Raw genomic sequence first — 140,139 nt, forward strand, 5'->3', positions numbered from 1 at the left:
CAAGGAAATTCTTGATTGAGAATGTTTTTTAGATTTCGTGACTTGAGGCGTAATTTGTGGACATTAGGTTTGCAAATGGGCGGGAACTCCTTCCATCAACTCAAAGCACTAGGTAATGACCAGAATTATTTACAAATCCCTCCAACCATTTAATGTCATACGGGCATAAAATATGTGGAAAACAAAAGAACTCGTCAAATAGGTGAGTTAGGTTGAATTTGGATCTGATCGAAAATGGTCCAATTCAGATTGATCAATTTAACCCGCTTTGACTCATATTCATGTAGAGTAAATCTAATAACCCATATCCAACCCAACTCATACCCAACACATATCCGATCCGACTCGTATTACTAAAACTCATTAAGATTCTAGAAAAACTCACACCCGTTTTAAGCTATATGCTAATTAGATAAAAACTTCAAATAAAAAAAAAGCAAATTAAACAATTAGAAAATGTAAAAAGCCTATAAATTGAAATATCTATAAAGACTAACCAACAAAATATATATTTATTAAAAAATTAGGGCAGATGAACCCATGTTGCAACTTGGATTCAATGAGTCCAATTTCATGTCGGTAGCTCTTTTATTTTAAATCCGTTACAAATGAGTTAGGAAAAAAATAAAACTCAAAAAAATAGGTTTTTAGTAACCCATAATTTAACCCATTTTTCAAAACCAGTGAAACTCTTTAAAGTGGATGCATGCTTAGCCTATTCGCGATGAGACTCGGGGAAAATTCACACTTATATCAAAAGATGCAGTTGCCCTATCTCCATTTTCATTGAAACATTGAACATCTCCAAGTCTAGAAGACTTTTCTGGGGGTGTCGAGCACATGATCAGCAACCACTTCACTTGTCCTCTCTTAAAGCTACATCGCCAAAATTCAGGCTGCAGAAGGTTCAAACTTCAACATAATTTCTCATTCTATAGAATTTAGCGTCATAGAGGGCAACAGAATACTCTCTTTCCAAAACTAAGGCATAATACAAAGCAGAAGAAATCTAGATTGGGGAGAAGCTACTTGCTTTGCTTTGCGAAAAGCAAAACACCAACAATTACAAAGCTTTAACACCGTAGGCGTTCGGCAACAAAACAGTAAATCAATCAAGAAAGGCCTCAGTTATGCGCATCGAAAAAAGTAAGACAAAAAATCAAAACCCACATTTGGTGCAAAACAGCACAAAAGTCTACAGAACACGAAACCGATGGATTACCCTGAGAAATTACCTATGCTTCAAAGATCGAATGACGCGGGGAGAGTATTAGGGTTTGTAAGCAAGAGCTGGAAAGCCCGGAATCGCACCGGAGCTCGACATTGGATCAACAAGACTCCGCAAGAACCGCGAACTAAGAAAATATGAGTCAAAAAGTGAGTTATAGACGCATTTTGCCACACCTAACAGAAAGCCATCATCAAACTTCATATAATTTTTTTTTTAACTCGAATGATCCAACATTACACTGAAATAGAAATTGATGAAAAAGGTACACTTTGACAAAGTATTGATATATGTATGTTAGGAGTAAGAAGGGTAAATTAGTCTATCACTTTTAGGGTTTATTTTTTATGTATATATATTAAAGTTTATTGAGTAATACAAAGTAACTTTTCTCTACATGGTATCAGAGCCTAGGGTTTAACCCTAGACGACGGAGCAGCCGCCCACCACCGTCGACTCGCCACCACCGTTCACCGGAATAGGGCTTCTCCCTCGCGTTGCTCGCGCAGCTCGCGCGGCTCACTCACGTGGTTCGCTCGCGCGGCTCGCTCGCACGGCTCGCTCTCGCGTTGCTCGCACGGCTCACTCGCGTGGTTCGCTCGCGGGACTCGCTCGCAGGGGCTCGCTCGCGGGGCTCTTTCGCGCGGCTCACTCGGCTCGCGCCGCTCACGCTGCCCGCACGGCTTGCTCGTGCGACTTCCGCGCGCTCGTGCTTGTGCGATTTGCTGGCCTACCAGGGGTTTTGACGACCCTATGCTTGTTGGATTTGGTGGTGTAGCTGTCCCGCTTCTTGTACGTGAGGTCAGTGAAGGAGAGGGAAAACCCTAAAGAGAGAAAGAAGACAAGTTGCAGTAGCGACAAAGTGCAATAGCACTCATCGGGATGATTTTGTGGGTTAGAATTTGCTTTAAAGTTGCTGATTTGGCTAATTTGGCTGATTAATGAAGCAAGTTGCTGCTTGGGTATAGTGCAGTTATTTATTTGATAATTTGAAAGTTGTGTGGTAGCTTCTATCATTTTATTTGGTAGTGGTAATATTGGGTTATTGAATTGTTGAGGCTGAGTTGTTTGACGGAAGCTAAGGTCAGAGTTTGCTTATTCTTATTTGGAAAATGGGCGATAAGAAGAATAATACTGTGATGAGTGAGGTGATTTCCTCTTCATCTAATCGAATTACTGATAAGAAGCTCGCAGGTAGTGCTAACTTCCACCAATGGAAGAAAATTGTGAAGCTTACTTTGACAGGCAGGAATCAACATAGACACTTAACTGAGTTTAAGCCCAGAGATGATGTAACTTGGGATGGTGTTGATGCACGTATTCTTGGTCAAATGCTGAATTTTATGGAGAGTAATATAGTTGACATGGTAACTCATATTGATACAGTCAGAGAACTATGGGAGTATTTGAATGTGCTGTATTCTGGGCAAGATAATTTGTCACGGATTTATGAGCTATCATAGGAGTTTTATCGATTTGAAAGAAAGGGGCGCTCTATTACTCAGTGCTTTGCAGACTTTAAGAGATTGTATGAGGAGTTGAATGCTGTTCTCCCTATTTCAGATGATGTTCAACAAATGCAACGTCAAAGGGAACAATTGGCTGTAATGGGATTCTTAGGATGTCTTGGTTCTGAATGTGAAAATGTTAGGTCTCAAATTCTTGGAGGAGAGAATATAGCATCACTCACAGATACATTTGCTCGAGTTCTTCAAGTATCTCGTGAGTCCTCTCAAGATACTACATCTATGGTGGGGAGTTCAGCCCTTGTCTCCCAGACTCGAACTGGTAGTGGTAATAGGAGTGATGGAGGAACCCGTGGCGGGTATAGTGGGCGTGGTGTCCAAGGAGGAGGCCGAGGCATTGGAATAGGGAGAGGTCAAGGTAATCAACATCCTTATGGACAATTCCATATATCTACTGATAATTCGGGAACTACACGAGTTTGTCATTACTGTGGCAAACCTGGTCATATTCAAAAATTTTGCTACAAGCTACATGGGAGACCAGGGCAGCAACACCAGTTTGCTAATACTGTGTCTAATATTGACCCTACTCCACAGTCATCTGAAGACAAGGTGGTGGTTATGTCTGGTGAGGAATATGCTCGGTACACACGGTCTCAAATCTCACAGCCTGTTTCTTCCACTGCTACTTTGGCTCAGACAGGTAATGCTACTGCATGTCTTTCGGCTACTTCTCGTCCTTGGATCATTGATCCAGGGGCTTTTGATCACATGTCAGGTCTTTTAGGTATATTTTCCTCTTTTTCTCCATCTTCGTCCATAGTTACTCTAGCCAATGGGTCACCTACACATGTTAGGGGAATTAGCACAGTTAACCCAAGTCCTTCATTACCTTTGTCCTCAGTGCTTTATCTTCCACAATTTCCATTTAACCTAATGTCTGTTAGTAAGTTAACCAAAAACTTTCAGTATTCAGTAACTTTTTATCCCGATTCTTGTGTCTTCCAGGATCTGGCTACGAAGAAGACGATTGGTAGAGGACGTGAGGAAGGGGGGCTGTATGTACTTGAAGATGCTTCTTCAGTTGCTTGCACAAGTGTTGCGTCCCCACATCAAATCCATTGTCGTCTTGGTCATCCTTCTCTACGTAGTCTTCAAGAGTTAGATTCTAGTTTTCAATCTCTTTCTAGTCTAGAGTGCGAGTCATGCCAACTTGGCAAATTACATCGTGTTAGTTATACACCTCGAGTCATTAAACGATCAGCATCTCCTTTTTATTAATTCATTCAGATATTTGGGGTCCATGTCGTGTGGTTTCCAATTCGGGTTTCAGATATTTTGTTACTTTTGTCGATGACTATTCCAGAGTTACTTGGTTATATTTAATGAAAGATCGTTCATAATTATTTTCTATTTTTCGTGCATTTATATCTGAAATTTATACTCAATTTGGCATGCGTGTTAAAGTTCTGCGTTATGATAATGCTAAGGAGTATTTTTCCACATCCTTTTCTGATTTTATGACTCAACATGGTATGATCCATGAATCTTCCTGTCCTAATACTCCACAACTTAATGGTATTGCTGAACGGAAGAATAGGCATTTATTGGAAGTTACTAGATCCATGTTATTTGAGATGAAGGTACCGAAAACCTTTTGGTCTGATGCTGTTCTAACTGCATGTTATCTCATTAATCGCATGCCTTCTTCTATTCTGCAAGGTGGTATTCCTTTTTCCACCTTGCTTCCTAGTGAACCACTGTTTGTCTTACCACCCCGTATCTTTGGTTGTGTCTGTTTTGTTCGTGATCATCGACCTAGAGTATCAAAACTTGATCCCAAGGCACTCAAGTGTATGTTTATGGGTTATTCCCGCACTCAAAAAGGATATCGATGTTATTCTCCATTACTAAGAAAATATTTTGTAACAGCTAATGTTTCATTTTTTGAATCCACTCCTTATCATAATGTTCCAATTGATGTGTCTGAATTAGATGAAGACTTGTATGTGACCACCATTCGGTCTACTATTCCCAATGTTTCACCAGTATCTACAGAGAAACCACCTCCTCTCCAGGTTTATACACGACGTCATTGTGATGCTACTACTTTTGCTCCCCCGCTCCTCATGTCACTACTACGTCGACTTCAGCTCCAGATCCGCCATTAGCTGTCCCTCCTCTTGTATCTGATCTTGATCTTCCTATTGCTCATCGCAAAGGTACACGTACTTGTACTCAACATTCTATTGCAAATTTTATTTCTCACTCTTCTGTGTCTCCTACTTTTCGAGCCTTTTTAACTACTGTTGAACAATATCCTATCCCCAAGTCTGTCGCTGAGGCGTTACAAAGTTCTGGTTGGAGGACAGAAATGGAAGAAGAATTACAGGCTCTTGAGATTAATCAAACTTGGGACTTAGTACCACTTCCTCTAAGCAAAACTGTTATTGGTTGTCGATGGGTGTATGCTGTAAAAGTTAACCCCGATGGTTCTTTTGCTCGTTTAAAAGCAAGACTTGTTGCGAAAGGGTATGCTCAGGTGTATGGGGTTGACTATCTAGACACATTTTCTCCTGTTGCCAAACTTACTTATGTTCGTATTTTGATCTCTCTTGCTGCAACGTATAATTGGCCTTTATTTCAGCTTGATGTTAAGAATGCTTTCTTGAATGGCACTCTTCATGAGGAAGTTTATATGGAGCAACCTCCAGGGTTTGTTGCTTAGGGGAGTCTGACTAGTTTGCAAATTAAAAAAATCTTTATATGGTTTGAAACAATCTCCACGAGCATGGTTTGGAAGATTTTCTGAGGTTGTATTGTCTTTTGGGCTATCAAGATGTGGAAATGATCATTCTTTCTTTTATAAACAATCAAGGGGAGGCAAACTATTCTTGATTGTGTATGTTGATGATATTTTCATCACGGGAGATGACTTGGTTGGTATAGCTGAGCTAAAAGCCTATCTTCAGCAACAGTTTCAAACTAAGGACTTAGGAAAATTAAAATATTTCCTAGGAATCGAAGTGGCACAATCACAAAAAGGTGTTGTTCTGTCACAAATAAAATATGTCTTGGATTTGCTCACTGAGACAGGTATGTTGGGATCAAAGCCTCTTGATTCACCCATGGAACAAGGGGTTAAATTAGTTGCTGATGGAGGAGAAATTCTTAATAATCCTAAGAGATATAGAAGACTGGTAGATAAGCTTAATTATCTTACAGTTACTCGACCAGACATTATTTTTCCTGTCAGTGTAGTAAGCCAGTTTTTGTCTTCCCCTCGTACATCTCACTAGGATGCAGTAATTCGGATATTGAGGTATTTGAAGAAAGCTCCGGGAAAAGGAATTCTCTACCAAAACCATGGTCATAACAGAGTTGAAGGTTTTTCTGATGCTGATTGGGCTGGGTCTCCAGATGATAGATGATCAACTACTGGATATTGTACCTTAGTCGGAGGAAATCTGGTATCATGGAAAAGTAAGAAACAAAGTGTTGTTGCTCGCTCTAGTGCTGAGTCAGAATATAGAGCCATGACACAAGTGACGTGTGAATTAGTGTGGATTCGACAGTTATTGACTAAGTTAGGCTTTAAAGATTTAGTACCCATGACTCTGTGGTGCGATAATAAAGCTGCTGTGCATATAGCTTCCAACCCCGTGTTTCATGAGAGAACAAAACACATTGAGGTTGATTGTCATTTTATCCGAGAGAAGTTGCAAAATGGAGTAATTCTTCCCAGTCATGTTCGAACCAGTGAACAACTTGCGGATATCTTTACTAAGTCATTGGGTAATGGGAGGATAGAACATATTTGTAACAAGCTGAGCATGATTAATATTTATGCTCCAGCTTGAGGGGGAGTGTTAGGAGTAAGAAGGGTAAATTAGTCTTTACCACTTTTAGGGTTTATTTTTTATGTATATATATTAAAGTTTATTGAGTAATACAAAGTAACTTTTCTCTACAATGTACAAGAACATTTAGAGTAGACGCTCAAATTAACTATGAAAGCAAGGCAAGAAGCACATTCTCAAGGAATTACATTGTGTATTCAAGCCGGGAAGTAGGCTCCTCCGGCAATGTTCGAGACACAAACGACAAGATCCACTTCCATTACATAATCTAAGAATCATCGCCGAGATGCGTAGCCACTGCAACTTCAAAAGATTAACTAGTCTCTTAGGACAGCCATACATCACTCGATGTCGGACCTGTCGCTATAACTAATGATAGAGATCTTGGCCTTAAAGGATGCACTCACCGCATCTCATGTCACATAATTGAGAGCATTAGAAACAATGCTTGTAAAGCAGTTCATCTTTGTCCACGAGTGAGAATCGAAGTGCCAATCAAACCAACGATATATAAATATAAGCTAAGCATCTTTACACAAATACAATGTGAGGACAGCCTGTCTGAAAACCTCATCAGGAAACCCCCATGGTCGTCAACAACTCAAATTGCACATGAGAGATCACACGGATTTTCCCGTTAAATGTAAGCGGGGGGGTTCCCTGTCACAATCGCGACTATAAAATGATTCCTACGAAGTAGAAGCGTTAATTTACAGAGGAAGACACAAGCTTCACTAAGAATCGAAGAGGAAAGAGAAAAGGAGGGTTAATAAAAAAATCATTTCTCTATGCCTTGCTGTAGATACTGTATTAGGTCATATCCGGCAGTAGTCCATTTGTTGTACGCGTCCGTGCAAGTGCGGATCATGAAATTCGCCGCCTCACGCTCACTCATTTCAGGATGAAATCTTTTCCGCAGATTGCCGATGGGATCGCCACGGCTAAAACAAGGCAATCCGCTGTCGACCATTAATAACACTGTGTTGATGATACCATCCATGTGACGACGAGCAGCAAGATAGCCCTTCACACACAATCTAAAATAAACAAGGCAAATGTCAAGTCTTGATATGACTGATTCATCAACAAGGGAATTCATTAAAGCTATTATAAGCATAGTAAACATGAGAATCCCTCGTAACTTCTACACACATTCCTTGACCTTAACATGACAACTTCATAGATTACAATGCATCTTTGCAACCTACACCATCCAACAATCGCCACAACAACAATAAACTAAGCCTTGTCCAACTATGTGCGGCCCGTGAACAACATGCTTAACACATTTTACAAAGGATTTCCCATATGTGAAAGTGTTAAAACATGTTTGAACATGTTTAAAAGGATATAACAGATTCAATTATGAGTAGATATATCATTTAGTATTTATAAAATGTTAAGCTGCTTAATCAAACACGCTTGACTGTATTTATATAGGTTATGAAGATCAACTCTCACACACCAGATATTAAATTCTTCGCCTTTTATAAATTAGTTTAAGCACAATGAAAAGACAAAAGGGATTAAGTTCAATTAAGATAGACTTGACAATGTGCTAGGTTTGTGTCGAATTGCCAAACTATAAAAGATACCATGGCTGACTGTATTAAATCTAATTTACCTCACGAAGCGATTCCAAGTCTCACTCTTCATGACTCCAGAGGGGTCAAGTAGTTGAGTCATTTCATGACTCAGTTTAAAGTGTGCACTTTCAAAACGCATATTTCCACCTGGTGATGTTTCTAGGATGAAGCCAAAATCGATATGGACAAGCCTTCCCATGCTGCATTAATCATATTGTTAGGGCTCCTTGATCTTTCTGCAGAACTTTTCAGCAATATAAAAGAAGTTCTACTTGAATGAATAGTATCACCAGTCAACAGAAAATGTAACCTCTCCAATCAAATGAACCATCTTATCCTTAATAATATATGACCAAAGTGGTACTCAAAAGGCATGCCTGATGGCATTTTCTTTTATTTCTTATCTTAAGTATGCCTGATGACATTGAGAACTAGGCAAAAGTAGAATGGATATACGTGAGAGAGAAAGAGGAGGGACAGAAGAGAGATGTACTTGTCAAAAAGAAGATTGCCATTGTGCCTATCTTTTGGTTGAAGCAGAAGACTAGCAACTGCATAACCAGCACTACTAATGATGAAATTTTCACGTGCAGCTTCAAAACTGGGTGAACCAACAGGCCCATAGTCCTGTTGGAATATTTCGTATAAACCCCCATCAGTTGTTTCACCCATTTGACTCCTGCTACGAGTGTTGGGCACAACCTGCAAGCCAAAAGAAAACATTGTAATGAGCTGTAAGGCAGCCCGTAAATTTTGAGTGTTCTCAAGAATATCGATACTCCACGGTGCACGCCATCTATGTTCAACATGGTTAGTATTTCCTCTCCTTTGAAAGCTCTCATTTTATTTTTTTCTTGAGCAAACTATTCAAAATATAGTAACTCCAGTAAAAATGAATCTACATTTATCAATTTTTCCTTTTGGCCAACAATAGCTCCATTAGTAAGATATGTGAAAAATAGAAAAATATAATGGATTAGGATGGAAATATAGTTATTTTTCTGAAATGTACGTCAAAATATCAAGATTATTGTAATAGGATCTAAAAGTAATGTTTATCCCAACTTTATCCCACCTATTATATAATTGAAAAAAATGGTATTTTTCACGAACACCTTCATATTCATATTAGTAAAATCAAAAGAACAACGTATTTATTTGTACGAACATGAAGTGATATCATCAAACATTTCATACAAGAGTGATAAATGACAAGTTACATCTTACACAATCAAATATTAGGTATGAGATATGTCACAAATATAAGTACCACCATAACATTAAAATATAGTGTGTTATGCGAGTATAAATTGTTTTATAACAAAAAAGTACTTTCCTTAAGTACTGAAGACATACGGAGACAAAAGTGTTACTGAAAATTACACATGTAGATTATGTCAAAGCACAAGTATTTAGTTAACAGAAATAAAAGACCCTCTTATCTGTGTTCATCATCATTGTCCAGCAATAGCGCATTAGCCCTTAAGTACGCAGAAATGGGACTAGAAGGTCTACTTATCAGGCAGAGCTAAAAGTATGGAACTCTGGATAATTACTTTTTTTCAGACTCTAAATTATTTAAATGAGATCATCAGCACATTTTAGATTTGCAAAGTAGAAAGACTGGGGACTGGAAGCTTTCAACCTAGTGCACCAATTATTAGATACTTCCAAGAATCTGCTCAACTTATTCGAAAAGCTACCCGCCCCACTCCTTCAATTAACAAGAAAAGAAGAAAACAAAACAAAATATTAATTACAAAGTCACAAAAGAGACCTCCCTAAAGCTAAAAGAATGACCATTAAAATGTACAAAACCAAATTTATCCAAGAAAAAAAGTACAAAACCAAACAATCGACATCATTTCCCTGTTGGGAAAGGGAAGTGGACTTCCAATTTTTTTTATAGATAACTGATGATTAGATGCCTTCTGTTTCATTATATGTTTTACCTTTCTTGAAACCAACTGAATTAAGTCTTAGATGAACAAAGACTAAGCAACTAGATAGCTGACTAAATAAAGCGAACTCATGCTTTCTAAAGCCATGTGTTTGCTGGTAAATGACACAGCCAATATCAAGAGCCCAACATCAGAACGAAGTAAATATCTCTGGAAAAAAAAAAAACTGTTTTTATAGTATTCAATTGTTTTACATATCATAAGCAGCCAAAATGAAAAAGCAAGGACTTTCCCTCTCTCTCAATCTACGCACTAAAATAAAATACTCTGAGGGGAACAAAGAAGGTCAAAAGGACACATTGCTGGGACCAGAGAACAAAAATTGACGTGACTTTATAACTATATACCGAGAAGGGAAAGGATATTAGACAAATAATTATCAAAAAAAAAAAAGTATATAAAAACCTGCAGTTCTACCTATATAATATATAGTTGGAGGTTCAGAACACAGCAACTACAAGCTAACACAAGATAAAATGAAACCAACATTGGAGTAAAACATGAGGCACTCAAAGGAAACATGATGCTTATAGAGGTATTCTTGCAGTATAACCTGATGATATCGGTGTCAACCGAAAACTTATTAAGGCATGAAAACATAATCACCTCAATGATTCCTCTTTCTGGGCCAGTCGGGAGAACACCATAAGGGAAGAGATATAGGTTAAGCCCTACTGCTTCAAATATGTCTCGAAGAAGTGATATCACTTGAAGAGCAAGGACATCTTGCCGGCAATCGTCTCCAACCTGGAAAAATTTGATGGCCTTGTTAGATTAATGACGAGAGTGGATTTTGCTGTCAAACTGACCAGAACAATAACAAAATCCAAAAGACATTTAAGGCATGGAACATCCTAACAGAACTGAATGCCATTCTCATGATATCAGCTTTGCACAGGAGACAAATCATAACTCAGATCTTGAATTTAGCCTCACTAAATTCGAGTTATTTATCCCAGAAGCAAAGGTATGGTGATTCTAGATCCTATTTTCAGATGGAGAATTTGGAAAGAATATGCCAAAAATTCAAAATTTTCACTCATTTCCCTCTCACAAAAATTTCATAATCTCACTCATTTCCCACACACTCGTTTCACCCTCTTTTTTCTCCTTTCTCCAAATAGAGGCTGTTCACTTGATCAGAACTAAAAAAGTAACAATTTCATTGATGTACAGAATACTTTTACTGTCCAATCAGTTTTGCCAGGAAACAGGCATATTAAGTTTAACTGCAATTACTTACATGTCAACTTTGGTGTCCATCTACTTTATTGGTCATTAAACTATTGATTCATCTACTTACAAAGCCTATGTGATTAACTGAGTCAATGAAAAGCCTGTCATCCTTGATATACCAAAACCTACCCCAATCCAGTCAAATGATGTTAGCCGCACAACAATGTCGATATTGAATTAACTGCTGCCATTATAAGATGTCCCACCAAGATGTTTGATGATAAGAGTGATCAGCTAATTCCCAAAATTCACATCAGACAAGTAACCGGAAAAACACGCAAAGAAAGCATGTAAAATTTTTCCTGAGTCTGACCAGCTGATTGTTTTTAGAGCTAGTAAGACAGAAACAGCCTCTGTACCTCTGCCATCCTCACCATAATGCAAATACTAGGATGCTGATGAAGCTGTTTCGCATTAGCAAGATGCTAACACGTCAGGTAGGAGCTTGATCTAGCTATCTAGTTGAATAGTTTCTATCCACAAACTAATTCTCCTTCTTAACAGGACATACATTTTTTCACCTTCACACAAAATCAGTTGTTTTTTGGCACGTTTAAGAATATGAAAAAGAGCTGGACTTTTGGCACAGGGACTCAAGTAAGCTTCTTGAGTGCCATGCCCATGTGAAAACATAGAAACAACATTATGCATGCGGAAGAACCCCTGCAATTCACTGTAATTTTTCCAACCCAACCATAAGTGGACTAACTGAAAATCCAGAAACCTTCAAGAAAATGATTCAGCACAATTTTTCCTGAGGGTTGGGTTTTTTAATGGTAGAGCAATAACCCATACAATGAGTTCATAAATACAAATAAAGTCAGCCAGGCAATTTGAAAAGTCTTATGGAATCAAAAGCAGAAATACAGGGTCTACAAGCACATGATATGGCACACTCACCTTAAATATACAAGCTTGAGGCTTTATATCATTCGGGTCGCCCTCACGATCAACCACATTGAAGGTGATCATGATAGGAACTTTTGCCGCCGATTGTAGAGGTATTCCACTGTCCACCCGAATACCTCTGACAAGTTTATTAGGAGCAGTTGGTAAATAGAGGTCATCTCCCACCATTTCAATTTTCTCCAACTCCCTGCCATGAATATGAGCATCAACTTCAATCAATACATAATAAATAATTATCATAGGACATAATTTTGTCAGTGAAAGGGAAGAATACCTCCGGATGCCAGCTCTACGCTCTTCCTTGGGTAGCGGAAAGAGTACACCGGAGATAGATGTAACTTTGTCAAAGAAATCAAACTCTCTTTTAAATAAATCAAGGGCCTTAGGAGTGAAACCATCAATTATATGCTCCTTCACAACCGGCAATATCGCTTGGAAGTTATTATTCTGAAACAATTAAATGAGTTATTGCGTATATAGCATTAGGATTATAGAAATTATGATCACAGAAAAACCAGTGGTCCTTGAGCATGCGATGGACAAGTTTACTTCAGACTTGTTACAAGTGAGCTTTACATTTTTACATTTATTTGTTTCAGGTTATTAGAGAGCTTGGCTAGCTGAAATCTGGATGGTTTTACATTTTCCTGCTTGATAAACCCTGATGACATAGACTTGAAAAGAAGGCAAAAGAATAATGAGATTATTCTAGTGGAAAGCTGCTCACCTACTTTTGTTGAAAATAAAATGCATCAGGTCCTAATGTAACTTTGATGTTTGCATGGCATGAAAAGTTGCTTAAAACATATTGATAAAAAAATGAATTGCCTACATTTCATATGATTTCATGCTTGCCATAGTTAGCACCAAGATGCAAGTTATCAGTAGAAACCCAGTCCCTTAAACCAAAGTATTTAGATCTGATATTACTACCTTACACAGGACATCCTTATAGAAAAGCTAATCATCTGAATCAAGCATTATACAGAAGACTATTCAAAGGGAATCCTAGCAAGCATGATAATTACTCTACAACATGCACTTAAATTCTGAAAACTCACCAATCCCTCTTAAACACCTAAAAGCCAGTACTATTTTCTTCAGTGTCATGTATCAGGACAGCATAAAAATTTTAATTTTTTCTTCTCGATTCTTAAGATGTGCAGATATAAATGTCAGCAGTGCAAAAAGATGCTACAAGGTAAACAAAATCACAGACTTTTTGCAACCACAAATGATTAAAATGCCAAATAAAAAATCATGCCCCACTTGAAAACAAAGAAAAGCATGTACAGTCCAAAAGTGAGTCATGCACACAATTCTAGCAAATCTAATGTTTTGGAAATGCCAAGAAATTCCTCATTTCCCAGAAATAAAAGGAATAGAGTTTTTCCTTCTGATATTTTCATGACACATAATTTTAAATTACTTAAGAATGTTTGAAATAAATAATGGACTGCAATTGTTTAAATTAGTTATTAATAGCCAAACCCTCTTTTTCCAGAGATTTTTCAATAAAAGCTGTGGGAACAAAGACATAAGAGAATCCTACTCAACAATTTCATAAGACAGTTTCATGGAAAACATAAACATAAGGAAAGAGGCATAGCTTCACCTTCACAGAAATAATGGTTTCTTTCCCTGGCTCTGATGCACAGGTCTCACCCTGCCAGTTAAACGATCACAGCTTATAAAAAAAAAAAAAGCACAACAAGCAAATGTTTCATTGATTCCATTAGACGATTTTGAAAAAGAAAACACTAATATTCGCAAACCTGCAGATGCCATATTAATATATGGGCAAAAACATCGCTTCTCTGAGTAGCTCTCAGTAGATATCCCTCCACTAATCTCTGCAGAATAGCAGTTAATCACACATAAAATAGTTAGTATGAAGTTCATCAAACCAAATGCAAATCCCTCATAATGCGTCTGGCTCAAGTTATAATCTGCACTTCAGCAAGTCTAGACGAAAATTTAATATATATATATACAGGTTTTAATACCCACACCAAGATAAATATGCCCATTTTAAGAGAAACAAGAGACTTTAGTAGTTGCTTGGAAATATTTTCAGTAGCTTGCTCTCAATACTTCCAGCTAATGTCAATTGCTTTTAAGTAAGGAAATACAAGCCACAGATTGTGATTTAAAAATTATACACTCTGCTGCTTTCCAACTCCAACCTATAGCACTTGTCTTTACAAAGGTTTCTTCACAATTTTCAGCGCAAACAACAGTAGAAGTCTGCAGCTCAAAAGCAGGCCACCCTCACCAAACAATTTAGGTGACAATCTCCACAACTGAGGTTCACCATTTTCCAATTGAGCCCTACTATTTTACATAATGCCATTGAGTCCCAGAACTTGTCAAAGTGTGCAATCAAGTACCTTTGGTAAGTCTGTTGGTTTTAGGTAATGAAAATATCTGGTGTGACCTTGTTTCGTGTTTTATTGTGCATTAAGGATATTTAGCACCGATGTGGAGCTAAGTAGGTGCTAAATCAGCCTACAGAAAACTATAAAAAAGAAAAAAAAAATGGAGTGATTTGCCTGGTTTCCTATTTTTTTTCCTTTCTGTTCTCTCATCGTCAACTTGAATAAATCTGCCACAGCCGCCCATAGTCACAGTCACAAGCCATCATTAACACGCCTCCGTCCACTATCACTACCACAACAGCAAAGCTACCCTCTCGCTGAGACTCCACCACTGGCTGTCACCAACTCACTGTGGACAGTGGTAGCAAATCTGTGTGGTGCAAGTCAAATTGGACACCACCGTGATCCATGATGCGTTTGCAAAGAAGAGCCAAAGAGAAAAGACTGCACATTCTATTCTGTTCTCTGATGCCCTCTCCCCTCTTCTTTTATATGCCAAAACGAAATCTTGGCTTTTCTTCTTGTCTAATTTATTAAACATTTTATGTTAATTCTGAAACATTTCATCCCACCTTATATTTGCTTACAGGTTTATTTTAATTCTTGACGCCTTTACTGTTCTATACATTGACCATCTCTGGAGTTGCCTAGTTATTCTAGCTTAGGCACAAATCTACACATCATCCTCCTCTAACATTTTCACAGCAAATGATTTCATTGAGTTCCTGCTTTAATCATAAGTAGCAGCAACTACTAAATGTCTTTTCTTTGGTACAGATGGCTCTTATTTCTCTAAAGGTTGCTAGACCGCAGGTGACTGACTCTCTCTCTCTCTCTCATTTTTTTGGGGGGGAGATTCTGTCAATTTTGCTGATCTGGCACCTACCTGGTGCCACATCAGAGCCAAGTTTCCTCAAAAGTATACAGAAGGAGAGAGAAAATAGTCAAAAAGACCACATTCGTAAATTAACGGATTTAATGGAGATAGTTAATTGCACGACTTTCACAAGATTCAGGACAATTGCATGATCTGAAAGTTTTAAGGTTTAATTGCACTTCGGATACAAACTTTGGGACTTCCAGTGCATTCATTCAAAATAATGTTTTTAAGAACATTTCTGGACATGCCCTCACCATCCAGTATCTAGGGTACATAACGATAAATATACCTAATTTCCAATTGCCATGTTCAAAGATAAGTAATGGGCATATAAAGTTAAACACTAAAAAGTCCAGCTCAAATTGGAATACTCGATCATATGGTTCCTTCCCCCTGTTGCAGTTATTATGTGACGTGAAATAGTCTATGTGGCATGGAATTTGAAAATTTCTTATCCTATCCAATATATTAAGACAGGTCTCAAACAGCACTATGATGGTGTTCAGGCTGATCTGCCAAATCCAACCCAACATGACAACCAACAAAATGATATGCTATTATTTGCTTACCCCTTCATCGTATCGCAGTGCCTGAACCAGCTGCGGCATGAAGAATGTCACTCTCTCGGGGGGGTAGGACTCCAGAACTCTGAGAACATAGGCCATGACACGTGGATGACCCTTATATGCAGGAGTAAGAAACTGCAATGTAACCAACAAAAATTTGGGAAGCTGCAGGGAGGAAAAAATGAGGCTCTTCCCTGTATTGAAAAAAGATAAAGGACCTGAGAAAAAACAAGACACGCTTCTCTTAGGTTTCTTCCTTCTGTATTCGCCACCTAGGGCCTATCTTCAAGGTGAAGGTTAGCAAAATGAGGAAAGATAAGACAGATGGGAGCAGCATCTTATTCTCTCAGACCCTTGCAATTGGAATATCCATTGTGGAAACCAACAAAATGGCGAGAAAAAGAGTAATGATGGCCAACCCCCAAATTGGAAAAGACCAACCGAAAATAAATTCCATCAATAAATCAGGGAACAACATCCAATAAAGATGGACATTCTCCATAGATTCTACAGATTCAGATTTGGATGAGCTCCCAAAGTCAGAAGTTCATCATCCTCCCTTACATACCATAAAATCTCACTTGGCCTTCCTAAGCAGATGAATGCCTCCTTTATCTGAAGCAAGAAATATAGAATCCCACTTTACTTTACTACCTAGGGCTAGAAATTAGGTGGAAGAATGAACCTTTGAGCATTTGGGTTCCATAATTTTATAGGTCTCTCTCAATTGTTAAGATCTTGATGTACGTATAGGCTGTCACATCGTCATAAAAGACTAAAGCTAAAGATGTAAATCCATCTATGTCTGAGTATCAAGTCTCCTACCCAATCTCAAAAACAAAAAGAGACTGATTATATGCTTAGTGTGGCGTGGAATGACTTTACAGCTCCCTCATTTTTAATCGGTCCTTGGTTTCTCTGTCATCAAGTCTTTCTCTTCTACACAAATCCACCTCAGGCTTGGAGCGTGTGTGTGCGCGTCTGGACATGTGTGTGTCTCTGAGTCTCAGGGAGAGAGAGAGAGAGAGAGAGAGAGAGAAGTGAGCCTGTCATGTCATAGTGGACTTTTTGCCAACTAAAGTTATCTGTGGCATGTACTTCTCCCATGAGTCTAGACAACACTAATATGTGTGATTCACAGATATTTCAGAATCTGTTTTAGTTGGTAAAGATTAAGAGAAGAAAAGTACAGGGAACCCTAGTAATAGCAATAGTGACAAGTTGTAAGTTTCTAGAGGTTCTACAAGGCCATAGTGGGGCTGATGTATCAACCGCCAGGAACCCATGTCCCCCAGTTGGGCTTCTGAAATGGAGTTAGGAATGGCAATTCCTATATAGATTCAACAACAGAGAACAAATTAGCATGTTGAGTTCATGTTAGTCATGTTCATGTCAAAATCATGTCAACCTGCCTAACACAATCAACAAACAAGTCATGTTCTAACAGGACTCAAATCACCGAAAATGGACCCATATGGCCAGCCCAAATAAGTCGTGTCAGCTATAAATGGGCCAAAAAACTCAAGGCAGCTAGGTGATGACTCATCCTATATTAGCCAAGGTCAACCTTGCTGTGATGCGTGACTTGTGTAGGTTGCGACCTAATCAAGTACTCCAGTACTCATTTACTTTTAATGCATCTTAAGTACAACAAGTGTCACCACGCATTAACTCTGACCTTTCCAACAAATTAAAGCTGCTGTCATCATTATTATATCCACAAGAATCTAGTTAACCATTACCCAGCTATAACTTGCTTCAGCTGCTGCAGCAACTCAAAGCTTGATCTTCCTTCACTTCTTCCTCAGTCCCCCAATGACATGATTTTCCCCTCTATTCCTCACCATTCCTTTATGTCAGATCAGGCAACACTAGTTGGGTTTTTCTTGCCAAGGAAATGCTTTTTCAACACAAAACTGTACTTTTTTTCCTATGAGAAAATTAAGATACTTAGGATAACATGTTGAGATCATTATCTCCTGACTCCTGTAAGTTAATAGTCATATATTATGTCTATTTTCTTTGCTTTTCCTCATTAGCTGCACATTCTCAAAGGAGAATTTGTTTGTGGAGGTCGAGCTCCGCCTGAATTTGCAATCCTAAGGGGATTTAACGCTTAAGTGTGGTTCGGTTGCGGTAGTCAAAGTCTGCCTGCAGTTAGGCTTTCCTATATCATGAAATTCTATGATAAGTTTATGTGCACTAATAAAAATAGCATTAAAATAGATCCATTCACAATGTTGTTTCAGTTTACTTAGACTTTGTAATTTCAATTTCAAATCTAATTAGTGAATGATCATTCAGATAGTAATTTTGCCTTCTTATCTAGCTTCAAACTGTACAAAAAAATATCTATAGTTATCACTTTAAGTTGACAATTATTGTAGTAACAGGCAAGTTCAAGCTCAAGCTTGAGCTCCATATAGACAGAAAACCCAAGAATGGTTAGATCATTAGATCAATCTCAAACATGCCAAAAATCATTTGAAGTAGAGTTCAAGCAAAAATGCGATACTAGATCAAGCTGGAGTCGCCTTCTAAATTATGATTATCATGCTCCAATTACACCCCAAGTGCAATGTCCCACGATGTTCCACGCTGACCGACAGATATAAGTACGCTGACAAGATGGCTCCCTCACTCTGAGAAAGCTTGTTATTTAAGTCATCTCATGCTTAGCATTTTAGAAATAGTAGTCCAAATCGGGTTTATTACTTATTATTCTATTGTGTTGACAAGTTGGGGTTATTTATGCAATTGTACAAGGCTAACCTTAAGCCTCTAAATACTTCTTTTGATCTCAATAATAACAACTCTCTCTTTTACCAATAACATGGTATCGAGCTTAACATTTTTTTGCAACAGATATAAGGTCTGACTCGTAGCCCATTTACGATAAGATAAACTTCACAAACCTGAATCAGCTGAGTTACTTCTGCCTTCAAATGAGGGTTTGTCCTGAATCTTGAGACTAAAGACAAAGCAATACGAGGATCCACAGAGAATGCAGTTCTTGCATATTCAATCCATCTATCAGAGCTTATCTTGAGCCGAAAACCAACTTCCCTGGGATTGAGGGCAAACATGGCTATAGTGAGAACAAGATCAACTGCATGCAATATTACCCATAAACACATGCAAAACATGGATTAACAAAAGAAAACCAGAGGAATACTTTGAGTTAGTGGGTTTTGCCCAAACTTCAAGCCTGTCAGTCTCATGTTGACATAACATCAGAAGGAGCTGCTTTCTCTTCTCTCTTCCAACAGCATAATTGTCCATGGCACCCCAGACAGGATGGTATTTGTTATTCTGCACACTCTATACTTATAAGAGCAGAACCCAATCGATGGAAAAAAGAGAAGAGCATAAAAATTGTGTTGAACCATTTATTAAGATTCTCCACCATAGTTAGGTAGAGTTAATTACCTCATTGAATAAAGAGCTCCCATTTTCACGTCCTGATCCCTTTAAGTCAGATTGAGGAGAATCTACTCGCTCGTTCTGTAAGTAGTGAACAAATATGGATACAGATTGAGCCTCGCTCTGGGCAAAATTCAAATCCTTCATTTCATACCATTCGGGCTCATAAGCAAACCATCCCAGAGAAGCCCTACAAGAAATAACCAGGTCCATATTCACTTCTGACTTGAGATGAGGTACTCAAAGGAGAAAATCAACCCAAAAAGGAACACCATGCACAAAATAATCATTATAGTTTTCACTTGTAAGTATGTATATACACGGTTAGGCCCACACACTTACACTTTTGAGAGAAACCATAGAAAATCACAGGTCATTTTATCATGATGCTCAAGCAAAGGACATGGAAAAAATCTCCACTAGACATGACATATATACTGAAAATGGAACATTGGTAAATTATGTGTATCAGCCACTTGTATTGGATCTTCAGATTCCTGTCCACCATAAATCACAATTGATAGTCATGACAAACTATTACGTCTAATCTAATTGAGTCTACAACCACCAGCAGACTCTTTCCTATTTTTCGAAAAGTAGATGTTCAAGTAGAAGTATGGATGCATCAAGCATGCACATCGGCATTATGCACACAGCCACACAACTGCGGATAAAGGGAGGCATGGAAGGAACTCCTTCAGAGAGCAATTTTAGGTGGAGACTAGAATGTCCTACTATATAAAACACAGTTTGAAAATCCTGTATCAATTTAATAAAAAAATAACACAGTAGAGGAAAATTTATTCACCTGAAAATCCGGTCTTCTAGTAACTGAAGTCCTGCTCTAAACTTAAATAGATTACCCTGAGACTGGCACGAGCAGAACTTGAGCCCAAGAAGCATGACCGTGAAGAAAGTACCAGTAGCTGCGGATGTCGTGAAAAGTTCCATGGAAGCTTTGTAGTTCCTTGCAACATCCGACCAAGGAGCAAGAGCTGTTCCACATTGCTGTGGCGAATAACCTATAAAACAAACAACAATGAGAAGGAAATAACTGCTCTATTCTAGAAGAATAAGTTACATGTCTTTTCATTTTGTAGATACGTAGAGAGAATTTCACTATGAGGAACTGAGCAGGTGCCAACCTTTCAGAAGAAAAGCCACAAGCTAAAAAAGAGCCCAAACCCCAAAAAAGTGCTCATAGATATGACTATATATTATACCCAAAGTGACTAGCATACTGACAGCTTCCAAATACTTGGAGAACACTTTTTTTTAAAATGTCTAAATAATACTCAGACAGAACTGTAACAACTAGAAAGATGATACTACAACAAAAACAAAATTGCATCAGCAAAGTACTATGACAAATTGCCATTATCAGAATTTACATCCCTAAAGCTTAAAGTTATTAGGTAGAGAGACAACACGTGTCTATTAGGCCTAAATATCCCATAAACAAGCAACGTGGGATTGACAGATAGGGAACAAGATATATAAAGAACCACACACAAGTTAAAATATTAAATCAAGCATGAAGAATTTAGACTTGATTTTGATACAATGTTATGATTTCCAATGCAAAAGCTTAAGTCATTAGGTAGAGGGTGACTACAAATAGATCCTGCACAAACAAACCCAGTAAACAGGTGATGTGGGATATTTTAATAACAGTAATGCAGGCCTAACAATTTTACCTTTTACTTAATTTGCAACCATATGTTCTCTCTTGCTTTGATATGGAAATGCAATATAGTGTTTGAGGAGAGAGAGACTGATACTTTCGGAAAAACTTGTCCAAATCAAAGACAAGAAGTCCCTGCTTTAGCAATAATTAATGGAAAATGTTCGAGAGGGCAGAAAGGGCACTTCTAAAGCCTTTATCAATTGAGGAAACAAGTGCTTTATAAGACTGTTATCTTGTTCGATACAGTTATATCTCTTGTAATTGCAGTGAAAAGAGTTTTTATTCAATGCTCTAAGTGTATTGATGCACCTGAAGAAGTGTACTTTTTCTCTATACATGACTATACTCTATCATTATAAAGTGCTCTGCCTAAAAACACATTTCAGTGAAATTAAGTGGAGAATGATAAATGATTCTAAGGACAAATGAGACAACTAATATTTACAGAAATTGAACACCAAGGCAGACTACTTCAATCGAAGAGATGGCACCAATACCTAAAGGTCTTCAATTGGAAAGACTTGTAAGAAATGATAAAGAATTTCTATTATTGCATAACTTCATACCGAAGTAAAACAAACAAACTCTACATGCAAACATCAGATGTCCAATATAATTGCTAGTGCAATCATTTACCTTCACTGCTACCTATTAAATTTGTTATAATATCCAACCCAAAATCTTAATAAGTGGGACGAGATCATAAGGCCCATTGACACCCCATAAAAAAGCATTGTGGAATACCTAAACGCACCCTTAACAAGCAAACCGGATTGAGAGTGGCATGGGAAATTGACAGGGGGAGCCTCGCACACAAACAAAATCAAGGGCAAACCTATCTCTAATGCCATGTTGGAATATCTAACACAAAAACTTAAGCTATGTAGGGATAATTCATGAATACGAGGCTCATCAAAACCTCATAGTTAAGCAATGGATGTGGGGTATTCTGACAAGATTCATAGATTCATATGTCAAACTAATGCTTTGGAAAGCACTACAATAGTCCTATAAAATTAAAATATCAACTCTATTTACGGTACAAAAGTTAATTTATCCTATCATATTTGTACATTTATGACCGTTATGAATGCCGTCAGCTATTGGAAAGCCACTATGCCCGCATCCACCACTGCTGCAGCGCAACCACTTCTATGACCATGACTGCAATTTAAAACCTTCATAACAGGCAACTGGGGGGAATGGGACAAAAAGAGCATCTTAGGAAAAGATTCGATCATCCTACCTCAAAGCGGTCAAGAAAAAATCCAAGCCACAGTCTATGAGCAACAATCTGCTCAACAGGATCGCTTTCAGGCTGTGCTACAGGTTCCCCTGGTGCAAGGTGCGGCCTAAGTCTGGCAGCAGGTCCACTGTACCTCTCTTCATATGCAAAAAGGCCATGTTTCGTATCAATTGTCCACAACCATGCATCAACAAGCTCTGCTAAAACAAGTGATCCCAGTTTAGGTGCAGCAGACACCAACCAAGTCCAAATATAAACACCAGTCTCCATGGCATTAGCAGTTGAGATATATGCAGGACACCAGCAGAGAAGGCGCAAAAGTTGAGAGAAACCATCTATGTTTGATTTTGAGTCAAGATCCTGTAGACAAATATGAAGCCATTAAATATCTTGTTACTTCTCCTCGTTTCTGAAATCAGTGATTCTCCATTCTTAATTACAAGATTATATTGCGAAAGGAATTCAAGTATGCATCAACCCAGATAAAAATGAGGAGTATATCTGTACCATATTTGACAATAGGAAGGCTGTTGCCTGTGAACAAATTTGGCGAAACAAGGTCTTGTCCACTTCCCCACCTTTCTCAGCAACATTTACAAATTGCTGCAGTTGCTGAATGAATTTTGTAAGTACCACCTTGTCAAATGAATCACTCTCAGCCGACATCTGCTGAGTAAACACTCCTGACTTCAACCTCTGAATCCCAATGCCCAATCCAAAACCTTGAGCTGCATTGCCCGTTTGAAATCCACCAATGCTATTAAATAAATTTCTCATGCCAGTGATTTCCCTGCATGATTGCACTTTGCTGTTGCACTGACTATGCCAGTACTGAGTACCTCGAAATTGAAGGGTTCAGTCAACTTCAAGTTTGCACCAGATGCTGCTGCAGCAGCTGCCATGACTGAAGGGATGTTTGCAGTTCGTATGCCAGTCCAACAGTCATTCTTACCCGTTCCAATCCTTATCTCAGATAAAAGAGATATAACATCAGTTGCAGGCCTTGATATCTGCCATGAATTTGCTTTACAAAGCCTCTCCTAAAGTGAACATGGAGATCAAGGGAAAAGTTTAATAAAGACCAGACAAGACACCAGGATATGCAACTATATAATTCAATGAAGTGCCTAGATGTCGGAAGGAAAGAAAACTCAAAACAGGGGCACCAAGTCCTCGGAATCAAAAAGAGACAACCATGACTGCTGCAGCAACAGAGTCCCAGAATGAGCATCTAGAATGACTCAATTGCTTTTAATTATCAGTATAATGCCACCATCTGCCTCAGACCCTCCTCCCCCAATCAAATCAATACAGTGAAACTTATTCAAGGGGAGACGAAATTAGAACTACAGTAGATTAGATAAAGATACAGTGGAGCCACCTCATTCATACAACTGCTAACTGAATAAGATAACGACCTGCCAGTAACGAAAATCGTCTTCAAAGTCCACTAGAGCACTTTTTTTTGGGATCAAACAGAACCAAGAGCTGGGCACTTCTTTTATGCAATGCAATTAAGTTTCAAGGCTTAAAAGCTTCATATATGCAGGTAAGCCTAATGGAATTACAAAATTTTCTGCATAAAATTTAATGTCGTACTTCTGTCTGCTCCAGTCAGAGCAAACTACAACCTTCGGCTTTGTCAGACAACTCAGCCCACTAAAACAGCATTGTTAAGCAGGTACTTCACGTGATTTAGAAACAACCACTTTGCACAGAAAATCCACCCATTCCCTACGCCACCACTAATAAAAAAAAAAAAAAAAAAAAAAAAAAGAAGGATTCTTTATGCCTAAATTTTGAAGCATGTTATCAATAAATATGATAAATACCACCAACAAAAATTAAAGTGAGTAGCTCTTTGCAATGAGTAGATCAACCTGAAGAAGGCCCTGAGTAGTACATGGAGCATATGAAAGAGATTTAATGATCCACTCCCGAACAACTCGTTCGTACAACGACCGAACTGCTGCTATCCATGCAGGATCATTCACAAGAGCAGAGGATGAGCCATCATCAACAGAAAATAACAGGGAATCTAGACAAGACGAATTCCAGAGAACCTGCATGTGTGCAATTCTGTCTGTTAAACTATGCATGCAAACAAAAGAGAATAAAACTTAAAGATTAAAGAAAGTTTTACAGCACCAGCCTACCTGTGGAAACTTGTCTCTAAGCTGAATTAACAAGTTGACAGCAATCTCTCGAATGCACTCCTCCCTCTCAGACATACATTTTATGAGAAAACAGGCATGCACACAAAGTGTAGAATCTCGTGTCACTGCCCCAAGGCCTGTGTCAGACATCCACCTTTTGATTTGATTAAAAAGAAAGCCAGCAAAGTCAAAAGGAGGACACTTGCTAGAAATCACTTCCTCATATGCCTTTTCATAGCAAAAAAGAATTAGGGTTTTTTCATTAACAAGTTACTATAAATTGAGAATTATGGTTGGTTCATATCAACAATTTGATTACTTCCGGTAATAATCCTCAAGTGAAGGGAGGACCTAAGATACATTACCAAATATGGAGAATAAGGTAACGATATCTAGTAGGATGGATTTGCTCCAAATGGATAGAGTTTGTTCTCGTTCAACTCATTCTTGCGCGGAGTGAGTAAGCAAGAGATCAAATGAGAGCGAGAGAATGAAGAAAGAGTCATAAAGGTGGAATGGGTCAAAGTAAGTTGTGAACCCATTTAATACTTATATTATTTTTTATTTTACCATTTTTTTATCCATATATGAACATTTTACTAAATATAATTAGTCCATGTAACTACCAATCCATTAAATATGGGTTAAACAAGATTTTATGACTCATTTTGACGAACCTAGTTTCAGTTCGTATAAAACAATAATAGTTTTAGAATTACAATAATGACAATCATGGCAAAGTTTAAAATATGAGATAGAAGGATAGTGGAGAAAGAAAATATATAATATGAAAACGATATATATATCCTTCACGTGAGTGCGTAAGGAAAAATTAACAAAGATTCCCATACGCGCCTTTTCACAAAAAGATGTTTTTTCGCAAATAGTTTTGTTTTTATCTTTGGGTAATAGAGAATGGACGATGAAGATTACAAGTCAAAGTGAGTGTAGACCCACGAGAGCACAGAATCGTGGACCGACGGTGACGCCAGCTTCGGCCTCAGTCCGAGACGAGCGAAGCCAGCTTTTTTTTTTGCCTATTTATACACTCCCCATCCGCTCCAGCAGTTCCGTGTACCTTCTTCACGCACACCTCCTCTCGTTTCTTCTCCACTTGTTATCCAATCACTTGTATAATCGCAAACAAGAACTCTCTCTGGTGGGGAAGATGGAGATGGCTGACCAGAAGACCGTGGCCAAAAGTGCCGTCTCCGACAACGGCCTCCGACCGAAGTCGATCGAGGACTTCGATCCTCCGGCGAGGCCGCGACGGAACAAGTACGCCATGGCCTGCGCTACCTTGGCCTCCACGACCTCCATTTTGCTGGGTTATGGTCAATCCCATCTCTCTCTCTCTCTCTCTCTCTCTCTCTCAATCTGGAGCGGAGCTTACGATGTTGTGAGGCGTGGGGAGGCTCACCATGGTCGTTGCCCACGAAATTTTGGACCCGTTAAAGCACATATATCTCTGAAAAATATTATTTGTGAATTAACTTGCAAACTGTGAATAATAATGATAGATCTATCGCAAAGGTCATTCGTTTGATGGATAAGGAATGAAAAAAAAAATTATTTTTTATTTTTTCACGTACTCGCATCTATTCGGATAAATGATTTCGAATGACATCATCAACTTGCTTTCTTTTTCTAAGCCAACCAAATTAACATGTCCATCATGCTTATTATTTATCATTATTATCGTCTTATTAATAATATATATATATATATATATATATATATATAAAGGAAAATCAATTTGAAGAAACGGGGAGGAGAAAAGGTCATGAGATTTAATTTTTCTATTATTCTCTCAATTTCTTGTAAATAATTTTTTTTTAAAATTTTTTTGACAGACATAGAGGTGATGAGTGGGGCAATCATTTACATAAAAGAAGACTTGAAGATAAGTGATGTGGAGGTGGAGATCTTGACGGGGATCCTCGCCGTGTACTCGCTACTTGGTTCACCGATGGCGGGGCGAACCTCCGATTGGATTGGCCGCCGCTACACCATCGTGTTGGCCGGGGCCATCTTCTTTGCGGGGGCCCTTCTCATGGGCTTCGCCCCCAACTACGCCTTCCTCATGTTCGGCCGCTTCGTCGCCGGCATCGGGGTCGGCTACGCCCTCATGATCGCCCCTGTCTACACCGCTGAGGTCTCCCCTGCCTCCACTCGCGGCTTCCTCAACTCCTTCCCTGAGGTACTAACTCATTTTTTTTTTTATTTGGCTCCCCCTAAATTGGTAGCATCTTTCTCATTTTTGTCTTTTTCATTTTTCATCAATTTTGTTTTTTTAATGTTGCATGTGCAGTCTTCTTGCTATGGGAAAAATTAAAAAAATTAGAATGGTGATTCACGTTTATGGCTTATTTTTCTCGTTTAGAACTTTTTGTTATTACGGCCGCCAACATGGAGCCCACTGGTATGAATGGATGTCATTTTGGTGGTTTAGGTATTCATCAACATCGGCATCCTCCTCGGCTACATCTCCAACTATGCCTTCTCCAAGCTCCGCCTCAGCCTCGGGTGGCGTATGATGCTTGGTGTGGGAGCAATCCCCTCCGTCCTCCTTGCCTTCGGGGTCCTCGCCATGCCGGAGTCCCCTCGGTGGCTCATCATGCAAGGCCGCTTGGGTGATGCGAAGACCGTCCTAGCCAGGACCTCTGACTCCAAGGAGGAGGCGGCGCTCCGGCTCGCGGACATCAAGGAGGCTGCTGGCATCCCCGAGGAGTGCAACGACGATGTTATCAAGGTCACAAAGCGGAGCACCGGGGAGGGTGTGTGGCGTGATCTCCTCCTCCACCCAACGCCGTCCGTTCGCCACATCCTCATTTGTGCCGTTGGCATCCACTTCTTCCAACAGGCTTCTGGCATTGACGCTGTTGTCCTCTATAGTCCTCGCATTTTTGAGAAGGTCGGCATCACCTCCTCCAACAAAATGCTCGTTGCCACCATTGCGGTCAGCGTCGTAAAGACAATGTTCATTCTCGTCGCCACCTTCCTCCTTGACCGAATCGGAAGGCGGCCGTTGCTACTGAGCAGCGTTGGCGGGATGATCATCTCACTCGGCTCCCTCGGAGTGTGCCTCACAATCATCAACCATAGCCAAACGAAACTCATGTGGGCGGTGGTTATGTGCATTGCGTCGGTGTTGTCCTACGTGGCTTTCTTCTCCATCGGGATGGGGCCAATCACGTGGGTGTACAGCTCGGAGATCTTTCCACTAAGGCTCCGGGCGCAGGGGTGCGCGATCGGTGTCGCCATGAACCGGGTGACAAGTGGAGTGTCAGCGATGTCGTTTATATCGCTATACGACGCGATCAGCATCGGCGGGGCCTTTTTCCTGTTCATGGCAGTCGCGTGTGCCGCATGGTTGTTCTTCTACATACTAATGCCGGAGACGCAGGGGCGAACGCTAGAGGAGATGGGGCAGTTCTTTGGTAATTACACCAAGTGGAGGTCCGTGGCAAGGGAGATTGACATACAAAGGAATAAAGAGGTGGTCAACGGCAACGGAGGCAATGGCGAGGGCCAATTAGGGAAATGATTATAAAGGCAGGGTTACATCCGGTGGAAATGGATGCCTTTGTTAGGGTTTTTATAGTAATTACACGTAATGTGATTTGGTTTGATAATTGCTGACGTGGATAATGCCGGAAAGGGTTGCTCCTTGTTTGGCATTTTAAAGAAACAAAAACGAATTACTATGATGAATTTCAAAAGAAGAAGCCGAGAGAAATTCCTTGGTTCTTAGTCGTCTACTCTTTTTCCTTTAATACAGTGGTTGGGACTTTTGTTTTCACCACCAATTTGGATCTTTACTTAGATAATTTACGGAGGTTATCATCTGGACCTCTTCTGTCAAAATCGAATTTATCATCAATAGATGGATCCAATGGAACAACATCAATTTCAACTCATTTCATTTAATAGTGAATATTACCCTCGGTATCTCAAGTTCGGAACTTGGGTGGTTCTTATCGTGCGAAAGTCGGTACCGCTATGCCAAATCTAAATTTATTCTTGTCATCAAATGTAGAAGCTATGAATTGTGTTGTAACTTCCTTTCACTGGTAGACTACCTTTTTTTTTGCCGCACTTAAATGAATCCACATATAAAATTTTCAACTTTACGATGAATTTAGGTTATATTCCAAGTAAGGCTATGTCACACCCAACGACAATTTCATATTCGTTCATAAACAAATGAAATGAAATTGACATAATTCATAGATTGAATAAGAAAAAAGGGGATTGATGATCACTACACAAATTATCACGTAAGATACAATAGATGTTGGATAAATCTATCCATCGATTAAGCTTTTAAAAATAGCTAGGATAATGTCATTCTCTAACCGATGAATATAGTTAAATATATATATATCGAGAAAAAGCAAACTTTTCTTTTTGGCGCCCCCCGCGGTGGCGAGGACAGAGAGAAGTCAAGTAAATATGTAGTCTTATAATAAATCAAAAGTACATCGTTGGCTGAGTTGCTCATCGTGGCACAAAGCACAAAGCAAAGGAGCAAACATTCACTGATCAAACTCCTGTTGCAATTTCTATTTTGAGGTTCAAGACATTATTTAGTCCAATTTTGCTCTTTTGAGACATTCCACTATAAAATGAAGAACGATTAAAATCCGTAAAAGTTTTTGATATTGTTCAATCTTACTAATTTTATGATCTTGAATTATAATCTTATCACGATTTAAATCTCGATCCTATCTAAAAGAAAATTTGAAGTGGATGGGAGTGTCTAGATAATGGAGGTTCAAAATCCTATAAATTCATGAAAAGTGTGGATGACATATTACAATGTCTTAATTTGGTAAGTCCTACATCTTTCACTAAGGCTTGAAAATTTTTACTGGCTACATGTATACTTATGCATTTAATTTGGTTGGTTGATGTTTCCAAACACCGCGATGTTAATTGACTAGATTAATGGGCACATCTAGGTATAGGAATGAAAATAGTCGTTACGTTCAATATGACAACTTCCATTTATTTCACTTTCTTCTACTTGTTCTGGTCCTTTTTCTTTTTTGTCCCACTTGATAGGGGAAAATTATTTTTTTAAATGATGTACGGTACAATATTATATCATAGAATATCCGGTCTCACAAGAATTTCGACACAAAATATATGAGAGGGAACAGGGTGCTCTCATCTGATTTTAATGATAGGGTGGTCATGTTGCTCATTCAAAATAAATAAATAAAGAAAATAAAGAAAAACTTTTCAGCTGCACTTTCGAAAATCATGTGGTGGTCGTGCTTCTAAGAAAAGGGTCCACTGCTGAGTGATTGAAATGGTGGGGGATTGCTTATGGAGAAGATTTAAAGAGGGCATGAACACATTTCAATCGATGCACTGTCCTAATTATTGATGTGGGGAGGGCCTGATTTCTTGCTCTAGTCCCTGTCGGTGGCACTGCTCTCAGCCATCAACCTTTCCCTTTTTTTGTCTTATTTCCTAATTTCCATTGTTTAATTTGAGGTTCCTAATTCTCAAAATAGTAGAACCACCAAAATTTCACGCTCAAAAAGAACTTTTTCTTTATGCACAGTTTAACGAGCAGGGCCAGAAAAAGGCAAAAAAAAAATAAAAAAATCAAGATGTGGCACAGAATTCGTATGGTACATCAATCAGAGTGAACTATGCAAAGATAGTGATGGCAGCTTGAAGTGCACAAGGGAGAGACCGTACCAGACGACTTCAATAGGAATGGCTTCATCCGTCGTGCAAGCTGTTAAGAGTATAACACAAGATATGGGTGCTGATAGAAACAGAGGAAAGAAGAAAGAAGACTTGAAGAACAGAGGAAAGGAAGAAGGTGAAAGTGAGTTCAGTAGCAGCAATAAGAAAGCTGATGAAAACAGAGAAGTTAACAACAGAGATTACAGAATTCGTGAAATTGATTTACCTTTGAGAAATCGGTTTTCAATTTTCAATTTGTAAAGTCAAACTCTGTTCTTTAACTCAGTTAGTTTGTTAGTACTGTTAAGCTAGTTAGTTTTCATTCAGTTTAGAGCACTTCAGCAGATATAAAAGCTGATAAGAGAAAGGCAAGAGAATGTACCTTCTTATTCATTGAAAACAGAGCACTCAGTTGAATATAGACGATTTTTACTCTCTGAATCATCTTTCCTTCTTGCTTCCATTCATTGTTCTGTTCATCAAAATCCTTCATGGTATCAGAGCAGTCTTCCTGAGAGTATGAATCCACCTTCTTCTCAATGAAAAGATGATGAATCTACAGCAGATTGAAGCTTCATCGATTGCTGTCTTCTGGTGTTGATGGTGGTATGTACTGTCATTTGAGGATCTGGAAATCGGTTTTCAATACTAAAGAAGAACAGTGAGTTGTTTCTTCTTCTAAATCAAGTTCTTATCATCATCGGTAATAGAATCACAACTCTGTTCTCTGTTCTGCAAAATCAGTAGGGGATTAGTTTCAGTAATAAAGAATCCTCAAGAATCTGAGTGTGAAAATGGCAGCAAGGGTGCAAAAGTATCCATTCCCTATTCATGTTAACATCTCAAACTTTGTTACCATCAAATTAGCCGAAGAAAAATTTCTTCTTTGGCAAGGTTAGTTTCATAGGTTTTTAAGAAGTCAAGATCTGTTCGGTTTTGTTAGTGGAGAAAGTCCACCACCTGCCAAATCATTGCAAATTGAAGGAGAAGAACAGGGTACTGAAATTATAAACCCTGATTACAATGATTGGATTAAGACAGATCAACTTGTGTCGTCATGGATTAGTGGTGCTGTCTCAGAGAACATACTTAGCCTAATAATTGGTTTAGATATCTTTTGCGTTTGAAGTTTGGCAGACACTACTTAACCGATTCACACAAAAGTCTGTGGCCAGAGAATTTGAGTTAAGAGGGAAGTTGCAAGGATGTCAGAAACGTGATCGAACTTTGGCTATATATCTTAGGGAATACAAGTCTATCTGTGATCAACTCAAGGCCATAGGGAAACCTGTTGATGAAATAACAAAATTGTTTGGAGTTTTGGAAGGTTTAGGGTCTAAGTATGAAAGTTTTAAGACCACAATATATTGCTTAAAACCACAACCTGAATATGATGAGGTGATATCACATTTGGAGAGATTTGAAGCGAGATTACAGAACTACTCGTCAAATCGCCCAGTCCCTAATCTAGCCTATTATGGCCAAAGGAAAACTGAACTTCTACAAAGAGAAGTTTTTGACAGAGAACCAGCACAAAATGTCAGTTTCGGAGGACCAAGAGGATATATTCGTGGAGGCAAGAGTTATGGAAGAGGACGTCCATTTAATAATCGATATCGCAGCTATGGATACTATGGTAGAAGTATAAGCTACAAACAGAATAATCCAAGTTATGATCAAGGGGAACAACAGTTCAAGCAATTCAACACTATCCCTGGCATTGGTTCTGGTCAAGGTTTTAGACCGTATGCTGGTTCCACACAAAGAAATCCAGATATCAAGACATATCCCTCTAACTCATCAAATCTAACCCTTCATAAAAATCTGCAGGAAAATAGAGTGACAGAAAACACTCGATTAGAGTGTCAGATCTGCAAACGTCCTGGACATGATGCTCTTCACTGTTGGTATAGATTCGACAACTCTTATCAAGCTGAGGAAATTTTTAACAGCACTAGCAGCAATGCATCTTGAAGAACCAGGTGGCAGTGAATGGTATCCAGACACTGTCGCAACAGCTCACATCACTGCTAATGCTGGTATTCTTCACAATTCCTCTAAACACATTGGTAATGATACTGTTATGATTGGTAATGGCTTATGCTTACCTATTACTCATATTGGTGATGCCTTACTACCTACTACAGTGGATACTTTACCTTTGAATGATGTGTTAATTGTTCCATAAATTAAGAAAAATCTTCTGTCAGTCTCAAAATTAACTAATGATTATCCTTGCTCATTTGTCTTTGACAAAACCGGTGTATATATAAAGGATCACTCATCCAGCAGAATGAAGATGCTCCGAAGGAAAGTTAATGGACTCTACCGAGTAGACCCTCGTGTTACAGAAGTCTTCTTTACTAAAAAACACAGGACAGTTGGAGAAGATGTGTGGCACCAACGTTTAGCCCACACGAACTTGAAGGTCTTGGAGTACATGAAGAATCAGCAGTTAATTCACTGCAATACAAAGTTGCAGTCTATATGCAGGAGTTGTAAAATAGCTAAGAGCACTGCTTTACCCTTCCCATTATCAAACTCTGTAGCTTTTAGACCTTTAGAACAGATTCATTGTGACATCTGGGGACCTTCTCCAGTTAATTCATTTCAGCACTTCAAGTATTATGTGATTTTTGTGGACAACTTCTCTCGATTTAGCTGGCTTTATCCGCTGAAACTAAAGTCGATTTCTATAATGTCTTTCTCATGTTTCAGAAGTTAGTAGAAAATCGCTTTGATTGTAGAATCAAGGTCTTCCAATGTGATGGTGGAGGAGAATTCATCAGCCACAAATTCAAGTCTCATCTACAGAATTGTGGAATTCAACAACGTCTGTCCTGTCCTTACACACCTTAACAGAATGGCATATCCGAAAGAAAACATCGACACATTATTGAGATTGGTCTGGCTATGCTTTATCATGCAAGACTTCCTTTAAAGTTTTGGGTTGATGCATTTATAACAACAAACTACTTGGTTAATCTACTTCCCACTCCAAAGTTACAAATGAAGTCGCCCTACACTATGCTATATCAAACAACCAAGTTATGATCATCTCAGATCTTTGGGTGTGCATGCTATCCATGTCTCGGACCCTATGCACAAAACAAGTTTGATCCAAGATCTCTTACTTGTGTATTCTTAGGTTACAAAGATCGCCATAAGGGATATCGGTGTCTTATTCCCACCACCGGTCATATATACATTAGTCGCCATGTTGTATTTGATGAAAGTTTCTTTCCATTTACTCGAGCGACAGCAGACTATCCTCATCATACAAAACTATATCAACTGTGGACAAAGGAAGCTCAATTCTTCAACTCTCCAAATGAAGAAGGCAAACAATCCACATTATCTGAACATACAAACCATTTACAGAACAACAACATCATCACTGCAGCTCACTTACAGGACTCTCCTAGTTCGAATCACATTCAGCCTTGTCTTCATCTCCATTGCCCATAACATCTGCTGATTCTTTAAATTCAGCATCCTCCTCAACCTCTTCTTTGGATCATTTGTCTCGAACTAACTCTGCAGAATCAGGAACTCCTATCTCCACCATTGAATCACCAGGTGATCCTACTGTTGCTCGAACTTCTTCTTCCCCAATTATCTCATCACACATATCATCTACTCATCCTATGCAAACTAGATCCAAATCTGGCATTGTAAAGATCAATCCTCGATATGCCCGCTAGCTAAATATCAAGTGCCTCCCGAGCCACGCTCACTTAAATCTGCACTAGCAGATCAAGGCCGGTATAGAGCCATGAAAGATGAAATGGATGCATTAGATGAAAATCGACTTGGATACTAGTTCCTCGCACTAGCCGATGAATGTTATTGGCTGCAAGTGGGTATACAAGACAAAACTTGCACCAGATGGCGCTTGATCGTCTAAAGGCTCGGTTAGTAGCCAAGGGCTTTCATCAGGAAGAAGGAGTGGATTTTACAGAAACATTTAGCCCTGTTGTCAAGCATGCCACTATCCGCATTGTGCTCTCGGTTGCAATAGTACATAATTGGCAGATCCATCAACTTGATGTGAAAAATGCATTTCTTCATGGCAACTTGAATGAAACAGTCTATATGCAGCAGCCTCCTGGCTTTGTTCATCCACACAAATCTCAGCATGTCTATCTTCTTAAGAAGTCCCTTTATGGGCTTCACCAAGCACCACGTGCTTGGTTCGATAAGTTCAGCAATTTCCTCCTTGAAGTTGGTTTCTTCTGTAGTACCACAGATCCATCTCTCTTTATATTGAGAAATGGCCAAGAGATAGTCCTGCTGCTATTATATGTGGACGACATTATCTTGACTGGCAGCTCAGACACATTACTACATAGTCTGATTCAGTCTCTCAGTCTTCACTTTCATATGAAAGATCTTGGCCATCTTCACTACTTCTTAGGAATTGAAGCAAAACGTACCACTACAGAACTGTTTTTGTGTCAAACTAAATATGCTCTTGACCTACTCAAACGAGCACACATGGTCGACTGTAAACCAATCTCCACTCCCTTGTCCCTGCAACCAGTTATCCTCAAAACTGATCACACCCTTCTCTCCAATCCAGTTGAATATCGAAGTTTAGTTGGTGGATTACAATATTTGACTATAACACGTCCTGATCTTGCTTTTGCCACAAATCTATTATGCCAGAAAATGCAACAGCCTACTGTAAGCGATCTTCATCGATTAAAAAGGGTTCTTCGGTATGTTAAAGGCACAATTCATCTTGGCCTCTTCATTCGTTCCCACAGCTCTATGCATTTATATGGCTTCTCTGATGCAGACTGGGCTGGCTATGTAGAGACCAGACGATCAACAATTGGTTACTGTACCTTTCTTGGATCAAATCTCATTTCATGGGCAGCTAAGAAACAATCTACTGTCTCTCGCTCCTCCACTGAAGCCGAATATAGAGCACTTGCCTCGGCTACAGCTGATCTAACTTGGATTAGTTTTGTTCTCCGTGATATTGGCCAACCTTTGCATTCTCCAACTCTTCTCTTCTGTGACAATCAGTCTGCTATCTCACTCACAGCAAATCCTGTTCTCCATGCTCGCACCAAACATATTGAAGTCGACTTCCACTTTGTCCGTGAGAAAGTTTCTTCTGGTTCTCTTCGAGTTCAATATGTTCCGAGCAAATGTCAACTTGCTGACATTTTCACTAAAGCCTTAACACGGCTCACACATTCTACTCTACGGATCAAATTGGGTATCGGTATACTACCTCCTACCAATTTGAGGGGGGATGTTAAGAGTATAACACAACATATGGGTGCTGATAGAAACAGAGGAAAGAAGAAAGAAGACTTGAAGAACAGAGGAAAGGAAGAAGGTGAAAGTGAGTTCAGTAGCAGCAATAAGAAAGCTGATGAAAACAGAGAAGTTAACAACAGAGATTACAGAATTCGTGAAATTGATTTACCTTTGAGAAATCGGTTTTCAATTTTCAATTTGTAAAGTCAAACTCTGTTCTTTAACTCAGTTAGTTTGTTAGTACTGTTAAGCTAGTTAGTTTTCATTCAGTTTAGAGCACTTCAGCAGATATAAAAGCTGATAAGAGAAAGGCAAGAGAATGTACCTTCTTATTCATTGAAAACAGAGCACTCAGTTGAATATAGACGATTTTTACTCTCTGAATCATCTTTCCTTCTTGCTTCCATTCATTGTTCTGTTAATCAAAATCCTTCACAAGCGAGGCTTGCCAAACGGTGCATGTGCAGTTGGTACCGTGTCTGCGAATCTGACACCTCTCTCTGGTTCATCTCCTAATCAATCATGCATCAGGTGGTCCAAAGTTCTTTCTGAGTCGTCAACTACAGAGAGTTTAAAGCAAAAATCGGGTCAGTGTCTGGTCGGCCAACAAGGTATACCAGTAGTGCAAAGCTTGGTTCTATGATTTTGATGTGCTGGTTTACTCAACTAGAGTGAGTGAAGTTGCAACTGTGTATTGAACCAGAGACCAAGCTCCTGTTATCTGGGTGCAACTGAGGAAAGTCATTTTGATGATGCCTTCAACTGACTAGCATTTGAGAAATAAGTTGGATTTTGCGTTGTGTGATGACTCATAATGATAAGGAAATTTTAAGTGATTATTTGTGTCCCTCGATTGACGATAACTATGTTTGTCTGATGTTGATGTTTTCGGTTGCCCGTAGACTGAGTCAATCGAGAATCGAGAATCGAGAATTGAAAGATTGCAATCTTTAGATTTTTCACGCAATGTCATTTTCACCGAAGGAGCTAGGAAATCCATGGCCGAGAATGTTTTTAGATTTCGTGACTTGAGGTATAAGTTGTTGACATTAAGATTTGCAAATGGGCAGGAACTTCTTCCATCAAATCAAAGCATTAGGTATGCACAGAATTATTTACACACATCCCCTCCACCCATTTCCTGTTATCCGAGCATAAAATATATGGCAAACATAAGAACTTGGGGGATAGAGAGCCATTATCAAACTTCTTATGATTTTTCGTAAACTTTAATGATCAAACATTAATGATCAAACATTATCCCAAAATTTCTTTACCAAAAAAAAAAACATTATCCCAAAATGAAAATTATTTGAAAGGGCACACTTCGACAAAGCATCGGTGTATGTACAAGAACATCTAGAGGCAACACTCGAATTACCTATTAAGGCAAGGCAAGAAGCAAATTCTCGTGGAATTCCTTCTGTAATGTTTGAGACACAAATGATAAGATCTGCTTACATGTGTACCTATTGCAACTTCGAAAACTTAACAAGTCTCCTAGGATCGCCACACTATAACGTGGGATCGAACCTGTCAGATCAAATGTAACTAGTGATTGAGATCTTGGCCTTGAAGTATGCGCACACCGCATCGCCATCACATAATCGAGAGAATTAGGGTCTGTTTGTTTTGATTTTTTTTATGTTTTTAAACAATTTTTTTGTTTTTTTTCCTAAAAACAAAAAAAGGAATAGAAATGCGTTTATTTGCGTTTTTGTTCCAAATTTATTTTTTTATTCTTAGAAACACATTTGAAACATAACAAGAAACAAAAAATTTTGTTTATTGTTTCTAAAACAAAATTTAGGAACACTTTTCTCTCTCTTCCATTTTCTTCTCTCTTTTTTCTTCTTTTCTTCTTCTTTTTTCTTTGGCCGGTCGCTGGCCCCCGGCGAGACCGAGCGTCGCCGGCCCCTAGCGAGGTGAGGCCGACCTCGCGCCGGGCTGGGCGAGCTCGATCTCGCTCGATCCAGCAAGGCCGAGCTCGCCTAGCAACCGGTGACGCCGAGCCTCACCGGCCGCCGGGCGAGTTCGGCCTCACCGGATCTAGGCGAGCTCAAGCTCGCCCAGCCAAGGCGAGGCCGAGGCTCGCTAGCCCCGCTCACCCGGCCAAGGCGAGGCCGAGCCTCGTCGTGGCTAGGCGAGGCTATCGGCCCTCGTCGATTGGTCGCCGGCCATGGCCGGCCGACGACCGGCCAAAAGAAGAAAAAAAGAAAATAAGAAAAATAATTAAGAAAATAGAAAAATAAAATAAAAATATTAAAAATTAAAAGAAATAAAAAAATTATACAAATTTACCAAACATGTTTCTATTCTTTTTATATTTTTGGAACAGGTTTATCAAACGCGTTTTTTTGTTCAAAAATTGTTTCCTGAAGCAGAAATAATTTTTTCTATTTCTATTCCTAAAAATAATTTTTAAACAAAAATGTTACAAACGCACAATGCTTGAAAAGCAGTACATCTGTGTCCAGGAGTGAGAATAAGTGCCAATCAAACCAAAGATATAATGTACATGATGTCAGCATCTTTACAGTGTATAATGCGAAGACAGCTTGTTCAAAAGCTCATCAGAATCGAAGAGGAAAGAGGAGAGGGGTTGATGACAAAATCATTTTTCTATGACTTGCTGTAGATACTGTATTAGGTCATATCCAACAGTAGCCGATTTGTTGTACGGGTCTATACAAGTGCAAATCATGAAATTAGCCGCCCCACGCTCACTCATTTTAGGATGAAATCTCTTCCACAAATTGCTGATGGGGGTCACCTGGCTAAAACAAGGCAATCCACAATCCACAATCCACAATCCACCATTAACAACACCGTGTTGATGATATCATCCATGTGACGGTGACCAGCAAGATAGCCCTTCACACACAATCTAAAAAGAACAAGACAAATGTAAAGTTTTGATATAATGACTGGTTAACAATCAAGGAAGCCATTGTAACTTAACCAAAGTCAGAAGGTATTGGACAGTAAAAGTTCCGATAATGAAATATCATTGCTGGCAATTTGTGTTTTCTCGCATCAAATTTGAAGTATAACATACATTCGTCGACCTGAACGTGGCAAGTTCATTGATCACAATGCATCTTTGCAACCAACATCATCCAAGAATGGCCACAACAACAATAAACTAAGCTTTTATCCAACTATGTGGGGGCCTTGAATGACATGTTTAACACATTTTAAAAATGAATTCCCACCTATGAAAGTGTTAAAACATGTTTGAGTATGTTTAAAAGCATATAGACAGATCCAAGTGTGTGGAAATAGGTCACTTAGTATCAATAAAATGTCCGGCTGCATAATCAAACATGCTTAAATGAATTTATATAGGCTATGAAGATCAACTCACACACCAGAAAGATTTAATTCTTTGCCTTTGCCTTTTATTAATTAGTTAACCACAATTACAAGACAAAAGGGATTAAGTTCAACTAGGATACACTTGATTATGTGCTAGCTCGTGTTGTGTGAACAAGTCGAGTCCCAAATTGCCAATTTATAAAAGATACCATGATCGACTGCATTAAATCTACTTTGCCTCGCGAAGCGATTCCAGGTCTCACTCTTCATGACTTCGGAAATGTCAAGGAGCTGAGTCATTTCATGTCTCAGTTTGAAGTACACAATTTCAAACCACATATTTCCACCTGACAACGTTTCTAGGATGAAACCAGAATCGATATGTACAAACCGTCCCATGCTGCATTAATCATATTGCTAGGGCTCCTTAATTTTTCTGCAGAACTTTTCAGCAATATAAAATTAGCTTTGTTTGAATGAATAGTATCACCAGTCAACAGAAAATGAAACCTTTCCCCATGAAAAATCAGATGAACTATTTTATCCTCAATACCGCATGACCAAAGTGGTGCTCAAAAGGCATGCGTAATGCCATTTTCCTTTGTTTCTAAACTGAGGTATGCCTGATCACATTGCTAAATAAGCATAAGCTAAAGAGTACTAACACCGGTATGCAACACGCGACACGACATGACATACTACGTCAGTACATCGTTTCTCCAAAATAGAGAAAATTCCAATATATTGGGACATGTTGTATATTAAATATATATTTTTATATATACATGATAAATTATCATTTTATGATTGTTTTAATTAAATTAATTTGATTCAAATTCACAAATAAAGAGTCTAAAATAAATTTACACTAAAATTTCAATCCACCATTTGTTAATATCATTCATTATTTCAATTTAACAAATTCAACTCCATTCTAATAATTCATAAAACTTGAAGAAAAAAAAGCCAATTCTCATTCTAGATTCGTATGTCGGCATGTGTCGGAAGAGAAGAGTGAATTGTATGTCATGGGAAATGAGAGTCGAGAAAAAAAAAAAAAAAAAAAAAAAAAAAAAAAAAAACTAGATTTTTCTTCTTTTTATTTTATTTTTATTATTTTTATATTTTTTTTACATATTTGCTTTTGCACCCCTTATTTATTGAAAATTTTTAAAATTGATTCCATGCGTATTTGAATCACGTGTCAGAATTTCGAACTCGTATGTTGAAATTTTGGACTCGTGTATTGGAGAATGTTGGGAGAGTTGACAAAGTGTCAGAAAATCCGACACCTATTGACAAAGTGTCGGAGAGTATTCGATACGTGTTGAAGTGTCCAATACGGCACGAAAGCTTTCAAAAAGTGTCGGTGATGTCTAAGGCATAAGTAGAATGTATATACGTTAGAGAGAAAGAGAGGGGAGAGAGAAAGATGTACTTGTCAAAAAGAAGATTGCCATTGTGCCTATCTCTCGGTTGAAGCAGAAGACTAGCAACTGCGTAACCAGCAGTACCAATGATTGAAATTTTCACGTACAGCTTCAAAACTGGGAGAACCAACAGGCCCATAGTCCTGTTGGAATATTTCATATGAACCCCCATCAGTCGTTTCGCCCATTTGACTTCTGCTTCGAGTGTTAGGCCCAACCTGCAAGCCCAAAGAAAACGTTGCAATGAGCAAACTATTCGAAATATAGTCACTTTAGTAAAAATGAATCTACATTTATCAAATCTTCCTTTCTCCCAACAATAGCTCTGTTAGTAATATACGTGAATTTTTTTAAAAAATAATAATAACGGATTAAGATGGAAATATAGTCATTTTTCTAAAAAGTATGTCAAAAAATCAAGATTATTATAATAGGATATAAAAATAATGTTATCCTGAGTTTTTCTCATCTATTCTATAATTGAAAAAAAAAATGCATATTAAATTAGACGATGTAAATTAAAAAAAATTATAAGATAATATTGTCATTGAAAGCATTCCTATTGGTATCACGAAATCAAAAGAACAATGTATTTATTTGTACGAATATGACGTGATATCATCATATGTTTCATGCAAGAGTGGTAAATGACAAATCACATCTTACACGATTGAATATTAGGTACGAGATATGCTAGGGATAATTGCCAATCGTATGACAGCCAATTTGGTCATAAATGTTTCAATTGTGCCAATTTAATTTTAAATATTTTGATAATTTGTCAATTAGTCATAAACCTTTGTTTGTGTCAATTTAATTATAAACATTTTGATGATTTTTCAATATAGAAATAAATATATTATTTGAATAAATGGCTAGAAGGATTACATTGGAAAATTATCAAAAGATTTAAGACTAAATTGACAAATCATCATAAAGTTTCGGAGTAAGCTAGCACAATTGAAAGTCTTAAGACTAAATTGGCAAGTCTTCAAAAGGTTTAAAATTAAATTAGCACAATTAAAAAAGTTTAGAATTGAATTGGCCTCCGTACCATAGGTTTAGGACTTTTTAAACAATTTTGCCTAATATGTCACAAATATAAGTACCTTCATCAAAGTAAAATATAGCGTACGTCTTATGCGGGTATAAATTGTTGTACAACAAAACGAATACTTTCTTTATGTACAAAAATAAAAATAAAAAATAAAATAAAAAAAACATACGGAGACCAAATTGTCCTGAAAATTACGCATGTAGGTTTATGTCAAAGCACAAGTATTTTGCTAACAAAGAAATAAGAGTCCCTCTTAGTCTATGTTCGCCATCATTGTCCAGGAGTAGTGCATTAGCCAATGAGTATGCAGAAATGGGGCTAGAAGAGGGTGAGGACTTATCAGTGGTAACCTTCCCAAAGCTCAGAACCGAAAGTATGTAGCTATTAGACTGTATTTGTTTTGCATAAAACATTTTCCTTATTTTTTTTATATTTAATTTGCCTAAAAAAGTGAGTTAATGAAAAATGTTCTCTTAGTTAATGAAAAATCTATTATAAGATTCAAAAAAATTATTTCCTCTTTAAAATATCTAAAATCACTTTTTTCAAAATTTGATTATGTATGAGCACTCACACCTGAAACTCTACGCTTGGGCATAAAAATCCCAACGCTGGTTCCCAAGTCTTCAACATCCAAAACAAGGTCTCCATTGCCCAGGCTTGGATCCATCGAGGCTAGGCCTGCAACTTTGGTGCCAGTGCCCATGCTCAGGACCCCGGTGCTTGTGCCCAAGTCCCTAGCACATGCGCCCGAGTCTATCAATGTAGAGCCCAAGTCCACAAAGGCCTTGCTTAGGTCCCCAATACTCAAGCTTAGTCCCTAGCATTCAAGCCTAGGTCCACAAAGGTTATGCCTAGGCTCTCAACACTTGGGCTTGGGTCCCTACTCCCTAGTGCCTAAGCCAAGGTCTACCAAGGTCAACGCTTAGGACCCAAGTTGCCTATGCTCGAATCTATCAAGGCCGGGCCTTAAAACCCCAATGCATGCACTCAAGTCCATTGAGGCCAGGCCCGACTAGGCTCGACATCTCGGGCTTGCGCCCTAATCCATCAAAGTCGTGCCGAAGACCTAGGTGCCCCTACCTCGATCATTGGCAGCCGGGTCGGGTTCCATCATGACCAGACCTTGGAATCTGGTGCTCATATGAAGTTCCCCAATTACCCAAACGCAAATTACTAGTGACCGAATAATATATGTCTATTAAGGAAAAAATTATTATTTTCCTAGAAAATGACTTTCTAGAAAAAAAATTCAAGAAATGTTACATTTTTCGTCAATTAAACAAAGTATTTATTATTACCTCTTTTTTCTTAGAGTCTGAATTATTTAAACAACACCACCAGCATATGTTAGATTTGGAGTAGAAAGATTGGGGACTGGAAGTTTTTAACCTGATGCACCAATTATTAAATATTTCCCGCGCCTTTAAGAACTAGTACTAAAAGCCACCTTGCCCCCTCCTTTAATTGACAAGAAAAGAAGGTAGAAAAACGATATATTAATTACAAAGTCATCAAATAGACCTCCCTAAAATTAAAAGAATGACCTTCAAAATGCACGATACCAAAATTTATCCAAAAAACAAAAAAGAAGTACAAAACCAAATGTTCAACATCATTTTCTCTTTTTCTTTAGGGCAAATATCATAAAGAATCCAAAATTACTCATTATGACATAAATACCATGAACTTTTTTTTTTGTCATAAAAGACCCTTAACTTACCTATTGAATACAAATATCCTCAACTTTTTTTGCGTCACAAAAAAACTCAAACTTATACATGTGTAATATATACATTTTATTTCAGTTCCATTAATGATATATTTGCCACACTAACATAAGTTTGAGATTTTTTATAACAAAAAAAAATAAGGTATAGTGAGTAAGTTTAAGATTTTTAATGATACTAAAAAAAGTTCGGGATATATATATATATATATGGCATATATATATATTAACCTTTTTCTTTAAATTAATTTTCTTAAGGGTGAGGCTATTTTCACCTTATTTTAGGTCGAATCGCACCTTTTTATTTAAAGTGTCAAAAAAAATCCTTATGCCGTTAATACTCAATCAAGTAATGACTGGCAGTACTCACAAGTCACAGTAACCACGTTTCTCTCTCCTCCCTTCTTTCTCTTTCTAGTTGTCACTTTCCTCTTCCTTACGGTTTCATTTTCCTTTTCTACTATTCTCTTCGTCCTGTCATATTTTTTCCTATCAAACAACCAGAGAAACTTTTCTTTGTGCCTACATCCAAATATTAGGTCAAGGTATTTTCATAACTTATGTCATTATTTGAACTATTTATAAAATCTTACCTTCACCACTGTATAAGTCATAACACGCCTAATCATTTTAAGTAAATTGATGTTGGCGTGAAAGTTTGTTTCATTCAAATAATACAAAAAGAAAAGAAGGGGGAATCAAACTTGAAAGCAATAAATTTACGTGTTATGTAGTATTAGTATTAATCATAATTCTACAATATTTTTTTGTTATATGTATTACGCCATTCAATCCCAAGTTATATAGTAACTTAAGCCCATATTCATTAATAAATATTTCTGATCGAGCTTGCATAGTTTTTCACATGAAGTTGATTAATATGGAAGGATTTCATAAATTTCTTGTTGCGATAGAGTGTGTATGCGTCAGAAACTACCGCATAATATAGAAGTTTATAAAAATAAAATTCAATTGTATATAAAATCACTAATATGATTATTATCAAATTCTTTAATCCCATATCGACATCAAGATTCAGCACCATACAATATCATAGAAATTTGGCGTATATAGTAGTATGCATTTTAAATGGTTAAATAAAATTGAAAGACAAAACAAAGATTGTGATAATTGAGAGTGAAAATAAAATAAACGGAACAAATGATAGTATGATTGGATCGAGTCGTTGAGAGTAAAATTGCAATCATTCTCTTATGGTTGTAAATTCAATAGAAACATCAAATATAAGAATGGTTGATGAATGAAATCAGACTCCTTGTATTAAACTAAAAAATCGCGTCGTTTTATAGGATCGCACTTTTGTGTTCAGGATATTCTATTGATAAATCAAGGCAAAATTATTTTCGGGTGACTTCCACCCCTACTTTGAATGGAAAGTATGTGAATTTGAGTAATGATATTTACTAATTTATTAAGAATTAGTGCCATAAGGGTGTTTTTTTTTTCTTTTTTTTTTTGGTGCTAGAGGAACCGCCTCAGCCGGTAGCCGAAACGTAAACCCCTAGGTGCTACGTAAGCGGGAGGACCCATCACCTTCGACAGCACACTTAATCACCAAGTAACTCCACCAGAGCCTTTGCTTCGCAAAGGTTTCGAACTCCTCATCTCTCTTGCAAAGAGTCACTGAAGCCTACTCAGCTGAGCCACCACGGCCGGTGGTGGTGCCATAAGGGTGTTTTTGTTGCTTTAAATAAGAAAAAGTGTGGCTCCATCCGAAAATGGGTTGGGAAAAGACTTGCCCTTCCCTGCCGCGTGCGCATGAAGGTGAACATCACTTCAATGTGACGGACTATGGACAGACATGTGTCTGTAAGGATTAATCAACTCAAGTTTATCATATATATATCAATATATTAGTTCCACAAGGTATTTTTATTTTCTTTATTGGTCTTTAATCTGGCACGTCAAATTTCATGATTCTTGTTATTATTATAATTTCAAAATACTAGATTTTCGTTGAAGCTGAACGCACAAAACTAGAGAAGGAATTTTAGGGTGCGTTTGTTTGCGTTTCTGTTTAAAAATTGTTCCGAAAACAGAAATAGAAAAAGTGTTTCTGTTCCTGGGAACAAATTCTGAACAAAAAAACGCATTTGGTAAACTTGTTCCGGAACAAAAAATAAATAGAAACACGTTTGGTAAATTTGTATAATTTTTTTATTTCTTTTTTTTTTTTTTTTTTTTTTTCTTTTTTTTTTTTTTTCCTTTTTCTTTTTTCTTCTTTTGCCGGTCGCCGGCCTCGTATGGCCGGCGACCGGCCGATGAGGGCCGGCGGCCTCGCCCAGGCACGGCGAGGCTCGCCGGCTCCCAACGAGGCCGAGCCTCGCCGTAGCTGGGCGAGGGTCGGCCTCGCCTTGGCTGGGCGAGCCCAGCCCGACGCGCCGACATCTCGCCGGGCTGGGCGAGCTCGATCTCGCCCAGATCCGGCGAGGCCGAGCTCGCCCGGTGGCCGGCGAGGTCGAGCTCGCCCAGCCAAGGCGAGGTCGAGCTCGCCCAGCCAAGGCGAGGCCGACCCTCGCCGGGGCCGGCGAGCCTCGCCGTGCCTGGCGAGGCCGCCGGCCCTTGTCGGCCGATCGCCGGCCATGGCGAGGCCGGCGACCGGCGAAAGAAAAAAGAAAGAAAATAAGAAGAAAAAGAAGAAAAATTTCAAAAGTGTTTCGATTTGTGTTTGAAACAAGAAACACAAAATTTGTGTTTCTTGTTTCTATTTCTTTTTGTTCCCAAAAAAAAAAAACAGAAAAAGTGTTTAAAAACAAAAAAAGAAATACAAACAAACGCAGCCTTAGTAAATACAAATTTCCTATTATAAAAGATAAATTTTATGCGAAATATGGCAGGTACACTAATATCTCATTCTGTCATAATTGGAACGTGATTTATTTTTGACACGGGGCCCAAAAGTGCGGATTAATTAGTTTTATCCTGTAGTGTAATCCATATAATCAATGCTTGTGCACTATTCTGTTTTTGATGGAACTGAATTTGGTTGAAATTTGCACTATATTTGATAAATAAGAGTTTGTCTTCGTCTAATGTCATCTTTTTCCTTCTTCTTTTTTTTTTGGTTGAATAATATCATCGAATAGATATTGTTATCCTTTCTTCACATGGTGATATTAAATAACCAACCCACTCACACATGGCTGTGTTGGTTGAGGCCTGGCCTCCTAACCGCCAAAGTCCGCCCCAACTCCCAAAATAGTTCCGTGACTTAAGTGAGGGGCCCCGACTGGTGGGTTGCTGGGCTAGCTTCCCCCGAGGTATAATCAGTCTATGCTTCCGTAAGGTGAGCTAAGCTGGATTCTCGGCATCAAAAAACAAAACAAAAACAAATTTCTCAAGTGGGGGCCCCGACGGTGGGTTACTGGGCCAATCTCTCTCGAGGTATAGTCGGTGCTGTGAACTAGGCCGGTGAGCTAGGTCGAATTCTCAGCATAAAAATATAATAAAAAATAAATAAAAACCAAATTTCTCAAATTATAGGTATTAATAATGGTCGTAACTTTGTAACTTTTCCCACTATGAAAAGGCATATATGGAAGTAATTTCTTGTAAATATCTTAATTTTGACTTTGATAACTGTTTTTAACAAATTAAAAGTGAATATAGTTTGATGCATTGAGGTTCAAAATTAAAATGAAAAGGACAAAAAAGAAACAGAGCTTTGCTAGTGAGGGGATAGGCTTGCTAGATTTGGTTGAAAATCCTCCCTAAGATATTGTTTTGTTTTTATTTTTATATAGACAAAAATAAAATGGGCGGACCCTCTCACTCCTAAATTGGATCGAATCACATTTAAGTGACAAAAAAACTCTTATGCCACAAATACCCAATCAAGTAATAAATAGCCCTACTTTAAAAATTCACTTACTTTCCATTTAAGATATGGGCGAAAATTATCCCAACGTATTTTTTTTTTCTTGATTTATCCTTGGACCAGTATGAGTGCTAGATAAGAAGCGTGTTTCTATAAAAACTACTGAAATTTTTGTTTGAAATAGATAGTCTGATTTCATTCATAAACCAGTTTCACAGTTGACTTTTCTTTGACCTCGCAAATTAAAGAGTATGATAGCAATTTTACTCTCAACTCCTCAATTCCAATCATACTGTCCTCTGCTCTGTTTATTTAGTTTATTTCTCTCAAGTATTTCAATCTTTATTTTGTTTTCCAAATTCATCTAACCATTTTTTGGTTAAAAAATGTTATTTAACCATTTTAAAATTGTATATTATTAGACATACCAAATGTTTATAGCATTGCATGACACGCAATATGTGCCACGATAACCTCATCCCATCTAAATATGGAATTAGAAAATATGATATATTAATCATATTCGTGATTTAATAAAAAATTAATTAATTTTTGTAAACTTCTATGGGTAGTAATTTCTGACATATACACATTTAATCTCAACAAGAATTTAGTAAAATTCATCAATAGTTAAGTTCGTGTCAAAAACCATGCAAGCTCATTTGGAATCAAGTGATAATGAATATGTGCCAGAGTTAATATATATATATATATATATATATATATATATATATATATATATATATCATAATATTATATTTATATACATAGTACATCACGCACAAATTTGGGCATTCAAGTTCCTCTGTTTTCTTAATATTATTTGAATGAAACAAAGATTCACACCACCATCAATGTCCTATAATTTATATCTTGACCTAATATATGGATTAAAAATTAAAAAAAAAAAAGGTCTCTTGTTATTTGACAGGGAAAAACGAGGATGAAGTGGATAGAAGAAAACGAAAATGAAACCATATAGGAAAGTTACAATTATAAGAGAGAGGGGAGATGACTGGCCACCCTTCTCGTATAGGAAGAGGGATGTAAGGGATTTGAATATCCACCTTCTCAAGGAGATTGGAGTGGGAATGATTTACCTTTAGGTGTGAGTCTCGACTCTCACGCCCTGCAAGAAGATAAGGTAAAAGCCTAAGAATGAATATTAGAGCAAGAATAAAGTAGAAGCGACCCAAAAAAAGGGAGGGAGAAAAAACTACATTATGATAATTATTTTTACTTAATTGAGCATTGATGGCATAAAGATGTTTTTGGCACTTTAAATGAGAAATGTGCACTGACCAAAAAAAAAAATGAGAAATGCTCGGTTCCATTCCAAATGAGGGTAAAAGTATCCCCACACGATAAGTGAACGCATATTTCATGGATGTCAACAGGACGTTTGTATATTTCCATGGATAATAGGTATTTGTCTCTAGAAGAAATTATTTCGAAATAATAAATATTCTGTGTGTCATGGTATTGTGTCCAAGGACACAAGCGTAGAAGTCAGAATAGCTTAAAGTTTGTGAAACTTTTTGCGAGTCTTATGAATTGTTAAATCTAACCTTTAGCCTATAAAAGTGATCACAACACAAAGGAATCTATACATTGTTAATGAGATTTGAACGGCTATTCTCGAGATCGAGAATTGATAATCCTTTGACGTGCACTATATACGCCAACTCTCAAGGGTTAATGTTGGGAATGATTAACCTTCCATAGAGACCAAGTCCAAAATTATAGATATTTTTAAGCGCAATTCTCAGAAAACATAGTTGCGAGTTGGGAGGACCATTGAAGGTAACTCTGTTATCCTTAAAAACCAACTTGTTTGGATAAAATGTCTATGTCTAGTTGTTGGTCGCTCCAAGAGATTCAGATTCCATCTAACTTATAAATCTATATATATATATATATATATATATATATATATATATATATATATATATATATATAGCATAATATCCTTAAAAAAACTCCCAATTTTAGCCACAATCGTAACTTTACCTTAAACTTTTTTTCATTATATATATATTAAAAAGAAAACTCAAACCTTTGGTCCAATCTCAATTTTACTCTATAAAATTTTTTGATCTCATATAAAAATCACCAACTTAGGTCTAATCCCGAATTCTACACTAAAATTTCTTTTGTCTAATAAAAAATCACAAACTTTTACTTGAATCATCTATCGGCTCTATTAACCGTCCAAAAATAGCCCTTAATAAAGTGGTATTTTCATGTCATTACTCTAGTTTTCCCCTAAATTTCAAATCCAAAAAGGTCTTTTGAAGAAGAATTTTCATGTTTTCCCAAATGGCGTCTTCATTTTGGGAAAACTAGAGTAATTAGAGTTTGCTTTCTTCAATTGTTTTTATTCTTAAGATAGTCTTCTTTCCATCTCGCTTGGGCTTGGAGATCTTCGATTTTATGCTCAGTCTTCAATCTCTCATGCTTAGGAGTCTTCCTTCTCTCATGGTTAAAGAGCTTGCGCTCAAGACACTCGGCTTGGGATACTCGTATAGCTCACATTTGGGAGTTTTCCATCATTTTATTATATTAAAAAAAATTAATGGGAGGTTGATGGGTAAATTTGAGCCTGAAATAAAAGTTTGTGGTTTTTATGAAACTATATATAAGGTAAATTGCAACTAGACCTTTTATGGGAAAAAAAATTAAGATAGAATTGGGATTGAATCTAAAATTGGAGTTCTTTTAGAGGATCATACCAAAAAATATATTGTCTTCTTAACTCATTAAAGGCAATCCAATCTTTATAATAATGACAAAATCCACAAATCAATTGTAGCAAGTCAAGTCAAAACTTGATATTCTCTTCTTCTTTTTTCTCATAATAATAGAGCATCTACAGCTTTTCGAGTATCCGATAAATCTTTATTGATTAAACTTGAGCTTACAGATTTGTGCTCTGGAAAGTAGCCGTATTAGAGAAAGGCAAATCCGGCAATTCAAAAATCGAGCTTTAAGTGCGGAAAATAAACATGCTTATAATACTTGAGAATTCTTGGGCTGAGTCTGCACTAAGAACTTACTGTTGCTAAAGACATTGAACATTTCAGTCCAATCAATGAGAAATCAACTGGTCAAGAAAATAAAAAATAAAAAATAATATCAATAATCAAGCCATCATATTAAAAAGGCATTTCTGTGGGCAACCTACAATTAGCACACTTTTTAAATTCATCAAATTCACACTTATAATAATATTATGTTTTAAACTATCCCTTTTGTCTTGCTGTACATTTCAAACAGCACATGCACTTAGGCAACCTTGAACTCTGGACATAGTGTTTATACATATGTATAATAAATCAGTATCGTAGGAGTGCATAATTGGTGTTTATTCATTTCTCACACAATTTCCCATTTGAACGTACAGCTACCAACTAGAAACAAGGTCTCCACGTGATTATTATGATTATGATGATGATGATGATTATTATTATTATTATTATTATTATTATTATTATTATTATTATTATTATTATTATTATTATTATTATGATGATGATGATGATGATTATTATTATTATTATTATTATTATTATTATTATTATTATTATTAGAAACTTCAAATAAACAATTAGTCATCACTCAGCAGTAAGGGTGAGCATGATCCGGGTTGGTCCGGGCCACCCCCTAACCCTAGTACCAACCCATACAGTGTCGGTCCTCAATTTTTAGGACCGAGAACCGAGGACCAACCCTATTAAGCCTGGGACCAAGGACCGGACCAACCCAGTGGGTTCGGTCCGGTTCCAGGGTCAACCCGGGACTAATTGATAGTTTTTTTTGTCTTATTTTTTATACTCCCTAAAAAAGCAAACCTACAAATTCAAATTACATATTCATCGACAATGCGACATTGTGCAACTAAATTATAAATACCAATACATATTTAGCAAATTTAAGATGACACAATAATAAAAATTCCGTACCTACTAACCGCTCTTCGAGATATGGGACAAGATGGAAAGTTCTTGTAATCATTTATCTTTAATATTTATAACACCATATGCAAAACATTTCCTGCATTTGATCATGTAGAGTCCACTCAACCAAAAAATGAGCTTCACACCACTTGACTAGCAAATCACTGTAGCAATTGCAGTACTACTACTCTTCAAAAACTTCTACCATTTGACACAAATTGAAAAGCAAAGTGTAGCTGAAATTCATTAATAAAATACAACTAAACTATAAAAAGTTCTAAATACTTAATATAAACCATGAATATATAACTTCACTCTTGTTAATTCACTTGAACTTTTAAACACCTGAAAACAAAACAAACAACACATAATTAATACTCAACAAAAATTTTAAATTGAAATTACTGTTGGTGCTATTGATAGAACATCTCAATATAATATAATATAACAAACATTTTACTTAAGTTTGAATATATAAAAGAATTATAAATAATATAATATAATATACGGGGTTGGTCCAGAGTTGGACCAACCCAAAACTCCTAGGAGCGAAGAGCAACCCGTACAGTGTTGGTCCTGGGAACCGGACTAGGATCGGCAGGGTTGGGCCGGTCCAGGGTTGGTCTAGAGTCGACCCTAGACCGCTGCTCACCCCTACTCAGCAGCAATGAATATTAAATAGATGAATAATTAATTTAGTGGATGGAGGCTTTTCAACCAAATCTAGCAAGCCTATCCCCTCCCAAGCAATGATCTCTCCCCCCACACCTTTTTTTTTTTTTTTTCCTTTTTGTTCCTTTGCTTTCGATTTTTGGATTAGCCCCAACGCATCAAACTAAATCCACCTTTTGATTTGATCAAAAAGAAAGCCAGCAAAGTCAAATTTAGGACACTTGCTGGATATCATTTCCTCATATGCCTTTTCATAGTTGGAATCATTAACACGTTGCTACAAATTGAGAATCATGGTTGATTCAAATCAACCATTTAATTACTTCCCATAATAATCCACAAGTGAAGGGACAACCTTAGATGTATTACCAAATATGGGAAAAAAAAGGGTACCAATATCTTGCCTTTGATGACATTAAACGGGGACAATATCTTGTTTGCGGAAAACAGTGCAAATTTACATCCAAAGTCAGTTCAATCCGAAACGGATAAAGGCAAAGCATTGATTACTCTGACTACATTAGAGAATAAAGTTTCCGCATATGTAATTAATCCGCACTTTTGGAAGCCATATCAAATATGATTTTCCTTCCACTTTTATGAACTTCATATTTAATTCCTATCCACACCTACTGCGGATTTTATCTTTTATAATTTTTTTTTTTAAATCCGCATCGACGTAGATTCTTTCTCCAAATTTTGCATGCTCGGCTTGCGTGAAAATAATGATATTATACGGAATTATACTAATGACGATCATCGTGAAATTCCATATATGTGATACACGAACGGTGGAAAGACTAAAAATATCATACGAAGACAATACATATTGATACATGTTATATATCAAAAATAACATTTTTAAATTGACCTTCAAGTGCGTGCGTAAGGAAAAATTAAACAAAGATTCCCATGAGTGCCCTTTCCACAAAAACAAAAGTATTTTTCCTCCGCTTGTAGTTATTTTATTTTATTCTATTTTAGGTGAAACAAAAAGGATCATGAAGATTATGAGTCGAGTGATTGGAGATCCTTCAAGAGCACAGAATCATGGTCCAACGTTCACGCAAACTTTGGTCTCTTTCGAAGACAAGCGACGCGAGCTTCGGCCTATTTATGCACTCCTCATTTCTGCACACAGGTATTCGCGTACCTTCTTCACTCACTCCTCTCATTTCTTCTCCGCTCGTTATCAATCCATTCAAATAAGCACACCAAGAAAGTCTCTCTCTCTCTCTCTCTCTCTCTCTCTCTCTCTCTCTCTCTCTGGGGAAGAAGATGGAGATGGCTGACCGGAACACCGTTGCTAAAGATGGCATCTCCCACGCCGGCAACCAACGGAAGTCGCCGCGCAAGAACAAGTATGCCTTCGCCTGTGCCATCTTGGCCTCCATGACCTCCGTTTTGCTAGGATACGGTCAGTCCTCTCTCTCTCTCGATCTCGAGCATTGCTTGGTCATTGCATTTAATTTTCATACAGTGAATCAACCTCTTGCACCTCAACTCTGTTTTTATACGAAATCAGACTATATCTCAGTCCTTGCTTTTCTTTTTCTAGCTTTGTCACCGATAAAAATGATAGATCCAACTCACCCGTGAGCAACGCAGTTGATTGAGAGCTCTCCTTCCTTCGATGGAGGTCGAGGGTTCGAAACCCTGCACTAGTAGTGATTGAAGCAGGGAGCCTCGGCAGTAGGTTGCTGGGTTAGTCTCCCCCGAGGTATAGTCGCTAAGGGCCTCTCAGAGGCCCTGGACTCCAAATTGGCATAAGCTGACAAGGGTACCCGGCAGATCCTCAGTTAACAAAATAAAAATAAAAATAAAAATGATAGATCCATGGCCAACGGTCAATTTTTATTTTTCTGATGGATATAGGAAATGAAGGAAATCGAAACAGAAAAAGAAAGGAAAAAAGAATTTCCCAAGAAATGGAAAAAGAAAATTGACCCGCAACATTCTTTATTTTTTTTTCATTATGATTTTTAAGGGTAAACATTTGGACTTTAATTGTAAAAACTCCACATAAGTATGCAATAAATGGTTTTCGGATAACATCCCTTTTTACCATTTTATTTTAACCAAACAAGTTAATTTCAGATAAAGTCGATTGCGCTTATTATTTCTCATTATCTTCATCTTATAAATGATACATACAAGGAAAATCAATTTGAAGAAAAAGGGAGGAAGAAAAGGGACACGGGAATTTCTTTTCAATTTCTTGTAAATAAGACTTTTCATGAATTTTGACAGACGTAGGCGTGATGAGCGGGGCAATCATTTTTGTTGTGGAGGAACTAAAGATAAACCATGTGGAGGTGGAGGTCTTGATGGGGGTCATCAATCTGTACTCGCTCGTCGGGTCAGCGATGGCGGGGCGAACCTCCGATTGGATCGGCCGGCGCTACACCATTGTGTTGTCCGGGGCCATCTTCTTCGCCGGGGCCCTTCTCATGGGCTTAGCCCCCAACTACGCCTTCCTCATGTTCGGTCGCTTCGTCGCCGGCATCGGCGTCGGCTACGGCCTCATGATAGCCCCTGTCTACACCGCGGAGGTCTCCCCCCCCGTCTCCTCCCGCGGCTTCCTCACCTCCTTCCCGGAAGTACCATCTCATTTTCTATGTTTTTACCCTAATTTTGTATTATATTTTCCATTTTTTTATGTCATTAATTTTTTTTTTTACCTTTTCATGTTGAACTTGTATAGGTGACTGATGTTTTATACCTCGTAGGAGAGGCTTATTTTTCTCATTTAGAAAATGTGTTGTTAAATAGTTTTTTGTTATAACACTACCAATGGGGAGCGTACTGGCATAAAATAAACGTCATTTTTTTCAGGTGTTCATCAACCTTGGCGTTCTCCTTGGCTACATTTCCAACTATGCCTTTTCCAAGCTTCCCCTCAAACTTGGGTGGCGTCTCATGCTCGGCGTGGGAGCAATCCCCTCGGTCATGCTCGCCTTGGGGGTCCTTGCCATGCCGGAGTCCCCCGGGTGGCTCATCATGCACGGTCGCCTAGCCGATGCAAAGCGGGTTCTTGACAAGACCTCCAACTCCAAGGATGAGGCCGCGCTCCGACTCGCGGATATCAAGGAGGCTGCCGGCATTCCTGCAGAGTGTTTTGACGACGTCGTCAAAGTCACCAAGCGGAGCACCGGGGAGGGCGTCTGGCGGGATCTCCTCCTCCACCCAACCCCATCTGTTCGGCACATCCTCATATGTGCCGTCGGAATCCACTTCTTCCAACAGGCCTCCGGCATCGATGCCGTCGTCCTCTACAGCCCTAGCATCTTTGAGGAGGCCGGCATCACTTCCTCCGACAAAAAGCTCCTAGCCACCATCGCAGTAGGCTTCGTAAAAACAATATTTATCCTCGTCTCCACCTTCCTCCTCGATCGGGTCGGGCGGCGGCCATTATTGCTTAGCAGCGTCGGTGGGATGATCGTCTCACTCTCCACCCTTGCCGCGTGCCTCACCATCATCGGCCGCAGCCACACAAATCTCAAGTGGGCAATCGCCATGTGCATCGCATCGGTGTTGTTCTTCGTGGCCTTCTTCTCCATCGGGCTGGGGCCAATCGCATGGGTGTACAGCTCGGAGATCTTCCCACTGAGGCTACGTGCGCAGGGGTGCGCAATCGGCGTCGCCATCAATCGGGTGGCGAGTGGAGTGTTGGTGATGACGTTCTTGTCACTCTCTAAGGCAATCACCATCGGCGGGGCCTTCTTCTTGTACACGGGGATCGTGTGCGCTTCGTGGGTGTTCTTTTACGTGCTGATGCCGGAAACTCAGGGGCGGACCTTAGAGGAGATAGATCAGTTCTTTGGTAAATACACCAAATGGAGGTCCACGAAGAGGGAGCTGGAGATGCGAAGGAACAAAGCGGTGGTCAACAATGGTGGAGGCAGCGGCGAGCGGCATTCAGTGTAATTGATGGTATTTGGTAGATATGAATGCCTTTGCTAGGGTTTTTAAGAGCCATTATAGATAATAAGAACTGGGTAGTGATCGCTGACGTGGACAGGAACGAAAGGGGATGCTTCTTGTTTGATATCGAAAGCATAGGAAACAGAAAAAGAATCACTTGGATGAATTTTGAAAGAAAAATCCGAGAGAAATCCCTCAGAAAATTTAATTCCCGTTGATACTAGAAGCCTACTGTTTTTCCTTTCATACAGTGGTTTGGCCTTCTGTTTTCACATATAATTTGAGTCTTCAGTGATTGAAATGGTGGGAGGATTGCTGTTGGAGAAGATGTAAAGAGGGCATGAACATTTCAAATTGATGTCCTTGTCCCCCAATCATTTATGTGGGGAAGAAACTGGATTTCTTGCTCTAGTCACTGTCTGTGCCACTGCTCTCAGTCATCAAACCTTTTCCCCTTTTTGTCTTACTTCTTAATTTCCTTTCTTTAATTTGAGAATTCCAGCTCTCAAAATGGTAGGAACACCAAAATTTTCTATTGCACAGATAAACAAGCAGGGCCAGAAAAAGAAGAAAGAGATTCAAGGTGTGGCACAGAATTCATATGGTGCATCATTCGGAGCAAACTATGTGAAACTAGTGACGACAGCTTGAGGTGCACGGGGCAAAGGTGTACCAGATTTCTTCAGTAGGAATGGCTTCATCTGTCATGCAAGTGAGGTTAGCATCTTCAATTTTTTCGGTGCCTAGGAATCTGGCAACTTGCTCCGGTTCATCTTCTGATCAATCATAAATCCGGTGTTCCAAAGTTCTTCAGGAGTCGTCCACCATATAGTTTAAAAAAAAAAAAAAAAATTCTTTCATACTCTAAATCTTAATTCACTTCCAAACTTTTATCCCAATTCTTTACAAAATGTAAAACCCATACTTCAAATAAAACATCCTCACTACTGAAGGTGGAGAATCAAACACCCCACCTCCCCTTTCCCATATGAGAAGGATAGCTGCTAGGGCAATTGCCAATCGTTATTGTAAAGAGTTTGTAACGATTGGGATACTATCTGGTCAATTAACAAGGAATATCATAAGGAAGTGAATCAAAATCTTTCGGTGCAACTACTAGGGAGAAAGTCATTTTAGTCATTTTTACGACACCTTCAATTGATTAGCATTTGCGTGATGGGTAATGTCTCGTTATAAGGAAGTTCCGAGTGATAGCCTATACGTCCCTTATTGACGAAAATTTTGTATTTCTCAAATGTTCATATTTTAAGTTGCCCATAGACTAATTCAATTGAGGACCGGAAGATTGTGATCATTGGATTTTTCACGCGATGTCGTTTTCACTTGGAAAACAAGGAAATTCTTGATTGAGAATGTTTTTTAGATTTCGTGACTTGAGGCGTAATTTGTGGACATTAGGTTTGCAAATGGGCGGGAACTCCTTCCATCAACTCAAAGCACTAGGTAATGACCAGAATTATTTACAAATCCCTCCAACCATTTAATGTCATACGGGCATAAAATATGTGGAAAACAAAAGAACTCGTCAAATAGGTGAGTTAGGTTGAATTTGGATCTGATCGAAAATGGTCCAATTGATTGATCAATTTAACCCGCGTTGACTCATATTCATGTAGAGTAAATCTAATAACCCATATCCAACCCAACTCATACCCAACACATATCCGATCCGACTCGTATTACTAAAACTCATTAAGATTCTAGAAAAACTCACACCCGTTTTAAGCTATATGCTAATTAGATAAAAACTTCAAATAAAAAAAAAAAAAGCAAATTAAACAATTAGAAAATGTAAAAAGCCTATAAATTGAAATATCTATAAAGACTAACCAACAAAATATATATTTATTAAAAAATTAGGGCAGATGAACCCATGATGCAACTTGGATTCAATGAGTCCAATTTCATGTCGGTAGCTCTTTTATTTTTAAATCCGTTACAAATGAGTTAGGAAAAAAATAAAACTCAAAAAAATAGGTTTTTAGTAACCCATAATTTAACCCATTTTTCAAAACCAGTGAAACTCTTTAAAGTGGATGCATGCTTAGCCTATTTGCGATGAGACTCGGGGAAAATTCACACTTATATCAAAAGATGCAGTTGCCCTATCTCCATTTTCATTGAAACATTGAACATCTCCAAGTCTAGAAGACTTTTCTGGGGGTGTCGAGCACATGATCAGCAACCACTTCACTTGTCCTCTCTTAAAGCTACATCGCCAAAATTCAGGCTGCAGAAGGTTCAAACTTCAACATAATTTCTCATTCTATAGAATTTAGCGTCATAGAGGGCAACAGAATACTCTCTTTCCAAAACTAAGGTATAATACAAAGCAGAAGAAATCTAGATTGGGGAGAAGCTACTTGCTTTGCTTTGCGAAAAGCAAAACACCAACAATTACAAAGCTTTAACACCGTAGGCGTTCGGCAACAAAACAGTAAATCAATCAAGAAAGGCCTCAGTTATGCGCATCGAAAAAAGTAAGACAAAAAATCAAAACCCACATTTGGTGCAAAACAGCACAAAAGTCTACAGAACACGAAACCGATGGATTACCCTGAGAAATTACCTATGCTTCAAAGATCGAATGACGCGGGGAGAGTATTAGGGTTTGTAAGCAAGAGCTGGAAAGCCCGGAATCGCACCAGAGCTCGACATTGGATCAACAAGACTCCGCAAGAACCGCGAACTAAGAAAATATGAGTCAAAAAGTGAGTTATAGACGCATTTTGCCACACCTAACAGAAAGCCATCATCAAACTTCATATAATTTTTTTTTTAACTCGAATGATCCAACATTACACTGAAATAGAAATTGATGAAAAAGGTACACTTTGACAAAGTATTGATATATGTACAACATTTAGAGTAGACGCTCAAATTACCTATGAAAGCAAGGCAAGAAGCACATTCTCAAGGAATCACATCAAGCATTCAAGCCGGGAAGTAGGCTCCTCCGGCAATGATCGAGACACAAACGACAAGATCCACTTCCATTACATAATCTAAGAATCATCGCCGAGATGCGTACCCACTGCAACTTCAAAAGATTAACTAGTCTCTTAGGACAGCCATACATCACTCGATGTCGGACCCATCGCTATAACTTATGATAGAGATCTTGGCCTTAAAGGATGCACTCACCGCATCGCATGTCACATAATTGAGAGCATTAGAAACAATGCTTGTAAAGCAGTTCATCTTTGTCCACGAGTGAGAATCGAAGTGCCAATCAAACCAACGATATATAAATATAAGCTCAGCATCTTTACACAAATACAATGTGAGGACAGCCTGTCTGAAAACCTCATCGGAAACCCCCATGGTCGTCAACAACTCAAATTGCACATGAGAGATCACACGGATTTTCCCGTTAAATGTAAGCGGGGGTTCCCTGTCACAATCGCGACTATAAAATGATTCCTATGAAGTAGAAGCGTTAATTTACAGAGGAAGACACAAGCTTCACTAAGAATCGAAGAGGAAAGAGAAAAAGAGGGTTAATAAAAAAATCATTTCTCTATGCCTTGCTGTAGATACTGTATTAGGTCATATCCGGCAGTAGTCCATTTGTTGTACGCGTCCGTGCAAGTGCGGATCATGAAATTCGCCGCCTCACGCTCACTCATTTCAGGATGAAATCTTTTCCGCAGATTGCCGATGGGGTCGCCACGGCTAAAACAAGGCAATCCGCTGTCAACCATTAATAACACCGTGTTGATGATACCATCCATGTGACGACGAGCAGCAAGATAGCCCTTCACACACAATCTAAAATAAACAAGGCAAATGTCAAGTCTTGATATGACTGATTCATCAACAAGGGAATTCATTAAAGCTATTATAAGCATAGTAAACATGAGAATCCCTCGCAACTTCTACACACATTCCTTGACCTTAACATGACAACTTCATAGATTACAATGCATCTTTGCAACCTACACCATCCAACAATCGCCACAACAACAATAAACTAAGCCTTGTCCAACTATGTGCGGCCCGTGAACAACATGCTTAACACATTTTACAAAGGATTTCCCATATGTGAAAGTGTTAAAACATGTTTGAACATGTTTAAAAGGATATAAATAGATTCAATTATGAGTAGATATATCATTTAGTATTTAATAAAATGTTAAGCTGCTTAATCAAACACGCTTGACTGTATTTATATAGGTTATGAAGATCAACTCACACACCAGATATTTAATTCTTCGCCTTTTATAAATTAGTTTAAGCACAATGAAAAGACAAAAGGGATTAAGTTCAATTAAGATAGACTTGACAATGTGCTAGGTTTGTGTCGAATTGCCAAACTATAAAAGATACCATGGCTGACTGTATTAAATCTAATTTACCTCACGAAGCGATTCCAAGTCTCACTCTTCATGACTCCAGAGGGGTCAAGTAGTTGAGTCATTTCATGACTCAGTTTAAAGTGTGCACTTTCAAAACGCATATTTCCACCTGGTGATGTTTCTAGGATGAAGCCAAAATCGATATGGACAAGCCTTCCCATGCTGCATTAATCATATTGTTAGGGCTCCTTGATCTTTCTGCAGAACTTTTCAGCAATATAAAAGAAGTTCTACTTGAATGAATAGTATCACCAGTCAACAGAAAATGTAACCTCTCCAATCAAATGAACCATCTTATCCTTAATAATATATGACCAAAGTGGTACTCAAAAGGCATGCCTGATGGCATTTTCTTTTATTTCTTATCTTAAGTATGCCTGATGACATTGATAACTAGGCAAAAGTAGAATGAATATACGTGAGAGAGAAAGAGGAGGGACAGAAGAGAGATGTACTTGTCAAAAAGAAGATTGCCATTGTGCCTATCTTTTGGTTGAAGCAGAAGACTAGCAACTGCATAACCAGCACTACTAATGATGAAATTTTCACGTGCAGCTTCAAAACTGGGTGAACCAACAGGCCCATAGTCCTGTTGGAATATTTCGTATAAACCCCCATCAGTTGTTTCACCCATTTGACTCCTGCTACGAGTGTTGGGCACAACCTGCAAGCCAAAAGAAAACATTGTAATGAGCTGTAAGGCAGCCCGTAAATTTTGAGTGTTCTCAAGAATATCGATACTCCACGGTGCACGCCATCTATGTTCAACATGGTTACTATTTCCTCTCCTTTGAAAGCTCTCATTTTATTTTTTTTCTTGAGCAAACTATTCAAAATATAGTAACTCCAGTAAAAATGAATCTACATTTATCAATTTTTCCTTTTGGCCAACAATAGCTCCATGAGTAAGATATGTGAAAAATAGAAAAATATAATGGATTAGGATGGAAATATAGTTATTTTTCTGAAATGTACGTCAAAATATCAAGATTATTGTAATAGGATCTAAAAGTAATGTTTATCCCTACTTTATCCCACCTATTATATAATTGAAAAAAATGGTATTTTTCATGAACACCTTCATATTCATATTAGTAAAATCAAAAGAACAACGTATTTATTTGTACGAACATGAAGTGATATCATCAAACATTTCATACAAGAGTGATAAATGACAAGTTACATCTTACACAATCAAATATTAGGTATGAGATATGTCACAAATATAAGTACCACCATAACATTAAAATATAGTGTGTTATGCGAGTATAAATTGTTTTATAACAAAAAAGTACTTTCCTTAAGTACTGAAGACATACGGAGACAAAAGTGTTACTGAAAATTACACATGTAGATTATGTCAAAGCACAAGTATTTAGTTAACAGAGAAATAAAAGACCCTCTTATCTGTGTTCATCATCATTGTCCAGCAATAGTGCATTAGCCCTTAAGTATGCAGAAATGGGACTAGAAGGTCTACTTATCAGGCAGAGCTAAAAGTATGGAACTCTGGACAATTACTTTTTTTCAGACTCTAAATTATTTAAATGAGATCATCAGCACATTTTAGATTTGCAAAGTAGTAAGACTGGGGACTGGAAGCTTTCAACCTAGTGCACCAATTATTAGATACTTCCAAGAATCTGCTCAACTTATTCGAAAAGCTACCCGCCCCACTCCTTCAATTAACAAGAAAAGAAGAAAACAAAACAAAATATTAATTACAAAGTCACAAAAGAGACCTCCCTAAAGCTAAAAGAATGACCATTAAAATGTACAAAACCAAATTTATCCAAGAAAAAAAGTACAAAACCAAACAATCGACATCATTTCCCTGTTGGGAAAGGGAAGTGGACTTCCAATTTTTTTTTTATAGATAACTGATGATTAGATGCCTTCTGTTTCATTACATGTTTTACCTTTCTTGAAACCAACTGAATTAAGTCTTAGATGAACAAAGACTAAGCAACTAGATAGCTGACTAAATAAAGCGAACTCATGCTTTCTAAAGCCATGTGTTTGCTGGTAAATGACACAGCCAATATCAAGAGCCCAACATCAGAACGAAGTAAATATCTCTGGAAAAAAAAAAACTGTTTTTATAGTATTCAATTGTTTTACATATCATAAGCAGCCAAAATGAAAAAGCAAGGACTTTCCCTCTCTCTCAATCTACGCACTAAAATAAAATACTCTGAGGGGAACAAAGAAGGTCAAAAGGACACATTGCTGGGACCAGAGAACAAAAATTGACGTGACTTTATAACTATATACCGAGAAGGGAAAGGATATTAGACAAATAATTATCAAAAAAAAAAAGTATATAAAAACCTGCAGTTCTACCTATATAATATATAGTTGGAGGTTCAGAACACAGCAACTACAAGCTAACACAAGATAAAATGAAACCAACATTGGAGTAAAACATGAGGCACTCAAAGGAAACATGATGCTTATAGAGGTATTCTTGCAGTATAACCTGATGATATCGGTGTCAACCGAAAACTTATTAAGGCATGAAAACATAATCACCTCAATGATTCCTCTTTCTGGGCCAGTCGGGAGAACACCATAAGGGAAGAGATATAGGTTAAGCCCTACTGCTTCAAATATGTCTCGAAGAAGTGATATCACTTGAAGAGCAAGGACATCTTGCCGGCAATCGTCTCCAACCTGGCAAAATTTGATGGCCTTGTTAGATTAATGACGAGAGTGGATTTTGCTGTCAAACTGACCAGAACAATAACAAAATCCAAAAGACATTTAAGGCATGGAACATCCTAACAGAACTGAATGCCATTCTCATGATATCAGCTTTGCACAGGAGACAAATCATAACTCAGATCTTGAATTTAGCCTCACTAAATTCGAGTTATTTATCCCAGAAGCAAAGGTATGGTGATTCTAGATCCTATTTTCAGATGGAGAATTTGGAAAGAATATGCCAAAAATTCAAAATTTTCACTCATTTTCCTCTCACAAAAATTTCAAAATCTCACTCATTTCCCACACACTCGTTTCACCCTCTTTTTTCTCCTTTCTCCAAATAGAGGCTGTTCACTTGATCAGAACTAAAAAAGTAACAATTTCATCGATGTACAGAATACTTTTACTGTCCAATCAGTTTTGCCAGGAAACAGGCATATTAAGTTTAACTGCAATTACTTACATGTCAACTTTGGTGTCCATCTACTTTATTGGTCATTAAACTATTGATTCATCTACTTACAAAGCCTATGTGATTAACTGAGTCAATGAAAAGCCTGTCATCCTTGATATACCAAAACCTACCCCAATCCAGTCAAATGATGCTAGCCGCACAACAATGTCGATATTGAATTAACTGCTACCATTATAAGATGTCCCACCAAGATGTTTGATGATAAGAGTGATCAGCTAATTCCCAAAATTCACATCAGACAAGTAACCGAAAAACACGCAAAGAAAGCATGTAAAATTTTTCCTGAGTCTGACCAGCTGATTGTTTTTAGAGCTAGTAAGACAGAAACAGCCTCTGTACCTCTGCCATCCTCACCATAATGCAAATACTAGGATGCTGATGAAGCTGTTTCGCATTAGCAAGATGCTAACACGTCAGGTAGGAGCTTGATCTAGCTATCTAGTCGAATAGTTTCTATCCACAAACTAATTCTCCTTCTTAACAGGACATACATTTTTTTCACCTTCACACAAAATCAGTTGTTTTTTGGCACGTTTAAGAATATGAAAAAAGAGCTGGACTTTTGGCACAGGGACTCAAGTAAGCTTCTTGAGTGCCATGCCCATGTGAAAACATAGAAACAACATTATGCATGCGGAAGAACCCCCTGCAACTCACTGTAATTTTTTCCAACCCAACCATAAGTGGACTAACTGAAAATCCAGAAACCTTCAAGAAAATGATTCAGCACAGTTTTTCCTGAGGGTTGGGTTTTTTAATGGTAGAGCAATAACCCATACAATGAGTTCATAGATACAAATAAAGTCAGCCAGGCAATTTGAAAAGTCTTATGGAATCAAAAGCAGAAATACAGGGTCTACAAGCACATGATATGGTACACTCACCTTAAATATACAAGCTTGAGGCTTTATATCATTCGGTCGCCCTCACGATCAACCACATTGAAGGTGATCATGATAGGAACTTTTGCCGCCGATTGTAGAGGTATTCCACTGTCCACCCGAATACCTCTGACAAGTTTATTAGGAGCAGTTGGTAAATAGAGGTCATCTCCTCCATTTCAATTTTCTCCAACTCCCTGCCATGAATATGAGCATCAACTTCAATCAATACATAATAAATAATTATCATAGGACATAATTTTGTCAGTGAAAGGGAAGAATACCTCCGGATGCCAGCTCTACGCTCTTCCTTGGGTAGCGGAAAGAGTACACCGGAGATAGATGTAACTTTGTCAAAGAAATCAAACTCTCTTTTAAATAAATCAAGGGCCTTAGGAGTGAAACCATCAATTATATGCTCCTTCACAACCGGCAACATCGCTTGGAAGTTATTATTCTGAAACAGTTAAATGAGTTATTGCGTATATAGCATTAGGATTATAGAAATTATGATCACAGAAAAACCAGTGGTCCTTGAGCATGCGATGGACAAGTTTACTTCAGACTTGTTACAAGTGACCTTTACATTTTTACATTTATTTGTTTCAGGTTATTAGAGAGCTTGGCTAGCTGAAATCTGGATGGTTTTACATTTTCCTGCTTGATAAACCCTGATGACATAGATTTGAAAAGAAGGCAAAAGAATAATGAGATTATTCTAGTGGAAAGCTGCTCACCTACTTTTGTTGAAAATAAAATGCATCAGGTCCTAATGTAACTTTGATGTTTGCATGGCATGAAAAGTTGCTTAAAACATATTGATAAAAAATGAATTGCCTACATTTCATATGATTTCATGCTTGCCATAGTTAGCACCAAGATGCAAGTTATCAGTAGAAACCCAGTCCCTTAAACCGAAGTATTTAGATCTGATATTACTACCTTACACAGGACATCCTTATAGAAAAGCTAATCATCTGAATCAAGCATTATACAGAAGACTATTCAAAGGGAATCCTAGCAAGCATGATAATTACTCTACAACATGCACTTAAATTCTGAAAACTCACCAATCCCTCTTAAACACCTAAAAGCCAGTACTATTTTCTTCAGTGTCATGTATCAGGACAGCATAAAAATTTTAATTTTTTCTTCTCGATTCTTAAGATGTGCAGATATAAATGTCAGCAGTGCAAAAAGATGCTACAAGGTAAACAAAATCACAGACTTTTTGCAACCACAAATGATTAAAATGCCACATAAAAAATCATGCCCCACTTGAAAACAAAGAAAAGCATGTACAGTCCAAAAGTGAGTCATGCACACAATTCTAGCAAATCTAATGTTTTGGAAATGCCAAGAAATTCCTCATTTCCCAGAAATAAAAGGAATAGAGTTTTTCCTTCTGATATTTTCATGACCCATAATTTTAAATTACTTAAGAATGTTTGAAATAAATAATGGACTGCAATTGTTTAAATTAGTTATTAATAGCCAAACCCTCTTTTTCCAGAGATTTTTCAATAAAAGCTGTGGGAACAAAGACATAAGAGAATCCTACTCAACAATTTCATAAGTCAGTTTCATGGAAAACATAAATATAAGGAAAGAGGCATAGCTTCACCTTCACAGAAATAACGGTTTCTTTCCCTGGCTCTGATGCACAGGTCTCACCCTGCCAGTTAAACGATCACAGCTTATAAAAAAAAAAATTAAGCACCACAAGCAAATGTTTCATTGATTCCATTAGACGATTTTGAAAAAGAAAACACTAATATTCGCAAACCTGCAGATGCCATATTAATATATGGGCAAAAACATCGCTTCTCTGAGCAGCTCTCAGTAGATATCCCTCCACTAATCGCTGCAGAATAGCAGTTAATCACACATAAAATAGTTAGTATGAAGTTCATCAAACCAAATGCAAATCCCTCATAATGCGTCTGGCTCAAGTTATAATCTGCACTTCAGCAAGTCTAGACGAAAATTTAATATATATATATATATATATACAGGTTTTAATACCCACACCAAGATAAATATGCCCATTTTAAGAGAAACAAGAGACTTTAGTAGTTGCTTGGAAATATTTTCAGTAGCTTGCTCTCAATACTTCCAGCTGATGTCAATTGCTTTTAAGTAAGGAAATACAAGCCACAGATTGTGATTTAAAAATTTTACATTCTGCTGCTTTCCAACTCCAACCTATAGCACTTGTCTTAACAAAGGTTTCTTCACAATTTTCAGCACAAACAACGGTAGAAGTCTGCAGCTCAAAAGCAGGCCACCCTCACCAAACAATTTAGGTGACAATCTCCACAACTGAGGTTCACCATTTTCCAATTGAGCCCTACTATTTTACATAATGCCATTGAGTCCCAGAACTTGTCAAAGTGTGCAATCAAGTACCTTTGGTAAGTCTGTTGGTTTTAGGTAATGAAAATATCTGGTGTGACCTTGTTTCTTGTTTTATTGTGCATTAAGGATATTTAGCACCGATGTGGAGCTAAGTAGGTGCTAAATCAGCCTACAGAAAACTATAAAAAGAAAAAAAAAAATGGAGTGATTTGCCTGGTTTCCTATTTTTTTCCTTTCTGTTCTCTCATCGTCAACTTGAATAAATCTGCCACAGCCGCCCATAGTCACAGTCACAAGCCATCATTAACACGCCTCCGTCCACTATCACTACCACAACAGCAAAGCTACCCTCTCGCCGAGACTCCACCACTGGCTGTCACCAACTCACTGTGGACAGTGGTAGCAAATCTGTGTGGTGCAAGTCAAATTGGACACCACCGTGATCCATGATGCGTTTGCAAAGAAGAGCCAAAGAGAAAAGACTGCACATTCTATTCTGTTCTCTGATGCCCTCTCCCCTCTGCTTTTATACGCCAAAACAAAATCTTGGCTTTTCTTCTTGTCTAATTTATTAAACATTTTATGTTAATTCTGAAACATTTCATCCCACCTTATATTTGCTTACAGGTTTATTTTAATTCTTGACGCCTTTACTGTTCTATACATTGACCATCTCTGGAGTTGCCTAGTTATTCTAGCTTAGGCACAAATCTACACATCATCCTCCTCTAACATTTTCACAGCAAATGATTTCATTGAGTTCCTGCTTTAATCATAAGTAGCAGCAACTACTAAATGTCTTTTCTTTGGTACAGATGGCTCTTATTTCTCTAAAGGTTGCTAGACCGCAGGTGACTCTCTCTCTCTCTCTCTCTCTCTTTTCAATTCTGTCAATTTTGCTGATCTGGCACCCTACCTGGTGCCACATCAGAGCCAAGTTTCCTCAAAAGTATACAGAAGGAGAGAGAAAATAGTCAAAAGACCACATTCGTTTAACGGATTTAATGGAGATAGTTAATTGCACGACTTTCACAAGATTCAGGACAATTGCATGATCTGAAAGTTTTAAGGTTTAATTGCACTTCGGATACAAACTTTGGGACTTCCAGTGCATTCATTCAAAATAATGTTTTTAAGAACATTTCTGGACATGCCCTCACCGTCCAGTATCTAGGGTACATAACGATAAATATACCTAATTTCCAATTGCCATGTTCAAAGATAAGTAATGGGCATATAAAGTTAAACACTAAAAAGTCCAGCTCAAATTGGAATACTTGATCATATGGTTCCTTCCCCCTGTTGCAGTTATTATGTGACGTGAAATAGTCTATGTGGCATGGAATTTGAAAATTTCTTATCCTATCCAATATACTAAGACAGGTCTCAAACAGCACTATGATGGTGTTCGGACTGATCTGCCAAATCCAACCCAACATGACAACCAACAAAATGATATGCTATTATTTGCTTACCCCTTCATCATATCGCAGTGCCTGAACCAGCTGCGGCATGAAGAATGTCACTCTCTCGGGGGGGTAGGACTCCAGAACTCTGAGAACATAGGCCATGACACGTGGATGACCCTTATACGCAGGAGTAAGAAACTCAAGAGCTTGTGTAATTGAACAAGCAGCCCAATGGGGTAATTGTTGCAACAGCACTGAATTTTCATCAACTGCCTTCGGTGTGACAAAATATGGCAATGCTTCAGGTAAGGTCCGCACATCTAATATATGTGACTGCAAGGTGAACATTGCAGTATGTAAGGCAGCAAATCACGGGGAAAATCATTAGAGATATAAACACAGAAATAGGGACAAGTAATAAATTGAGTTAATCATCGTTTTAAGAAGATTATTATGACTGTGAAGCCAACAATCCTAGCAGCTAAGAACTTACTCAATAGACATGATTAAATAGATGACTTCAATGGGAAACTACAAAGCATAAACACGATCTCCAGCAATGGCAAGACCATCTATAAAAGAAAGAAATGTTGAGAAATTCTGCCCAACTGCCCTTGTTCCTCCTGGTTCTCCACAATGCTTGAAACAACAGCCAACCATAGTAAGAAATTGCAATGAAATTGGCGACTAGACTGGCATGACGTATAACATATGACTAAATTAAGAGAAGTTTAAGTGAAGACACCGAAGTGCCTGAAAATGTCCAGCTTGGGATTAAAGGCCAGTCAACTAAGTTGCATTTGAGATTTACCAGATGGACAGAATTTGTTTCACTAATAGTATGACTATTGGCTAGCATAATTGGGCTTACTTTTCCATAATGTGTTTTTAAGTTTAATTAATTAAGATTAACTAAGATTTATTTTAAACAAAAATCAAGTAATATACGTGTGAAAACATGGGTTAAACATCTTTCGATTTAAAAATGAATATCTTGCTTTAGTCATATGGTTGGAAAATACAGCTACTTTATGCGTGTCATCGTTTCAAATGCAAATATCAATATCTATCAAATGTTATAATTTATTGAAATGCTCACAAACAGCATCTATATTTTTATTGGAGGATGTGCGGAGGGCGTTTGTGTCTCCAATCATTACTTATGAGGCTCCAGTAAGTGGAGGCAACTCTTTCTCTCACATAAACTAATATGATAAGAAAATGACCAACACAAATTAATGTTGTTTCATATTATCCGTACATCTCTTTAATATGGTAGAACATACTCTGTGGTCATGGAATAAACAAAATTGAAATTGACTAGCTCAAAATACATATGCTCCAAAATTTTCAGGTACCTGGCTGGCATACATATTGCAGTACTTGATGCATCTTATAAGTGCGCGCACATTGGCATATGCACTAAGGCACATGTAAATGCACTTTGATATGCGACAACAGGAGTGTGTAGAAACTTTTGCTAAATCTGTCAAACATGCTAAATTGATGTGACTAGATAGGTCCAGAGAGATATTAACTAATGCGGTGCAAGTTTCAGTCTATGATTTCTAAACAAAGGATTACAGGATAAGACTCCCCTTAAAGGTTAGACACCTAAAGTACCTCATAAAATACATTTCTTATTGAATTGTATCAGATGTTGATTCATGATCAGCTAGGGGACTAATACGTGTTATTCCAGTCTAATACAGCATGGACTGAATTTCTTCCGAGCTAGGCAATGTAACCAACAAAAAATTTGGGAAGCTGCAGGGCGGAAAAAATGAGGCTCTTCCCTGTATTGAAAAAAGATAAAGGACCTAAGAAAAAACAAGACACGCTTCTCTTAGTTTCTTCCTTCTGTACCCGCCACCTAGGGCCTATCTTCAAGGTGAAGGTTAGCAAAATGAGGAAAGATAGACAGAATGGGAGCAGCATCTTATTCTCTCAGACCCTTACAATTGGAATATCCGTTGTGGAAACCAACAAAATGGCCAGAAAAAGAGTAATTATGGCCAAACCCCCAAAACTGGAAAAGACCAACCGAAAATAAATTCCATCAATAAATCAGGGAACAACATCCAATAAAGATGGACATTCTCCATAGATTCTACAGATTCAGATTTGGATGAGCTCCCAAAGTCAGAAGTTCATCATCCTCCCTTACATACCATAAAATCTCACTTGGCCTTCCTAAGCAGATGAATGCCTCCTTTATCTGAAGCAAGAAATATAGAATCCCACTTTACTTTACTACCTAGGGCTAGAAATTAGGTGGAAGAATGAACCTTTGAGCATTTGGGTTCCATAATTTGATAGGTCTCTCTCAATTGTTAAGATCTTGATGTACGTATTGGCTGTCACATCGTCATAAAAGACTAAAGCTAAAGATGTAAATCCATCTATGTCTGAGTATCAAGTCTCCTACGCAATCTCAAAAACAAAAAGAGACTGATTATATGCTTAGTGTGGCGTGGAATGACTTTACAGCTCCCTAATTTTTAATCGGTCCTTGGTTTCTCTGTCATCAAGTCTTTCTCTTCTACACAAATCCACCTCAGGCTTGGAGCGTGTGTGTGCGCGTCTGGACATGTGTGTGTCTCTGAGTCTCAGGGAGAGAGAGAGAGAGAGAGAGAAGTGAACCTGTCATGTCATAGTGGACTTTTTGCCAACTAAAGTTATCTGTGGCATGTACTTCTCCCATGAGTTGCTTTAAACTTTTTGTTAGAAACTAGACAACACTAATATGTGTGATTCACAGATATTTCAGAATCTGTTTTAGTTGGTAAAGATTAAGAGAAGAAAAGTACAGGGAACCCTAGTAATAGCAATAATGACAAGTTGTAAGTTTCTAGAGGTTCTACAAGGTCATAGTGGGGCTGATGTATCAACCGCCAGGAACCCATGTCCCCCAGTTGGGCTTCTGAAATGGAGTTAGGAATGGCAATTCCTATATAGATTCAACAACAGAGAACAAATTAGCATGTTGAGTTCATGTTAGTCATGTTCATGTCAAAATCATGTCAACCTGCCTAACACAATCAACAAACAAGTCATGTTCTAACAGGACTCAAATCACCGAAAAATGGACCCATATGGCCAGCCCAAATAAGTCGTGTCAGCTATAAATGGGCCAAAAAACTCAAGGCAGCTAGGTGATGACTCATCCTATATTAGCCAAGGTCAACCTTGCTGTGATGCGTGACTTGTGTAGGTTGCGACCTAATCAAGTACTCCAGTACTCATTTACTTTTAATGCATCTTAAGTACAACAAGTGTCACCATGCATTAACTCTGACCTTTCCAACAAATTAAAGCTGCTGTCATCATTATTATATCCACAAGAATCTAGTTAACCATTACCCAGCTATAACTTGCTTCAGCTGCTGCAGCAACTCAAAGCTTGATCTTCCTGTCACTTCTTCCTCAGTCCCCCAATGACATGATTTTCCCCCTCTATTCCTCACCATTCCTTTATGTCAGATCAGGCAACACTAGTTGGGTTTTTCTTGCCAAGGAAATGCTTTTTCAACACAAAACTGTACTTTTTTCCTATGAGAAAATTAAGATACTTAGGATAACATGTTGAGATCATTATCTCCTGACTCCTGTAAGTTAATAGTCATATATTATGTCTATTTTCTTTGCTTTTCCTCATTAGCTGCACATTCTCAAAGGAGAATTTGTTTGTGGAGGTCGAGCTCCGCCTGAATTTGCAGTCCTAAGGGGATTTAACGCTTAAGTGTGGTTCAGTTGCAGTAGTCAAAGTCTGCCTGCAGTTAGGCTTTCCTATATCATGAAATTCTATGATAAGTTTATGTGCACTAATAAAAATAGCATTAAAAGAGATCCATTCACAATGTTGTTTCAGTTTACTTAGACTTTGTAATTTCAATTTCAAATCTAATTAGTGAATGATTATTCAGATAGTAATTTTGCCTTCTTATCTAGCTTCAAACTGTACAAAAAAATATCTATAGTTATCGCTTTAAGTTGACAATTATTGTAGTAACAGGCAAGTTCAAGCTCAAGCTTGAGCTCCATATAGACAGAAAACCCAAGAATGGTTAGATCATTAGATCAATCTCAAACATGCCAAAAATCATTTGAAGTAGAGTTCAAGCAAAAATGCTGATACTAGATCAAGCTGGAGTCGCCTTCTAAATTATGATTATCATGCTCCAATTACACCCCAAGTGCAATGTCCCACGATGTTCCACGCTGACCGACAGATATAAGTACGCTGACAAGATGGCTCCCTCACTCTGAGAAAGCTTGCTATTGAAGTCATCTCATGCTTAGCATTTTAGAAATATTAGTCCAGTCGGGTTTATTACTTATTATTCTATTGTGTTGACAAGTTGGGGTTATTTATGTAATTGTACAAGGCTAACCTTAAGCCTCTAAATACTTCTTTTGATCTCAATAATAACAACTCTCTCTTTTACCAATAACATGGTATCAGAGCTTAACATTTTTTTGCAACAGAAAGAAGGTCTGACTGTAGCCCATTTACGATAAGATAAACTTCACAAACCTGAATCAGCTGAGTTACTTCTGCCTTCAAATGAGGGTTTGTCCTGAATCTTGAGACTAAAGACAAAGCAATACGAGGATCCACAGAGAATGCAGTTCTTGCATATTCAATCCATCTATCAGAGCTTATCTTGAGCCGAAAACCAACTTCCCTGGGATTGAGGGCAAACATGGCTATAGTGAGAACAAGATCAACTGCATGCAATATTACCCATAAACACATGCAAAACATGGATTAACAAAAGAAAACCAGAGGAATACTTTGAGTTAGTGGGTTGTGCCCAAACTTCAAGCCTGTCAGTCTCATGTTGACATAACATCAGAAGGAGCTGCTTTCTCTTCTCTCTTCCAACAGCATAATTGTCCATGGCACCCCAGACAGGATGGTATTTGTTATTCTGCACACTCTATACTTATAAGAGCAGAACCCAATCGATGGAAAAAGAGAAGAGCATAAAAATTGTGTTGAACCATTTATTAAGATTCTCCACCATAGTTAGGTAGAGTTAATTACCTCATTGAATAAAGAGCTCCCATTTTCACGTCCCGATCCCTTTAAGTCAGATTGAGGAGAATCTACTCGCTCGTTCTGTAAGTAGTGAACAAATATGGATACAGATTGAGCCTCGCTCTGGGCAAAATTCAAATCCTTCATTTCATACCATTCGGGCTCATAAGCAAACCATCCCAGAGAAGCCCTACAAGAAATAACCAGGTCCATATTCACTTCTGACTTGAGATGAGGTACTCAAAGGAGAAAATCAACCCAAAAAGGAACACCATGCACAAAATAATCATTATAGTTTTCACTTGTAAGTATGTATATACACGGTTAGGCCCACACACTTACACTTTTGAGAGAAACCATAGAAAATCACAGGTCATTTTATCATGATGCTCAAGCAAAGGACATGGAAAAAAATCTCCACTAGACATGACATATATACTGAAAATGGAACATTTGGTAAATTATGTGTATCAGCCACTTGTATTGGATCTTCAGATTCCTGTCCACCATAAATCACAATTGATAGTCGTGACAAACTATTACGTCTAATCTAATTGAGTCTACAACCACCAGCAGACTCTTTCCTATTTTTCGAAAAGTAGATGTTCAAGTAGAAGTATGGATGCATCAAGCATGCACATCGGCATTATGCACACAGCCACACAACTGCGGATAAAGGGAGGCATGGAAGGAACTCCTTCAGAGAGCAATTTTAGGTGGAGACTAGAATGTCCTACTATATAAAACACAGTTTGAAAATCCTGTATCAATTTAATAAAAAAAAACACAGTAGAGGAAAATTTATTCACCTGAAAATCCGGTCTTCTAGTAACTGAAGTCCTGCTCTAAACTTAAATAGATTACCCTGAGACTGGCACGAGCAGAACTTGAGCCCAAGAAGCATGACCGTGAAGAAAGTACCAGTGGCTGCGGGATGTCGTGAAAAGTTCCATGGAAGCTTTGTAGTTCCTTGCAACATCCGACCAAGGAGCAAGAGCTGTTCCACATTGCTGTGGCGAATAACCTATAAAACAAACAACAATGAGAAGGAAATAACTGCTCTATTCTAGAAGAATAAGTTACATGTCTTTTCATTTTGTAGATACGTAGAGAGAATTTCACTATGAGGAACTGAGCAGGTGCCAACCTTTCAGAAGAAAAGCCACAAGCTAAAAAGAGCCCAAACCCCAAAAAGTGCTCATAGATATGACTATATATTATACCCAAAGTGACTAGCATACTGACAGCTTCCAAATACTTGGAGAACACTTTTTTTAAAATGTCTAAATAATACTCAGACAGAACTGTAACAACTAGAAAGATGATACTACAACAAAAACAAAATTGCATCAGCAAAGTACTATGACAAATTGCCATTATCAGAATTTACATCCCTAAAGCTTAAAGTTATTAGGTAGAGAGACAACACGTGTCTATTAGGCCTAAATGTCCCATAAACAAGCAACGTGGGATTGACAGATAGGGAACAAGATATATAAAGAACCACACACAAGTTAAAATATTAAATCAAGCATGAAGAATTTAGACTTGATTTTGATACAATGTTATGATTTCCAATGCAAAAGCTTAAGTCATTAGGTAGAGGGTGACTACAAATAGATCCTGCACAAACAAACCCAGTAAACAGGTGATGTGGGATATTTTAATAACAGTAATGCAGGCCTAACAATTTTACCTTTTACTTAATTTGCAACCATATGTTCTCTCTTGCTTTGATATGGAAATGCAATACAGTGTTTGAGGAGAGAGAGACTGATACTTTCGGAAAAACTTGTCCAAATCAAAGACAAGAAGTCCCTGGTTTAGCAATAATTAATGGAAAATGTTCGAGAGGGCAGAAAGGGCACTTCTAAAGCCTTTATCAAATGAGGAAACAAGTGCTTTATAAGACTGTTATCTTGTTCGATACAGTTATATCTCTTGTAATTGTAGTGAAAAGAGTTTTTATTCAATGCTCTAAGTGTATTGATGCACCTGAAGAAGTGTACTTTTTCTCTATACATGACTATACTATATCATTATAAAGTGCTCTGCCTAAAAACACATTTCAGTGAAATTAAGTGGAGAATGATAAATGATTCTAAGGACAAATGAGACAACTAGTATTTACAGAAATTGAACACCAAGGCAGATTACTTCAATCGAAGAGATGGCACCAATACCTAAAGGCCTTCAATTGGAAAGACTTGTAAGAAATGATAAAGAATTTCTATTATTGCATAACTTCATACCGAAGTAAATCAAACAAACTCTACATGCAAACATCAGATGTCCAATATAATTGCTAGTGCAATCATTTACCTTCACTGCTACCTATTAAATTTGTTATAATATCCAACCCAAAATCTTAATAAGTGGGGCGAGATCATAAGGCCCATTGACACCCCATAAAAAAGCATTGTGGGATACTTAAACGCACCCTTAACAAGCAAACCGGATTGAGAGTGGCATGGGAAATTGACAGAGGGGGAGCCTCGCACACAAACAAAATCAAGGGCAAACCTATCTCTAATGCCATGTTGGAATATCTAACACAAAAACTTAAGCTATGTAGGGATAATTCATGAATATGAGGCTCATCAAAACCTCATAGTTAAGCAATGGATGTGGGGTATTCTGACAAGATTCATAGATTCATATGTCAAACTAATGCTTTGGAAAGCACTACAATAGTCCCATAAAATTAAAATATCAACTCTATTTACGGTACAAAAGTTAATTTATCCTATCATATTTGTACATTTATGACCGTTATGAATGCCGTCAGCTATTGGAAAGCCACTATGCCCGCATCCACCACTGCTGCAGCGCAACCACTTCTATGACCATGACTGCAATTTAAAACTTTCATAACAGGCAACTGGGGGAATGGGACAAAAGAGCATCTTAGGAAAAGATTCGATCATCCTACCTCAAAGCGGTCAAGAAAAAATCCAAGCCACAGTCTATGAGCAACAATCTGCTCAACAGGATCGCTTTCAGGCTGTGCTACAGGTTCCCCTGGTGCAAGGTGCGGCCTAAGTCTGGCAGCAGGTCCACTGTACCTCTCTTCATATGCAAAAGGCCACGTTTCGTATCAATTGTCCACAACCATGCATCAACAAGCTCTGCTAAAACAAGTGATCCCAGTTTAGGTGCAGCAGACACCAACCAAGTCCAAATATAAACACCAGTCTCCATGGCATTAGCAGTTGAGATATATGCAGGACACCAGCAGAGAAGGCGCAAAAGTTGAGAGAAACCATCTATGTTTGATTTTGAGTCAAGATCCTGTAGACAAATATGAAGCCATTAAATATCTTGTTACTTCTCCTCGTTTCTGAAATCAGTGATTCTCCATTCTTAATTACAAGATTATATTGTGAAAGGAATTCAAGTTATGCATCAACCCAGATAAAAATGAGGAGTATATCTGTACCATATTTGACAATAGGAAGGCTGTTGCCTGTGAACAAATTTGGCGAAACAAGGTCTTGTCCACTTCCCCACCTTTCTCAGCAACATTTACAAATTGCTGCAGTTGCTGAATGAATTTTGTAAGTACTACCTTGTCAAATGAATCACTCTCAGCCGACATCTGCTGAGTAAACACTCCTGACTTCAACCTCTGAATCCCAATGCCCAATCCAAAACCTTGAGCTGCATTGCCCGTTTGAAATCCACCAATGCTATTAAATAAATTTCTCATGCCAGTGATTTCCCCTGCATGATTGCACTTTGCTGTTGCACTGACTATGCCAGTACTGAGTACCTCGAAATTGAAGGGTTCAGTCAACTTCAAGTTTGCACCAGATGCTGCTGCAGCAGCTGCCATGACTGAAGGGATGTTTGCAGTTCGTATGCCAGTCCAACAGTCATTCTTACCCGTTCCAATCCTTATCTCAGATAAAAGAGATATAACATCAGTTGCAGGCCTTGATATCTGCCATGAATTTGCTTTACAAAGCCTCTCCTAAAGTGAACATGGAGATCAAGGGAAAAGTTTAATAAAGACCAGACAAGACATCAGGATATGCAACTATATAATTCAATGAAGTGCCTAGATGTCGGAAGGAAAGAAAACTCAAAACAGGGGCACCAAGTCCTCGGAATCAAAAAGAGACAACCATGACTGCTGCAGCAACAGAGTCCCAGAATGAGCATCTAGAATGACTCAATTGCTTTTAATTATCAGTACAATGCCACCATCTGCCTCAGACCCTCCTCCCCAATCAAATCAATACAGTGAAACTTATTCAAGGGGAGACGAAATTAGAACTACAGTAGATTAGATAAAGATACAGTGGAGCCACCTCATTCATACAACTGCTAACTGAATAAGATAACGACCTGCCAGTAACGAAAATCGTCTTCAAAGTCCACTAGAGCACTTTTTTTTGGGATCAAACAGAACCAAGAGCTGGGCACTTCTTTTATGCAATGCAATTAAGTTTCAAGGCTTAAAAGCTTCATATATGCAGGTAAGCCTAATGGAATTACAAAATTTTCTGCATAAAATTTAATGTCGTACTTCTGTCTGCTCCAGTCAGAGCAAACTACAACCTTCGGCTTTGTCAGACAACTCAGCCCACTAAAACAGCATTGTTAAGCAGGTACTTCACATGATTTAGAAACAACCACTTTGCACAGAAAATCCACCCATTCCCCACGCCACCACTAATAAAAAATAAAAAAGGATTCTTTATGCCTAAATTTCGAAGCATGTTATCAATAAATATGATAAATACCACCAACAAAAATTAAAGTGAGTAGCTCTTTGCAATGAGTAGATCAACCTGAAGAAGGCCCTGAGTAGTACATGGAGCATATGAAAGAGATTTAATGATCCACTCCCGAACAACTCGTTCGTACAACGACCGAACTGCTGCTATCCATGCAGGATCATTCACAAGAGCAGAGGATGAGCCATCATCAACAGAAAATAACAGGGAATCTAGACAAGACGAATTCCAGAGAACCTGCATGTGTGCAATTCTGTCTGTTAAACTATGCATGCAAACAAAAGAGAATAAAACTTAAACATTAAAGAAAGTTTTACAGCACCAGCCTACCTGTGGAAACTTGTCTCTAAGCTGAATTAACAAGTTGACAGCAATCTCTCGAATGCACTCCTCCCTCTCAGACATACATTTTATGAGAAAACAGGCATGCACACAAAGTGTAGAATCTCGTGTCACTGCCCCAAGGCCTGTGTCAGATATCCGATCTTCCTGAACCCAAGGAAAAGGATCAGTAATTTTCACCTACATATTGACAAATAAACAGGCAGATCCACATAGATAGGTAACAAACAGAAGGATGGATACGCAAAGTGTATTTACATCTGCATAGACCTGCATGTGTGTGTATGTGTTTCGAAAGGGGGCAGCACTACTTTGACTAACATGGAAGAATTTCATTACACTGCATAATTACAGAATTTCAAACAGATAACCCAGCCTTTTCCCAAGATATCCCAAAATCATACTAGATACAGATCCTCAATTTCTTAGCTATTCCCAAAAAGGCAAAGGCATCATTCAGAGTAATAAGCTAGCCTTATTAAGCCTTTTGAATTAGATTAGGCTTCATGAGAATCTTCCTCTGAAATGAGAGACCTGAAGATGCGAGAAAACACTTCAGCAGGCTGAAGAAATTTTAGTCCATGTCTACACAGCCCCATCAGACATGGCATCCCCTCTGATCCTAATATACCTAGTACCAGTTATGCTCTCTACTTCACCTTTGTCACTCTACAAAAGTTAGTCTACGACATCACCTGGGTGGCGGTGCAAGTAATTTATTGTAGACGACAATCTGGCACAAAATTACAAGTCTAGAACCTACAAGCAAGTTGCAATTAGAAAACAATGAATTTATTGGAACTGCCAACAAATTTATTAGGGTATTTCTAATTCCACAAGAAGAAAGCATAAACAAAATGGACCAATCTATTGAAAAGCAGCACCAATATCGCCTCCCATGAATAAATTGCATAGGTAAACGATTTAGAAGTAAGTCTCATTTCCAGAAAAAGTAAGTATACCAGCCATGACACTGCTGTTTCAAATGCCCGATGGACAATTGCTGTCAGACACTGGGAGACTGCGGGCATAAGATTTGGTGTTTTCAGGTATTCAAAGACACAACGGAATGCACTTGTAGAAGAGGTCGAGGTTTCACTTCCATTGAGAATGCCACCATTGCTACTAAAACGTATGATTTCTAAAAAAGCTACAGCAAGAAGATATGTGGCCTTTACACCTGCAAAATAAGTGAAAAATTTTCAGATTGAGAAAATTTTACAAGGCAACAACCAAAATGTTGAAGCTGAGGAACAAAAATCACACATTCCTAAATCACAGTCACAATCTTAACTGCAAAATGTAACAGACTATCCTAACCTGAAATCGTGCTCATTCCTCCAACATCTACTCGCCCTCCCAAAGCAGCAGAGAGAGCAGCCCTGTGGGTTACAGCAGCTTTCTCATTGCCACTCCCTCTACGACTACCAGGGTTGTGGAGAGCATTAAGTTCCAACTCATCTTCAAGCCATTTCACAGAGCTAACCACCTGGAAAGCAAAGTAATTCTGAGTCAAAATTTTATATATTGTTGAATTGCCAAATTCACTTGGAATATGGAAAAAGTTTCAATCAGGTCACGCAGTCAATCTTTAGTAAGAAAAGACCAGAAATTGCATTTATCAAAGGAAACCGGAAACACTCAACTTTACACTCTGAGAAAGCTTAGCCTATAGATGTGAAAAAGTCCTACAAGTCTACAGTCAATCACCTCACATTACAATGTTCTTGTAGATACCATTAGTCATAAAACTTTCGCTTTTAAGCAAATACTCTGTGGACCTAAAAATATGTGAAAATAATGACCTGCTAGATTCATTATCGTAGGAATGCAGTTAAATACTTTTCAACATCAGGCCAGGCCACCTGAGTGTTCAGGCTGGGCTACGTTTTTGACAAAAGCCCATCAGGCTTAGCCCATGCTCGCCCATATCTCCAGCATTATATCCCATTCTGGTAACCTCGATTTTACACCAAGGAAATTAGACTCTAGACTGTAAAAGCTCTCAAGTTTCTCTCCCTCCACATTAGCCAAAAATTTGATTGAGAGGCAGCAGCAAGTATCAGTCTTTTCCCTTTGTCAGTTACAAAACAAATTCCTTTCATAACAAGTTCAGGAAGCCTCAACCCAAAAAAATACTTAAAAACCCAATGCAGCATTCATTAGCTGTCTCACTCCTCTACAGTGTTTCAACTCGTATTTGCTGTTAAACATAAAGCACCTATTTACGAGCTGAAACCTATCTTTTGAAAGTTGTCAGTTCTAAGTACTTGATCATGCAAAAAAATAATTTAGCTTTGTTACTTTTTTGCAGAGCCTTATTTACAGCAAAAGCAAAATACATACAAAAATAGAAATGTTGTTAAGTTCTATATAGTAATGGAAATTCTTGTTTATGAACATCTTTTTCTTTCTGGAATGAAAATCAGTCTAAAATTGCAAAGCACAATTTGTCACATATAAAACAATTGTTTCAGAAATGTAATATTGACCTCTTCATCGATCAAGAAAGTCCTTGTTTTAGAGGGAACGATAAGCAACCCTTATTTAGATCATACAACATTGTTGTGTATCTTTACTGTTCATCATTAGTAATTTCTCAGGACATATTAAGATAGATTGATAAGCAACAAAAATCCAGCTACAGCCCAGGAGAAAAAATTTCACAACCAAATAGCATGCTTTAAATCTCTCCTTATTCTCCACTCTCTCATTCATGAAGATATCTAAAGCAGAAGTAGAGGTCTAAATGAGGAGAAGGCTGACAAAAGTAGTGACCTTGATGGTTCCATGGAGATGGTTAAACAGATCTTTGACAAGCACAAGCTTGCAAAATTTGTGTGATTAAAAGGTTCAAACCATCATTTGATTTTGATATTCTCTTAGGGCTCTAATCTTTTCATCTGAGGCCTCAATAAGATATTCTTGGCTCTAAACCATTTCACCTTTGTAAATAAAAGAATGAATTAAGAAAAACAAATATCCCACATTCCAATCCTCTTCTCAAAGTTACAACTTCACCATGTCCACAAGAAAGAAGGAAAGGCTACCACATCAAGGCTGCAACACCTGACACATTAATGCATCAAAGAAAATAGACATTACAATAAAACAAGAATCAGCATCCATCTGCAACCTAATTGCAGCATTATCATGCAGGTTCCTTCATAAAATAGCACCCAAATTTCAGTCAGTGATACTAGGAGCTAACTTTGGTATCTAAAAGCATGATTTCTTGTGATAATAAATGAAAAATCTGGCATGTTCTTCGCAATCCCCAAATTTATCGAGAAGAACTGCCGATCATAGGAAAGGATGTGCAGGTGAGCTAACAAATTTTGTAAGATTAACTTACAAGGGGAGGAGTTCCTTGAGCAATTTTCTGGACAGCAGCAGACCACTGTGCATTCCACATGTATGGTCCACCCACAGCCTGTAGAGGTATTGAACTTATGCTTCCAACACTATTCAATGTACTAGACATTGGTTTACTGGGCATTTGAATATTTTGCAGGGGAGGTGCTAGACCAAAAAGAGCTATGTAGAACCACAAGTTCCGAAATAACTTCAAAAGAGATGGCTCCACATTTGTCGATGGATTGAAGTCAGTACATATCTCAGCAACAGCAGGAAGTAGAGGACCCAAAAAATCTGCTCCACTCCTGCAATGTCACAATTAGCATCAACAACTCCTCTACATTTGGAACACAGAAGAACATTGTCTCATTCTATCAGCCATCCTTACTGTTGCTTTCAGAATCAAAAAGAAAGACTTTTTTGGGAGAAAAATAACAATGGTTTCACCTAGTATCACCATTTTATCAACCAGTAAAATATTAAACTAACACATAAAACAGAAAGAGTTTCGATTCTGCCAATGGCTTCTTTTTTTTATCACAATGCTGTGAAGTTAATCACAACAGTGTCTAGCAATTTACCTCTTAAGCGTTGAAGTAATGACAAATTCCAATCATATATGCAAATGAGGAAAAGCAAGAAAACAAGCATTTGTCAAGGCGTGTTAGATACATTGTAGAAGCTATTCTATTCCCCATCCATTCCTAAAGGAATACTTAATCCAATATTTCATTAAAAAGCTCACTGAGAACAACTAACCGAATAGCTATGCCTATCCTTGGTCCCATGGAAATAGCTTTAATTCCAGGGCTAATAGGAATGACTCCACAAATGGCCTTATGATTCTCATGCCGCCCCACCACTCTTACTGCTTCAACCCCCCCGCCACTTACCATCAACACCACCACCTCCCCCTCTTCCTCCCACAGCCCTCAGCACTCCATCACCCATGACTCAAATACACCCTGACCATTTCGTCAGTTCCATCAATAACCAATACTTTTAGAACTGTACCAGTGAGAAAAATGGTCAAGTGATCAGTATGCAGTTCAACCAGTTCGACCACTTGAACTCCAGTTGACACACTAATATATTAAATATTCATCATTTTATCTTCAAGTTGAAACACATGGGAGCAAATGGTTGAGTGGTGGCTGCATAATTCAGACAAGTGCAGGGTTGTAACTGAGGTCCAAGTCTTTGCTGGAGCAAGTTTGCTCATTGGTTTAGCTGCTTCTCGTAAAATACAATCGTTGGTATGCACCGAACGGACACCATTGCATGAACTAGCAGTGCATAAATAGTGACTCTACAAGCAGGACCATAGATGAAATTGATGCAAGTTCACCTTGTGCTTATATTATTCATGTCCAACCGGTTCTGGAACTAGTTGACCCACCAGTATTTCATTTTATTTTATTTTTTTTGGTAAGATAATAAAGGATATTATTAAACTACAAATCAAGTACATGAAAGAAAGAAAAGGAAAAGACAAAGGAAAACATCACAAGACTCCAGTGAAGTCAGAACAAGATGTCCAAATCCACATAAAAGAGCACAATACATAAGCAACCCAAGATTCTAAACCCTCAAAGACTCTTTTGTCATGTTCCTTCCTTATGCACCACGTGACACAATGCAGTGCAGCACCCCAAGACTTCTTAGAAATTAAGCCTCCTCCATAAGCATTCCAAAAATGGAAAAGCAGAATGACATGACTCGTCATAACCTGTGCCACCTTAAATGAGCTAAGGATATGATTCCAAAGGTTAAGAGCAAAGTCAATGAAGAAAGATACTCATAAACAGATTACCTAGAATGCTTAAACATGCAACACCAAAGCTACCGTACCACAAAAGAAAGAGATTCTATAAGGTATATAAAGCTGCCAGATTGCTTTAGAGGGGCATGAACAACAGAAGATATGCCCCAAATTTTTTACCTGATTGAACCACCAGGTTTTGACCAAAAAAATGGAAAACAACCACCAGGTATGGTCAGCTCAACAGGATTGACACCAGTGTGATCTCATTTCGACCACAGATGCTTTCACAGTGATAATCAGACTGGACCTACATTTTCCAGTCCAACTAATTGAAGCACCAATGCAAACATTGCCCCCAACGCCCACCGCCCCGCCGCCCCCCCAAAAAAAAAAAAAAAAATCCCAATCATCAACAAAATTGCCCCACTGCCATTGCTACCAGTCTACCACAGCCACCTCCATCAGCTGGCCGATGGTTATTCGCAAATTGTTATATATTTAACCTTTGTAGAATTATGCAAATGTATATTTTTTGGCTACTATAAAGAAGTAGTTTCTAAATTCATAACTTCTAAAGTAAACCTTTTTAAAATTATGGTTACAGTAGATGGAACAGAGCTTTAAATTATCATATCAATGAAAACTAGTTCGATTATTCCTTGTCTAAATCTTGCAGGCCAAACATGTCCTGAAATAGTCATTAGATTATACAAACAAAACTGTTGTACAGCTATTCTAGTGCTAATTTATTCTCTATTCTATTCTTGTGGCATAGCTACTCTACCCAATTTTATTATGGACCAGACACACTGTTAGCTTTCATCTTTTTACAGATACATTTGACATTTGTGCTTGTTATGATGCTATAATAACCATCCCAATATTTTGTTTCAGCCAACCAATGGACAGAAAAAAGTCCCAAAGTAGTGAGCGCATATTTGATTGAAAATTCACGGCAAGGTCATGACAAATGATAAATCAAAAGAGTAAGTTCATTTAGACATCACCTTGAAGCTTTCTAGGAATCGCATTTAGGGTTTTCTAAGCATCACACCTAAAAGTCTACATCACACAATCAAAAGCAAAGACCTGCTAAAATTCAAGAATCAGTTCACCAAGAATAAAGTGATCAAAAAAGGCGTAGACTTCAAAGAAGATCGCCAAAATGAAAGATTCACAAATGACCAGAGCCATGTCAAGGTTTCAGAAAGGCCAAAACATTTCTGGCACAGAAGCAAGGAAAGTCAATGGGACAGAGTTCCTTCAAGCCCAGGAGAAATGATACAAAATGCTTAATACATGGTTTGAAAATCTACAGAAGGGTTGTTAATTTTGCGAATATTCTTCAATGATAATGAAAGTTGTTTTCTTTGATAAATTAGCTGTATAAGTAAATTCCCCATTCTAGAAATTTCCTGTATGATTATGTTTCTCATTTTCCAATAGAACCCTCTTTTTGTTTAAAAGATCCTAGTTCAACCAAGATTAGGATTTTCTTTATAAAAGCCTATATATATGATTTTCACTCTTTCAATTTAATAGACTTTATGAAAATTATGGAAATTCAGCAAGTTTTTCTTAGAATTTTCTTAAGCAATTCTCTACCTAAGTCGGATGCTTAAGAAACCCTTAAGTATGATGCTTAGGAAGCTTTGTTTGTGTCACCTAAAAGAATTTATTCATTGATTTCTCTCAATTTCTCCATCTCGCTACTGTGGCTACATTAGTTCACTAGGGACTCTACCAAATGTACCACCAATGCACTAAATCTCAATAGAGCTAAATCTCAATAGAGCTCTCAAGCTAAGCTTAAGCCTACTTCAAACAAGGCAGTAGGATGAGTGACCTCCTGGGAAGTCCTGTGCTGCACCCCCCTTTTATTTCTACAGAAAGAAAATGAAGTGTCTGATGAAGATCTTGTGCATAGAGTACAAACAGGATGGTTGAAGTGGAGAAGTCCGTAACAGTATTTTGTGCACCCACTGAATGCATGGTAAGCTTACAGAAATATTCTACAGGCAACAAATATTCTTTTTAGGATGGACCCCATAAGGACCAACATGTTTTCAAAATAAGTGTAGTCAAGGAAAGAACACTTCAATGGATGTGCCTGTACACCAGAAAAGACAAAACTAGAAATGAATAAATTTGGAAAATGTAGACCTAGCTCCGATCAAGAAAAAGTTGAGAGAAGCTTGTTTAACCTGACTTGGTCATGTTAAACGAAAACCTTCAAAGGCTCAAGTGAGAAGGTGACATTAGGAGATCGAGACTCAATTAAGGAGTAGAGGAAGGCCTAGAAAGTCGTGGAAGAAGACAATAAGGAGCGATATAGAGCTTCCATAAGTTACAAATGATAAAACTCAAAATCAAGCACAATGGGATAAATGGATTCATATAGCTGGTCTCAGTTTGTTGTTGTTATTGTTGGTTTTTTGCTTTTGGGTGGTCTACATACCTAGAAAGTTATGTGGAAGGTTCATCAGAAAACCAATTCCCCCCCCCCCCCAAAAAAAAAAAAAAAAAAAAGCAAAATAAAGCAACGATGAAGGTTTAATTGTATCATTTGCAACAAAAACTTATACTTCCTTAAAATGCTATTCAGAACTATTTCTCTCCATAATTTTAAGGTAAAGCACATCGATTTTGAAAAGAACAATATCACACAACAAGGATCAAAAGTAACTCAAAAGTACAGCATTGCATCCCCAATTATTTGTGCTACAAAGCCTAAACTATTTGTGGAATGCTACCAACATATATAGTTTGAGGAAAATGATACCTTCCACTTTTGCTCTCTGCCGCCAAGCCTACATCTGAGCACAAAGATAGCAGACGGTGACGGTAATCTGAACGCAATTTACTACTTGTAAGACGGCTGGCAATCAGAAGAAACCCAGCAGGAAGAGTCTACAAACACCATGGAATAAGTCAAAATCCATGTAGTAAATCACATCCTAAAGTCACAAACTCGACAGATTATCCCCGTACAACTTGAAAAGAATAATAAGGGAAACTGTGCAGACCTCAACACGTTCTATAGTGGCTTCTGAGGCCAATGTTTTGCTTTCAGCAGACCCTAAACTTGCAAGCTTGTTCAAGTAGCTTCTTGTCATCAAAACCACAGTCTCACGAAATGACTTCTCAAAACCTAAACTCGCTATGTGAGACACAGCATCAAGTAGCTGCAGCAAAAGGTGGAAAAAAAAAAAGAGTGAGAAACTAGGCTACTGAAGGATCCTTGCAGTTTTGAAAAGCAAATTACGGGTAACATTACAATTACATATGAGAAAATAAGCACTCTAAAGGAGCGGTCCATACACGAATCCGCAATAAACCAGGAGTTGAAGCATCGCCCTCTTCTAAACTTTCAATAAAAAGCGGCAGTATCATATCCACAACTTCTGATTTGCTAATAGCAACACTCAAATCTGCTAGTAAGCGTATTAGGTTAAGTTGCACAACAGGAACTCCCTGCTTCTCCTTTCCATCCTGAAATAGTAAATATTGCATATACATGTAAACAAATATAGTTAAAGTTGAAAAGAGAAAATTTAAAAATACCAAAAGAAGCACTACACTGAACAGAGTTAAAAGGACCAGTAATTGACGTTGCCAGTTAAGATCCCTACAACGAGAACTTAGGCACTTCTTAGAACATTATCAAATTATACAGTCACAAAGAGATGAACAAATCACAATAAAACTCAAGCGGACTCCAAAATATGAAATCCAAATATTTCAAGGAGAACATGGTCTATCTTATAAAAGAGCACTATCCAGCAATCATCGACTAACTATGTACAAGAAGCATGTACAGCAGCCACAGCTATCATTTATGAGTTTCTCATCAATGACTCACTAACATTCATCAAACCTGTTCATCATAGTCGTTCCTTTCCCGAACACTTGCTGCTAATCCCATGATAAAAGTGTCTATAGGAGCCCGGTCCTTGCTCCAGCCAAATTCGATCACTTCACAACTTGCCTTCATGACACTCTCCGCCATGGCTCCAGGGCTACTGGCCCATGCATCAGCCTGCTGCAAATCGTAGTCCCCAAAAAAGATTTTTATGGATGAACACATCAATTGGAGTAACATTGTGAATGGATGATGCTGACAGGTATGATTCCTTTCTTGAACGCACCTGAGCACATGCAGTCAGCACAAGGAGCTTGAGGCGAATGAGCAAAACTCGTAGCTGCTGTCCACCCTTAGTGACAGCAATTTGAGTCATCCCAGTAAGCAAAGCACTAAATAGATCTTCACACATTCTCAATTTTCTCCAGACAGATAGTAAACATGCCTCAGCTGCGTCGGTGAATAATACAAGAGTCTCAAGCCAAAATTTCTTTACAGCTTTACCATCCAAATCAAGAGATGATAAGCTCTTCATCTTCAATCTTGTGATGGCTTGATAAACTGATAGTTTTGCATTTATTCTGGCTTTCAAAGTTGGACCCTGTTCATTCCAGTCCCGCTTTCTTATCTGTGTATGGAACCAACAATTTCAGCAACTGACTGCTTCTGCTATCAAAATATATTAAATTTAAGCTGGGAAACCTATAGCTAGAGCAAGAACTCAACCCTGAAAGGCTGCCAACTACTTCTGCTAAAAAACCATCAAAGAATCTATCTTTCAACTGGACTCCACTGTTCTTATCTAACTTAAAGTCTATAAGGAAATTATAGTAAGAACCAAGGGGCCGCCATTTACCAGAAAAAGATAAAAGTCTAAAAGAAAGGGCACTGCGTCCCAACTTACCTTCAAAAATGCAGGCATAGATTGGACTTGCTTCCTTGCCAGTAATCTCACCTGCTCCAATAACTTGGAATCCTCAATTTGGACTTTGTCTAGAATGTGGGTGATTAACCTATATGCAATCTCTTGCTTCTCTAGGCTCTCAACAGACTCTTCTTCAAATGAAGCAACTTGCTGCCTGAACAAAGCTGCAACGCCGCCCCCATTACTGTAACCTCCCGCCATGCTCCCACCGTTCATTGCTCCAGACGCCCTGGACGATGCACTTGCCGAATCATCTACAAGCCTCGAAGCCACACCACTCGATGAACCGCTGACTTCATTCGGACTCGAAATCTCACTAACATGATAATGGTTTGCATTGGCACTCAATGGCGAACTCTGTGCCGATGACGTTTCCGAATTCACCTGCATTTGCTCCCGCGGTGAAGGAGGCAGCGGAACCGGCAAGGCCAGCTGCTCGAGCAGGTACCTCACTAACGTATCGCCATCCGACTGCAGAACCGCCGGGAAATTTTGCGAGATAGCCACCAGAAAAGCCCTGGAGATCGCGGAATTGTCTCCACTGCGGCTGACTGCCGCGACCACATTGTCTCTGGTGAAGGCGGCGACCTCGACGGCGAAATCCGGCGACAATTCGGCGGCTTTCGAGAGGTAATCGAAGAAATCCATGAAGAAGGAAGCGACGGCATCGCTGTTGAAGGACTGCGGCCAGAAGGAGACGTCGAAGGAGGAGGGAATCAAGCGCAGGAACTCGAGGACGACCGCGTACGGCCGGTTGTCGGGCACGACGGCGGACTTGGAGAGGAAACGCGCGACGGCGAGGACCGCATTGAGGTGCGGACGCGAGACCCTACGAGATCCGGCGAGGACGGACTCGGATTGGGGGCATCTGCCGCAAATCCACGCCAGCTTATCGGCGAATTGCGCCGGATTCTGCGCGATGAGGTCGCAGAGCTCGATCAGCGCCTCCATTTCGCCCCCCACGCCAACAACCGCAGAACACCGCCCCCAGCCCCAGCCCCCCCGGCGCGGCGCGGCTCGGAGGAGAAGAAGAAGAAGCCGCCTCCGACCTGGAGTCCCGACGACGCTGCTGCTACGGCGAGAAGCGGTGGCGAGGCCCCGATCGGGTCATCGGAAGCAGGCGGCGCAATGCGATCGCGCCGGCGGCGGCGGCGGACGACGGCGGAGGACGGCGGAGGTGGGCGTTAACGGCGATCGGGAGTGGAAGTTTCGATGGTTTCCACCGTTCTCCTATCGCGCAACAGCCTTTCGCGACGTCGCTGTCTTATGGTTTCCCCTCGGGGCCTCGGGTATCTGGAATATTTATGACATTTCCGGTTTTGTTTTATTCGCATCTTCATTTCTTTTTTTGTTTTTTTTTCTTTTTTTTTGGCGAAAATTTCGAATGAGGCCCCGCGGTGGCCTCAGTTTTTCAAAGATTGACCGGAAGTTCATGGTAAATCTCAAACAAGGGCCTGAATCAAATATGACAGTCTCAAATGAGTACCGGACCCTTGCTAAATCTTTCCAATTGATCAAGATCAAGGGCATTTTCGTCCAAAGAAAAACTCCTTTTTCCTCTCTCTACTTCCTCTCTTATCTTCTTTTTCCAACAAAATAACTAGGGGAAGAGCAGTGGCCTTAGTGACCAACCAAAGTATAATGCGATTCATAACTGAACGAGAAAGAAAGAGATTAAACGGAGATTACCTTCGCGCAAAATCCCAATCGAAATCTCTAGGCAAGGGGACTGAGGGAACAAAACGAGATGATATTTTTGTTCAGTTAAGCTCATTACTTTTGACTCCTAAGAATGAAGGGGGTTCTCTTCTCTATCTTATTTTCTTTTCTTGTCCCGTCGAGGAGAATGAGAAATGCAAATGTCTATAGCGACCAACAATATGCTCCATCCTTTGATTTTGGTGATAAGAAAAATGAAAGGAAATTATAAATGAACGAAAATGCCCTTGATTGGCCGGAAGATTTGGTGAGTTGGCATGGTCAAGCCCTTATATAAGACTGTCATATCCATTTTAGACCTTTTATTTGAAACAACATAGATCTTAGGTCATCTCTTAAAAAAAAAAAAAAAATAGTGGCATTTTAGACTCTTCTTTGGTATTTACCTTTGTCAGTTTTTTTTTTTTATCAGAACCTTTGTCAGTTTATTACCTACTATTTTTATAGTGTTAGCAAGTTGAGGTTATTTATGTAATTGTACAAGGCTTAACTCTAAGCCTATAAATACTTCTTTTACTCTCAATAAAATTATAATCTCTTTTACCAATAACATGATATCAAAGCTATAAATACTTCTTTTACTCTCAATAAAATTATAATCTCTTTTACCAACAACATGATATCAGATCTAGTAACAAAACCCTAATTCTGCCATGGCAGAACCCTAGATTACAGTTTGAGCCGGCCGTGATCCACCACGAGCTCTTGACCGAGGCAACGTCGCTGGTCACTCATCAAGAATTGTTTACCATTCAGTGACGCGTCCCCTACTTTTTCTTCTTGCAAATCGGTGACTCGGCACTTGAGGACAAAATGACACACGTGGTGAGACCAAAACCCACAATCACATGATTAGAAGTCAAAATCAGATAGCGTTGAATTTGCACCTCTTCAAGCTCCCAGGCGTTCGTTGCACTCACTAAGGTTTTGTAGTTATTTACTTTTGTCTTGATTTGGGTAGTGAAGAAATACTCAGGACTACAGAAATTTAGGTACGGGAGATGTGGGGCCGTTGATTTTATTGACTTTAGGTTTTGTGGAGTGGAGGGCCCACCAGTATTTGGTTCCTATCATTGTTTCTTTGCTCAATTTAGGATTTGTGGAGGTCCCATCGAGATGTATTGGAGTGAACTTCCTTCCTTTTACCAAGATGCCATTGCTTCTTTTACTAAGATAGCCTTTGGAAAAATGCAAAGGACTTTGAGTTAAAGAGATTTTCTAAAATGTAAATTGTGTTTGGTAAATTGTAATTTGAAAGTCCATTGTAAAATACCTTTGTGTAAAATAGCGTTTGGAGAAATAAATTTACAAATGACTTTGGTGATTAAATAAAAAATAAAAAAAAAATATGAGGCACGATGGGCACCAGATCGAGCTCCTTCTTTCACCTCCTTGTGAAGAGTTGGAACATGACGCTGGTGAGCGGTCGGCTGTTCTACTCCTTGCTCGCGCCTACCACCAGGGAGCCTTCATGCCTGCCACTGGAGAACCAAAGTGCCGCCGGATTCGCCCCCACGAGGGAAGACGACAACAGCGGGGAGAGGTTGTTGCCGGCGAGGCCGAGGAGAGAAAAAAAAACGCAGGGGCACGCGAGAGGAGCATGGTCGGAGAATCAGAATGGGTCGAGAATCGGCGACGGAGCTTCGAGGGGAGAGAAATGGAGAAGCAGAGGAGGAGCTTCGACAGGAGCTTCGACCTCACACAAAGAGCAAGGTCGTGCAACATCCTGGCAACCAAATTTGGGTTCGCCGAAGGTCACGTGACCTCGCGGCGACCAGACCTGGGTCGCGCGTAAGGTGGCGCGACCTCCGGCGCCGGCGCCACCCAAATCTGGGTCACGCCTAGGTCGCGCGGCCTAAATACCCGCCAGAGGTCACATGACCCATCGGCAATGACCGCCATGACCGTCACCGGCCTCTTGTTGGTCTGCCGTCCGCCCTCAGCGGCCCTGCACAATCTGAACACTTGAACGAAGAAGATGAACAGTAAAAAGTCTACGAAGAAGATGAACAGTAGAAGGGTGAAGCAAATGCAAAGCCAAAGCTGAAAGCCCAAGGCACCCCAAGGACTACCTTGGGCTTTCAGCCTTCAGAAGGCTGGCTTTGGCTCAATGGGGTTTCTAAAAATTTTCCCAAACACCTGATACTTGGCCAAAAAACCTTTAGGTGTCTAAAGCTACTTGGGAAAGTAGTTCCCAAACGCAGCCATCCACTAGTATTTGGTTCCATTGAGATGACTTCAAGTTCGTGGTTTTGTCATTGCGATTCCCGACTAGTCAACTACTTTCAAATAGTCAACTAATTTGAATCTTGGTATCGTGTGGTGGTGTTTTTAGTAATGTGTGGTGTTATATTATTGGTTTGTGGATATATTTACTAATCCAGAAAGCTCTTTGTCTATTGTTTGGGGGTGAATGATAATCCTAGCTCAGCATCTTTTGGTACCTATAATAGTGATACTCATGGTATGACAAGCTTAAACACTACCTTGGTTAAATTGGATGGTACTAATTATCCTACTTGGTCAATGGCTATTTCTACTACTTTATTTATGCTAATCGCTGGTCCATATGGCTCGAAAAAGAAACACTTGTAAATTTAACTAATCAAGAAGAAAGGGAAGTCATTGATGCTGCATGTGTACTCATTTATGGAGAAGTATGGCTGAATCTCTTCGCCATCTTTTCACGGATTGTGCGATAGCTTGTGAAGTATGGACAAAATGTACTTTATTCCGGATAGAATAACATGAGTCAAGTTTGCAGCATATGGGAAGCTCTATTTGAAGCTAAAATTATTGATGCTAGGTTGGCAAAGTATTATGCTCGCTTTTCCTCTTTGTATCAGAGTCTCAAGTCGTATTTTCCATCGGCTACCACGGTTACTCATATGTAGCAATGAGAAGCATATATGGTGTTAAAATTAATGTCACAAGTTTGAATTCGGATAATGATTTGTTAAATCGAATTTGTTGATAAAATTTTCCTAAGAAGATTACAAATCAGATGACAAAATCTTTCTTCTTATTGGACATTCTTTTGGACGTGCAAAATAAGGAGGGAAGTAAGGAGTATGTGATTTACCACTACAAGACAAAAGGGGCACACTTTATTTTATATTTCTATTTATCTTTTAGGGGCAAAGATGACTTTGTTGAAAGAGATAAAAAGAGGAAATTCCCTTTTGTATAAGCAAAATCCCCATAGGCATTGGTTTGTTGATGTGATGGGACCAAGGTCAAACTTTTGACGTTGGGCACACACATACACACAAAAGGTGTAGCTTTTCTTTTCTTTCTGCAAGTGACTACCACACGTACAAGCCGCATAATGGAGCCACGAAAAAAAACCTAGAGAACGCCGCACAAGTCTTGAAGAGGTAGAGAATGCGAAGCTATATGTACATGGAGAAGACATAGTTCTTGTTTTGGCGTACGTAGAGCGTTTTACTTTGAGCTTGAACGAGCGGTAATTTTGTACTATGAATTTATGTTCAAGTGAGTTGTTTATTTATAAATAATTTGGGTTTGGAGTTAAATCTAGGTGTGAGAAACACTCGAGCATGTGAGCAATTGTAAATTCTAATTCTCTGATTATAGTAGATTATTTGCTTCTAGCTCTCCCCGTGTACGTAGATACCGATACTCGGACCAAACCACATATATTTCTGGTGTCCTTATTATTTATTGTTTATTTCTCTGGTGATTTCGTATTGACGTAAATTGCAAGATCCTATCATTTCCACGTATTCTATTCCAACAATTGGTATCAAAGCTTGGGATTGAATTTCTTAATTGTGATTTGGAGTTTTTGCTTGTCTAATTATTATCTGGAAATTCTGTTATTGTAATTATGTTTGAGAGGAAATCTGAAATTGAGAAGTTTAATGGGAGTAACAACTTTGTGTTATGGAGCATCAAGATGTGAGCATTATTGACAACCCAATGTTTGGCCAAGGCACTTGATTGTGAAGATGAGTTGCCTATTATAATGAAAGCCTCTAAGAGAGTAGAGTTAATGGAAAGGGCAAAGAGCACAATCCTGTTAAATTTATTGGATGAGGTTTTAATATATGTTGTTGAGAAGAAGGATGCCGCAGCATTATAGGCAAAACTCAAGTACTCTATGTGAATAAAGGTTTGAACAATCGCATATACATGTTGAAGAATGTGTTTCAATTTAGATATACTTTTAATATATCTATCAGAACCCATTAGATGAATTTAATAAACTCATGATGGATCTAAAAGTATCGGTGAGATACTTGATAATAAATAACATGGGATAATGTTATTAGCCTCTATACTAGAGTCATAAGAGCACTTTACTAACTCATTGTTACGGGGGCGTACTATAATTACCTCAGAAGAGGTAAAGTCATCCTTATTCTCTAAGGAGTGGTATAGAAATTTGCAAGATGACGGTATAGCGCAAGGAGTAGCGCAAGCACTAACAATTCGGGGTAGAGAACAATATCGAGGACCTAATAGCAGCAAAGGTAAAATCATATCGAAATAATGCCATAGAAAGTCCAAGGGACGCGTGAAGTGCTTTTAATGTCATAAAGAGGGGCACATCATGAGAGATTGTTCAAAGCGGAGGAATAAAGCTGATAGGTAAAATGCCACAAACAATGTGGCAAACGTTGCCGATGGGAGTAATAGTGATGTAGAAGCTATTTTATGTGTGACTACTACTTCGTCGGAAGACAAATTGGTGCTAGATTCAAGGTATTCTTATTATATAACGCTTCATAAAAATTGGTTTACTACTTACCAGACTATAGATGATAGTAGAGTTCTTTTGCGGAATAACACAGTCTGTAAGGCTGTGGAGATAGGGACAATTCGGATCCGGATGCACCATGGGGTGGTACGCACATTGACAAATGTGAGACATGTATCAGAGCTCAAGAAGAATCTTATTTCTCATGGGACACTCTATGACATTGGGTGTAGGTACATTTGATGGTAGAATACTTAAGATCTCTGGAAATGCCATGACAATGATGAAGTGGAAGAAAGTGAATACTCTCTACATCAACTGGGAGAAACCGTGACCGGAACCGCTATAATTTCATCAAGTGAGTCAGACTCTAATTTAACTCAATTATGACATATGCATTTAGGGCACATGAGTGAGGCAAGTATGACGATGCTAAGTGAAATGGGGTTGTTGAAAGGTTAGAAAATAAGGAAGTTAGACTTATGTGAGCACTGCATCTTTAGGAAGCAGCATTGAGTTAAGTTTATTACAGCTGTTCATTTCACCAAACGACCAACTGAATATGTTCATTCAGACGTATGGGGCCCGTCTTCGATTTCTTTGAAAGAAGGTGCCCGATATATTTTGATATTTATCAACGACTATTCGAGGAAAATATGGGTATATTTTCTAAAGCACAAATATGATGTGTTCAATCAGTTAAAGAAATTTATGGCATTGATTGAGAAGCTGTTAGATAAACAAATCAAGTGCCTGAGAATTGATAATGGCATGGAATTGTGTGGAAAAGATTTTACCGAGTTCTACGAGAAAAAATGTATTGTGAGACACCGCACAATACCTAGGACACCACGGCAGAATGGCATGACATAATGGAAAAACAAAACTTTGTTCAAGCGAGCTCAATGCATGTTTTTGCATACAAGACTTAGCAATGAATTTTGGGCCAAAACGGTAAACATGGCATGTTACCTAGTTAATCGATCTCCATCATCTGCTATCAAGTGGAAGAATCCTGAGGAAATATGGTCGAGGAAACCTGTTGATTATTCCGAATTACATATATTTGGATGTCCTGCGTATGCTCATGCGAGTGATGATAAACTTGAGCCAAGGGTGAAGAAATGCATATTTATGGGTTATGCATATGGGGTGAAAAGGCTACCAGCTGTGGTGCACCGATCCTACATCAAACAGTTTTCTAATCGCAGAGACATGATCTTCAACAAGACTGCAATGCTTCAACAGAGAAGTTCTGAGACACAACCAGCAAAGAAGACAGATCGTGGTGTCATTTATGAGATGGAGCTTCAGGTGAAGACTCCGGAGATCTCGAAGGTAACTAAAATTGAGACTACAGATGCGGCCACAGTTCCTAAAGTTAGTGATAGTGAACAACTAGCAAAATCGCAGCATACTATAGCCGCAAATAGATAGAGAAAGCAAATTAAATCACTGGTACGTTATGGTTATACATATATTGCTTATGCATTGATTGTAGGGGATGAGGTGGAGATAGATGAGCCTTCGTCTTACTCTGAGGCGATGGGTAGTTCGGAGTCATCGTAGTGGCTAAGAGCTATGAGTGAAGAGATGGAATCACTCCATCGAAATTAGACATGGGAGCTAGTCAAAGTACCCAAGAGCCAAAAGATTTTCGAAAGTAAATGGGTCTTTAAACGGAAAAATGGCATTCTTGGTGTCAAGGCAGCAATGTATAAGGTGAGACTTGTGGCAAAGGGATATACACAACGTGAGGGCATTGATTATAATGGGGTGTTCTCTTCTATGGTAAGACATACTTCTATCCGTGCTTTATTTACCTTAGTTACTTCGCAGGATCTCAAGCTAGAGCAACTAGATGTGAAAACTGGATTTCTTCACGATGAGTTGGAGGAGCAAATTTATATGAGGTAGCAAGAGGGATTTGCTAAGATCATGTTTGCTTGTTGAAGAAATCTTTGTATAGGCTAAAACAGTCTCCTAGGCAATGGTATAAACGTTTTAATACTTTTATGGCTATTCAAAACTATTCAAAAGTTAGATTGATAGCTGCATTTACTATAGAATATTGGAGAATGGTTCTTTGATTTATCTACTCTTATATATTGATGATATACTGATAGCAGCTAAGAATATGTCTGATATTGATGTGTTGAAGAGACGATTAAATGCTGAATTTGAGATAAAAGATTTAGGTTCTGCAAAGAAAATATTAAGTATGGAGATTTTGCGTGATAGAACTGTAGGAGTTTTACATCTATCTTAGAAAAAAATATATTGAGAAGATCGTGACACGTTTTAATATGCAATCGCAAAATATGTAAGTACACCTCTAGCAAAGCACTTTAAACTTTCAGATAAATTATCACTGAAGACTGAGAAAGAGGAATAGCATATGTCTCATGTTCCTTATTCTAGTGTCGTAGGTAGTATTATGTATGATATGGTGTGCACTAGGTCTGTATTTCACAAGCTGTGAACATGATTAGCCATTATATGAAATGTCTTGGTAAAGCTCATTGGGAAATTGTGAAGTGGATCCTCAAATATTTGAAGGGGACAACAGACGTGGGTATAGTGTGCCGGAAGGCCCGCGAGCCCTCGTCGGATCTGGGCGAGGGCCGCGACCCTTGCCGAATCGGGCGAGGCTCGCGGGCCCTCGCCCTCCCACCGCCACCGGAAGGGCCGGCAAAGGAGTGGGGAGGGTCGGCCGTCGACCCCGGCGGCGAGGGTCGCGAGCCCTCGTCGGATTGCGGCAAGGGCTCGCGAGCCCTCGCCGTCGATCGGCCGGGGCGGCGACCCGGCCGACCCTCCCCACTTCATCATCGGCCCTTCCCGATGGCGGGGGAGGCGGCGACGACGAGGGCTCGGCCCTCGGCCACCCGTTCGATCCCCCCCCTTTTCTTTTTATTTTTTTTAATTTTCTTAACTTTTTGAATATTCTAAATAAAATTAAGATTAAATTTAATTTAATTAATTTTTATATTGTTATTTACACATCGACGCGAAAACAAAGCATCGTTTTTGCATTTTCTCCGCCATGTCAACGTGCAAAACGACGCCGTTTTGGACCAAACTCGCCGGAAAGTTGCCACGTCGCCCATTTGGCCGGATTTTCGCCGGAGTGGCACTTAAGTGTCTCATTTAACTTCGAAATCGCACTCAAGTGTACCATTTTGAAGTTATGGCACTTAAGTGTCCCCTGGTGCCAAGTTATGGCACTTACGCACTTTCTTCCGGGTAATGTTATTGTCGAAAAGATTGTTACAGCTGATAACCCAGCAAACATGATAACTAAGTTTGTTCCTTTGGCAGAGCTTAAGCTCTACTTGAGCTTTATTGGTGTTTGTGGAGAATGAGCGCCCGTCGAGACATTGGAAGAGTAGCATGAATAATGAACACTATAACTTGACTTCAAATGTTGAGTCAAAGTGTAAAATTAATATCTCGATTTTGAATTCGGATAATGATTTGTTAAACCGAATTTGTCGATAAAGTTTTCCCAAGTCGATTACAAATCGGATGAAGAAATCTTTCTTCTTATTGGACATTCTTTTGGACGTGCAAAATAAGCAAGGAAGTAAAAAGAATGTGATTTACCACTACAAGACAAAAGGGGCACACTTTATTTTATATTTCTACTTATCTTTTAAGGGCAAAGATGACTTTGTTGGGAGAGATAAGAAGAGGAAATTCCCTTTTGTAGAAGCATCTTCTGCCGGGTAACGTTATTGTCGAAAAGATTGTTACAGCTGATAACCCAGCAAACATGATAACTAAGTTTGTTCCTTTGGCAGAGCTTAAGCTCTACTTGAGCTTTATTGGTGTTTGTGGAGAATGAGCGCCCGTCGAGACATTGGAAGAGTAGCATGAATAATGAACACTATAACTTGACTTCAAATGTTGAGTCAAAGTGTAAAATTAATATCTCGATTTTGAATTCGGATAATGATTTGTTAAACCGAATTTGTCGATAAAGTTTTCCCAAGTCGATTACAAATCGGATGAAGAAATCTTTCTTCTTATTGGACATTCTTTTGGACGTGCAAAATAAGCAAGGAAGTAAAAAGAATGTGATTTACCACTACAAGACAAAGGGGCACACTTTATTTTATATTTCTACTTATCTTTTAGGGGCAAAGATGACTTTGTTGGGAGAGATAAGAAGAGGAAATTCCCTTTTGTAGAAGCAAAATCCTCGTAGGCGTTGGTTTGTTGATGTGATGGGGCCAAGGTCAAACTTTTGAAGTTGGGCACACACGTACACACAAAAGGCGTTGCTTTTCTTTTCTTTATGCAAGTGACTACCGCACGTGCAAGCCGTAGAAGGGAGCCACAAAAAAAAAAAATCTAGAGAATGCCGCACAAGTCTTGAAGAGGTAGAGAACCCGAAGCTATACGTACGTGGAGAAGACACGGTTCTTGTTTTGGCGTACGTAAAGCGTTTTACTTTGAGCTTAAATGCGCAATAATTTTGTGCCGTGAGTTTAAGTCTAAGTGAGTTGTTTATTTATAAACACTTTGAGTTTGGAGTTAAATTTAGGTGTAGGAAACACTCGAACATGTGAACGATTGTAAACTATAGTTCTCCGATTATAGTAGATTATTTGCTGATGGCTCTCCCCGTACACGTAGGTACCGATACTCGGACCGACCCACATATATTTATGGTGTCTTTATTATTTCTCATTTATTTCTCTGGCGATTTCGCGTTAACGTAAATTGCAAGATCACGTCGTTTCCGCGTATTATATTCCAACACATGGAGTCCTCTTTCTCTAAGGTCTTGGTCCATATCACAGTGCTCTTCGGCAACAAATTACTTCTCATGGCTTTCTACCGTCCATTGAAGAAGTGTGCTCTCGAGCAACTCGTTCTATGCCCAATCCCAAAACTTCAGCTATATTAGATAGTAGTGCTATGGTTGCTCGGGGTAGTCAAAGAGGTCATGGTTGCGGTAATGGTCGTGGACATTGGAACTCATATAGTTTTAACCTTGTCGTGGACGTGGTGTTCAAGGTCGAGGTGCCTCTCGTGGTGGTGGTAATAATGGTTCTAAAGGAGCTCGTGGGGTCGCTTTTGTACGCATTACCATCTTACAGGACGTAATATTGATTATTGCTATTATTGCTATAACCTCCATCCTGAGCAGTGGGGTCTACATGCTTCCATTGATACTGAACCTTGGTCTCCTTCATTTGGACCTTCTTCTAGACAAATATGGTGAATTTGACTCATGCGGAATATGATGAGCTGATTAGGGCACAACAACTTGGTATTCATTTAGGTGCCATTGCTACTTTTGCATAGAATGGTGATTCTACTTGTTTCTTGTCCACTATAGCTATCACTCGTCCTTGGGTTATTAACTCGAGTGCCACTCATCATATGACTGGTGATCCACGTCTTCTTACCTTCACCTCATCCATTTCATCCACTTCAGTCACTTTGGCAAATGGTTCTAAGTCAAAGGTGACAAGTTCAAGTTGAGCTCTTTCGTGTCCTTACCGTTTGTATATCATATTCCATGCTTCCTTTATAATTTATTATCTATCAATTCTAGTACTCGTGATCTTGACTACGATGTTATCTTCTCTTCCTCTTCGTGTGTTTTTTAAGGATCAGATGACTAGACGTCGAATAGGCGGTGGTTGTAAGGTGGTGGATTATACCTTTTGGATCTTAAGATTATTGCTGTTGCCACTACTGTTCAAAAGAAGGGTATGGATAACTCTTATTGATTACATTGTCGCCTTGGTCACACCTCAGCGGACGTACTCCAACATTTTCCCTTTGAGTCTGGTTCTAGTCTTTAGTTTGATTGTGAAACATGACAGTTGGGTAAGAACAATCATGTGTCTTTTCCCCGTCATGTTTTGAGTCATGCATCTCAGTCATTCAAGTTTGTCCACTTTGATGTTTGGGGTACTAGTCAAGAGTCTTCATTTGGTTTATGCTATTTTGTCACATTTATTGATGATTGTAGTTGAACAATTTGGTTATATTTAATCAAAGCTCGTACTGAAGTATTTCATTCTTTTTGTCATTTTCATAATGAAGTTCATACTCAATATGGCTATCATGTTAAGTGTTTGCATACAGACAATGCTCGTGAATATTTATCATCTTCTACTTTTATTCCATTTATAGTGTTGCACGGAATTTTAAATTAGAGTTCTTGCTCTTGCTCTCACAGCCCACAACAAAATGGGGTTGCTAAATGAAAGATTAATCAATTGTTGGATGTTGCTTATTGTCTACTTCTCGACACACATATGCCTAAGTCATTCTAGAGCTATACTCTTATTATAATATGTCATCTTATTAATTGTCTTACATCCTCCGTATTGAACAAAGCTATCCCATATGCTCTTCTTCATCCCGATTGTCCTTTGTGGTCTGTTGGTCCTCGTATTTTTGGGTGTGTATGTTTTGTCCATTCTTTCTCTTTGGTTGGATAAACTATCACCTCATGCCAAAAAATGTGTATTCATCAGTTACTCTCATACTCAAAAGGGCTATGTCTATTATAGTCCTACTCGTCATTGGGAGTATATTTCTATTGACGTGACTTTCTTTGAGGATCAGACATACTTTGGTGATGTTTCTCCTCCAGTGTCATTGACGATGGATCTTTTACCATCTTATGCACCTTATTAGTCGACGCCGCTAACTTCCATTATTTCTCCCACAACTTCCTAGTTGGAACGGTTGTTTGTTCCTTCAATTTGTGCTCTGCCTAATTCAGGATCACCTATACCAACTCTTCTTAAGGTGTATACACGTGGTCCTCGCCCTGTTTGGGGGACATGCCTCTCCACCAATGGATGTCCCACCACCACCTCCGACACTGGCTTCTAATTCTTTTTCAGCCCCTGTCAATTCTCTTATCACCGTACTCGATCTTAGGATCCTCTTTCTCATTTTGTATCTTATAATAACTTAAGCCTCAAATGTCTCTCTTTGTGTCGTCCCTTGTATCTTTATCTATGCCCAATAATGCGTAGGAAGCTTTGGCCCACCAGGTTGGGCCCATGCTATGGAGGAAGAGATGGCTACATTACATCACAATAAGACTTGGGAGCTAGTCCCATTGCCTCTTAATAAACAATTGGTAAGTTGTTGTTGGGTCTTTGTCGTCAAACACCATCCCAATAGTTTAGTTGAGTGCTCAAGGCCCTATTTGGTAATCAGCCAAATAGTAAAAATTTATATTCTTTTGTTTTCGGGAATAATCTTAGAACAGAATCGTGTTTAGCAAAATTTTTGTTCCCGAGAACAGATTTGGAGTAAAATCAAGAATAAAAAAAAAAAAGTTAATTCTTGTTCCCGGTAAAACAAAAAAAAAAGAATCAAAAGTGAAACAACCTTACGTTCTCTCATTTGCTCAAACCAATTCTTTTTCTTCCACACATCACAAAACTCACTCTTCTGCACATCACCAAAACTCATTCTCTCCTCAAGAACGACGATGGCAACTGCTGCTTCTTCATTGGTTGAAGCTGTTCGTTCAAGGTGAGTTCCCTTCACTCGCAACTATGGGTGGTCGCCATCATGCATATGGGTGGTTGTCGGCTAATTTGGGCAACGGCTTACTCACCATCGCCGTCGTTCATCGTATGCAACGGCTGGTGAGAGTGCACCTGAGCTTTCTCGAGCAAGCGAGCCCTCGGCCAGATCGACGAGGGAGCCTACTAACTCAAGCCCAGGCTCGCTCCCACCAGCCGTCACCCCAACGAACACCCTCCTCGTCGTCTATGTCTAGGCGAGCCCTCATCGTTGTCCGTCTCGCTGTCGTCCATCTCGCCATTGTCTTCGAGAGAGCCCTTGGCCAAGTATCCGAATGAGGGCTCACTTGCGCGAGCCATCTAGAGCTAGATCTTGAAAACATAATCTCAAGCGGAGGTTTTATAAATGAATTTGAATAACTCCCGTAGACCTAGAATGGATAAAGGATGAATTTCAGATGGATAAAAAGCAATGTTACATAGGGACAATTTCAAACGTTCTTGCGTGTTCTGATGTTAGCTCAGATGACGGACAACGACAAGCGCCAATCTGGGTGAGGGGTCACTCGCATGAGCCATTGCCCAAACGACAGATGACGGCGAGCACCCTCGCCTAGATCAACAGACGCCCTCCCCATATTCCTCAACCCTCAATTTGGGCAATCCGAGTGAGGGCTTGCTCTCCAGTGAGGGCTTGCTCTCCACCGTCATCCTCAACCCTCACTCACTTGAATGAGCTCTTGCGTAGATCGATAAACACCCTTGCTGCCATCCTCAATTGATGGACGCCCTTGCTGCCATCCTCGATCCTTGCTTTGGGCAAGGGCTCGCTCGAGTGAGCGTCGTTTCTCTGATTCTTGTTTCCTTGTGTTTGATAGTGGCTCGCCTAGCCTCCTATTTTACTAATTGCGCAGTTCCATTGACATTGGTGCATAGTCGACCTTACGGATCTTCAAAATCCGGTATCTCTTTTCTCAGTGTTCTTTGTTCGCTACTTTTGCTTGATGCTTCTCTGTCTATTTCTTTGATTTTTAATCAATGCTCATGTAAAGCTTCTAGGTTGATTGGAAAAGTATGTGCAGGGTGGATTTTCTTGTGCTATTCATAATTATATTCGTGACCAAGATCGGATGGATAAAAACTTTTCCCTATATGGAGATCCGGAGTACCCATTTGGACCTAAAGAAGTGGAGGTTGTCGATGATATATCAAATGAGCAAGCAATAGAGATAAACATGCTTCGGAGAAGTATTACAAATAAAGCGGCAAGGGATTACAATATGCCCCGAGATTCCATAACTTTATATTTCTGACTTTAGTAATATTGTTTTTAATTGTTGACTTATCAAAGCCAATATTTTGAAGTCGAACAATGGACTTAGTTACTTCATTATTGATTTATGGATAAGTTGCGGTGATGAGTTTCTCGTTAAAGCCTTTTCTTTGCTTCAAAGAGTTATGTTGGTTTGAAGACTTATTTTCTTAAACGTTGGGTGTTCGGTTTTGGGAAGGGAATAGAGAGAGAGAGAGAGAGAGAGAGAGAGAGAGAGGCGGAAGGAAGGAGAGAAAAATCTTGGCTAAATTAAAATTAACATCCATCCATATTGAATTCAAAATGGATTAGATATTTAATCATATAAAAGTAAATATTAATTGAAAATGAGCAATAACCATGATAAAAAAAAAAAACTCTTATTTAAATATAAATAATATTGAAATTCTAATAAGAAAACAAAATTTAAAACAGCAACAATTTTCGTTTTTATTTTTATCTTTTTTTATTTATATTTTTATTTTAATTTCTTCCTATTCTGAAATATATATTTGTTATCTATAGAATACATATTTAATTTTTTATTTTAATTTTTATTTAGTATTTATATTTATTGCATATTTTAGGTATATTAGTATAGTTTATACTATAGTTTATTATTTACTATTTAATAAAAAATTGATTAGTTAATATTTTTTTACTTATTATAAATATAATTAATCAATAGAATTTCTATGATTTGATAGAATTTTAGAATGGAATAGAATTCTAAATTTGAATTCTTTTGAAATTGAAAAAAAATATAATAAAATATAATATGATTTCTTCACTCATAAAAAGACAATTATATTGGTGAGTAAGAATTCAATATCAAATTTATACTCATCTAAAAAGGTAATTGTAAAAGAATTGGAAAAGAAATTTTATGCAGTTACCAAACGCATTTATGTTCTTTTTCTATTCCTAAATCAGAAATTTTGTGTAGTTACCAAACGCGTTCTTTTACTCATAAATTGTTCATGGGAACATAATAGTTACAAAACGCGCCCTAAAAGTGCATCTTGTTGCGAAGAGCTATACTTAGACTTACAATATCGACTATGATGAGATTTTTTCTCCGGTGGCCAAAATTTCTTCTGTACATATCGTTATTTCTTTGGCTGCCCAATTTAATTGGACTCTTCATCAGCTTGATGTAAAAAATGCATTCCTTCAAAGTGATCTTCATGAGGAGGTCTATATGGAGCAACCACTCAGGTTGTTGCTCGAGGAGAAAAGATGTTTTAGCTATAAAAAGCTCTTTATGGACTTAAGTAGTCTCCTCGTCCTTGGTTTGGCCACTTTAGTGATGCGGTTATTACTTTTGGCATGCATCGATGTAATGTGGATCACTCCATGTTTAGTATATTTGCTTCAAAAGGGTGCATTATTCTTGTTGTTTATGTTGATGATATTATTGTTACAGGAAGCAATGTTAAAGGTATACAACGACTCAAGCAGTTTCTATAGAAGGAGTTTAACGCTAAAGATTTATGTCATCTTCAATATTTTCTAGGCATAAAGGTTGCCCATACTAATGGCAGTATTGCTCTCTCTCAGCGAAAGTATACTATTGACACTCTTAAGGAGGTGGGCTTGCATGACGCTAGGCCTAGTGACACACCTATGGATCCTTGGGGTAAGGCTTGATAATGAACATGGAGAGCTTCTTCATGATCCTGAAAAGTATCACTAGCTAATAGACAAGTTAAATTATCTCACTATTACTCGTCAAGATATTTCCTCCGTTGTTAGTGTCGTAAGTCAATTCATTAGCTCTCCCCGTACTACTCACTAGCACGCTGTCCTATAGATTGTTCGCTATTTGAAGGGAGTGCCAGGTTAGGAAATTATGTTCTGTAGCCGGGGTCATCTTCATATAAACGGTTATTCAGACCCTAAGTCTTTGGAGGTGACAGCATATTCTGATTTAGATAGTGCTTGTTGCCTTATGGATCGTTGGTCTACTTCTAGATATTGTGTTTTTCTTTGTGGTAATCTTGTGTCATGGAAAAGTAAGAAACAATATGTTATTTCTCAATCTAGTGCAAAATATCGTACTATGGCTAATGCTACAAGTGAACTTCAATGGGTTTGTATGTCGTTGGTTGGGATTAGACTACCTATGACTGGATCGTCTACTCTTTATTGTGATAATCAGTCTACAGTTCACATTGCTAGCAATCCGGTGTTTCATGAGCAAACGAAGCATATAGAAGTGGATTATCATTATGTTCGGGAAAAGGTGAATTTTTTGTTTTTTTTGGTCGGTAGAAAAGGTCAATTGTGAACATTTACAATTGGTGCACACACATTCTAAGGAGCAACTTGCAAACATTTTCATGAAATCTCTTCGACGTGTACGAACTTCTTACATTTGCCACAAGTTAGGCCTTTTTGATATGTACGCCCCAACTTGAGGGGAGTGTCGGTTTATTACCTACTATTTTATAGTATTAGCAAGTTGGGGTTATTTATGTAATTTTACAAGGCTTGACTCTAAGCATATAAATACTTCTTTTACTCTCAATAAAATTATTCTCTCTTTACCAATAATGACCTTTTTTTTGCCTTGATTTCTTGGGCCTTGGATCGGATCCTATGTGTTTCAAATCCAAATTGTGTTTTCGATTTGCAAATCTCCCTCCCTCTTTTTACCTTTTTGTGTAGAAGACGATAGAAATGGTTATTGAACTTTGACCCAATATACAGTGTTGTCATTCATGGATTTTTAATCAGTTCACTATATAATCCCTAAAATGTTAATAATTGTTCAATCTAATCCCTTGATTATATAAATATGTTAAATGCCATCCTTTCGTTAATTTAAATTAACAAAAGTGTGGCTTCCAATCTATTAAGTTTGCACGATGGAAAAAAAAATGATATACATGAATTATTCAAGTAAGATAGTCATCTCAAAATAGAACATAATAATGGACATGTTAACTCTCTATTTTGTTTTAACCTTTTCAATAGTAAATAAATAAAAAGATGAATATGCTGACTCATAGTGTTTAAAACTCCAACTCAATTTATATAATCCACATCATCAAATAATATTTATCTTATCTCTCACATATTTTGATTTAAAAAATTTAAACCTTACCAAAAAAAATGTTTAACTCTTTAAAAATTTCTCTTTCCTCGTATATATGTGCAATTTCTTCGTACATTGTGTCAATTCTTTCTTTCTATTTATTTATTTATAATTCAAATAATTCATAATAAACCGATTTTATAAAATCTCAAAATGCGATTCATCACAAGCAAGATATATTTGTGTTTTTTCACAAAGAAATATAAGGGACAAAACAATTAAGATTGCGCATAACAACGCTTCTTGGTGGGGAAGAGTTTTTTTTTTTTTTTCAAAAATAGTTCTTTTCTATGTCTATTCCGGAAATTTAAAATAACCTATTTAGTAATTACACAAAATTTCTACTCTTGGAATATAAAAAGAATATAAATGCGTTTGGAAATGCAACAGTTTCTTTTTTATATTTATTCGTTTTTTATTCTTGTTCATGGATCGTCGACCGCTGACCGCTAATCGCCGGCTGCCACCGGCCGCCTCCGCCGTTGCACGACTGTCGGCCGCCAACTGCCACCGCCAACTACCGCCGCACAGCCCATTGGCGGCGGTCGACCGGCGATCGGTTGTGGCCCGGTGGCTTCCGGGCGATTGGAGGTGGCTACGACAAGAGAGAGGAATAAAAGAAAAATAAAAAAGAAAATTGGCTTATTTATAGAAATTGTTCTTGGGAACAAAAATCAACTTTTTTTTGTTTCTCGTTTCTGCTCCAAATCTATTCTTGGCTAATTTTCTATTCCGGGGAATAGAAAAACAACTTAGCGTTACCAAACGGATTTCTATTCTTTTTTGTTTCGAGGAACTAAAGAGCAAAAATTTGGAGAAATAGAAACGTTACCATATCTTTGCCTAAGTCTCCATTTGGGATTTCTTAAAGTTACCTTATATTCTCTCTCTCATACGACCCATTTCATTAAAAAAAACCACCTAGGGTGCGTTTGTTTGCACTCTTTTTTTTTTTTTTGTTTTTGAACAATTTTTTGTTTTTTTGTTCTTTTAAACAAAAAGGAACAACGCGTTTGGGTGCGTTTTTTTCCTTTTTTTTTTTTCCCAAAACAAAAAGGGAACAGAAATAAGAAACAACAAATTTATGTTTCTTATTTTTGAAACATATTTGAAGAACAAAAAATGAACAAAATCGTGTTTCTTTTCTATTTCTTGCTTAGCCCTTCGAATACCGCCTCTCCTCCTGCGAGCGTCTCCACCGTCGTCTTCTCAGCGCCTCCCACTCTCCGACGCTGACAACCGCCTCTATCTCGAGACCATCCGGCGCTGACAGCCGCCTCTGTCTCGAGACCATCCGGCTTCTCCACCGTCGTCCACTCCGGTGCTGACAGCCGCTGCTCCTTCACCAAGTAAACCTGCTCACTGCCCCTCCTTCACCGATTGACGAGGGCTTCGGCGAGAGCCATCCCTCGCAGATCTGGGTAATGGCTGGTCAGAGCTCGAGTGTGAGGGCTCGCTCGAGCCAGCGCTTGCCCAGATCTGCGAGAGGCTCGTTTGTTGACACCTAAATTTTTGCATAATTTTTAGGGTTAATTTTTACTAAAACAAAAAAAACAAAAAAAATCATAATCACATGGCATATAGTTTAGGAAAATTTTATTTTTTGTTATATTTCGGTAATATACACTGGGAGATGCACTTTTGCACAAAAGGAGAATTTTCTTGATGGAATATGCGAAAAATATTTCAATGATATATTTAGGGGTATCGTGCTCAAGCAAAATTAGAAATGAAATATACCCCTAAGATACAATTTTTTGGCTTATAAAAAGGAGGCCACACAATAGAAACACGCGGCCATAATTCGTGAAAAGAGATAGAACCGAGAGGAAGGAGAGAACTCAATCAAAGCAACCACCCACCATCGTATTCAACACCAGGCTTCAAAGGGGGCCACGCAATGGAGAATATCCTGCCATGAAATACAGGAACAAGAGAAGGAACTCTCATCTTGGCAATAGGTGAGAGAATTAGGAGGTGCATAGCCGAGTCTATCGCCACAATTCCCAGTCCACGGGTTCCTCCAACTCCGCAATCCCAGCGCCATTGCTTCTAGCCGATGACCAACTGCTGCCAAGGAGTCCCTATACAGTCAAGCCGTGAACCTTCAAACGACGATCCTCGCAGCAAGTGCCACTAGTAGCAACCATCGAATTAGCAACATCGAGTTTCTATTTTGCAGGTTGTCAAGTGAGATTCACTTGCCGATTCTTGAGCCGAGCCATATTGGCAAACAGCCCCTTTGCCGTTCATCCTTGAGTCCACAAGACACCGCTCGGAACTCCATCCACGACAAGCCAGCAGCCCGTGAATTATCCTTGGCCGTGAACCGTTGAGCACCCCTTGAGCGGTACCCGTTGGAGAGCATCACCAAGTCACGAGTCACGACTAACTCCAAACTTGCCGCGGCTTTGCCTTGGCGAGCCCCATCGACACCATCGACATCGATGTCTCGCTTGACCCAGCAATTCCTTCATGCCGTTGGTGACTGAGGTCCTCCGCGTTCACCCGATCAATCGCTAGGACAAGTTCCCATTGCTTATAGCTGTGGCAGAAATTCTCGCACGTTACGTCCACTGGAGGTTATTGTTAAAATAGAAGAAAGAAATAAGAAATTTCTTTTGGCGTGCAGGTGTGATCCATGAATGAAGTGGTAAAAATACCTAGAGGAGTGCACGTGAACCATATGCGAACAAGGAGACTACAAGTGGTAAAAAGTCTGATTAGGTTTAAGTGTATTCTGTGGATGTAGGTGCTGTCCTTTGGTATAAAAGGTTTTCTAGTGTTCACCGTGGTCCAAGACCATCAAGCACGATAAACTCCTCCAGCAACGCAGTCTTCTCGCGTGCCCTGTAGCCGTGGACATGCCCAATCGAACCGTCGTGTCGAGCTCACCATAAGCCATCACCAGTGCCATCTTTTGACGAGTCCGAATTCAGGGACGATATCTACGAAATAGGTAAAAATATTATCGAAATTTATTTTGATAATTTCCTTACTTAATTCGTTGATATTGTGTTTAAATCAAATCTTGTCCAAAGTTTCCCGAAAATCTTTTTCAATTAGGGATTTATTCCCTAATTTCACAATGTGCACATGATTGACAGTTCGATTTCACTCTCGAAATACGATTCACAATCGCACGGAAAAATCGCTAATCCGATCTCACGCTCGAGATACGATTCGTGATTTTGTTAAAAATTGGCCAATCCGATCTCATGCGCGAGATACAATTCATCAATTTATTAGATGGATATCGATCATATCTTGTTTAATTTGATGTCGTGTTGTTTGAATAGATTTTATTTCCGCAAAAGAAAATCCAAAAAAATCTGAGTTAGATTAGTTTATTTGCTTGTTTTAGGGTTAACTTGCATGTTTAGAATAGGAAATTTATCTATTTCGAATTTCTAAAAAATAAAAATCCAAAAAAATGCATTCATTTAGGATGTTATTTTTTAAAAATTTTGAATTGCATGTTTAATTATCTGGCAGTTTTAATTTCGAATTTCATAAATGAAAAATGAAAAACATTAGAATTATGGTATTCTTTGCACATCATTGCATATTAGGATAGATCGCATGCTTATTAAGAAAATAAAAATCATGTGCATGTCATATAGCATTAGGTTCATGAAATGCACGTCATTTAGTGATTATTTCTAGGTTCATTTAATTAGAATTTGCTCGTCATTAAGATTAAGTCATTTTGGTTAATTTAGATCACATATTTAATTATTGCATTACCTTACTCATGTCATGTAGTTTAGTCATATTCCCATGCCATATCACTTCATGTTAAATTAGTAGCATGCATTGCATAATTCTCATTAAATAAAGTGAAAACAACAATTGAGTGATTGTGTGTTAATTAGAAATCATATTTAGTTTATGTCTGATGTGAAACCACCAATTAATCATATTTAAGACTGTTGATGTGAATTCTAATCTAACAACGCAGATGCTTCCATTGCTTTGAGGTAAATCCTGCAATTTATTTATTGCTTTACTTGGGTGTTAAATTGGTGGTTTGCGCACCCGCATGATCACTTCACATGTTAGGGAAGTAGATTTAAAATCAATTCAAGCTGCCTGCAAAAAACATTTTTGAAAATAAAAGAATGGTACCGAAAGGGCATTAGAAAAATTAGTGTAACCAAGTCCCCGTACCCACATTCTCTGGTTCGTAGGAGTAAAGTAAATTTCCCGTTACTTTACTTGGGTTTCTAATCGACCCACCAAAAATAGATTAGTAGCGACTCCTAATTGAAATATCATTTGCATGTTAAGAACTTGAACCTAAGTCGCGAATTGGTATGGGCTTGGGAGAGCCCGAGTTAAGTCTAAGCTTAACAATCCATTAGCCAAACCCTAGGTGGTTCACACCCAAAAATTTGATCGCGACATCGCTCGAGCGAGCCCTCGTGCTCGAGCCCCAAGCAAGCGTTGCTCGCTGGAGCTGCTCTGCCAAGCTCGAGCTGCTGTGGTCGCTCGGCAGAGCAGCGTCTCTGCCAGCTCGAGCGAGCAAAACGAGCCCCAAGCGACCACAGCAGCTCGAGCTCCATTCTTCTGGAAAAGCACATGCTACATTACAAATTGATGAACTCCAAAAGCATATGCTTAAATCTTCTGTGACTCTCCTTTCTCTGGGGTTTTTCTATTCCTTAGTGCAGCTTCATAATTATGATGTCTAGGAGCCTTTTCTCCATAGAAAGGAGGCTTCTGAAGGCTACATTTCTCTCTGCCTGCTGTCTGATATGTAATCCTATTGTTTTAGCCGTGTAATAGCTGCCTATTTTTGTTAGATGATCCTAGTAATTTTTTTCTTCAATGAAGGAAATGGTACCCCAAGCAGACAGAAAATCAAAGAGAATACTACCGAACTGAGCCAACATGGACAAAATTCAGAAACGAATGTCTATAACTGGTTCCAGAACCGGCGTGCACGATCCAAAAGGAAAATGCAGAATGCAACCGGCAACAATACTGAATCTGAAGCAGAAGCAGAAGTTGAGTCACCAAAGGAGATGAAGACAAAACCTGAGATCTTTCAATCTCAGCAGAATCCTGTATCAAGGAACGAAGATTTGTGCTTCCACAGCCCTGAGATTAGCTCAGATCTTCATTTTGCTGATTCACAGACCAAAGTGGAGAGCATGGTTTATTCAGATGGCAGTTTGAGATCCAGGAATAGGAACCTAGGCCAGCTATCTTTCTATGATGCCATGCTGCCAAATCCAGGTACATACTCAGATATACACCTTATTATTAAGGGAGTCATCTAGATTGATAATGGTGTAATTTGATTTGATAACCTAGAATCTTATCATTTCCAGATTTGCTTTTGGACACTATCTAGATGAAACACGACAGATTAGGTGATTTTTAGCGATGATATCAGCAGAGAAGTGTTTTTATATCCATGCATTTGCTGATTATCCTAACAGAGAGATTCAGAAATTGGTATGAACAGTTCTTCGTGAAGTTAATCTTTGGTCAATTCGATAGCAAAGAACTGTTCAATTGACCCTCCCAAGCTTTTCCATTCTACGTAACAGCAACATTCACTGGTTTTTGAGTCTAAATATGCCTCATCGATTCTTAATTTCATATATATTTACTGTGAATTTTGACTGTTCCCTGCTATCTATGTAATGATTATGATGGGTTTCCCATCTCAGATTTGGGTAATAGCATCGATGATGGTAACTAAATTGCAAATGTTCCTTAGCATAAGCCAATTTTGCCTAAAGCACATGTGGAGTTGCTAATTTCTGATATGTTCCTAGGCGGTCTTGCAGGAAATGAGCATCTGGGTGGGAAGATGGAGGTACCAGGAGCCTAAGGTCTGTATCATTCTGCGGAAGACTTCGGCATGAGTGGATGATGCTGATCGGTGCCATGGATCTGCCCCCCCCTCTCTTTTCTTCCATATAGCATAACTTGCCTGCCATGCTAATGCTGATGCTGATGTTTAGCTTTTGCCGCTTGCGGCGTCATAGCTTGGTCGGAGCCTAATCTTACAGAGTTGGATATTCGGTTTGCTTTTTGTGAAGGAACTGATTTTACTGAGGATCATACACTAGTTTGACTAGTTTGTTTGGATTTTTGATGGACTAGTGTCGCACAAATTTGTTTACGGGAGCGGGATGAGCGCTGTATATTCTATTCAAATCACTCTGGCTCTTGCAATTTCAGAATGCGGGCATTTAGATAGACCGTGGAGTTAGGCCCATTTTTTCCTTCTGTCGTAGTGGCTTACCTACTGTTGGAGAAGAATCTGGGAAACTTTGTGTTTGATCTAGTTATGTATGTGCATGATTTCATGCACCTGTTCAATCAATTTGTCTTGAGCGTGCAGAATTCTTTACCTTGGCCATTGACTTTGATGGATTCATGGTTGAGGAGAGCAGTTCTCTCATTTTCGTGTTGTTCGTGCATGCGTGCATGCGTAATGCAATTTGAGTAATGTGACCTCTATGACAAGCGCAGGACTCAATAGGGAGGGCAGGTCTTCATTTAACTCGTGGGAAAGTAATTATTATTTTCTCGTCGAACTTCTTAAAGCTAAAAAAAGGTAATTCAATCATAGAAATTGCGGAAGAAAAAGGGGAAAAGTGCCAAAACAATCCTAAACCTTTTGTCATTGTGCCGATTTAGTCCTGAACCTTTTTTTGGTGCCGATTCAGTCCTAAACCTTTTTAAGTTGTGCCAATTCAGTCTCTTCCGGCCAATTTGGCCGGTTTTGCTTGACTAGACGCCGGCCGGCTGATGTGGACAACTTTTTACTAATATTTGAATTTTTTGAATTTTTTTATTTTATTTTTTATTTTTTTATTTTTTTATTCTGCTCTTCTTCCTCCAGCCGGTCGCCGGACCTCGGCGACCGGCCAGAGGCGACGGCCGGCGAGGTCGAGGTCGACCTCGCCGGGGCACCTCGTCGGTGGCCGCGGGGCGGCCTCGCGCGGGCGGGCGAGGCTCGCCCTCGCCGGATCTGCGAGTCGAGCCTCGCCGGCCATGGGCGAGGCTCGACCCTCGCCGGATCCGGCGGGGCGAGCCTCGCCCGCCCGCGCGAGGCCGCCCTCAAGGCCTGGTGGCGAGGGCGAGCCGCGCCGGCTCGCCGGATATGGCGGCGGGTCGGCGGCGGCGGTGGGCGGCATCGGGCGGCGGTGGTCTCACGTGGCCGGGGTTTCCTCGGCTTGGCCGAGAGGACTCTCTCTCTCTCTTAGGTCCCGCCCGGATCGAACGCTCTCGGATCTCGAACCAAATCATTGAAGACCGCGAGCTCCGGCTGGTCCGACCACCGCAAGGCACAAAAAGGACCGAGGCCTACCGGAGCCGGCGCGCTGAAACCCGAGCGCGGCCGTAGGCCGATGGCCGTGGCTCGGGCGCGGTGGCGGCGGTCTACCCCCTTCGACTCTCTCCCCTGCTCGAACCCCCTCACTCGCCGGATCCGGCAAGGCGGCGGGGCTCGCCCTCGCCGGCCATGGGCGGGCTCAACCCTCGTCGGATCCGACGGGCGAGCCTCGCCACCCGGGCCTCGAGGGCGGCCTCACGCGGGCGGGCGAGGCTCGCCCTCACCGGCCATGGGCGAGGCTCGACCCTCGCCGGATCCGGCGAGGGCGAGCCTCGCCCGCCCCGCGAGCCGCCCCGCGGCCACGGCGAGGTGCCGCGAGTCGACCTCGACCTCGCCGGCCGTCGCCTCGGCGGTCGCCGAGGTCCGGCGACCGGCTGGAGGAAGAAGAGCAGAATAAAAAAATTCAAAAATTCAAAAATATTAAAATATTAGTAAAAAGTTGTCCACGTCAGCCGGCCGGCGTCTAGTCAGCAAAATCCGGCCAAATTGGCCGGAAAGGACTGAATTGGCACAACTTAAAAAGGTTTAGGACTAAATTGGCACCAAAAAAAGGTTTAGGACTAAATCGGCACAATGACAAAAGGTTTAGGACTTTTTTGGCACTTTTCCTGAAGAAAAAGTTCCAATTCACTATTAGTCGCAACATGTTTTAAATAATTTGGCGTTCGATACTAATTTATGTTGAATTTTGAATTCAACGATGAATGGGAATAGATAAAGTGTATGAGTAGTGTGTGACATTATATTAAATAGCCTGAGCTCATCCAACTAAAATGACCTTTCTTTATACAAGAAAGGATGCATCCGAGAATGTGTAACACGAAAACATTGCACTTGTAAGCAGTAGTTTGTTACTTAAGCTGCAATAGTCGTGCCTCGTTCTCACATCTCACTTAAAGGTAGCGATTTAACTTTACGTACAGTAATTTATTCATAGAGTTCGTAACATGAAAATATAGCTGCTTGTTAAATGCCAAATAATAGTGCAGTAAAACACCCTCAAATTGTCCATCCATGATGGTGTCATTTGAGAAATTAGGAAGTAACAACTTTTCTCACGTAGTAATTTACTTTTAAGGTCTTGCATGATCCAATATCCGGTGAAAAATCGTGAGCAACCTAAATTTGTGGTAAATCTTTGGTGATCATGACATTTCTTCACTCACCATGAACAAAATAAAATTAATGAGCATTTCATGAGAATGAGAATTCAATATCAAGTTTAAACTTTATTAAAAAAAATCATTTTTTGAAAAATTTAAAACAGAAATTTTGTACAGTTTACCAAACGTGTTTATATTCTTTTTCTATTCTAGGAACAAAAATTGAGTGCGATTACCAAACATGTTTCTGTTCTGTTTTTATTTCAAGAACAGTTTTTTTTTACACTTACCAAACGCGTTTTTTTGTTTAAAAAACTGTTCCCCGAAACAGAAACACTTTTTTTTTTTTCTGTTTCCTGGGACAATTTTTTAACAGAAACGTTACCAAACGCACCCCTAGTTTCTTTCTCTTTTTTCACTGCTAGATTTCCTAAGCCACGGTGCAATTGAAAAGTTAGAAAGAAAAACCTTGTTTGTATAAGAAAATGATAAAAAAAAATTGAAAACAATTGCTAAAGAAGAGATTTGGTGCTTCCCCATGCTTCTTATACCAATTTTTGTTAAATTTATTGACTTGGCAATCTATTAATTATTTTATTGATCTTCATTACTTTAATTTCTTTCAATAATCTCTCTCCAAAAACGTTCCTTTTTTCATATTCTTAGTTCCGTCTCTCAATTAGTTTTCTTTGGGGTGATGATGGATAAGCACCTAACCACCAACAATAAATTTACCTCGATACTTCGCCTTAATTATAATCGCCCTTAGAAATTGAGTAAACAAATTGTAATGCGAATGGATTGGGTAATCTCCCCTTCTTTTAGATGCTTTTATGCTTTAGATCCGAACACTTGTGAAGAGAGTTTTCCAATGAGCCCAACATTGATAGGGCAAAACGAGAGATCACGAATTTGAGTTCTCGACCCGAATCGCGGTCACAAGCTCGGGTGTATGGATTGGTGTTGACACCTAATTTTAGCAAGTCTAGGAAGATAAAGAAAATAAAAATTGCATTGGAACAAATAAAATGAAAAAAATGAAAAAATGGGGGAAATTGATTTAATTGATTATGCATGGAAAATTGGAATTCTGATGGATATTCAGATTTTGTTAAATGCAGAAGCAATTTAAAAATCAAGTGAATATGGGGCAAGAATTTTCACAAAATGGAATAAATCGGAGCAAAATCGAGGCGATTGCGAAATCATGCTCCAATTTACATCCATGATTTAATGTAACAGAAGATGGAAGTTTAAAATTTCCCATAGAAAGCGGCTGATCGGAACCACTATAAAAAGGAGTTGACCTACACAGGGTTGAGGAGGATTCAGAAAAATTTTCAGAGCAAAAAAAAGCGAGAGCGGTTCTTTCGTTTCATTAGAATTCGAAATTCAAAGAAAAAAAGTTCTTTTGTCTTTGTTTTCGAGAAAAAAAGGTCAACAAAAGAAAAGAGGGAAAGAGAGGAGACGTGAGAACAGAGAAGAAAGAAGACAGCAACAGCAAACTACAGAAGAAAAAGGGAGTGAGCGGACGTGAAAGGGCAAAGAAAAAATAAAAAAAAAAAAGAAGGAAAAGATCTTCTTCTTCAACATTTCCTCTGCAACTGCTCGAGCCCCTGCGACCTGCTCGCCCATCGCTACCGCTGGTCCACCCGCGCTTACTCCCCACGGCTGCCAAGCCCAATTTTGAAAAAAAAAAAAAAAAAAACACACATTAGGTAGTTTTCTTTAGTTCATTTTATTTATTTTATTTTACTTTTATCTTGTTTTTTTAGTATAATTAGTTTTTAGTATATGATTGAAAATACAACATATCACTAGATTCGCAACCGCATCTGGGTTTTTTTATTTCATCTATAAGGCTTTAGATGAAATAATTAATCAAGCGGAAATAAAATTGATATTTTGATCTTTAAGGTTTAAGATCAATTTATCGATTTTACTAGCGAAATACCGTCTTTTGATCTATGCGATGTGTGATATTTTTGGTAATTTTGAATGGTCTTGATTGCTTTATTTATCTTGAAATGTGTTTGAGTTATAATATTGCATGTTTTACGGTTTACATATTTAGAATAGGAATTTTATTTCGAATTTTTTAAAAAAAAAATCAAATCAATCAATTTAGGTTGCTAGATTTTTAATTTGGATTGCATGTTTAATTATTTGCCAATTATTAATTTCGAAATTAAATAATAACAAAAAAAATCATGCATATGTCATGTATAATTAGGGCATATTCTGTACATCATTACATTAGAGTTAAATTACACTTAGTTTAATTTTATATAATACTTTTTCTTAATTTTTTTTATAAGTTTAGGTATTTTTTTTTTTTTTTTTTTTTTTTTTTTTAGATATATTACATTTTAGGATTATTTAGGTTAAGATAATGTTATAGTTTAAATTAGGATTTGGCTCAACCTAATTCCTAATATAAATTAAATAGGATCTTAATCTAATTAGGTAATTTTCACATTTTTCCTAATTCCGAATTTTCATGAAAAAATACAAAAAATATCATAGGTTAAATTAGTTTTATTATTTAGGATAAAATGCATTCTTTTAGGAAAAAGAAAAAATGTCATATGCACGTCATTAGGGCTAGATTCACTAAGACGCGGGTCATTTAGTATTTTTGCTAGGCCTATTTAATTATAAATCACATGTCGTTAGAATTAGTGCATTGCATATTGCATGATTTTCATTAATTAAGTGAAAAAGAAAAAGAAATTGCGTGATAATTAGAAACCATATCTAAGGTTGTTGATGTGGTTTCTAATTTAACATTGCAGATGCTTTCGTTGCTTTGAGGTAAGTTTTTGCAATTTATTTATTGTTTATCTGGGTGTTAAATTGGTGGATTGCGCACCTGCATGATCACCTCACATGTTAGGAAAATAGATTTAAAATCAATTTAAGTTGCCTGCAAAAACATTTTTTGAAAATAAAAGAATGGTATCGAAAGGGCATTAGAGAAATCTAGTGTAACTAAGTCCCCGTATCCATAGTCTCTAGTTCGTAGAAGTAAAGTATTACTTTACTTGGGTTTCTAATCGACCCACCAAAAAATAGATTAGTAGCGACTCTTGATTAAAAAATCAATTGCATGTTAAGAACTTGAACTTAAGTCACGAATTGATATGGGCTTGGGAGAGCCCGAATTAAGTCTAGGCTTAATAATCCATTAGCCAAACCCTAGGTGGTTCACACCCAAAATTTTGGTCGCGACAATTGGCATTGACCAAGTGTTGTAAGACAAATAAATATTCTCATTCACTATAACTAAGAAGTCTAAAAAGTTTTGTTCAATTCCAAGATCTCTAAGTATAGTTACAAGCAATGGAGCCTGATTTAGGTATTAATAAGTTTGGCTAAAGTGTGATTAGGGATATCTTCCTCACCGATTTTCATCGCATTAGAACTTGTAGTTTCATCATTACTTCAAAATCGAGAAATCACAAACATCTCGAGACTAAGAAAAAAACAGGTGATTAGCCAAAGGGTTCATAAATGGGGCAAATTATCAAAAAACTCTTAAACCTATTATATTTATGTCAACTTAGTTCTAAATCTTTTAATAGTACCAATTGATGTATAGATGTTTTTGCATTTTACTAATTGAGGACATTTGGCCATATTTGGCCAGATAGCTAATGTGGACATTGGCTATCCTTACATGACGCAATTGATGTTGATGGAAACAAATTCTAATAATATTTTACATTTTTCCTTTTTTTTTTTCATTTCATTCTATTTTATTTCCTTTTTTCTTCCCTTCTTCCTTTAGTCAATGAGGTTTGGCCAACCTCACCCCATTGGCCACTAGTGAGGCTCACTCAAGGCCCACTTGACCCCTCACCAGCCCTTACCTCTTACCAATCATCAACCATAATAAAGGCTTGACAATCGACTAGAGGAATAAGAGAAGGAAAATAGAAAAATATACATATATATATTAAAATATTATTAAATAGTTGTGTATGTCAGCGCCACATCATGTCATATGGAATAACCAACGTTCGTGTCAGTGATTTTCCATCCAAAATTCGTTAGACTAACTCAATTAACAAAACATAAAAATATCTATGACTCAATTGACACAATTAAAATATTTAGAATTGAATTAACAAAAGTATAATATATTTAATACTTTATAGATAACTTTCCTGTCGTAAAAGTGGGCATTGAATTTGACCGGTAATATGACTATTGAAAGACTACTTTTGACGAGCTCAACCCGTTTTGGATATTGGAAACATTTTGTCCATCATATCTTGTCAGTCAAACCTTAGTGAACTTTTGGTCAATCCTAGGTCAACTAAAGAATCCATGGCACATTCAGGTAAAATTTGAGGCATCAGCAATTTTCACGGTTGAATTTCTTCCATCCTCTCTCATCCTCTCTCTTTTCCTTAATTTCCTTTAGATGAGCTTAACGACCTACCTTTGAGAGACAAGTAAACTCTCGATTGTTGATAAATAATTAATTTCCTTCAGAAAACTAGTTCATTTCTATTTTATGCTATCAATGTTTTATGTAAATACATATTATCAATTTAATTAATTTACATCATCCCTTCTTCCATTATTATTAATCGATGTATGCGTAATTCTATATAAAACTATAATTGAACCTGGAAATTCTCTGATGCTATCATCAACTATCTTTGAATTAATAAATTTTCTCAGCAATAAACAAAGTTAAAATTTGATCCATGAGGAAATGGTTCACCATCAAATAAGCATGCATTTGATATGATCTGTCTTATTATCATAACTTTGATAATACACAATGAAATTTCAACATAATTTTGTTTCTTGGAAGAAAGATAATGATGTAGGACTAATCTATTAGTTGAAATTTTTGTCGTATAGAAAATTTCACTTTCTCCACAAGATTGTGCAGTTGCAATTGGTACACCAAAATAGAATGGAATTGGGAAATGAAATGAAAATGAATCCGAACGACGATCCAAAATCTTTGTTTGGTGAATCATGCGTATGGGATAGAAATTCTCATGTTTAGTTGTAGAACTAGCAATTTCTAACGTGAATTCAAAATGAATAGGTTTCCATAATATAATTAATTAAAATACATAAAGTTTTTTAGTGAATACTTGAACAAAATTACAAAGCCTGATTATGACATGTGAATACGAACTGCTGACCCTATTTGGTTCTAAGAACAAACGCTATGGGAATAAACTTGAATGAGAATTTATTAATAAGTCTGATTTACTTCTAACTTGTATTAATATAAGCTTACCAGATTATTATTCTTAGAAATATAATTGGACGTTGCATTAGCATTAATAATTCTTACCTATAATTTTCGAATAATTAATTACATAGTATCGATCATATTGCCAATTAATTTGAATCTATAAACTATATCATAAAATCATCAATTATTTCCATTATTAAACAGCATAGAATAATCGAACTTCTTCATTTTCACCGAAAACAATGAATTATTTAACAATAATGATAATATTCTTTTATCATGTACAATCTATATATCATAATTTAAACTTATCAATGTATTTACTAATGAGGAAAAATATTGTTAATATGCACGTTGCATAAATATTCAATTTCCATAATTCCTTGGGTTGGTCTCTCTTTTGAGGAATCCAAGACATGCCAAGCCCAACAATCTTAGCCATGGAAGCCCGCACAGCAGCCTTCTTCTTCCAACCCAAGCCCCCTGCACGCCTCAAGAACCCATCAGCAAGAACGAAGACCCACGTCGGGAAAGCGGAGGGAGAGCGCTCGGGCGAGCTTGCATCCCAGGTCTGACCGCCAGCGGTGGTCTTCGCCGGCACCTCCAACGCCATCAGGGTTTGCAGAGGTAGGTGGAGTCTTTGGCTTCTTGGGAAGGTGGGTCTTGATTTGTTTGATTGGAGAGAGAGGTAAAGTCTTTGGCTTTTTGCAGAGATAGGGAAGTTTTCGGCTTCTTGCGAAGGTGGGTCTTGATCTTTTTTATAGGAGAGATAGGTGAAGTCCTCGGCTTTTTTGAGAAGGTGGGTCTTGATTTGTTTGATTGGAGTCTTTCAGTGCTGGCAAGAAGTTGAATTGGATGATTCTTTGAATCATTTCCGTTGTTCCTGGAATTTGAATGCATTCGTTTCATTCCTCTGAGATTGCACGCTGCTTGAACTTTTGCCAACACTGCAATTCACTCGGGAATTGTAATTGCGGAGCAGGGTAGGGAATTGGGCGTCCTGTCGAGATGGACAGCATTGTAGATTCCTTGAGCAGTGCGTACCAGGAGTTCCTTGCGGCTGCGGCGAGTGTTCTCGAGGCCAGGGAAGTGTCTGGGGCCCAGAAAATAGCTGCCACCGACGCTGCCCTGGAGAACTTCAAGCAGCACTGGGAATTGTTCCGGGTGGCGTGCGATCAGGCAGAGGAGTTTGTGGAGTCGGTTAAGCAGAGGATCGGATCGGAGTGCCTGGTGGATGAGGCCACCGGCTCCACAGCAGGGAAGCCCGGGCAGGCTGCCACACCTGCCCTGCCCCCAATAAGCGCGGTTCGGTTGGAGCAGATGAGTAAAGCGGTCCGGTGGCTTGTCATTGAGCTCCAAAATGGTACTGGCACCGCCGGCGGAGTGGCACATACTCATTCCGCGGCACCTTTCGATGCTCGATTCTCTGAAGATGCAGCTCAGTAGGTAACTCCTTGTTCGATACTTTTCCGGATAGAGTTGAGCAGGTTGGTTCTTATATTATTTAGGATCAACAGATTGTAAACCAATGTTGTAGTTTGAGGTCAAGGGCCCGTGTGATTCCATGTCTGTATATTTTTGCTCCCTGGTCTTCGACAAAGATGAATTTATGTTCTTCATACTTTTGTGCCGCGTGGAGCTTTTTTATTTCTGTTTTTTGTAATTTTTTAGTACACTAAGCTTCTCCACCTCAAGAGACAGTTCTCTCGTTCAGCAATTTGGTACCTTTGAAATGGATGTATGTTTTTCCTTACTTTTCTTATTGTAAGAAGCACGTCTGTAAACTATCTGTCCCAAACACTAATTTTTTTTTTTAGATGTGACTGAGTTTTCAATTGCCAATTCCTGGCAATTGAATGGTTGTGTCGGTGGTTAGCACTGCTGAAGCACAAGCAGTTGTTCCACTTTCTGCTAAAAAGACTATGATAAGTTCCTAACCTGCTTTTGCTGTCAATATTATATTGATCCACAGCTTCATGCAGTAGCACCAAGTTTGTGAGTTCAACGTTAGTGCCTTGACGTGATACCTGGGAAGCACAGCCAATGGTAGATTTGGGTGTTCAGGGGGTGGGGGCGTGGGGTTTGGGGATCATGGGTTTGGTACCAGCAAAGAACTAAAAAAAATGGATCATGCTATCACTCGCTGTTGTGTCATTTCCTGGCATTTGGTTATAGGGTTGCCTCATGATCTCATCTTGTGCATCATCATATTTACACCATCTGCCAGTGAAATTTTACTGATATTTATGAAATCGGCAAGGAACATTCTCTCACAAATAAGACTGGGTAGCCAATGGCCGTTAACGTCAGCTGCAGTTCATGTACATGTAGTATCTGGTGCTATTAAAAGCAGTGAGAAGGAAGTTAGAGATCAGATCTGGGGAATTGCTCCTTATGAAACTGAGGCCTTTGATATGTTAATCTCTCGGTTTTTTGCTTGTTTAACATTAATTTTCTCAATTTTCTGTGTCAGATCAATTGTTCAATCGATTGATATCATGCTCTTTCTTATATTTTGGTTTCACTTTGTGACAAATTGTCAACTACAGTGAACCACCTATTATATTCACCATGCTTCAGTTTAGTAAATGTCATTCTCTGTTCTTGGTATTTGGAAAACTGGATTTTGCTCCACTTGGCAATCTGCTTTGCTACTTTTTATTCTTGTGTGCTTCTAGATGTGCTTCAAATCTTTGGTGGATATACTTTTTTTCTGGCAAAGGGTGCGTTCGTTCAAGTTTAGGGACCTCTCAGTCTGTTACCATCAACTGACGAGGTTTGTTGAGAAACAAGCATTAGGCATGCAGTGCACTGCACAAGCCATTGAGCATATTTGGACATCACTGATTTGCGTTCCAAGCAGCGTCCTTATAATGTACCATGTCCTAATGCCTAGATGTTTCCACGAAATCCCTTAAATTGTGTTTGCTACATTCACAAAAATACTTTAGGGTGTTTATCTTCTTTTGGTGATTGGTTTTGAGTGCTTCAGACTAAGACAGCTCTACTTTAATTAAGTCGTATGGCTAGTTTTAAGTTCTGATAGCATTTGTTATAATGAAAGAAAAAGAGGGGACTATTCCATGCCATACCAAATACATCATCATTTGGCAACATATTTCCAGAAGATGTTACGATTAGCCAAGAGATAATCTTTCAATTGGATTGTCCAAAATCAATTGTGGTATTTTGGGTTATCTGACCCTGATATCACCTTTCAAGTTTGGAGAAATATTCGAGGTGGCAGGAGGCTTCTATAATTCCCTGAGGAACTGTCTCTCTTGGAGGATCGGTTCTGTCCTCCAAGATACCATGGAAATTCCCCTATGCAACATTAGTAAAGGATTGGTGGTGGTTCTGAAAATTGCTTTTGATGCAGCTATGTACTACATTTGGAAGGTAGGACTGATAATTCCTACTGAAAATCAGGTACACATTCTATTTTGGCATCTCTAGAATTCGTTGCTTCAAATAGATGCATCTGTTAATATTAGAGACGAAGTTGCATTAGAGATCTTTGTACAAGGTTGGATGAGATTGTCTGATTATATCGGTACGGGCTTTTAGCCAAGGAGCGGTTTTTCTGCCAACTTGTGAAGTTTACAAGTAAGCATTACCTGAGTAGCTTCGCTCTGCAGCTTTCAAACCCGCGAAATGGCGTGTTTGATTGCAATTAGTAACAACCATTGCGGCTGTGATACATCTATCGGGGAATGATATCTATTCTATTGTTTGTCTCAGTAAGCTATTATTGTGTATGTTTGACATTGTCTATTATTGCACCAGTTATAGTACAATGGAAGCTCTAGTTTTTAACTATTGGATTATAAGTTATAGCGATTTTACAAGTCTATACTGAATATGGAATATCGATAATAATTGTACTATTGTTTATTTGCAGAAAACAGTTACATCCTTATATTTATGATTTCAATAATCTAGTAACGGTATAGATTTAGTGTATAATAAAATAAGAGGAAAGAGAGGAGAAAAATATTAGGAGCACTCTGTCACATGTACCCTGCATTTGATTCTCTGGAATATTATATGAGGCTTACATAGTAGCCATTTCAGTTTTGGTCATAATGGAGATTACAAGCGCAACTATCATTATTGCAAACAAGCAAGACAGGGTAAGACCGTCCTTATGTATTAATGTCCAATATATCAAAAAGGTTTCTCTGCATAAGTTTTTTTTTTTTTTTTCGTTATGAAATGTAAAGTGTTTAGGGCTTTTTGAGTACCCAATTGATCCTAAATTACACATGGCAATAATACCAACCCAAGGGGGCCTCCTTACTTTCGCCGAATTGGGCTGTTTCCCCTCCTCTTTATCTTCGTGATCTCCTTTGTTTGGACATTATGTCGAACGGTTGCTGTTCTTTACGCTCTTAATATATATTCCGTTTTCAGACCAAATAAATAAATAAATAAATAATACCAAGCCAAGGCACGCGTGTGCGCTTTCTGGGGAAAATGTGTCCAATCGGGTCCTCATCGGCTGTGGCAGCCTTCCTTCCCGTACACAATGGATAATTACTATTCACATGTCTGTGCTTTCAGGGGTCACGCTCAAGAAAAATAGCCACGCGTATGTGAATTAACAAAGCCTCCTATGCCTGATTTAAGAAACTTTTGTGGCATTGGATGATAGAATGAACATGATAGAAATGCCGCCAGATCTTTTGTTGTGTCGGAAAAGACATTATTAGAAATGACTATATCGAGAAGAACAAATGCATGTCGACATGCGATAAAATAAAGAAAAAAAAAATCAATGGAGGTGTTTTGACCATGAGGTTTGTGATATTGGGAAAGTACCAAAAAACTCTTAACTTTATATAATTAGGCTTATTCAATCATAAACTTTTTAATTGTACCAATTTAATCTTAAATATTTTAACCATTTGAACAATTGAGTTTATCTAGCTAAATTTAGCTAGAAATTACTAACGTGCTCCATAATATGACCAACGCAGACGTTAACATTTTTAATAACATTTTAATAATTTTTCAAAATTTTATAACTTTTTATGTTCTTTTCTTTTTTAATTTTTTTTTTGTTTCCTTTTGATGACCCTCACTAGCCAAAAGAAGGGAAAAATAAATAAATAATTCAATTTTTTAACTATAAAATTTGTTAGCACGGGGCCACAGGCCATATTATGTAAGATGATCATTATATACGTCAGCAATCTCCTATCAAAATTAGTTAGAACAACTTAATTGACAAATCGTGAATATGTATAGAATTAAATTGATACAATTGAAATGTCTATAATTAAATGGGCACACATATTATGACTTTTTTGCACCTTTACATGTGGGATTAATTAATCGATATGTTATATATTTGTGATTGCTAGATGTTTTAAAAAAAACCTTTTATCCAAATGAATCACGGATAAAAGGTAAGTATATTATAAACCTTGATATATATAAAAGAGCTTCTTTCAAAGAAAAATGCTGTGAGATGTTAACATCTGAGAATCAATTTGGGCCCCCTAAAAACTTCTCCTATGTCAAAGCAATCACAACCCCCGAACCATCAAAAGATCCCAGCAGATTTATTCATCATTGCGATGTTGTTTGCCTTCGAGGACTCCCATAAATAAATACATGTCCTTTGGCACTCTTGATGTTTGGTGAGTGTTTATGACGCCAATGCCAAAGCAAACATCATTTGGCCTTCAATCCAAGACTTTTCTCCCCCCGTTATCATTCTGACTTTTTTTTACCACTAACTTCTGGTATCATTCTCAATTTTTATCAAATTATGATCTCATCAGATACAACATAAGAACTCTTCCTATATCATTTCTCTTTCGCACGAAGAGTCCTTAAAACCCCCCAAAAATATCGCATCGCTACTGATTAGGGCATAACAGAGTTTCCAGCTCGAGAGTTCATCTATTCGAGTTTCTTTGAATTAAATCTATATGCACGAACAAAAAGGCTTAAAACTAAGGGTTAATATCACGAAAAATTCCAAACTGGTATCCTTATGAGAAATTTATCCTAATGTAATTTTTTTACCACTAAAAACTCCAAATTAATATATTTATGACAAATCATCTTTTGTTAGTGCATGTTAAATTACTCGTGGCAGTTAATAGGTGTGTATCAGTTTAAGGTTTTACCCTCTGTTTGTCATGTGTATACCAGTTTGTGGTTTTTTGTTATATAAATTTAATTTAATGGAAGCTAATAGAAGGTAAATTTATGACAATAATCTTGGGTAAATTTGTCATAAGTGTACTTTTGGGATTTTTGGTAATTAAAAACTTAGTCCGTGTGAAATTTATCACAAATATATCAATTTTAAGTATTTCGTACTATTAACCCTAAAACTTACCTTTTATGGAGCTTGCAAAGTCTTTCATCCATTAATTTTCACATAATCAATGTTCATGTCGTGAGTTATGAATTAAATTCATTTACCTTCGCTGTAGAGAAAATAGGTCAATCTTCAAGGTTTGAGTTATTGTGCTACTTCACAATCATTAGGTAGGAAGTAACATTTTAGTCAGCTAGGTTCAAATAGGATTGAGACCAATGACCAGTGGGAGTTGTTAAAAATAGAGTGAATTGCTTGTTCTGGTATGTAGATTGTGCTAGAAGCATGAACCAATTGACCATTACTATTAGATAAATAAAAGAGTTTTGAACTAGAGAAACCCATTTCAAAATATTGTCTCCTCAACTTATAAATTAAAAATACCAAAGAAATCTTTGTCATTAATCAAGGAATCTATCATAGAGACTGGCTTTGACTCCTTTTGTCCTCTTTACTCCTTTGTTGAGGCCTTTTGCTCTCTTTGCTAAATTAAATTGAGATTAGAAAATGGTATTAAAGGGTAAAAATCTGAAGTTTATTAAGGTTTTACTTTGCATAGACCATGAAGCCGCCTCAAAAAGGGAGAAAAATGATAGAGTAATCCAAAGTATAAACCTCATTTACTGTAAAATTGAAAAATAAATTCCACAGTAAAAATAGAATCATTGTTTGCGCAGCACTTGTGACAGCCAATGTGATCTTGGAAACAAAAGCTGAAAAATTTGAGTGTTCCGAAAATTTATTTCCTCATTAAAAATACAAAATCAATTGCAATTTCAAATTTAAACATAAATTATTGAATAAATTTTTCATTATCAAATTATCTAAGCTAGGGGTGTGCAAAATACCCAGGACCACTCGGACCGCCTGGAAGCAGACCGGAACTGCTCGGAACTGGTGGTTCTTGAGGGAACCAGTTTGGTTCCCGGTTCCAATTTATGGGAACTGGTGGGTACCGATCCGGTTCCCGGTTTCATGGGCGGATCCGCCCGCCCGCCCACTCGAACCGGACCGATTAATATTTAATATCTAAAAAAATACTAAAACAAACCCTAGCTAAATCGGACCATTTTCCCTATTTTCCCCTCTTTTCTTCTTTTCCCTCACGTGGGCTGGGCCCAATCCATTTTTCATCTTTTTCGCGGTTCGGCCCTCTCCTCTTCTTCTTCCTCCTTCCTTCCTCGTGCTAGACTAGTGACACCACGCTCGGTGAAGACTAAAGGCACGCAAGACAACCTAGGGCAGAGAGAGAGGAGGGTAGACTAGTGACGGAGGGGACGCCTCGCAGGAGCCATTAATGCTGCCGAACGGAGCAGCGCGAGATCCAGCGAGAAACCTGGATGGAGGGGATGTCTTGGTGGACGCCTTCGATGCCAAGCAGGCCTATGTGGAGAAGACGGGCTGAGACGCCGGTTCGGCCAAGAGGGAGGCCGGTCAACGCGCCCAGGATCAGCAGCAGAAATGCCCCTGTCAACCAGACCCTCCAGCCTATAAATAGGACCTCCTAGAGCTTGATGAAGGGGGGTCGAGTAGAGATGATGTGAGAGAGAGAGAGAGAGAGAGAGAGAGAGAGAGAGAGATTTGTGAGACGTTGAAAAGAGAGGGGGAGATCAAGTGAGATCTAAGAGTTGCGAGTAAGGGTAGAGTGTGAGGGAGAGAGCCGCCGTCAACCACCACGCTTGAACTGTATCCGACGACCCACCCCGACTTCTCTTTCGCGTCAAAATCATGATAGATTTCATCCCCCTTTGTTCTCGACTTTTCCGATATGGGGTCAGTTTCCCAAGGATCTTGGCTTAGAGTTGCGCGAGGCGGACGAACATAGCCTGATCTATCGAGCTCGTCCGCCGCCTGACGTCAAAACCCTAGTGACCCGTGACGCCATAGCTCGCCTTCGCGCCGACCACCGCGCCAGCAGCCGCGAGCTCCCTTTGCCCGCTCACCTGTCACCGCGACGCCACAACTCGCCTTCACGTCAAGATCGGTTCCATGGATCCACCCGAGAATCGGACCGGACCGACAGTCCGATTCTCGGGTGGATCCATGCAACAAACGAATGGATCCTGGTTCCATTTTCGGAACCGGTCCTTAGTGGACGGTTCCCGGTTCTAGATTGGGAACTGCCCACCCGGACCATACACACCCCTAATCTAAGCTATATAAGCGATCGATTCTTAAAAAAATATTTTCCAAATCATTTATTTTCTATTAACAAATAGATGCTAACTTGTATACTTTTCCGGTAGGGTGGTAACTCTTTAGAAGATAACTTGTTCGCTGGACACAATGATGATATAGACTCATTATTAAGTACGTTTCGATTTGGCATATATGAATACAGCTTCACTTGTTTAACCTAGTTAGATTTGAATTGACATGTTGAGGCCGTGTCATTTTTTTAACTCAACACAATTAGACACATTTCAACATGATTAATAATCATATATATATATATATATATATATATAGATATATAAAGATTTCTTCCTGATTGTTCTAAACAATAACACACGTGTTAAGTAAAACAAATATTGAGAATCATAGAAAACCCTTTTACAATAATACAATTTAGATATGAAATGTACTTGTTGCCTAGAATTGTGTTAAAAAAATTGTAACCCAGGCTATTGTGCATAAATGTTTTACATGTTTATTGTTGTAAACATGTCAACATAGCATGCCATGTTAGTACACAATGTGGCGACACATTTAATAATCCTGTTAACTAAATCGTGTCATGTAACTCATTTTGTTAGACATTTTGTGTCCGTGTTGAGGCAATTTGACATGTTCATTTAATATGTCGCATTCAAATTAGCCACACACATCTTATATTGCTAATTGAGCACAACATGACACGAATCATTAGCTCTTACTTTCATATGGATGATTCAAATTTGATTTTAATCAGCTAATACATCGAGTTTGCGCAATTTTGTAGTTGATGGCTTTGCTCTCAATCGAAAATGCAAATACTAAAAAAGTTAGTCTATCATATGACTCAAATTAAAGTCGAAAAAAATCCCAAGTCTCAGGTCTAGTTTTCGGGTCTCGGACGCAGGAGATGGGGCTCTCGGATCCATACTCTTACAAAAATCAGTTTTAGGTTTTCAAAAAGTGTAAAAGAAATTTCAAAATTTAACCATAAATTTGTCTTGAGCTAGAAAATTTTCCTATCGCCTCATTTTCCAAAAGCCATACCGATGGCCAAAAAATTGGAAGAAAAAAAATAAAATTCACCCGCCAATTAATTTTTTGTGCGAAATAAACAGTTCGTGACCATAGATTAAATTCATCTAAGTAATGAATGTATAGTTTTTCATAAAGAACAATCAATTTATAATCAAATTTTACATAATTTCATTTTGGCAAAATCAAAAAAAAAAAAAAAAAGGAAAGTCCACCGTCATTGCACATAGCTGTTACCTCCCTTGCTTCCCTCTGCCGCTATATTACATCCCACTCGACTCCACCAAGAGCTTTCTCCGTCAAGCTCCCGGGAAGATCCACCTCGCCGGCGACAATGGCGGCCCCCGGCGACTCTCTTCCGGACATGCTCGACTCGCGAACGCATTTCTTCGGCCTCAAGCTCTTCGTCCTCGTCGGCGTGGCGGCCGTCGCCGTCGTCTGCCTCGTCGCCGTCTGCCTCGGTTGCCTCTGCATCTGCTCGAAGCAACGGAGCTCGAAGGGCCGCGACGTCGGGCCGAGGCGGAAGCACGGGCCCGGCTCCGTCCCGGCGGCGACCAAGACGATGGTGGAGCTCAGGGCAGGCGCGGCGGATCGCGTCGAGCGCGGCGCCAGAGAGGAGGGCGGGATCGGGTATGCGGAACCGGATCCGGCGAAGTTCCGGGAGCTACTCGAGATCGGCAGGGACGAGGCCGGACATGGAGGAGGCGGAGGAGAGAAGACGAGGAGGGGAATGCGCGGCGACGACGGCCACGGCGGCCCCGGCCGTCGGAGGGAGAGCCCCGCGGCGCCGGCGCCGGCGGCGGGGGAGGAGCGGAGGAACGTGGGGTGGGGGCGGTGGTACAGCTTGCGGGAGCTGGAGATCGCGACGGGGGTTCGCGGAGGAGAACGTGATCGGAGAAGGAGGCTACGGCGTCGTGTTCAGGGGGGTCTTGCCCGACGGCTCGGCGGTGGCGGTGAAGAACCTGCTCAGCAAGAGGTACGCAGTCCCGTAACCCATGAACGCGCGCTCTCCCGTTTCTGTCTTTTTCCTGCGAATTTTTCCCGAGAAAGTTCCAGCGACGCGCTTTCCTGGAAACGTCTTCTGTACGGAAGAAGAAGAAGAAGATGATGATGATGTGATGCGTGTGCGTGCTGTTCTTAGATCAGCATCCACTGACATTTTCATTCGACGAAGACGAAGACGCTTGAGAGTCAAACCACCTCGTAATTTGGGAAAAAAGAAAAGCATTTTTTTTATGTAAGTAATTAACAAAGAAAATGGGTTGTGTTGACTTATTGACCAATGCTTTAGAAATACTTATTTTGTATAATTAGATAAGAGAAAACTCATTTTCTTTAACCACTTGTCTATTAAAAATGTACTTTTTTAAGCATGTGTTTTCAGGGTCAATGCGTCTGTATACTTTTTAAATAGCTTCTCTCTGTCTTGTTGTAGTAGTGACATTAAAGAGGCCAATTAGAAGAAGTGAAGTAGTTAGATTTGAACAGTAGTCATTTATTGCAATGTGAGTATTATCTGGGTCACTTTCAGATCGACCGGACCAAGAATATGTTTTTTTTTTTTTTTCGTTTTCAACGAAAATATAAACAAAAAAAGAAATTATTTTTTCTGGAGACGTGCCTGGTCTGAAAGAGAAATTGTTTTCCTGATTCTTGATTCTTGGTGTGCATTCAAGTGAGAAGATCCCTCTATTTCTATTTCCTATCTTTCATCAATTTTTCTCTTTTTAATATCAATTAGTCTCATCTGTTCCTTTTTTTTTTCATAAATCTTGTCTATTATCTCTTTGTTATATTTCAATGATGCCCTGTTATTTTACACTTAAAAAAAAAAACACCATTGTATGATATTTGCAACTATGATTGTATAGTTTCTTTCCTCATATTTTGTAATTCTTGTTATTTTGATAGGTTTCAGAATAAATAAAGAAGATGTTGATTTTATTTCTTAATTTCATGTCATTTTTAACAACATAGGCTGCCTTTAGTGGATTCACTTCTCATGTATGAAATACCATAATACCAATTTTTCAACTTACTTGTCTTCGGCGCAACCAACACCAGAAAATGATCTATTCTCTCTGAAATTAATTTGCTGAAAAATTTTAGACGACAAAATGTTTTTAGTGAAACAATCTTAACTGACATCTTCATTTTCTTGGAATTAGTGGTGTAACGATTTTAAGTGACAAATTAAATATGCGGATCCATGTGTAAGGTGGTTGTTTGGCTACTAAATGCATAACATCCAAATAAAACTTTGTCACCAAATAAAAAAAAAAATAGTGACCTTTTAAGTATATCTTGTATTTTTTTATATTCAACTGGTGATTCTTTTTTTTTTCAAGTTCAAGTCTGAATTTCATGTCAGATGCTTCTTCTTTTGTTCTTGCTCTTTGAAGAAATGTTATAGTTTCTGGCTCATATTTGCGGAGGAACTTTGGGGTTTATCGGACAGATAAGTTCCTTGTATATTCTGGGATGCATATGACAAGTTTCAAACGTAAATGACTTTATCAGTTTTGAACTTTATGAAAGATGAAACCTCACATAAAGTTCAGTAGTAAATCCAGCATGTGAGCTTGCAACATCTGTGAGACTCACACTAGGACAATGCATTTTGCTGAGTCTGATTCAGAGTTGATAGTGTTGAATTCAGAAGATGAGAACTCCTCCACATTTGAATCTACCTCCATGCTCACCGAGTATCTTTGTTTTCTATGTTCCTTGCATATTTCCTTTCATTCCTGGCTTCTGTTTCAACGTTTGTTCTGCAGTCTTGGACTGAAGTTTCGTTCTTTTCTAGTATTGTGGGTTTTGGATCCATTTCTTTGGCATGTCAGATTGCATCTGATGAAGCTGAGGACCATAGTTTCTAAAGCTCATTTACATGTGATTCACAATGTTTGGTTTGTGTTTGAGTTGAAGAACAGCGATGTAATGAATAAAAGCCAAACCTAGTTACTTGTTTTCAGGGGTCAGGCGGAGAAGGAGTTCAAAGTTGAAGTTGAAGCCATAGGTAAAGTAAGACATAAGAACTTGGTTGGGCTGGTTGGATATTGTGCAGAGGGTTCTAAAAGGTAATTGTCTAGCTGCATTACAAAAAAATTTCCATGAGGCAAAGTTCTATATAATGGTCCCTATTGAAACTAATGTTCATGGCCACAGGATGTTCGTGTATAAATACATCGATAATGGGAATTTGGAGCAATGGTTGCACGGTGACGTTGGACCTGTTAGCCCCTTGACATGGGACATCCGGATGAAAATTGCAGTCGGAATAGCTAAAGGGTGTGTGCAACTCTCGCCTCTGATTCTTTCTGTTCTGCTGACTTTGTGGAAGGAAGTTTGCCTTCACTTTGACTTGCGTTTTAGAACGCTGGCAGTCATGGTGTTTCTATTAATTGTTTCATCTATTCATTGGTTTTGCTCTCTCAGTGACTTTCTTGTTTTACTTCAGTGGTCTGGTTTTCTTTTCAGGCTAGCCTATCTGCATGAAGGTCTAGAACCAAAAGTAGTACATCGGGATGTAAAAGCTAGCAATATTCTTCTGGACAAAGGATGGAATCCCAAGATATCAGATTTCGGCCTCGCCAAACTCTTGGGGTCTGAGGCTAGCCACGTGACTACGCGTGTAATGGGCACTTTTGGGTTCGTTCTTCTCTAATCACCTCTTTATCAAAGTTTAAGGAATTATACAATCCGGTCCACCCTTGCAGCTCATAATGTAGAGAAGTTGAGTGACTTCTCATCATCTTTGCAGTTACGTTTCTCCTGAGTATGCAAGCACGGGCATGCTTAATGAATGGAGTGATGTATACAGTTTCGGGGTTTTACTGATGGAGATAGTAACGGGAAGGACTCCGATTGACTATTCCAGACCAGCAGCAGAGGTGAATATTTTGCTCACTAGGATAACTTTCTGTAATGACCGATAAACCTTACTCGACATCCTGAGGTTTCTGTTGCATGTTCGTCAGATGAGCCTAATCGAATGGGTTAAGGAAATGGTAGCCAGCCATCGTGGGGAAGATCTTGTTGATCCCTTGATTGCAGTTCAGCCCCCTCCTAGAGCTCTGAAGAGGTTTTGCTGATCTGTCTGCGCTGTATCGACTTAGAGGCCACCAAACGACCGAAGATGGGGCAAATTGTTCACATGCTCGAGACAGAGGATTTCGCTTTCCGCACTGTAAGTTCTTATCATCTCTAAAAGTTCGCATTTTCTGCACTCCATCACTTACTGCTGAACATGCCATTCTGTTAGTGAATCATTCTGCTGAGTTTTCAGTTGCTTTATCAGTGCCGTCACCATTTCCTACTATGAATGCATAATGCACATGTTCCTCAGGTGCGATATTGGCTTGTGAAGCCTCGAATCTTGCATCTTGTTTCCTCGTGGATGCATTGCTGGGATTTGAACTTTCTGCAGCATCTTAACCAATAGCAACTTGAAGAGAAAAACTTTTAAAGGAGAGTAGTATGAAAAAGTTAATGGTGAATCTGATTCTGCTGAATAAAGTGTGCCTTTGCTAACAAAGGTCACTCTCCCTCACAAAGATAGACATGATATCTACATTGTGGGCATGAAAGAATGGTTGCTGTCACAACATGACTGAATTGTTCAGTGTTCACTTGACTCGGTTGTTTCCGAGTTCACCCACCGCCACAGGAGCGGCAGCTCGAGCATGTTATAGCCATGTATCGATTTCCTCTAGCAAAACTTTTCTGTCTAGATGAACTCTTACCTCAGCTAATCTTCATTCGAATATAAGTTCTCGGGTGAGTGAATCATCTCCACATGATTGCAGGAACACCGGCCAGCTCGAGAGAAAGATCCACTTCTATCGAGGGGGGTCGATTCGCATGACATTCATCCGGATAGATCGAGGTGGCGATAACGCATGTTGCTGGACTCGCGGGTTCACCGTCTTGCGGCCTAAGTCAATTCATACAAGAAACAGATTCTTGGATAACTTTAATGGGTATACAACACATATCTTGTGTCTCTTGTCTTGCTTCTAATGTATTATTTCACCTGTAAATGCTGGAAATTTCTCCCGTTTTAGTTCGATAAAAGCCGTGTAAATTTGTCGGCTCGACGGACAGACTTAAGTGGAGAGGAGTGTCTCACATTTTATTGCAGTGATTCTTAACATACTGGGAATTCCCTGCTGTGCATCCAAATTGAATGAAATTTATGGCAAAGGCAATATATTGGGAAGATCCATCCTGGTTTTCTGTTCAATCAAACTCCCATTTCCACACTGAAGGAACATAAACTTAACCCTTGCCTTTTGGGCCAAGTTTGTTGAACCTAACGACTGAGCCCATTTGAGATATGCTGTCCTCAAAGTGGACAAGGCCCAATATGGCAAGCGGAGTAGGGCCGGGCCGTTGTCATGAGCGAGTGTACCGGTGTCGCTTCGACAGAATGGAATGGAATGGAATGAAACGAGGAAATTGAGGAAATTGAACGCGAAAGGAATCAATGTTAGAGAATCCCAATGCCTTTTTGGCCGAATAACGAGAATGGAATGGAATGAGGGTCCTCTTATTCAGAGTAAGAAAATAGGAACGTAATGGACTAATGATATCGACATGTTTAATATGAAACTTAGTATTTATCAATGATAGATAAATAATTGCAAGAGTCAGAGATAGGAAATGATAAGCTTTTGGCAGTGATTATTTTATGGTTAATATCAAGAAAAATTTCAAATTAGTATACATGTGAGAAATTTATCTCCAAACTTATTTTTTATTACAAAAATCCTAAACGGGTATATTTGTAATAAATTTTATTCTTTATTATCTTTTGTTAATTTTTACTGTCAAATTATTAAGTTACATGATACGTTGCGGTTGATGGGTGTACTAATTTGAGACTTTACTCTTTGTTTGTAACATGTGTATTGGTTTATGATTTTTTGTAATATTAATTCAATTTAACAGTAACAACATAGGGTAATTTTGTTACAAATGTACTAATTTGGGGGTTTTTATTGTTAAAAAAATTAATTTTGGTAAAATTGTCACAAAGTATACAAGTTTGAGATTTTTATAGTTAAAAATTAATTTAAAGTAAATTTGTCATTTGTGTATTAGCTTAATGTTAAAAAAAAAAAAAAAAAAATCTAGCGAGTTGTTATAATTTTTTCTTAACTTAAAAGATGAATGTGATTTACAATTCATAATAAGTAATACATAGGTTGTCCATATTCATATATTATAATCGACTTAATATCCTAAAAAACCTCCAATTTTAGCTTTTAATCCAACTTTATCATTTTCTCATTAAAAAATCCCAACTTTAAGTTCAATTCCAATTCTACCTCAAACTTTTTATTGTCTTATAACCCTCAATTTTAGGTCATGTCACAATTCTATCCTCATTTTTTTTTGGTACTATGAAAAACTCATGACACTATGTCTTGTCCTAATTTAACCCTAAAATTTGTACTATCCGTAAAAAAAAAAAACATGTACTTTTACTTAAGTAACAAATCTACCTCTATTAATCCTCTCTGTCAAAAATTTGTTGACAATTGAGAGCTGGAAAACTCCCAAATATGAGTTGTTCAATATTCCAAGTGCAATTTCTATGATTGCGAGAGACAAAACATCCGAAGCATAAGAGATCGAAAACCAAGTGCAAAATAACTAAGGGCGATTTTGATGAAGGATTTATGAAGGCAGATTTGAGATTTAAGTATAAGTTAGCAATCTCTAAGGAACCAAAAAAAAGAGTAAATTGAAACTTGAATTTTTATGAGACAAAAAAGATTTAGGGTAGAATTGATACTAAACCTAAAGTTAAGGTTTTTATACGAGAAAAAAAATAAAGTTTAGGGTAGAATTGACACTTGACCTAAAGTTTGGGGTTTTTTAGATGACAACATAATGTTTAGAGTAGAATTGAGACTATAACTAAGGTTAGAGGTTTTTTACGAGACAAATTGTAAAATTTAGATAAAAGTTGAAGTTTAAGGTTTTTTGAAGGGTTTTAGGCTTGTTATAATCAGTGGTATTATGTCAATTTAAAATTTGTTATTAATTTACTTTTTATTTATGCTTTTTATGGGGACTCCAAGTTCGCTTCTCAAAATAACAAGGAAAATTATCTTTTCTCAAATTTATTGTATAGATGTCAATTTAGTCTTGAATTTTCCAATTTTGTCAATGTGATCCTAAACTTCTATGTAGAATTCTTATGTAACTCTAATCAATTATTGTCGAGAAATCGCTAATGTGGCAATTCATAGGTTATCCTCATTAGCTTGTCATGTAGGACGATCGACGATGATCGAACGTCACCTCTATATAAGAACTTGGCATAAAGGTTTCAAACCCCATATTGGCGAAATTGAAAAACTTTAGATGAAATTGACATTTCTATAAGAGGTTCAAATCAATTCGATATTAAAATAACGTGTCGGAGAAACCCCAACGGATGTCTCACGTGGCACCAGTCTCTAAAGGCTAGAATTCAAGTCACATCAATCATATGTGTCGAAAGATGAGAGAGAGAGAGAGAGAGCCATGCCATGTGATAATGCTTTTGCATAAGGAAGTGGAACGGGTGGGGGAGAGAGGTTGCTTGTCGTTTCTTTAAGCATGAGAGACACGACGCCATTATGGCCTTTGCTGAGGAGCAAAGGTCAAAAAGGAAGGGGCCTACTGGGCCTTGTACTCGCGTTGGCCGACTTGACCTTTCTTCATTTTTTAGTCGTCTTTTCTAATTTACTTATATATTTTGCGGGTATCATACTTTCCATTTATTGCGACACATTTGCCTCCACCTCTAGTCAACTTCTAATTGATCGGCCACGAATTGTGATCGTCGTGCATGCCAAACAAAATAGAAGTCGGTACCGATGATGCCCAATGGCGCGTCCCGTCAATCAGAAGAGCCGTTAAAAGAAATTCCTTTTGATCTTGATTGGAGGAAACCGCTGTCTAACCTTGCAAGCAAAGTGAGATTTTAGGGCTTTTTGTTTGAGTTGTGCAAGATGAAGTTCTCATTAATAGAGGGGGAGTAATCCGGACGATTGCGAATGATATAATCGGTAAATATGTTTTTCCTTGTTGCAACATATTCATTCAATTGTCAATGAGGAATTATGCTTACTTGATCTTCATTACAAATAGTTGTGGGATTTGCTATGACTTTCATGCAGAAAAAAAAAAAAGAGCTGCTTTTATGGCTCACGTCTCTTTTTTCTTATTTTTTTTTCAAGATCTTGTTCTAAGTATTGTATAGCCAATTTCAAAGTTATGACTTATGAGATACCCGCTAACTTTATGGATAAGAAGAGACCTAGTTAATTGAAAGTGACATGAGTGAAAGGGATTGCTCCATATTCACCCGGAGCAAGTGATAGGGTCATTGAAATTTTCAATCTGCTTATAATGTAGATTTTAATCTTTCTAAAAGTTCAACCCTCCAAATTTGACTCGTATTAGTTGAAAAGGCAAAAAGGGTATCACAAAGAAAGGCAAATCTCACAATTCATTTTCTAATTTTACTATTACAAAGACAAAACAACCAGCGTGCTCAATTTTATATATTAAAAAAAATACTTAATTTTGAATGTAGCATCTCGAATTTTACAAAACCCGACGTTAATTCATGACACCTCGAGTTCCCGATATTTTCTTATTTTTGAATATTGCTAAATCTACCAAAATCTCCATCTTCTTAATCACCCAAGGTTGTGTAAAATATATTGGTTTTACCTGCAAAATCGAGTCTTAGATTTAAGAGCTCGATCACGTGGGAAAGTGACTAGCGTCTAATAAATTACCGTCATTATCATGATATCTGGTCATGTATTTAATTTGCCAATATTAGATGGTCTCTAAATTGAAAAGGAGGCACTTTCCAATTTTGAATGCTAGCATGACTATTTAGTGAAATTGTCCATTGAGTCAACATCATCCTTCATGAAACGGCATGACCGATGCCCTGAAAACTCAAGAAGTACTAATTTGATGATGCAAGTAGGTGTTATAATGGTGTGTGAGTGGGGCGATTAATACACAAGCCATCTAGATAAGGAAATCATCCCATGTTTATAGATATCATTTGTTTCACGAAAAATAAATAATTTGAAAAGTATTTTTCTAAAAACATTCATCTTTGTTACTTGAAAGAGTCGGTCAATAAAAAGTGTGTTCATTATCGATAATAATATATATTTAAATATTTTTATGCAAGATAAAAATAATTTTTATTCATTCACTTTTGTAATTGATTCAAATAATCATTTTTAAAAAAAAAATATTTTTCACTTATCGAAATTCTGAAGACTTCTAATCAAAAACAAAATTCTGACCACCCATTTATATCATTCCATGTGATATCATATAGCATATTGACATATATTTTTTGTGCGTACAATGTGTGTTTTTATAATATACTATAATGTAAATATACTAAAAGAAGTTGTCGGTCCAGAAAGTTGTCTCCATCGGAAAGTTCGCGCGGTCTTGAGGAAGTCGCCAAAAGGTTCAAACGACGTGTGCGAGAGAAAGAGAATGGGCTGCCCTTTTCCACCGCCGTCCTTTACCACGCGTACGCGACTTTTGGGCTAATGGGATGATGCCACGTCAGCGAATTCAGTGCCCGAACCTGCTCAATTCTACAAAAGAGCAAGAGAATTGCCTCGAATCATTTAATTAGAGTAGGTAGGATTTAAGATTTAATTAGTCAGTATAGTGCACACATGTCAAATCTTGATTATTGTAAATTAGGTGGCTTTTGAGATGGAAAAAAGAAAGAAAGAAAAGTTTAGAGGCCTTGTGGTCCACCTCAATGTCTTAAAGCAACATCACGAGGCAGATCATTACCTGGCATTTGCTACCTCATTCGAGGATTGGTTGTGCACGTGTTACCATTTAATTGTTATTAGAATAAGCTTCCCTGAGTTGTGATAGGAATTTTTTAACTTTGGCGAACATGAGAGGTGTTTGTTATTCGTTTTGTCATAAGTAATGGAGGCATCGATTGGCAATGAAGGAAGAAGATGAACAACCAGGTGAATTCATGGCCGAACCGTTATCTTTTTGAATTTTCTTTTTTAGCTCTGTAAGCGAGTGGGGTTACATTCAATAAGCAAATGCAAAAAAAACACATGCATTCGATCCATTTCAATTGAATGCCGTGAAAGAACTTCAAATAAAAGTAATTAATATCGTAGCCCGACAATATATCTATACAGAACTTCGATCTTGATTATCATCTACCCTTTTGAACATTTGCAATCCACCCAACCTATTGAAAACATCATGTTGCACTCAAGCACAACGCTAAAACCATGGAGAAGATGGTCCTTAGACAAAGAAACCAATCACAGGCACCCCACACCAACTCCATTCAAAGGGTTTAAATTCCACTTTCCCACAGTCCATCCTCAGGTGGGAAACCTCTTGAGGAGGGTTGACGAAGAAATGGAAATACTATTGGTCTTGGAAATTGCTTGAGGGGTTTCTCAGATGGGAGGAAGATAAGATGCGGCTCCAACCGCCATTTGATAAGGGAAAACCCCTAGAATCTTGCTTGGTCCCACCCAATGCAAAAGTGTTTTGGAAACGGAAGAACATGGCCAATTTTATTTGTATATTATAATTCGAAAAAAAGCCTCTCTCTTTGTGATAAAGAAAAGACACTTTCAATTCTTGAAAATCCTATCATTTCGCCAGCGATTTTATTTTGAATTAGCATGCCATATAGATTGATTGGCATCTTGTATACAACTTATAGTAATATGCAAAAGAATTGTCTATTAATGATAACGAAAACATATTTCAAACAGAAATATAAACTTATGA

At 38.4% G+C, this 140,139-nt stretch overlaps 8 protein-coding genes and 1 long non-coding RNA gene across 12 annotated transcripts; 6 read left to right on the forward strand and 3 right to left on the reverse strand.

The window, feature by feature from the left end:
• Window positions 1–2,577: 2,577 nt before the first annotated feature.
• On the forward strand, window positions 2,578–3,962 carry LOC108961111. Its single transcript, XM_018877666.2, has 2 exons — window positions 2,578–3,397; window positions 3,703–3,962. The coding sequence occupies exons 1-2, from the start codon at window positions 2,806–2,808 to the stop codon at window positions 3,729–3,731; spliced, it is 621 nt and encodes a 206-aa protein (XP_018733211.2). The 5' UTR covers window positions 2,578–2,805; the 3' UTR covers window positions 3,732–3,962.
• Window positions 3,963–7,043: 3,081 nt separating this feature from the next.
• LOC104452643 (phosphatidylinositol 4-kinase alpha 1) lies at window positions 7,044–24,732 on the reverse strand. The gene is given in 20 exon segments (XM_039317147.1): window positions 7,044–7,591; window positions 8,179–8,340; window positions 8,634–8,842; window positions 10,708–10,848; window positions 12,238–12,433; window positions 12,521–12,693; window positions 13,862–13,912; window positions 14,022–14,099; window positions 16,074–16,235; window positions 16,393–16,423; window positions 18,921–19,136; window positions 19,246–19,382; window positions 19,500–19,683; window positions 20,302–20,422; window positions 20,425–20,515; window positions 22,427–22,786; window positions 22,934–23,214; window positions 23,217–23,466; window positions 24,307–24,489; window positions 24,583–24,732. Coding segments are annotated over 20 exon segments (3,435 nt in total). The 3' UTR covers window positions 7,044–7,332.
• Window positions 24,733–25,639: 907 nt separating this feature from the next.
• Window positions 25,640–28,486, forward strand: LOC104452644 (polyol transporter 5). The gene is made up of 3 exons (XM_010067107.3): window positions 25,640–25,916; window positions 26,436–26,782; window positions 27,035–28,486. The coding sequence occupies exons 1-3, from the start codon at window positions 25,751–25,753 to the stop codon at window positions 28,127–28,129; spliced, it is 1,608 nt and encodes a 535-aa protein (XP_010065409.2). The 5' UTR covers window positions 25,640–25,750; the 3' UTR covers window positions 28,130–28,486.
• A 1,635-nt stretch (window positions 28,487–30,121) lies between these two features.
• Window positions 30,122–31,386, reverse strand: LOC120296321. The gene is made up of 2 exons (XR_005553238.1): window positions 30,671–31,386; window positions 30,122–30,337 (listed from the first exon to the last, which is right to left on the reverse strand). It is a non-coding gene; the product is annotated as an uncharacterized LOC120296321 (long non-coding RNA).
• A 21,520-nt stretch (window positions 31,387–52,906) lies between these two features.
• LOC120296087 (polyol transporter 5-like) lies at window positions 52,907–55,489 on the forward strand. The gene is made up of 3 exons (XM_039317746.1): window positions 52,907–52,979; window positions 53,813–54,162; window positions 54,398–55,489. Exons 1-3 carry the CDS (start codon window positions 52,955–52,957, stop codon window positions 55,487–55,489), a joined length of 1,467 nt encoding a protein of 488 aa, XP_039173680.1. The 5' UTR covers window positions 52,907–52,954.
• A 3,238-nt stretch (window positions 55,490–58,727) lies between these two features.
• On the reverse strand, window positions 58,728–89,014 carry LOC104431621 (phosphatidylinositol 4-kinase alpha 1-like). The gene is given in 29 exon segments (XM_039318095.1): window positions 58,728–59,278; window positions 59,866–60,027; window positions 60,321–60,529; window positions 62,398–62,538; window positions 63,931–63,965; window positions 63,968–64,102; window positions 64,105–64,124; window positions 64,212–64,384; window positions 65,552–65,602; window positions 65,714–65,791; window positions 67,761–68,027; window positions 72,232–72,382; window positions 72,492–72,628; window positions 72,745–72,928; window positions 73,548–73,762; window positions 75,671–75,822; window positions 75,825–76,029; window positions 76,178–76,711; window positions 77,535–77,717; window positions 77,811–77,969; window positions 78,785–79,002; window positions 79,143–79,311; window positions 81,178–81,484; window positions 85,727–85,854; window positions 85,971–86,129; window positions 86,266–86,436; window positions 86,822–86,986; window positions 87,093–87,434; window positions 87,711–89,014. Coding segments are annotated over 29 exon segments (6,081 nt in total). The 5' UTR covers window positions 88,683–89,014; the 3' UTR covers window positions 58,728–59,019.
• Window positions 89,015–110,880: 21,866 nt separating this feature from the next.
• On the forward strand, window positions 110,881–112,408 carry LOC104430886 (WUSCHEL-related homeobox 8-like). 2 transcript variants are annotated; one of them, XM_039316778.1, is made up of 2 exons: window positions 110,881–111,337; window positions 111,898–112,408. In XM_039316778.1, the coding sequence occupies exons 1-2, from the start codon at window positions 110,902–110,904 to the stop codon at window positions 111,939–111,941; spliced, it is 480 nt and encodes a 159-aa protein (XP_039172712.1). In that variant the 5' UTR covers window positions 110,881–110,901; the 3' UTR covers window positions 111,942–112,408. The 2 variants fall into 2 exon arrangements, with proteins under 2 accessions (XP_039172712.1, XP_039172711.1); XM_039316777.1 differs by having other exon boundaries at window positions 110,887–111,337; window positions 111,886–112,408.
• Window positions 112,409–120,253: 7,845 nt separating this feature from the next.
• LOC104452639 (mediator of RNA polymerase II transcription subunit 32) lies at window positions 120,254–121,625 on the forward strand. 3 transcript variants are annotated; one of them, XM_010067096.3, is made up of 3 exons: window positions 120,254–120,410; window positions 120,495–120,582; window positions 120,766–121,625. In XM_010067096.3, exon 3 carries the CDS (start codon window positions 120,792–120,794, stop codon window positions 121,227–121,229), a length of 438 nt encoding a protein of 145 aa, XP_010065398.1. In that variant the 5' UTR covers window positions 120,254–120,410; window positions 120,495–120,582; window positions 120,766–120,791; the 3' UTR covers window positions 121,230–121,625. The 3 variants fall into 3 exon arrangements, with proteins under 3 accessions (XP_010065398.1, XP_010065400.1, XP_010065401.1); XM_010067098.3 differs by having other exon boundaries at window positions 120,495–120,524; XM_010067099.3 differs by lacking the exon at window positions 120,495–120,582 and having other exon boundaries at window positions 120,257–120,410.
• Window positions 121,626–129,552: 7,927 nt separating this feature from the next.
• Window positions 129,553–134,536, forward strand: LOC104452638 (probable receptor-like serine/threonine-protein kinase At4g34500). Its single transcript, XM_010067095.3, is given in 9 exon segments — window positions 129,553–130,176; window positions 130,178–130,285; window positions 132,285–132,389; window positions 132,478–132,600; window positions 132,790–132,960; window positions 133,073–133,202; window positions 133,290–133,392; window positions 133,395–133,498; window positions 134,118–134,536. Coding segments are annotated over 9 exon segments (1,467 nt in total). The 5' UTR covers window positions 129,553–129,643; the 3' UTR covers window positions 134,208–134,536.
• Window positions 134,537–140,139: the final 5,603 nt, after the last annotated feature.

The sequence above is a fragment of the Eucalyptus grandis genome, chromosome 7, assembly GCF_016545825.1.
Source record: "Eucalyptus grandis isolate ANBG69807.140 chromosome 7, ASM1654582v1, whole genome shotgun sequence".
Lineage (NCBI taxonomy): Eukaryota > Viridiplantae > Streptophyta > Magnoliopsida > Myrtales > Myrtaceae > Eucalyptus > Eucalyptus grandis.

Coding starts and splice junctions, on each gene's coding strand:
- LOC104452644 (XM_010067107.3), top strand. CDS start 25,751: ATGGAGATGGCTGACCAGAAGACCGTGGCCAAAAGTGCCGTCTCCGAC. Junction 25,917..26,435: donor CTCCATTTTGCTGGGTTATG/GTCAATCCCATC, acceptor TTTTTTTGACAG/ACATAGAGGTGATGAGTGGG. Junction 26,783..27,034: donor TCCTCAACTCCTTCCCTGAG/GTACTAACTCAT, acceptor TTGGTGGTTTAG/GTATTCATCAACATCGGCAT.
- LOC120296087 (XM_039317746.1), top strand. CDS start 52,955: ATGACCTCCGTTTTGCTAGGATACG. Junction 52,980..53,812: donor CTCCGTTTTGCTAGGATACG/GTCAGTCCTCTC, acceptor GAATTTTGACAG/ACGTAGGCGTGATGAGCGGG. Junction 54,163..54,397: donor TCCTCACCTCCTTCCCGGAA/GTACCATCTCAT, acceptor CATTTTTTTCAG/GTGTTCATCAACCTTGGCGT.
- LOC104430886 (XM_039316777.1), top strand. CDS start 110,902: ATGATCCTAGTAATTTTTTTCTTCAATGAAGGAAATGGTACCCCAAGC. Junction 111,338..111,885: donor TGCCATGCTGCCAAATCCAG/GTACATACTCAG, acceptor ATATGTTCCTAG/GCGGTCTTGCAGGAAATGAG.
- LOC108961111 (XM_018877666.2), top strand. CDS start 2,806: ATGCAACGTCAAAGGGAACAATTGGCTGTAATGGGATTCTTAGGATGT. Junction 3,398..3,702: donor TGCTACTTTGGCTCAGACAG/GTAATGCTACTG, acceptor TGTGTCTTCCAG/GATCTGGCTACGAAGAAGAC.
- LOC104452639 (XM_010067096.3), top strand. CDS start 120,792: ATGGACAGCATTGTAGATTCCTTGAGCAGTGCGTACCAGGAGTTCCTT.